Below are 144,179 nucleotides of genomic sequence, written 5' to 3'. Positions count from 1 at the left end.
GTCTTTCCTTTCATAAGAATATATGCCTCATGAGAGCGAAATCTCTATTGTTTTCACTGATATATCCCCACGTGCTTAGAGTACTTGATATGTAATTGATATTCAATAAATATTAGTTAAATACATGAATAAAAAAGAATGAATTGACAAGTGATAGTGGAAAGATAGCTTATGAAAGCCAATTTAAGTTTGCCAGATTTAACAAATTAAAAATCTTATAATAATAAAAATAAATCATAATTTATCTGAAATTCAAATGTAACCAACCAACCTGTGTTATATCTGGCAACTCTACATTTAGAAAAAAAAACTAATGGCAAGAGTATGTGAAATCATCAATATTTACCTATGATAAAGGCCGAAATAAACTTTTTCCAAGACTATATTACTACATATAAAGAAACCACAATATATATGTTTAAAAAATAAAATAAAACTTTAATCAAAAAGGGATAAATGCAAAATCTCTTTAAAAGCACAGTTTGGGATGAGCTTCAAGATGGCGGAAGAGTAAGACACGGAGATTGCCTTCCTCCCCGCAAATACATGAGAAATACATCTACACGAGGAACAACTCCGACAGAACACCTACTGAACGATGGCAGAAGACCTCAGACCTCCCCAAAGGCAAGAAACTCCCCACGTACCTGGGTAGGGCAAAAGAAAAAAGAATAAACAGAGACAAAAGAATAGGGACGAAAAAAAAAAAAAAGAATATGGACGGGCAATGCACCAGTGGGAGGGAGCTGTGAAGGAGGAAAGGTTTCCACACACTAGAAGCCCCTTTGCGGGCAGAGACTGCGGGTGGCGGAGGGGGGAAGCTTCGGAGCCGCCGAGGAGAGCACAGCAACAGGGTGCGGAGGGCAAAGCGGTGAGATTCCTGCACAGAGGATCGGTGCCGACCGGCACTCACCAGCCTGAGAGGCTTGTCTGCTCACCTGCCGGGGCGGGCGGGGCTGGGAGCTGAGGCACGGGCTTCGGTCGGATCGCAGGGAGAGGACTGGGGTTGGCGGCGTGAACACAGCCTGCAGGGGGTTAGTGCGCCACGGCTAGCCGGGTGGGAGTCCGTGAAATGTCTAGAGCTGCCAAAGAGACAAGAGACTTTTTCTCGCCTCTTTGTTATCTGGTGCACGAGGAGAGGGGATTAAGAGCGCTGTTTAAAGGAGCTCCAGAGATGGGCGCGAGCCGCGTCTATCAGCGCGGACCCGAGACGGGCATGAGGCGCTAAGGCTACTGCTGCTGCCACCAAGAAGCCTGTGTGCCAGCACAGGTCACTCTCCACACCGACCCTCCCGGAACCTGTGCAGCCCGCCACTGCCATGGTCCCGTGATCCAGGGACAGCTTCCCTGGGAGAAAGCACGGCGTGCCTCAGGCTGGTGCAACGTCATGCTGGCCTCTGCTGCCGCAGGCTCGCCCCACATCCATACCCCTCCCTCCCCCCGGCCTGAGTGAGCCAGAGCCCCGGAATCAGCTGCTCCTTTAACCCCGTCCTGTCAGAGCAAAGAACAGACGTCCTCAGGCGACCTACACACAGAGGCAGGGCCAAATCCAAAGCTGAAACCCGGGAGCTGTGCGAACAAAGTAGAGAAAGGGAAATCTATCCCAGCAGCCTCAGGAACAGCGGATTAAATCTCCACAGTCAACTTGACGAACCCTGCACCTGCGGAATACCTGAACAGACAACGAATCATCCCAAATTGAGGACATGGACTTTGGGACCAACAATATATATATTTCTTCCCCTTTTTCTCTTTTTGTGAGTGTGTATGTGTATGCTTCTGTGTGTGATTTTGTCTGTATAGCTTTGCATTTACCATTTGGCCTAGGGTTCTATCTGTCCGTTTTTTTTTTGTTGTTTAAAAAAATTTTTTTCCTAATAAATATTTTTAATAACTTTATTTTATTTTACTTTACTTTATTTTACTTTATCTTCTTCTTTCATTCTTTCTTTTTTTTCTCCCTTTTATTCTGAGCCATGTGGAGGACAGGCTGTTGGTGCTCCAGCCAGGTGTCAGGCCTGTGCGTCTGAGGTGGGAGAGCCAAGTTCACGACACTGGCCCACAAGAGACCTCCCAGCTCCACATAATATCAAGTGGTGAAAATCTCCCAGAGATCTCCATCTCAACGCCAAGACTTACCTCCACTCAACGACCAGCAAACCACAGTGCAGGAAACCCTATGCCAAACAAATAGCAAGACAGGAACACAACCCCACCCATTAGCATAGAGGCTGCCTAAAATCATAATAAGGCCACAGAAACCCCAAAACACACCACCAGACATGGACCTGCCCACCAGAAAGAAAAGATCCAGCCTCATCCACCAGAACACAGGCACCAGTCCCCTCCACCAGGAAGCCTACACAACCCATTGAACCAACCTTAGCCACTGGGGACAGACACCAAAAACAACAGAAACTACGAACTTGCAGACTGGGAAAAGGAGACCCCAAACACAGTAAGTTAAGCAAAATGAGAAGACAGAAAAACACACAGCAGATGAAAGAGCAAGGCAAAACCCCACCAGACCTAACAAATGAAGAGGAAATAGGCAGTCTACCTGAAAAAGAATTCAGAATAATTATAGTAAAGATGATCCAAAATCTTGGAAACAGAATGGAGAAAATACAAGAAACGTTTCACAAGAACCTAGAAGAACTAAAGAGCAAACAAACAGAGATGAACAACACAATAAATGAAATAAAAAATTCTCTAGAAGGGATCAACAGCAGAATAACTGAGGCAGAAGAACGGATAAGTGACCTGGAAGATAAAATAGTGGAAATAACAACTGCAGAGCATAATAAAGAAAAAAGAATGAAAAGAATTGAGGACAGTCTCAGAGACCTCTGGAACAACGTTAAAAACACCAACATTCGAATTATAGGGGTTCCAGAAGAAGAAGAGAAAAAGAAAGGGACTGAGAAAATATTTGAAGAGATTATAGTTGAGAACTTCCCTAGTATGGGAAAGGAAATAGTTAATCAAGTCCAGGAAGCACAGAGAGTCCCATACAGGCTAAATCCAAGGAGAAATACACCAAGACACATATTAATCAAACTATCAAAAATTAAATACAAAGAACAAATATTAAAAGCAGCAAAGGAAAAACAACAAGTAACACATAAGGGAATCCTCATAAGGTTAACAGCCAATCTTTCAGCACAAACTCTGCAAGCCAAAAGGGAGTGGCAGGACATATTAAAAGTACAGGAAGAGAAAAACCTACAACCAAGATTACTCTATCCAGCAAGGATCTCATTCAGATTTGATGGAGAAATTAAAAGCTGTACAGACAAGCAAAAGCTAAGAGAATTCAGCACCACCAAACCAGCTTTACAACAAATGCGAAAGGAAATTCTCTAGGCAGGAAAGACAAGAGAAGGAAAACACCTACAATAACAAACCCATAACAATTAAGAAAATGGTAATAGGAACATACATATCGATAATTACCTTAAATGAAAATGGATTAAATGCTCCCACCAAAAAGAACAGACTGGGTGAATGGATACAAAAACAAGACCTATATATTTGCTGTCTACAAGAGACCCACTTCAGACCTAGGGACACATACAGACTGAAAGTGAGGGAATGGAAAAAGATATTCCATGCAAATGGAAACCAAAAGAAAGCTGGAGTAGCAAGTCTCATATCAGACAAAATAGACTTTAAAACAGACTATTACAAGAGAAAAGAAGGACACTACATAATGATCAAGGGATTGACCCAAGAAGAATATATAACAATTGTAAATATTTATGCACCCAACATAGGAGCACCTCAATACATAAGGCAAATACTAACAGCCATAAAACGGGCAATGGATAGCAACATAATCATTGCAGGGGACTTCAACACCCCACTTTCACAAATGGACAGCTCATCCAAAATGAAAATAAATAAATAAACACAAGCTTTAAATGATACATTAAACAAGATGGACTTAATTGATATTTATAGGACATTCCATCCAAAAGCAACAGAATAAACATTTTTCTCAAGTGCTCATGGAACATTCTCCAGGATAGATCATATCTTGGGTCACAAATCAAGCCTTGGTAAATTTAAGAAAATTGAAATCGTATCAAGTATCTTTTCCAACCACAATGCTATGAGACTAGATATCAATTACAGGAAAATATCTGTAAGAAATACAAACACATGGAGGCAAAACAACACACTACTTAATAACCAAGAGATCACTGAAGAAATCAAAGAGGAAATCAAAAAATACCTAGAAAAAAATGACAATGAAAACACGATGACCCAAAACCTACAGATGCAGCAAAAGCAGTTCTAAGAGGGAAGTTTATAGCTATACAAGCCTACCGTAAGAAACAAGAAACATCTCAAATAAACAACCTAACCTTAAACCTAAAGCAATGAGAGAAAGAAGAACAAAAACCCCCCAATTTTAGCAGAAGGAAAGAAATCATAAAGATCAGATCAGAAATAAATGAAAAAGAAATGAAGGAAACAATAGCAAAAATCAATAAAACTAAAATTTGGTTCTTTGAGAAGATAAACAAAATTGATAAACCATTAGCCAGACTTATCATGGAAAAAAAGGGAGAAGACTCAATAGAGTTAGAAATGAAAACAGAGAAGTAACAACTGACACTGCAGAAATACAAAAGATCAGGAGAGATTGCTACAAGCAACTCTATGCCAATAAAATAGACAACCTGGAGGAAGTGGACAAATTCTTAGAAATGCACAACCTTCCGAGACTAAACCAGGAAGAAATGGAAAATATGAACAGACCAATCACAAGCACTGAAATTGAAACTGTGATTAAAAATCTTCCAACAAACAAAAGCCCAGGACCAGATGGCTTCACAGGCGAATTCTGTCAAACATTTAGAGAAGAGCTAACACCTATCCTTCTCAAACTCTTCCAAAATATAGCAGAGGGAGGAACACTCCCAAACTCATTCTACAAGGCCACCATCACCGTGATACCAAAACCAGACAAAGATGTCACAAAGGAAGAAAATTACAGGCCAATATCACTGATGAACATAGATGCAAAAATCCTTAACAAAACACTAGCAAACAGAATCCAACAGCACATTAAAGGATCATAGAGCATGATCAATTGGGGTTTATTCCAGGAATGCAAGGATTCTTCAATATATGCAAATCAATCAATGTGATACACCATATTAACAAATTGAAGGAGAAAAACCATATGATCGTCTCAATCGATGCAGAGAAAGCTTTCAACAAAATTCCACACCCATTTATGATAAAAACCCTGCAGAAAGTAGGCATAGAGGGAACTTTCCTCAATATAATAAAGGACATATATGACAAAGCCACAGCCAACATCGTCCTCAATGGTGAAAAACTGAAAGCATTTCCACTAAGATCAGGAACAAGACAAGGTTGCCCACTCTCACCACCATTATTCAACATAGTTTTGGAAGTGTTAGCCACAGCTATCAGAGAAGAAAAAGAAATAAAAGGAATCCAAGTCGGAAAAGAAGAAGTAAAGCTGTCACTGTTTTCAGATGACATGATACTATACATAGAGAATTGTAAAGATGCTACCAGAAAACTACTAGAGCTAATCAATGAATTTGGTAAAGTAGCAGGATACAAAATTAATGCACAGAAATCTCTTGCATTCCTATACACTAATGATGAAAAATCTGAAAGTGAATTCAAGAAAACACTCCCATTTACCACTGCAACAAAAAGAATAAAATATCTAGGAATAAACCTACCTAAGGAGACAAAAGACCTGTATGCAGAAAATTATAAGACACTGATGAAAGAAGTTAAAGATAATACAAACAGATGGAGAGATATACCATGTTCTTGGATTGGAAGAATAAACATTGTGAAAATGACTCTACTACCCAAAGCAATCTACAGATTCAGTGCAATCCCTATCAAAGTACCACTGGCATTTGTCACAGAACTATAACAAAAAAATTTCACAATTTGTATGGAAACACAAAAGACCCCGAATAGCCAAAGCAATCTTGAGAAAGAAAAACGGAGCTGGAGGAGTCAGGCACCCAGACTTCAGGCTATACTACAAAGATGCAGTAATCAAGAGAGTATGTTACTGGCACAAAAACAGAAATATAGATCAATAGAACAGGATAGAAAGCCCAGAGATAAACCCACGCACATATGGTCATCTTATTTTTGATAAAGGAGGCAAGAATATACAAATGGAGAAAAGACAGACTCTTCAATAAGTGGTGCTGGGAATACTGGGCAGCTACATTTAAAAGAATGAAATTAGAACACTCCCTAGCACCATACACAAAAATAAACTCAAAATAGATTAAAGACATAAATGTAAGGCCAGACACCATCAACCTCTTAGACGAAAACACAGGCAGAACACTCTATGACATAAATCACAGCAAGATCCTTTTTGAACCACCTCCTAGAGAAATGGAAATAAAAACAAAAATAAACAAATGGGACCTAATGAAACTTAAAAGCTTTTGTACAGCAAAGGAAACCATAAACAAGATGAAAAGACAAGCCTTAGAATGGGAGAAAATATTTGTAAATGAAGCAACTGACCAATGTTTAATTTCCAAAACATACAAACAACTTATGCAGCTCAATATCAAAAAAACAAACAACCCAATCCAAAAATGGGCCGAAGACCTAAATAGACATTTCTCCAAAGAAGATATACAGATTGCCAACAAACACATGAAAGAATGCTCAACATCATTAATCATTAGAGAAATGCAAATCAAAATTACAATGCGATATCATCTCACACTCGTCAGAATAGCCATCGTCAAGAAATCTACAAACAATAAATGCTGGAGAGGGTGTGTAGAAAAGGGAACCCTCTTGCACTTTTGGTGGCAATGTAAATTGGTACAGCCACTATGGAGAACAGTATGCAGGTTCCTTAAAAAACTAAAAATAGAACTACCATATGACCCAGCAATCCCACTACTGAGCATATACCCTGAGAAAACCATAATTCAAATAGAGTCATGTACCAAAATGTTCATTGCAGCCCTGTTTACAATAGCCAGGAGATGGAAGCAACCTGTGTCCATCACCAGATGAATGGATAAAGAAGATGTGGCACATATATACAATAGAATATTAATCAGCCATAAAAAGGAATGAAACTGAGTTTTTCAAAGTGAGGTGGATCGATCTAGAGACTGTCCTACAGAGTGAAGGAAGTCAGAAAGGGAAAAACAAATACTGTATGCTAACACATATATATGGAATCTAAAAAAAAAAAAATGGTCAGAAGAACCTAGGGGCAAGATGGGAATAAAGATGCAGACCTACTAAAAAATGGATTTGTGGATACGGGGAGGGTAAGTGTAAGCTGCGACAAAGTGAGAGAGTGGCATGGACATATATACACTACCAAACGTAAAACAGATAGCTAGTGGGAAGCAGCCGCATAGCACAGGGAGATCAGCTCGGTGGTTTGTGATCACCTAGAGGGGAGGGATAGGGAGGGTGGGAGGGAGGGAGATGCAAGAGGGAAGAGATATGGGGACATATGTTTATGTATGTTTATGGGGATATGGGGACATATGTTTATGTATGTTATGTATGTTTATGTTTGTTATAAAGCAGAAAATGACACACCATTGTAAAGCAGTTATACTCTAAAGATGTTAAGAAATTTAAAAAAAAAAAAAGCACAAATAAAAGTTTGTTTTTTTAAAATCTTGCTAGACTCAAAGATGTTATGACCGATCCTATCATGTGCATATGTGTGTGTGTTTCGGGATAAACCCTAAAACAGCTTTTAAGTGTTTTCTATACTTTGTCCTTCTCTACTTCGAGGCCATTAGGGATGAGTTGTTGCTATTGGCTGCAAGCATGGCATTACACTTGGGTTTCATATGGAGTCTTAACAAATTATTACATTAAAAGTAAATATCGGGCTTCCCTGGTGGCGCAGTGGTTGGGAATCCACCTGCCAATGCAGTGGACACGGGTTTGAGCCCTGGTCCAAGAGGATCCCACATGCTGCAGAGCAACAGGGCCTGTGCACCACAACTACTGAGCCTGCGCTCTAGAGTCCACGAGCTACAACTGCTGAGCCCACATGCCACCATTGCTGAAGCCCACGCGCCCGGAGCCCATTCTGCACAACGGGAGAAGCCATCGCAGTGAGAGGCGCGTGCACCGCAACAAGGAGTGCCCCCGTTCGCCTCAACTAGAGAAAGCCCGCGCTCAGCAACAAAGGCCCAATGCAACCAAATATAAATAATAAATAAAAATTAAAAAAATAATTTTAAAAAACAATTCACAGTGTCAAAACATCAAACAGAATTCTTTAATTCACTGACACTAAGAACCATACACCTGACAATTTTCTAAATATTAAGCAAACCTCTGATCTCCTAAGCTGGTGACTCTTCCTGATCTTTTGAGACTCAATTTAGCAATGAAAAAAGTGAACAAATATTAATTATTTGTGAAATTACATGTCTTCCTAAAAATATCATAAATCCCAGGAATTTTAGGAACCATATCTGAATCGTGTACCTCTTGCGTGATTGGATTCTGGTATACATTAGCTACTCAATTATTCATTGAATGAATCAAATTTTAGGACAAAATGAAATGTAAATAGGAGTGTCACCATCTTTTCTATCTTTTTTAGTTAACTTCTCATCAGAATGTTTTTCTGTTCCCTCATACATTGTTGTGTTTGTTTTGTTTTGTTTTTTGCGATACGCGGGCCTCTCACTGTTGTGGCCTCTCCCGTTGCGGAGCACAGGCTCCGGACGCGCAGGCCCAGCAGCCATGGCTCACGGGCCCAGCCACTCCACGGCATGTGGGATCTTCCCGGACCAGGGCACGAACCCATGTCCCCTGCATCGGCAGGCGGACTCTCAACCACTGCACCACCAGGGAAGCCCTCGCTTATACATTCTTAATATTCATTTAATGAATAAAATAATGAAATAATGTCTCAGGTTTTTTTTTTCTGTAAAACGGGGATAATAATGTGCCTAATGCCATAGTGCTGTTATGAAGGTTCAATGAGTTAATATAGGTAAAAAGCTTGGAATAATGCCTAGCACAAAGTAAATGTTATCCTCCATCATCATTATCATCATCATCATCATTAGCAGCAGCATTTTTTTATAGCTGGGTCTTTTTCCAGTGAGCTTTTTGTCCTTCTGGTCACTCTTGTTAGAAGCCTGGTCTTGTGCTGGATAGACTACTCTGGTTTTTAAAGAAACATCATCCCTTCTGGAAGAGCCTAGCCTAAGAAGTTTCCTTGAAAAGCAATATCTCCTCTCTATGTTTGATTGTTTATTCCCCCACCCAACCTGCTTCTTCAAAATCCTCTCCAGAATGTTGATTATAATAGTTTAACTCTGTTTAACTGTGCTGCCTCATCCCCCCAATTTTTCCCTTTTATTCTAAAAGACTATTGTGATATCACTGTCTCAGCTGCTTTTAATCAGACTATATCAATTGAAAATGGAGAATGATCCATTCATTCTGGATCTGTTAAACAGTCCAGATCTGCTTAACACAGAATAGCATGTTTTATACAACATTGGCTGTTTAACAGTTATATTAGAACTCCCTGTCATCAACTGCTTGAATAGATCCAGAGTAACAGACCCAGATTAAATGTTTAGTGTATGTTACGGCTTAAAATATCTAGTATACTAAGCTAGTTAATATTCTTTCTATATATGCAATATTTCTCAAGTTCTCTTAGAACAGAGTTATGTTAATAAATGTAATTAGCATAAAACTCTGCTTAGCAGCATTAATCTGATGTTGTTGTATACAGTTCTAAAATCTCTCTCCCAACATACTGCCAAAATCACCCTCCTGAATAGTCTTGCGTAACGGTTAAAGATATAAGACTATTTTTGTTGGGCTTTCTTGCCATAGAAATACACATTTCACATTTCTAATGAGATCATATTCCAAATCTGCCAGAAACCAATGTTCAATTTCCTCCTTGCTGCTTCCTGGAATCCAGGGGTAGTGAGCGACACTCAACTGGCCACCTTGGCTTACTTCACTTACCCTTTAATTTGTTTCTCATAGTATTATCTCTTGAATATGTAAACATATGTAATCAACTTTTAAAAGTATTTTTCAGCTAATAAAATTTTCATTTTTTATGTAACTGTATCTTCCCTCTTTTTCATTGTCCATACTCTAGATAATCTAATCCAATGGCTCTCAATCTTGGCTGTGAAAGATTTAAAAAATACAGATGGGACTTCCCTGGTGGCGCAGTGGTTGAGAGTCCGCCTGCCAATGCAAGGGACACAGGTTCGTGCCCCGGTGTGGGAAGATCCCACATGCCGCGGAGCGGCTGGGCCAGTGAGCCATGGCCGCTGAGTCTGTGCGACCGGAGCCTGTGCTCCACAACGGGAGAGGCCACAGCAGTGAGAGGTCTGCGTACTGCAAAAAATTAAAAAAATTAAAAAAAAAAAATACAGATGTTCTGTCGGATTCCCAGAAAAGTGAATGAAAATTCTTATGAGTTGAATACAGACAATATATTTTTTTATATAAATTTTATAAGACATTCTGATCAGCCTTGAGATTCTTCCCATTTCATCCTAATTGAGAAATAATTAAACAAATTAGTATTATTATTATAATTTACAGAGGGAAATAATAAAGATAATAATATAATAAAAAGTAAAGCCAAAATCTAGAAATGAGAAAGAGTCATTACCAGCTTTATTCCTTTATATCTTAGCATATCATCTTATAATTGGGAACACCTCGTTCTTGGAAACTCTTGGTTTCTGGCAAAGGATGGTGACATTGGAAAATTGCTTGTGATACTTATTAAATATCCTCTACATGAATGATATTAGAGTTCTTTGCTCTTCAAGTGCCTTTTTTTTTTTTTGGAATAAGTATTCTGCTTGATGAAAAAGGACAACCAATATACAGTCACATTATGTAAATAAAGTTTTTTGAGCTAATTAGTAATAATTTGCAACGTGATGAAAAGATGTATTCATTTGAATTTTAATGATCAGTTTTTATTTATATACTTTTAAAATAATTTGCAATTTAAAGGAAAATAGAATATATAACTGTACTTTAGAATCTTTTTCTTAATCCCAAACATATTGCATACATTTTAAATAATGCTAGACAGAAGATACCATACCATGATGCTTCAATTATCCATTTGAATCCTAATAAAAATTCAGAGAATTTGTTAATCAATATGCATCATGATTAAACAGATAAATTCCCAATTAGTTTTAGAGCCAAACTCAGAAGAATCTCAGTAGGGGGAAAATATCCTTTCTTGGAAAGGTTATACTTCTAAGTTTAAATAACTGTGTCTTGGTCTCTGAGTCATACAGTGTACATTAATATCTATGTACCACGATGAGACTTTAAAACAGAATGTGGTCTGTTGATTCCTAATATCTATTCAAATATGTTATGAACTCAATTATCCAGGGGCCTATTTTCCAGTTTATGAATTATTTATTTCCTTTGTTTTGAAAAGATTATTATAGCTGTCAGGGCCAAGAGAATATTAAAGCTCCAAAACTTGATGATAATGCTCACGAGATATTTAAGCATGGAAGGGAGGCACTGATTACCAAAGCAAATAGCTATTAATTGAATGAAGAGACTAAACAAAATGATTCAGAATTTCAAAGATTCATTCTATATGGATAAACGAGCAACTGCATAAAATGAATTGTCCAGGAATCCCCCACATGCTTTTAGTTTGAAATGAAATGCAACAGATTATTTTGCCAACATTAGATCTAGGAAAAGAACTGATATCAAGAACTATAGCCTCGACTTTTATTTGATACCATTAGAAAATTAAAACCAAAGCTCTGGCCATTGACTGGGGTCAGCTACACTGAGCCCACCAAAGTCTTAAGTTTTTCTAAACAAAGAGCATTTTATGTGGCCCTTCCCCATTAATTAAAATGCAGTATAAGTAATAGGATTTAACTCATTATACAATAGATAATTTTGAACTTGGTGTCAAAATAGGTTTTTAAAATTTGAGAAACTCTTTTCATATCATCAAAAATAATGACCAAACCACTAACTACAGCCCCTACTAACTATCATTATATCATTATAATATAATTTGTTGCTTTATAGATATAAAGCAGTACTATGGGTAAATGTTGTTAATGACAGGTACCAACCTGATTTAGGGAAACGCTATATAACTAAAACTTCTGTGAACAATGTTCAGCTAAAAGCTATCTTTTTTTTTTTTTTTGTCTGCACCGCACAGCATGTGGGATCTTAGTTCCCGGACCAGTGATCAACCCAACACCCCCTGCACTGGAAGGCAGAGTCTTAACCGCTGGACTGCCTGGGAAGTCCAGATAAAAGCTGTCATTAATTCAGTTTTGAATTTTCTCAGGTTTTTTGGATAGATTTTATTGCCAAAATGGCAAAGAATGGTCAAATGACAAAGCTGTGAGATTTGTAACTACCCCAGATTTTACATCTTTTTTGTTAAGCCGTCTTATCAATGTCACCTCTGAGTCTCTTTAAACACTAAGAAAGATTTTTAACCACACATTCCTAACAAAAATGTATTTTTTATTAGACAATAGAATTGATACATTCTTTATTACAACTCCATCAGATTTAACTTATATAATAAACAGGGAGTAAACTAATAGCCAACACAATCCTGTTTTAGAACAGGATTCATCCCCTCCTCCTGTATCATCATCGGAAAACCAAGATCTTTAGGGTATTAATGTAAGCATGCTAAACAATTACTTTAAATTATCTTGCAATCCTTTATATTTTAGTAAATTTCAACTGAGACATTTATTTGTGAATGATATAATTTTTGGTCTTGATTTCGAGGATCGTGAACTCAAAAGCCATCAGAGACATGGAAGGTAAATTTGTAAACCGGCAGGTGCGAGGTACAGAGAGGAGCAGGACCTATGGTGAACTGCAAAATAGATACATACTGCAAAGCATTCAAATTATTATTTTTTAAAAACGCAGAGCTAGGGCTTCCCTGGTGGTGCAGTGGTTGAGAGTCTGCCTGCCAATGCAGGGGACACGGGTTCGAGCCCTGGTTCGGGAAGATCCCACATGCCGCGGAGCAACTAGGCCCGTGAGCCACAACTACTGAGCTTGCGCGTCTGGAGCCTGTGCTCCGCAACAAGAGAGGCCGCGATAGTGAGAGGCCCGCGCACCGCGGTGAAGAGTGGCCCCCGCTCGCCGCAACTAAAGAAAGCCCTCGCACAGAAACCAAGACCCAACACAGCCATAAATAAATAAATTTAAAAAAAAAAAACGCAGAGCTAGCTCAGCAAGACAGGTTAACAGGCTTGGTTAAGCCTAATGACTACCATGTCACAACTTTTAGTCTAAATCCATGGTTCTAAAGACTGGCTGCACATTAGAGTCACTGCATGAGTGAAAGCAAAACAGAACTACATGTTCCTAGGCCCCTCCTCCAGAAATCTGGATCAATTCGTCCAGGGTAGGGATCAGAGAATGGTGTCTTCTAAAAGTTCCCTAGATGATGCTAATGTCTGCCAAAGTTGAGAACACTCTGGTCTCAGTGATAGATTTGAGATCTAATAAATAAATTTGATTGTATCACATGGAGAATATTTATGTTTTTCTGCTGAGATGTTAATTCTTACAGGAATGGGCTGGTAATTTACGTATTTACGATACAGCCAATTCACTGAGCTGTTTTTCAAATGCCAGTGGGAGTTTTCCCTACACCATCTGCAGTCGCACATTAATTTGTTAGATAGTTAGCTGAGGTTGGAGATACAGACAGCCACCTCACCTGTAGCTATGTATGGTAGTAAAGTTTCTCAAGGGGAACAGAATCAATAGTGTGTGTGTGTGTGTGTGTGTGTGTGTGTGTGTGTGTATTGCATCTATCTTTCCTCTTGAGTTAAATGCGTGAACAAACTTAAATGGAGTTAATAGATACAGGCTATCATAAGGCTAAACCTTCTCTGTAAAGACAGCACAGGTGTGATGATAACATCATTATGTTCTGCTGGGAGACAATTCGGAAAATACATGTCAAAGACAACTTGATTTTCTGTCCTACACCTGATCCATCCCCAGTCATCTGTCCACCCAGCTACAATGCAGGACATTCAGAGGAATCCTAGACTTCCCCCTTTCCTTTAACCAGCATGATAAATCCTACTGAGTCTACCTCTAACACATTCCTCAAGTTCATCCACTTCTCAGCATCTCTACTACTACCATTTCAGGTCACCATCATTTCTTGTTTTATTTTTGGCAATAGGCCCCTAACTGCTTACTTTACTCTCAGATCATTTCACTGCTCTGCTTAAATCTTTCATTTTCTTTAGAATAAAACTCAATATCCTCACCATGACTTACGGTCTTTACTGATCTGGTCCCAGCAACATTTGCGATTTTATATTGACCAGCATTTATATACCATGTTCCACCCACACCAGCCTTTTCCAAGTTCCTTGGACATTCCAAACTTTTTCTGGTCACAGTGGTTTTGTGCTTGCTGTTGTCTAGAACATTCTTCTCATGTCTGATACCTTCTCATTTTCACATTTCCTGATATTCTCTATTAAAGAGTCATTTTTATTTCCCTCATAATACCAATGTCAACATTTATCATCTCACTTAATAATTTTTATGCTACTTTCCCTACTAGCAAATAAGCTCCCCCCAGGCAGAGACAGAGATCTTGACTATGCCAATCCTCCTTGTATCACCAGTGCCTAGCACCATGTCGTACACAGAACAAATGTTCATTGAATATTTTTAAACACCTAAGTGAATGAATGAGTAGTTAGGTTCTGACATGTTACTACGTCTATAAATAATAGAATGATCTGAATGCCTAGGTTTTGCTAAGAGCATAGATTCTATTGCAGAGTGCAGGTCTATGTAACTAGAAAACTCTCAGTATATGTCTTCAGTTGTCATCAACACAGCACTCATTCATCTTTTGATTCAAGCACTTGTTGAATGCCTGCTTTGTGCCTGATTATAGGACAGCATGATACCAAGCTACGACAGATCTTAGGTCGCATTAATATTAGTGCTTGGATATTGCTATTTCCAACATCCCATCTGCTCATTCGGGAACTCAAATGCTTTGACCCTCTCCACTGCTATGGCAATAAGAAGGGTCTTCTATACGCTCCAACATCAGTTTGAGCTGTAACTCCCCACTGTTCGCTGCTACTCCAAGCTCTACATTCACCATCACTGCTGATTATCTCACATAAACGTCTAATCTCAGAAAGGTGCATATCCTTACCTTTTCATTTCCAACATTAACGCTCTCAACCCTAACAGTACTGCAATATGTCAACAGCCTTTGCAGTTCCATCCCACTATATTAAGGTCAATTGGAAGAGATGGGGTTCCACAGCAGGATGGGTTGGGCATTTGTACTAGTAAGAGTAAACTCACAATTATACCAAGTAGATTCAACATTGTAAAAGGCTCAAAACAATAGAAGCGTGTTTTCTGATCATGTGACAGTACTAGATGGGACAACAGCTTGGCAGGACATCCATCTCCCATACAGTCTTTCAGGGACCCGGACTGATGAAGGCTCTGCCACCTTCAGCACGTGGCTTGCAAAGTTTCCTGGGAAGCCCATTATAGGTGGCAGGAGAGAGAACAGAACACAGAGGAGCACCACAGGAAGTTTTATGAGCCAGGCCTGGAGGTAGCACTATCACTTCCTATCATATGCAGTGGGATAGAACTCAGTCACATGCTAATACCTAAAGACATGGAGAGCTGGGAAACGTTATGCTAGACGTCACTTTCCAGTAACAACTCATGAAATTTTGAAGGATAATTGACTATGCCTGCCACAGCTCATAGTGTTTCAGAAGGTGGTGGAATAGCTCTTCCCATCCACACAAGCAGCCCTTCATGTCCTCAGGCTCTACACATGCTTCTAGGGTAGTTAGATTGGGACTGGTTTTAGGACTGAGCACCACACCAAGCTGAGAACCGCCATTCCATTCTGCTCTTCAGTGCCTGCTGCTGAATCTAAAAACGTTTGCAAGGGTTCAAGGTTCTCCGTGTACCCTGGCTTTTGGAGCTTTCTATTGAACCATTAATTATACCTGTATGTTTAATATTTTGGATGAAGTACAGTTTTCCACTCCCCAAGGAAACTTCTCAACCCTCCAAAAAAAAAAATCACTTGGAGCAAATACATGTGTTCTGATAATCGTGTTGCTAAAAAACACCTGCCAGTTCTACCTTATACCTCAGCTCCAACTTTTCTGGAATCTTTGCTAGAAATTTGAGATGAACCTGAATATTAACTGGAACTTATGTAGGCATAGGGGCTGAAGAAAGAATTCCAGGTGAGAGGTAAAAATTTGAAAAAAGACTGAGAAGAAATCATTTATTCATCAAATATGTATAGCTCTGAGGCTCAGAAAAAGAAAATGACTTGTCACTTTATAAACCAGATATAATATTCTTTATATAGACTGCAAACTACCTTATGGTAGGTGCTAACTATTGTCTTCTCGGTAATCTTCAGAGAATTGATTACAAAGCCTTTTTCACTAAAAATTTAAAAGTACATCTTAGAACTCAAAAATAACACTTGGGGGCTTTACAGATCTTAGATATTAGATTTTCTCTTAAAATCAAGATCATAAGATTAGAACAAATGTAAATAGATTATAGGTGTTTTCAAGATTCAGGAAACAAACAACTAAAAATAAGGCTGAAAATAAGGATAATATATTTTAGAATTATAACCATAGGCAACAGTCCAAGGTTCATGAAACTCAGTCCTCAGAACACTGGTTAAGCAATGACATTTGGGAAAGTCAACAAGCAGCAACTCTCCAATCCTCCTCTTGAAGGACAGCGTAGACAGGCCTGGCCCAGCTGGCTGGAGTTTGAGGGGCCGCCTCAGAAGGTAGAAGTGCCTTTGCTTGCATCTGTGGTGCACGGCACCAGAGTCCAAATACCACTTGTGTTCCAAGAAGAGATGCCAAGGGTCAATTTGCAGAAATGTGTCCAAATGTGCTGTCAAACCAAAAAAGCCTGATAGTCAAATCTAAGACAGCCAAGAATCCAGGCAGGGCTACACCAGGAGACAACAGGACAGAACTAGGAACTGGGAGGTAATGACCAGGATTAATGCCTTTGGCTATCCTTGTTCTAGGTGGGGTATAAGGTGGACAAACCAGTATATTTAAAGGACCTAAGACATAGCAGACAGCAAGCAAATTGGCTTTAAAAATTATCTAGTATAGAAATTAATTCTACCAGAGAAGATTTCTAGGAATGTGAAATAAGTGGTAACAAATGTAACTTCATTTAAAAAAAAGCTGATAGACTTGGCTCTTCCTAAACATATGCTTTATTGCCTCCATTTTCGAATAGAGCTTTGAATTTTAAACACTGAAGTCACCGCTGGACAACAATCAATTATTAAAAGCAAATTTATATAAAATCTGAGAAACTTCAAAGAACCCGAAGTCATCAAGCCCTTTTTGGAACAGTTTAATTAGTTGTTGGCTATCAAGACAGAAGACTAAAGAGTGAAGATTTGATTATGACAGGGTGAGAATTTAAAAGCATATTTTTTGAGTATATCTTTCTTAGATCAAATTTCCTTGAAATAGACACAGCTACAAGAATACATGTTCAAGTGATTTATGAAGAAAGTACTCCCAGGAAAACCAGTAAGGGAGTGGGAGAAGCAGGACACGGAGAAGAAAAGCCAAGCAAGAATGCAGTTTCAGGGCTTCCCTGGTGGCGCAGTGGTTGAGAGTCTGCCTGCCGATGCAGAAGACACGGGTTCGTGCCCTGGTCCGGGAAGATCCTACATGCCGCGGAGCGGCTGGGCCCCTGAGCCATGGCCGCTGAGCCTGCGTGTCCAGAGCAAAAGGAATGCAGTTTCAGCAAAGACCCTGCCCCTATAGGCTATACCTGAGTTATCCTGTTCCAGGGCGAGAAAGCTGCCTTTCATACCCTTGCATCGCACCAGACCAAGAGAAAATATTCAGTAACGTGGATAACCCAGAATGTATTAAATTATTTTTCTATGAATGATTAACATTAAAGATGTTTCTATAAATAATACTACACTAAAATATTTTGTACATGTGTTGTCGTTATAGGCCAGTGTTTTATTTCTGTAAATAGATACCTAAAAGTGGGATTTCTGGGTCAAAGAGTATGTTGATTTCTTTTTTCTTTTTTTTAAACAGTGTGGAGGTTTTGAGTTCTTTTAGTGTCACTGGTGGGTTTTTTTAATTATAAATTTATTTATTTTATTTATTTTTGGCTGCTTTGGGTCTTCATTGCTGCGCGCAGGCTTTCTCTAGTTGTGGTGAGCGGGGTCTACTCTTCGTTGCAATGCGCGGTCTTCTCATTGCAGCGGCTTCTCGTTGCGAAGCACGGGCTCTAGGCACGCAGGCTTCAGTAGTTGTGGCTCATGGGCTCTACAGCAGAGGCTCAGTACTTGTGGTGCACGGGCTTAGTTGCTCCGCAGCATGTGGGATCTTCCCGGACCAGGGCTCGAACCTGTGTCCCCTTCATTGGCAGGCAGATTCTTAACCACTGTGCCACCAGCGAAGCCCATATGCTGATTTCTAATATTAAAAGTTAAAAAGAAATTCAGTTGATGACCTTTCCTCCCATTTTACTGAGAAAACAGAAGCAATCAGAGGTGAACCTTCACAAACTGCTTCAAAGAGATTTAAGATTTACAACTGGCTAGGATCTGTATCATATACCATGTCCTCCCTCCCATTATAAATGATGTATTCATTCTCCTCTCTAAATCTGATCTCTCTGTTCATGCACTGAATCTCATGTCCTACTCAAGGACATTGTTACTCTAGCAATGCTCCGCTCTTTCTCCCTCTCCTCAACTTTTGCATTTGCTCAAGACAAAAAACTTAGCCCCATCCTTGACTATTCTCTTTCTTTCATGCTACACATACAATAAATCAGCAAATCAGGTTGATTATAGTTTAATATGTATACAGGATATAACCACTTCTCACTCACTACCTTTAATATTACAACTTTTGGTCCAAGCTATTATTTATTTTTCCAGATCATGGCCCTATCTGCCAAAATGGTCTATTTTACCTTTGTTACCTTACAATCTATTCTCAACACATAGCAAGAGTAATTCTTTTTAACTTAAGACAGATAAAGTGAATATAGAATGAATTCTATAACAACCCTATTTAAAATTGTTAATCACCTTTCACACCCCAATCCCTATATTCTTTCCTACTTTATTCTTTTATAGCATTTATCACATTTAAATAAAATGTATAATTTACGTATTCCAGATCACTTTGGATATCTTATAATTGAATGAAAATGATTTTTTATGTTCAATTCTTATCATTGCATTTTTTGGTCCTTACATTTTCCAAGGTTTCATTATGAAAAATTTTAACATACAACAAAGTGGCAAGAATTTTGCAGTAAACATTCAGTACTCATCACCTACATTTGACCATTAATATTTTACTTTACTTGCTTTATCACATGTCTCCATCTCTTTCCTCATTCCATCCAGCCAATCAGCTATCCTATTTTTGATACATTTCACAGTAAATTTCAGAAATCAGGTTTAATTTTTATCTTACTGATGCCTGACGATGTTGAACACCTTTTCATGTGCTTACTGTCCTTTCGTATATCTTGTCTGGTAAAATGTCTATTAGAATATTTTGCTGATTTTTAATTGTGCTGTTTCCTTTTCTGCTTATTGAGTTACAGATTTTCTTTGTATATCCTAGACACCACTTCTTTGTCAGACATACGTTTGTGTATATTTTCTTCCCATCTGTGGTTTGACTATTCATTTCCTTAATTGTATTTCAATAAGCATAATTTTTAACTTTTGATAAAGTATAATGTGTCAATTTTATAGTTACTGCTTTAACCTTAGAAACTTGTCTCTTAACCTTAGAAACTTTTTTGCCTTTTGCTTATACACACATAATGAGAAAATTCTTATATATTGTTTCTAAAAGTTTGATGATTTAAGCTTTTGCATTTAGGTCAATAATCCATCTTCAATTAATTATTGTGTGTAAGGTGAGGTAGAGATTAAGCTGCTTTTTTAAAGTGATACATTTTATTTTTTAGAGCAGTTTTAGGTTCACAGCAAAATTGAGCAGAAAGTACAGACAGTTCCTGTTGGTCAAAGTACTCCGTACCACCAATTACCAATCACAGGGCAAGACTGCAAACACTTCTGCCCATTGCATCTTTGTATCAGTCACCAAGGGAAACACAATACAGCCAAGCACTGGATAGAATGATACTTTATTTAAATAGAGAAGAGACAGAGCAAGATCAGTTTCAATATTTGGTGTGGGTATCCCATAGCCAACAGGTCTCTCCTGGTAGAACAATTTGCTTGCTCACATCCTTCTCTAGCCTTGGTGGAAGGAACCCTGACCCCTTCCTGTGGAATATGAAATACTGAAAGTTGGGGGAATACCTGAGGGCAACTGACTCCTATGCTTAAGCAGAATAAAGGAACGCTCATTGCTCCTGAAAGGGAAAGATAGTTCCACACAAAGCTATAAGCCCTGCACGGGCTGTGTGGGCCCTTTACCGGTTGGTAAGGAAGAATTCCAGGACCAAGGCCCATTTTTGGTGACTGAGTGAGGGATCAAAAGACTGAACGCATGAGTCTGTATTTCTCAATAATTCCATTTTACAAGCCCACATACGCATAACCTCCTCCTACTATCAATATCTTGCACCAGAGTACTTTTATTACAATCCATGAATCTACATTGACACATTATTATCACCCACACTTCACAGCTAACATTAGGGCTCCCTCTTGGTGTTGTACATTCTATGGCGTCTGACAAATGTATGACATATGCCCACCATTACAGCATTGTACAGTACTACCATAAATACCCTCTGTGCTCTGCCTATTCATCTCTCCCTCTCCCTAAAGCCTGGTTACCACTAATTTTTTTACTGTCTCCATAGTTATGCCTTTTCCAAGGTGTCATATAGTTGGAATCATACGTATGTAGCCATTTTGGATTGGCTTCTTTCACTTAGTAATATGCATTTAAGGTTCTTCCATGTTTTTTCATGGCTTGATTTAGATCATTTCTTTTTAGTGATGAATAATATTCCACTGTCTAGATGTACCACAGTATATTTATCCACTTACTTCCACTTACTACTGCAGTATATCTTGGTTGCTCCAAAGTTTTGGTAGTTATGAACAAAGCTGCCATAAACAACCATGAGCAGGTTTTTGTGTGGACGTGAGTTTTCAACTGATTTGAGTAAATACTAAGGAGCATGACTGCTGGATTATATGTTAAGAATATGGTCAGTTTTGTTAGACACTGCCAAACTGTCTCCCAAAGTGGCTGTATCATTTTGCGTGCCTATCAGCAATGAATGAGAGTTCCTATTGCTTCACATCCTCATCAGCATTTGGTATTGTTAGCATTCTGGATTTTAATTTGCAATGTAGTTGTAACATAGGATATTGAACAACTCTTTATATTTTACTTGCTCTCTGTTATATCTTCTTTGGTGAAGTGTCTGTTAAAGTCTTTTGCCCATTTTTAAAACAGATTTTTTATGTTCTTATTGTTGAGTTTTAAGAGTTCTTTGTATATTTTGTATAACAGTACTTAATCATATGTCTTTTGCAAATATTTTTGCGAAGTCTGTACTTACCTACTCATTCTCTTGACATTGTCTTTTGCAGAGCAGAAGTTTATAATTTTCATGAAGTCCAGCTTATCTATAGTTTATTTTCATGGATCATGCCTTTGGTGTTGTTTCTAAAAAGTCATTGTGATACCCAAGGTCATCTGTTTCCTCCTATGTTATCTTCTAGGAGTTTTATAGTTTTGTGTTTTACATTTAGGTCTATGATTCATTTTGAGTTAATTTGGGGGAAGGTGTGAGGTCTATATCTAGATTAACTTTTTTGCATGTGGCTGTCCAGCTATTCCAGCACCATTTGTTAAAAAGACTATCTTTGCTCCATTTTACTGTCTTTGCTTATTTGTCAAAGATTAGTTGACTATATTTATTTTATGTGGGTCTATTTCTGGGTTGTTCCACTGATATATTATCTATTCACTCACCAATACTACACTGTCTTGATTACTGGTAGCTTTATAAAAATTCTTGAAGTCAGGTAGTGTCAGTCCTCCAACTTTGTTTTATCCTTCAATATTGTGTTGGCTCTTCTGGGTCTTTTGCCTCTTTATATAAATATAAAGTTTACAACTACTTGTTAGTAACCAAAAAATAGCCTTGCTCAGATTTTGATTGAACTTGCATGGAATCTGTAGATCAAGTGGGGGAAACTGCCATCTTGACAATGTTGAGTCTTTCTATCCATGAACATGGAATATTTCTCCATTTATTGTTTTTCTTTGATTTCATTCACCATCATTTTGTAGATTTTCTCACATAGATGTTGTACATATTTTGTTAGACTTATAGCTAAGTATTTTATTTGAGGGATGCTTATATAAATGTGCTTTTAATTTCAAATTTCACTTGTTCATTACTGGTATATGGGAAAGCAATTGACTTTTGTACATTAATCTTTTATCCTGCAACCTTGCTATAAATGTTTATAATCTCCATGAGGTGTTTTTTGTTGTCGTTGATTTTTTTTCTTCAGATTTTCTACATAGACAATTGTCATCTGCAAACAAAGACAGTTTTATTTCTTCCTTCCTAATCTCTATGTATTTTATTTTATTTTATTTGTCTTATTATACTAGCTAGGACTGATAGTACAATGTTGAAAAGCAGCAGGTAATAGGGGACATTCTTCCCTTGTTCCTGATCTTAATGAGAAAACTTCAAGTTTCTGATCATTAAGAATGATGTTAGCTGTAGGTTTTTGGTAATTGTTCTTTATCAAAATTTGGAAGTTCCCTCTGTGTGTGGAGGGGAGAAGAAGCATTCTATGATTATGTCTCAGCTTTGTGGTGAATCTATCTGCTGTACGGTGAGTTTCATCATTACTTCTAAATTCTACATCCCCCTGACCTTAGGTGGGACAGAATGGCTATAGGAAAATTGATTTGGGTATTTCCCTTCTCCTACCTGGAAGGCTAGAGCTGGCCAGAGTTGGATATTTCCTTTCCCCTGGGTAGATTAGGTTCTGATAAAACCCAGAAGGTTAGGCTCTGATAAAATGGTTTTTCCTGAGAAGTCCTCATTAAGAAGACCAGAATGCTCTGGCATATTTCAAAATGGTTCCTTTTTCCTCCCCTTGCAGAAGCATAAGATTTTTCTTCAAAATTTACTCTGAGGATATGGTAGAGCTTCTGGAAGTAAAACTCCTTCCAGAAGTGTGGGAACACTCCTATGACTGGGTCCTCATGGAGTTTTTAACTCTCAAAGTCATACACACTGATCATCCAGCAACTTGCCAATTACTTTACATTTTTCTACCCTAGGCACTTCTTCCTGTGGAGATTTCTGCTGATGGATTTCTGCTTCCATAAATTGTGACTCTCAATCTACCTGTCTGTCTCTTCAATATTTGGGGTAGTGGTTTGGACTGTGACCTCGGAATCTCTAACAGATCTAAGAAGAATTGTTGATTTTTCAGTTTGTTCAGCTTTCTACTTGTTGTTAGGATGGAGTGGTAACTTCTAAACAGCTTACATGCTGGTTTCCAAACCCTCAATCTCAACTAAGTTTCTTTTTATTTTTAATCTGGATACCCAGCTATTACATGCTTTGTTGAAAATATTTTCCTTTACCACTGGATTGCTTAAGTCACTTTGCTGAAAATCAAATCACCATACAAATATGGGTCTATTTCTGAGATTTCTATTCTGTTCCATTATCAGTCTTTTTCTCTGTCCCATGCTGTCCTGATATGCAAAATTATAGTAAGACTTTAAATCATCCAATTTTGTTCTTCTTGAAGAGTGCCTTAAGTATTTTAAATTGTTTTGCATTGCTATATACATTTCAGAATCATTTGTAGATTTTACAAATAAATCTGCTAAGATTATGGTTGGGATTGCACTGAATCTATACATCAATTTTGGGAGAATTAACATCTTAAAAATACTGAGTCCTGGGCTTCCCTGGTGGCACAGTGGTTGAGAGTCCACCTGCCGATGCAGCGGACACGGGTTCGTGCCCTGGTCCGGGAAGATCTCACATGCCACGGAGCGGCTAGGCCCATGAGCCATGGTCGCTGAGCCTGCATGTCTGGAGCCTGTGCTCCACAATGGGAGAGGCCACAGCAGTGAGAGGCCCGTGTACTGCAAAAAAAAAAAAAACAAAAACTAAATCTTCCAATTCATGAACATGGGGTATCTCTTTATATAGCTCTTCTTAATTTCTCTCAAGAATGTTTTGTTGTTTTCAGTGCAGAGATCTCATACATTTACTGTTTAATTCATCCTTAAGTATTATGTGTATTGTGACATGATTGCAAATGCAGTTTTTTAATATTTTATTTTCCAACTATTTACTGCTAGTATGTAAAAGTACAATAGGTTGTTTTTTTCTGTTGTTTGTGTTTTTTTTCCCTATCAGGCTTGTATCCTGCATCACTCTCAAATTTAACTATCATATCTGGTATTTTTTGTAGATTCCTTAGGATATTCTATACAAATAATCATATCATCTGTGAATTAAAGGCAATTTTATTTCTTCCTATCTGATCTTTACATCTTAACATTTTTATTTCTTGTCTTATTCCAATGACTAGGACTTCTAATCAATGTTGAATACAAAGGGTGACTGTGAGTATTTTTGCCTTGTTTCCAATATTTGCGAGAAAATGTTCAATATTTTGCCAATGTGTATGATATTAGCTGTATATTTTTACATGTGTCCTCTATCAGATTAAGGAAATCCCCTTTTATTCTTAGTTTGCTGGGAATGTTTATCATAAATTGGTGATGAATTTTCTCTAATGCTTTCTCTGCATTTATTGAAATAATTTTTATTTTGTTAATATAGTAATTTGTTAATATAGTTAATAAAATAGATTTTAAATGTTAAAATGGACATTCCTAAGATAAACTGCTTAGTCAAGATTTAATGTGCTTTTTATGTTAATGTTTTGTTATGCTAATACTTCATTATTAGCATATATACTTCATCTATATTCAAAAGGGATATTGTTCATTAGTTTCTTTCTTCTTTTTTTTCCCTTGCAGTGCCTTAGTCAGACTTTCTACTAGTCTCATCATAATTCGGGAGAAATTTTTCTCCTTTTTCATGAAATGTTTAGCGTAATATTGGGTTATTTCTTCATTAATGTTTCTTAGAATTTATCAGTGAAACCCTCTGGGCCTGCAGTTTATTGCATGATAAAATTTTCTATAATAATTCAATCTACTTAAGAGATCTAGGGATATTTTTCATATAAGTCACTGAGCTGCTGTGAATCTATAAATTTTTGTCTTTCACAATTTCAGCCACTATTTCTCCCTCCTCCTTTTCCGCCTCCTCCTTCTTCCTGCCATATTTTCTCTTTTCTCTCCTTAGGGGTACCAATTACACATATATTAGAACTAATAACATTATTCTATAAGCCCCAGAGTCTCTTTTATGTTTTTAAAATCTTTTTCTCTATATTCTTTAGATAATTGCTTTCACCCAGTTGAGTCTCACTGATTATTTTCCTTGAAATATCCATTATATTATTAAGTGACATTTTTGTTGAGGATGCTGTATTTTTCAGCTCCAGAATTTCTATTTGTTTTTCCTTTTGAATGTTTTTACCTCTATGATTTGATTTCTTACCTTTTTAGTCATTGTGAGCATATTTTTCTTTACCTTAATTTGCCTCATTGAGTAACTCCTTAAAGTCCTTTTACGCTAATTTCAACATTTGGGTTATCTTGGTATTGGTATCTGCTAATTGTCCTTTCTCTTGAGAAAGGGTCATATTTTCCTGATTTTTCATATGTTGAGTGATTTGGGGTTATATATTAGACATTGGAAATGATACACTGTGGATCTATTATATTTCTCTGGCTAATTAATTTGATTGGATTCAAAGTACAAATTCTTCAGTAGCTCAGATCTCAGCTCAGTTATTTTATCTTCAGCTAGGGTTTGTTCCACACATGCATGTTTCAGTGGTTAGCCAGGTAATTATGCAGAGCTTGTAAAGAAAACTTGGGACTACAGTTCTCTGACTCTTCACTTTCCAGAACTGCCTTCACTTTCCAATGGTTAAGGTCATCACTCTGTATTTTGGTGTTTCAGACTAGAAAGCCTGTGGTTTCATCAGAGTTTCAGTCACTGCAGATGGCTGCTTACTGTAGTCTACACCTCCCTTCATAGACACAAACTGCCATTGTTCCAGAGACCTCATCTACATAAGACAATGGCTGGCATATGAAAAAAGGCATCTCTTTATTTATCAGTAAGGTTGCCAGAAGTCTTCCCTTATTCCAGAACTATGTTACATGCCCATCCTAAAACCAATCACCAACAAAAACAATAGTATATAGAGAGTTATATGGTCCTGAAAAGGAGGGTGGATTTACCAAATAAATTAGCAACTATGTCACAAAGAGAAAGGCTGGCAATAGTTCTTGGCTTGGCAGCCGGTAGTGTCTGCTACATAAATCTCAGCATTGTGAATGCATTGCAAAATACCAGGAGACATTTTTCACATAGACTAACACAGGAATGATGGACCCCAGAATTGTGCACTGTGGTGCTGTTAAAATTAATTACTAGAAAATTTTATGAAAATGGGATTGGGAAATTCATAAAGTGAAAATCAGTTTTATTTCCAGCTAATGGAAGAACCACTTAAATGGAAGTGAGATTAGTGTCGATTAAGAATTCAATGTATGAACCCCCTAAGCATGGATATATAAGAAATAAGGAGAGCATTCTAAGGGGAAAGTACACAGAGTAGTATAGAATCATACTGAGAAAATATATGGATAAAGACAAATCATTAGACGAAGATTTTATAAAAAGTCTAAGTTTTCCCAAAATAAATAAAGCAAAACAAAAGCATATTAAAAACAAAACCCACAAAGTGATGATAAAAGCAAACTTCTGTGTTTAAAGAAGTATCCTAGAGGAGACAGGACCAAAATATGCAAGGTTGAAGTCCAGTTAGTGCAGAAGTGAGATAGGTACTAAAACCTAAGTCACCTTTCCACAGATGACAGGGAAGCCCAAGGACTACTTTCTTGGGGTAAATTCCTAGAAATCACCTGATGAAAGAGTTCATAAAAACCTGTGGGACGCAGCAAAAGCAGTTCTAAGAGGGAAGTTTATAGCAATACAATCCTATCTTAAGAGAACAGGAAATATCTCAAATAAACAACCTAACCTTGCACCTAAAGCAATTAGAGAAAGTAGAACAAAAAAACCCCAAAGTTAGCAGAAGGAAAGAAATCATAAAGATCAGATCAGAAATAAATGAAAAACAAATGAAGGAAACGATAGCAAAGATCAATAAAACTAGAAGTTGGTTCTTTGAGAAGATAAACAAAATTGATAAACCATTAGCCAGATTCATCAAGAAAAAAAGGGAGATGACTCAAATCAATAAATTAGAAATGAAAAAGAAGAAGTAACAACTGGCACTGCAGAAATACAAAAGATCATGAGAGATTACTACAAGCAACTCTATGCCAATAAAATGGACAACCTGGAAGAAGTGGACAAATTCTTAGAAATGCACAACCTGCCAAGACTGAACCAGGAAGAAATAGAAAATATGAACAGACCAATCACAAGCACTGAAATTGAAACTGTGATTAAAAATCTTCCAACAAACAAAAGCCCAGGACCAGATGGCTTCACAGGCGAATTCTATCAAACATTTAGAGAAGAGCTAACACCTATCCTTCTCAAACTCTTCCAAAATATAGCAGAGGAAGGAACACTCTCAAACTCATTCTATGAGGCCACCATCACCCTGATACCAAAACCAGACAAAGATGTCACAAAGAAAGAAAACCACAGGCCAATATCACTGATGAACATAGATGCAAAAATCCTCAACAAAATACTAGCAAATAGAATCCAACAGCACATTAAAAGGATCATACACCATGATCAAGTGGGGTTTATTCCAGGAATGCAAGGATTCTTCAATATATGCAAATCAAACAATGTGATACACCATATTAACAAATTGAAGGAGAAAAACGATATGGTCATCTCAATAGATGCAGAGAAAGCTTTTGACAAAATTCAACACCATTTATGATAAAAAACCCTGCAGAAAGTAGGCATAGATGGAACTTTCCTCAACATAATAAAGGCCATATATGACAAACCCACAGCCAACATCGTCCTCACTGGTGAAAAACTGAAAGCATTTCCACTAAGATCAGGAACAAGACAAGGTTGCCCACTCTCACCACTCTTATTCAACATAGTTTTGGAAGTTTTAGCCACAGCTAACAGAGAAGAAAAAGAAATAAAAGGAATACAAATCAGAAAAGTAGAAGTAAAGCTGTCACTGTTTGCAGATGACATGATACTATACGTAGAGAATCCCAAATATGCTACCAGAAAACTACTAGAGCTAATCAATGAATTTGGTAAAGTAGCAGGATACAAAATTAATGCACAGAAATCACTTGCATTCCAATACACTGATGACGAAAAGTCTGAAAGTGAAATTAAGAAAACACTCCCATTTACCATTGCAACAAAAAGAATAAAATATCTAGGAATAAACCTACCTAAGGAGACAAAAGACCTGTATGCAGAAAATTATAAGACACTGATGAAAGAAATTAAAGATGATACAAATAGATGGAGAGATATACCATGTTCTTGGATTGGAAGAATCAACATTGTGAAAATGACTCTACTACCCAAAGCAATCTACAGATTCAATGCAATCCCTATCAAAGTACCACTGGCATTTGTCACAGAACTAGAACAAAAAATTTCACAATTTGTATAGAAACACAAAAGACCCCGAATAGCCAAAGCAATCCTGAGAAAGAAAAACGGAGCTGGAGGAATCAGGCTCCCTGACTTCAGACTATACTACAAAGCTACAGTAATCAAGACAGTATGGTAGTGGCACAAAAACAGAATGATAGATCAATGGAACAGGATAGAAAGTCCAGAGATAAACCCACACACATATGGTCACCTTATCTTTGATAAAGGAGGCAGGAATGTACAGTGGAGAAAGGACAACCTCTTCAATAAGTGGTGCTGGGAAAATTGGACAGGTACCTATGAAAGTATGAGATTAGAACACTCCCTAACACCATACAGAAAAATAAGCTCAAAATGGAATAAAGACCTAAATGTAGGGCCAGAAACTATCAAATTCTTAGAGGAAAACATAGGCAGAACACGCTGTGACATAAATCACAGCAAGATCCTTTTTGAACCACCTCCTAGAGAAATGGAAATAAAAACAAAAATAAACAAATGGGACCTAAAGAAACTTCAAAGCTTTTGCACAGCAAAGGAAACCATAAACAAGATGAAAAGACAACCCTCAGAATGGGAGAAAATATTTGCAAATGAAGCAACTGACCAAGGATTAATCTGCAAAATTTACAAGCAGCTCATGCAGCTCAATAACAAGAAAACAAACAACCCAATCCAAAAATGGGCAGAAGACCTAAATAGACATTTCTCCAAAGGAGATATACAGATTGGCAACAAACACATGAAAGAATTGTCAACATCATTAATCATTAAAGAAATGCAAATCAAAACTACAATGAGATATCATCTCACACCGGTCAGAATGGCCATCATCAAAAAATCTAGAAACAACAAATGCTGGAGAGAATATGGAGAAAAGGGAACACTCTTGCACTGCTGGTGGGAATGTAAATTGATACAGCCACTATGGAGAACAGTATGGAGGTTCCTTAAAAAACTACAAATAGAACTACCATATGACCCAGGAATCCCACTACTGGGCATATACCCTGAGAAAACCATAATTCAAAAAGAGTCATGCACCACAATGTTCATTGCAGCTCTATTTACAATAGCCAGGAGATGGAAGCAACCTAAGTGTCCATCACCAGATGAATGGATAAAGGAGATGTGGCACATATATACAATGGAATATTACTCAGTCATAAAAGCAAACGAAATTGAGTTATTTGTAGTGAGGTGGATGGACCTAGAGTCTGTCATACAGAGTGAAGTTAAGTCAGAAAGAGAAAAAGAAATATCATATGCTAACACGTATATACGGAATCTAAGGAAAAAAAAAAAGGTCATGAAGAGCCTAGGGGTAAGACGGGAATAAAGACACAGACCTGCTAGACAATGCACTTGAAAACATGGGGAGGGAGAAGGGTAAGCTGGGACAAAGTGTGGGAGTGGCATGGACATATATACACTACCAAATGTAAAATAGATAGCTAGTGGGAAGCAGCCGCATAGCACAGGGAGATCAGCTCGGTGCTTTGTGACCACCTAGAGGGGTGGGATAGGGAGGGATGGGAGGGAGGGAGACGCAAGAGGGAAGAGATATGGGAACCCATGTTTATGTATAACTGATTCACTTTGTTATGAAGCAGAAACTAACAAACCATTGTAAAGCAATTATACTCCAATAAAGATGTTAAAAAATAAAAAAAAAATTAAAAAATAATTCATCATTTTTCTGCTCATTCATGTAGTTTTTTGATAATTTCTTTTCAATTAATTCCTATTGGCTGAGAACGTTCAACTGCAGACTACTTCAGTATCATTGAGGACTGTAAAATATAATTATAAATAAGTAATCATAATTGTCTTGTCCCATCAGGGTCACCTATGGTTACTCTTGATTTCTTATCTTTCATCAAGTACCATGGACTTGACTTCCAACCCCTTTCCATCCTAAGTAGCCAGATTTATGCCAAAGTCTTTTTTATAGTAACTTGCATAAGATTTTTTTAAAAAATCCATTTAGTCAGAGTTCCCCTTTATCTACATTTGCATTTACTCACTACATTTCTCACTCTATTACTTATTATCTTGCTAAAAACAAAAATTTTACATTCCATTTGCTTCAAAAGATGGGTATAGAGAAAAGAATATTGGAAAGTTGGGGCACACAGCTTCTACAGGTTCTGTCACTAATTAGCTGGATAATCTTGGGCAAGTAATTTTTCCTTTCTGGACCGTAGTTGCCTCCTGTGCCACTGTAGGGAGAAAAATGAAAATAGAGTATGATAGTAAATGGGCATTCAGTTCTATCATTCCATTATTCCACAAATAATTCAAGTGACAAGATCAGACTCTCAATGTTAAATGCTATTTGTTCCTACTAGTGCCATATGCAGTACTGGTAAAATACATCCTTCATTATTCTGGGTCTCACATGTTAGAGAATTTTAGAACCAAAGGGTATCTACTCTTTTACCTAAATATTAATGCTAGGCCTCAAAATTACTAGTGTTAGAACTAGAAATATAATCTAGATTTCCTAACTTCCAGGGCTAGTGCCCTTCCCTCTTTTTCCTATTCACCTGCAAATGTAATAATTACAATGATTACACTTATAAACATAATAACATACAAAAGCCTGACAAATATTCTGAGTCATTCTTTCCCCCCACATGAACAACTGTAGAAGATACTATTAGAAGAGATAATTAAAACACAGATTAACAAGCATTTGCCATTCTACATCTAACTTGCATCTGGACAGACTTGGGCAGTCTCCAGCAATGTGAAAGTATAGAAAGTGAAGGCTGAGAAACTGCATATTTTCCTATAAGAGACAGTTCCAAGAAATACACCTCTGTCAGAAAATAAACCCAAAATAATATTCAACAGCACGTAGCACAACACAACATCTGCTGAGGCAAAGACTGATTTGAGTTTCCATGTATTGCCCAGTTTCAAACACATTACTTTCTCATTCTATAAAAGATTCTCTCCCATTTAAACAAAAGCATGTTACTATTACTAACTTTGATAATATCCATACAACAGTGCTGAAACTAAAACATTACAAGAGAAGAGTGATGACTTATGTTAGGGTTCTTAAAGTGGTTTTGCTTTTAAAAAATGTGCACCAAAGGAGCAACCACTCCCTCCTGTCATGCTCCTACCTAAGCTTCCAGCCTCCTCCACTGAACCTTACACACCCTTAGAATTGAGAACAGTGCCTCGTCTACTTCTCTCTACCAAAAGAGGAAAGTGCCAAGTCTCAGGCTCTTGGTCTTACAGCTGCTTTGATGAAAGGCAGGGATCTGGATCAGAACCCCCTCCATTTGCATGCGAGCAGAGTGGCTGGGCTCTCTCCATCCCCCACCACTGGGCCCTAGGAGGGAACAGCCTGTGTGACAAAATATTTCACCTTCCCTTCATCCCTTCTTAATAGTAATTTACTTCCAGATTCTGCTCTTTCCTGATGGAAGTTAGAGGGTACAGAGCTTTTTCTTTCTCCACCTACCAACATAATGTCAGGCACAGATTTCCAATTTTCCCTAATAGTCACTCAGCAGAATAGCTTTGGAAAATCTACTTGGTGACAAAGACAATTCAAACAGGAAAAAATGAATTCCTTCCAAGTGACAGAAGCAAATATCTTCAAGACAAAAAATGATGTAAACGAAACTGGCTCCCAAAACTTTATACAGCAATTAATTTCTTCCTAAAACATCTATCTGCTGTCATGTGGATATAGCCTTGTGTATTTTCAGTAGGCCTAAAAGGGTAGTGTTTATCAATAAAATGTTCTTACGTACCAAAACTAATTATACTTTATGTTGCTAAATCTGAAAATTGCTTTATTAAAAAAAAATCTGAGGTTTCTGTCTTTACCAAATATGTGGCTTCCTTGCTGTCTGTATTTCATTTCCCTTGCTTATTTACCAAAAGATAAACTAGTCACTTTTTCTCACTGGCTTTGCTTAGTTATAAATTTTTTTAACATCACAGTCAATTTTATTTTGCATTTTGATAATGGGAGATCCTCTCCTTAGGTGTTCCATGTTTGTTCTAACTTAAAGTTTTACTTAATTTAAAAGTACATTAACAAAAATTCATCTGACAAACTCAAAATACAAAAGCAAAGTTGAAAATGACAGCAGTTTGTTACCTAAATTCTAATTCTTAAGCAGTGAGTAAATACGGATTTTTTACCCCCATGGCTCCCTTTGTTCTCTGAAAAAATGATTCGGCATCATGCCTCAGGTTTTAATGGTCAGACTGGGGTCTTGTGTTAAGAATCCTCACCAAAGGAAGTTCCAGTTGCTCACTGGGAATGTCCTCAAATAGTGTGAAATTTTTTTTCTCTACTAATTATGTAGAGTCTATGTGCAGCCATCAGCCTTCAATTCCTAAGTAAGATAACCAAATTATTTTTTATCTTGGCACAAAATTAGCTCAGAAGTCAGGTCTCTGCCCCCAAGGGATAAAAGGAGAAGGGCAACTTAACACATAAAGCACATCCCCCAAGTTATGGGAAAAGGCTCTCTTTACCGTTACCGCTGCAATATCAATAATGAAGCAGAAGAAGCAGTTGTGCAGAACAAATGTCTGCATTTAGAAAAGGAATAAAGAAGCAGAGGACATGCTTTCATTTGAGCCTACATTCAGAACCCTGAACTTTCTGGAAGCAATAATAAAATGAGGTATCTAAAAAAGAAAACTACAAAAAGACATCATTACAAAGTACCACTGCTGTTACCCACTGGATCTTCCCAACAGATACCCCCGAACTTTGCTAACTGGCATTTCTGAGGTTCAAAGTACTCAATCTGTGTACCCAGTGTTTTTCTATTCACAGGATTGTGTGGGAATCCTGCCATTTGGGCAGGTTACTCCACCTCCCTGGACTTCAACGTGTACTTCTAAGGTCAATACTCCTTTCTACTTCCTCCGCTATCTTATTCATTGATGACAAAGAACTCACAGTTTGTCTACAGTTTCTATTACTGTAACATTTAACTGTCTTTGATAAACCAAATGTTCATAGTTGCCTTCCAATTACAATAGACTACTTTCTCTGTTCCACTAAGTAATCCTTTTGCTAGTTTTATTTCTGTCAATCTAGAAGTTGACCTTTAAAACAGAGAGCATCCAGTACTAATTTGTATAAATAACAAAAATCTGTTATAGGTAAATATTGAACTAGTGCAAAAGTGGTTTATGTGTTTGGAGGAAGGTGGTCAAAAGGTTTACAAAATAAATAAGTAGTAGGGATGTAATGCACAACATGATGACTATAGCTAACACTGTATAATATACAGGGAAGTTGATAAGAGAGTAGATCCTAAGAGTTCTCATCCCAAGGAGAAATTTTTTTCTTTTTCTTTTCTTTTTGTTTTATCTATATGATATGATGGATGTTAACTAAACCTGCTGTGGTAATCATTTCACAATATATGTAGATCAAATCATCATGCTGTATATCTTAAATTTATACAGAGATGCGTGTCAATTATTTCTCAATAAAACTGGAATAAAAGAGAAAATAATGAAAATGAGCCACTGTAATTTTTGGCCATCTTCCTAATTCAAGCTTTGGAGTTAAAAAAATTATTTTTCAATCAATTCTAAATGATCTGACAGGCTTTATTTTTCAATAATTCAAAACAAAACTAGATAGCTAACAAGAAGTGCTTAAAGGTGTGTGTGTGTGTGTGTGTGTGTGTGTGTGTGTGTGTGTGTGTGTGTGTGTGTGTAATGATAGGAATGAGGGAATGGGTAAGGTGATTTCCCACAATTAAGTTTCTAATTGCAGAAAATATGAGATTAAAATATTTCTCATATATATTTTCCTATTTTTTAACCATGGCAAATATAGGTAAAACCAATACGAGATAAATACATAAATCCAGAAAATGTAATGCTATAAAGTAGGAAGAGCATACCCTAATCCATGCACAAATGAGTATAATTTTGGTTAAAGACAAAATAATATTTCTTTCTCACAAGTTAGCCAAAGAAATATTTCTAAGTCCTTTTTCTCTCTGCCCATAAAATTTAAATATATCAAACCAAATTATCCAAACCTCCACTGATAACTGAAATAGGAACATAAAAGCCAGAATGGCAGGGACAAGAAGAAGCCCTTATAGATTCTTGATTAATTTTAAAATGACATATTTTGAACTATTATTCCAAGAGCAATCTCTTTACCCCTTAGCTAGGATTTATGTAGATGCTCTCCTAATTCGGGGGTAACTTCATATGTTAACCACAGGGACTCGCTCTTCTAAAGGCACGCATTGGAATAAACCCTGAGAATTCTCCAAACAGCATGCTAAATGCCCTGGAGATTCTGAAATGTTCCTTTTCTCCCTCCCTGTCCCACAGCCTCAGCAGGGGCCACTGTTGTTCTTGCAAGGAGATTACATCCATTAAGTATGCGAAAGCTGAAATTCTTGCAATTTGCTATTTTAGTGCATACGTACTGGCTCATCACTGTCATCCTGAACAGCTTGCTTCATCTTCCCAGGCCTTTTCTCTTCTTCTTTTTTCACCTATAAAGAACTAAGGAAGTTAAAAGTCTTTTCCAGCTATAAAGCTTTATCATTGTTCAGGGTGATAAAGTGAGAGGATAAAAGTGAAATCCTTGATCTGCGCTCCATATATTCTAGGCTATATTGATTTCTATAACAAATTATACTTCTGTCAAATTTGTGGAATTGTCTGAAAGGTGGTCAGCTCACAAAATTATCTGTATATGTATTTAATTTGGGGAGTTTTGGTACCATAACCAGCTTTTATGCCCAACTGTATATTTCAAGCCTGCCTACATCTCTGTTCTTAAAGATTTGTTTTTATATAAAAACAAAGTAGGCCAGAAAATAATACTGTTAATTCCCCTCCTTCCTTTCTTTACTAAACTATAAGCAAAGGTCAGTTAGTACAACAAATTTACTCACAAAAAATTAATGATTTTTAAAGATTAGTAAAGATTTAAATTAGGAAACAGTTAAATTTTCATACCAAACTAAAAAGAAGAAAGCTAATTTTAATATAGAGCTTTTTATAGCTTTCCACAAATACATATCCTTTTTATGAACACAATTTCTACTTTACTGAATTCCTTTTCTAAATTTATTTATGTAAAAGTGTTCTATTGCACATTTGGTAACCAAAATGTTCTACTCTTTAATTTTGTACTTCAAAATCATTCACCAAATCAAAAAACTTCCACGATAATCAATCAAAACTTAATACTAGATTCTACACTTCTTGAGGGCAAATGACATGTGTCGTTATCTTTCGTACAGCTCAAGGAATATAGCACGTCAAGCAAGCACTAGATGCTCCCCAAGGTACTTTGTATTAAATTACACTCCCCTGTGGAGTTTTGCATATATACAAAATGTATATTATTATACGCTGGTTATCAGAATATATATACCGTAGTTGGTGTCCTGACTAGGACACAAAATTTACCCTCATTGCTTCATGTGAAGAGACTTGAACAAAATTACTAGTTATAGAGGTGTATGTATGTGAAAGGAAAGAGCAAAGGATGATGCAGATTAGCAATAGAGAGGAACTGTTACCACTCCTTGCACTTCTGGGCTGAGGGGAGGAAATATTGTAGGAACTCCAGTGGTAGCTGGAGCCCTGGAGGAGAGGATCTGGAGGGACACAGCCACTCCTAGAAAAGTGACACTGAAACAAAGAGGAGGAGAGGAAGAAATACCCAGAAGTTCTCTAATCTTCTGAAGATCCCATTCTCCCACTGCCAAAACCAACTGCAAGTCATCCATCCGTCCAAGGGACACTGGTGATGCACAGATGTCAGAACAGAGCTGAGCAGAAAAGGGCAGAAAATCGGTCTGGGGACCAACCCAAGAAAAACCAGCACCGTGCATATTGCATTCCTCCAAAACAATAATATTTCTGTTAATACTAATTTGTAATATTCTATGAATACTAATTCGTTGATAATAAATCTTTGTCAAAGTCTATTTATCAGAGAAAAATTTGTCAAATAGGGAGAACGGATGTTAGGTCAAATTATATTTGATGATATGTATGTTTTAATGGGAAGCACACAGCAGCAGATAGATTAGGGAACTCTTAGCGGGAAATAATTAACATATTTCTAGAGCTAGAAAACACAAAATGTGCATCCAGGAATCTGAGAACAGAAGGAAAAGAAACCGAGTCAGGTTCAGTTAGCAGGAAGGACATGGCCAAAATCCCCAGAGTGCAGGAGAAACTGTAGGGGTTGTGCCAGGGCCATAAAGCCGCCAAAGATCGAGTCTTGCTCCTTCATGAAGCTGAGAACAGAGTTCAGGGTTTCCTTCAGCTCTTCCTGTAAGGAGTAGAACAACCAGAAAGAAATTTCAGGGGCTCTTCTTTCTCTTCTCAATCTCTCCATTTGCTGTCTGAGTCCTAAGATAACCCTGTTTTTTCCATCAATAATAAAGTGCCTAAAATCATTCATTTGTTCATTCATTCATTCATTCATGCTCTTTGCAAGGTAAATTGCTCTCATTTATTGGTAAAATCCTGAAAAATGTACAATGCCCAGCTAGCACACAATAGGTATCAATAAACATTAGTTGAATAAAAACCAATCAGTGAATGGATGGAGAAATGAAGATACTACAAATGTCTGTTGTTATAAAGCATTGCAACTTTAAAGAAAACGCTATGACCTGCCAATTAATTCACAAACATAAATGACTGAGATCAAAATGCTTAAAATTTTGATCTAGGATATATGACTAAGAAACCTAGAGAGCTTGAAGTGAAAGGAGGCACATTTCGACAAAGGGACAGCTGAGAACACAGAAAACAAACAGAACTCTTCAGAGACTTCACAGCTTTGTCAAGGGAAGGTTCTGTTTACCATCAGCTGGAAGGAGACAAACAGCAGCTTTGTGGAAATATGTTTGTTGTGTTTGGTGCCAAGATGCAGAGTTCAGTTTCCAGGAATTTTTGGTGATTTATTATATGATTTAAACATCCTTATATAGAATATATTTTCCTTCAAAAGGTCCTTTTCACCATCTTGACCATTTTTCCTTCTCAATAAGAGATCATTAAGTCTGCCTGAAAGCTAGGGAATAGGAAATTTGCATTAGTTTCAAACTTTGAAAAACATTGTTTAAGCCAATACTTATGCTCTGAAATATCATACTGCTTTACGGAAACTTAATAGTAGAATACAGAAAGAAGAATCAAATTATAAATCTACTTTTCTAGAAGTTGCCATAAATTTTCTGGAGGATAACTTATAAATTCAGATTATATATTTTAAAAAATTCTTGAATATTCTGGAAATATGTATATACATTGCTTTCCAATTGTGTTCATTTCACAGGCTTTGATAAAATAGCCCCCTTTGCCAAATAAATCTCAATATTTATTTGGCTAGTCAACTGGTACTTAATAATTCAACACTAAACTATTTTATTACTTTTCTCTGGCTAATCTACTGTAACAAAGAAATATTGGTTTTCCATAAGTAAAGCCTCCTAACCCTTTTTATCATTTCCCCGCTGGCATCTCCGACATTAGAGTGATGAGTGGTCAATGATAAGGAGAAGAGGAGCAGAGAGGGGAAAAGAGAAAATAGACAAGACAGGTGTTACCAAAAAATTAGGACAATAGCCCATAACCTAGTACCTGAGTTCCAAACTCTGTTCTACCACTGAGTGACTTGGGCATCAGTTGTTCATTCACCTATGAAACGAATGAGTTAGATTCAATTATTGCTAAGAGTCCCATTGGCTCTGCAGTATTACACTACTCTCCATGAGGTAAGACCTCTTGTCCTTTCATTTGAAACCCCTAGTTAAAAACCAATAAGATATCACTATTTTATTTTCCCCCAGATATTATGACTATTAGCATCACCTCTAGCGGCATCCTAGTAAGACCACAAGCCCCAACAAAGCTTTAAAACTGGCATCTTCCGTATCCCAAAGAAAAAACGAGCTGGAGTACGTACTCATAAAGGCTGCACTGCACACTTCAAAAATGAGGCCTGCACATGTCTACTTTGTAGAACAGCCTGGCTGACTTTTGACCTGACTTGGTATTATTTAAAGCAGCTTACTGACACTGCCAATAACATCGCACATAATAGAACACACATCTTGTAAGTGAACCACAGATAGTGCCAGGCAACATAAAGAATCCAACTGCTTCAACAGAATAGCTACTGAAAGATCTGGAAGCAAATACACAAACTGCTTCTCTGAGGTCAAATAACCACGTTTTAGGATTCTTCGATGGCTGCTGCCACAGTCTTGCTTTTAAAAGCCTCAATAATTTCTCAAGACATCGTGTTTAACAAAAGGCCACATCTATTTCCCCCAGTAAAGATTTAGCCTAACATTACTGGATATGTTTAGGGCATAGAAATAAAGCATGCCTTCCAGAGGTTGGAAAGAAGAGAAAAACTGCCTTTTAGAATTAGTAGGTACCATTCTAATCTGAAGCTTGTACTGTCCTTTTCAATCGTTGCAGAGAAACAATTAATAAAGGAATCCATTAAGACCTGATTATTGCTGCTAAAAAAGGAAGGTAGAATTTCAGTCCTTTGAAGTAACTGAGAATGATTCAGGCCTCATTACAGAGATATAATCTACATTCATACATTTATGTTAGTGATTCAAATCTATTGGGAGAGATTGAATTCCGTTAAATAGTGCATCTTTCCCGTGGAACTTTTCTCAGGCTTTCTCGGGCTAACCTAAGAGGTGACCTAACAATGCAAAGCAGTGGAGTATTTAGGGATTCAACTGTGCTATAAAAGAAAGGCTGTACAGAAAAGAGAAAGAAGAATGAGATATAATCTAAAAAGCTATGTCAGCTTTTCCTTTGGGCTGTTTTGTAAATGCCCTTCCTGTCATCATGCTGTACAGAAGAGAGGCGAAAGGGCTCTAGAACTTTTAAACACTGCACCTGCCGCAAGCAGATTTTAATATGGAAGTTTTAAAGATGTATTTTTCCCATTTAGGACAGAATAAAAACACAAAACCTCTCACTTAAATGTCTGAACAGCTTCTTCTACTGGAGAAGAAAGTTGGTAGATGTGTGTGTGTGTGAAAGAGAGACGAGAGAGTGTGTATGTGTGAGAGAGAGAGACAGAGACAGAGAGACTACTTTCGAGGTTTGGGGTGGGGGGTTGTCTATTGTGAGTTAAAAGAATTGAAAGGATCTCAAGCTGGCACCAATACTGTTGGTGCCCAGTGCAGAGAAACCTCAAAATAATAACTTCATGTGTTTTGTAACTTTTCATGGCAGGATTTTTATTGTACGGTTTCATCAAACATATTTTTATTTTCAAAAAAATATGTAGGTTTAATTACTTGTCAATTCAAACATTTGGATTCTGCTGAACAACTGGGCTGAAACTATTTCCTTAGAAACACTACACTCTTTTTTAGGCATTTTTCAGCTCAGGTATAAAACAGTGAACTAGAAAATTGAAATTAGCACTGTGAGTTTATTTTTAAATATCCATGCTTTAATGAAAGAACCAGACTTGTTTGACATATGCTCTTTATTTGCTTAACTCTCCAATTAATAGCTACAGAAATCAGAGCTAATTACATTGAATATAAAAATCTACTGTGTTTACCACATTGTCAAAGTCTTCTGAATAAGCATTGCAATGGTTTATAAATAATGCAGTTAAAATCCTGATTCTAGTATTAAAATGTTCTGTTTCAAAGGCTCTGAATGCACAGGAAACTATAAGAGCACGGTGTAAAGTCATTTTTCAAGTCACCAAACAACATAATTAGGCAATATTCCTAAAGCCCATTTCCAAAGGTAGATTTTTTAATTTCTTTGTCTTTTCTCCTGTTCAGTGAAGACTGAGACCAAACGTACATTGCTGGGACTCTGGTTTGTAGTATATACACAAGCTCGCCTGATTAGTTCCCTCCGAATTACAGTTGCAGAGGTCAAACTCCCAAGTTCACCTTGAAGTGATCCACCCTCTTAGGATAGCTGCCTAAAAATTAGGTTGAACCATATGAAACTGCCACTTTTGAAGGTCAAAAACCATAAAATATTGGCAATTTCACATGCTTCAACATAACACAAAGGTCCAACTGCCTTACAGAACATAAATACTTTATACCAATACATCTTCAGTCACTTCTTCCAGTCAGGCTGTCCCTAGTTTAGAGTAATTCTTAAAGAGACTCTCTAGGAATTCTCACTCAGATTGGAACGGATTATCACAGTATCTCCTTCTTTGTGCCTCTTAATCCTTGGCAAAGGCTGCCTAGCCAGGGACTTGATTCTGTCTGTACCTGAGACATGAGCAAGTTTATTAGCAATGAAGGAGTTTCAGGGTGGTGAATGTGAAAAAGAGAGGGAGGCTGGTGGTACAGTTATTTTATAAAATAGAGCCCTTTAAACATTAAAATTTGAAGACAGAAGAAAGAAAATACCTCTTGATGGCAAAGTGCAAAGGAAATTGCCTAGGAACCAGCAGAATATTCGGCAAAATCGTATGGTTAAATCTTCACAATCTCAATAAAGTGAGTTCGCTTTGAAGTGCACGCGTTATTCTGTAAACGACCCTTGTTAGCTATCAGAAATCGGTCATTTCGGTCCCTGATTTCATTTGCGCCGAGAGAGGCGACTTTTAGGGGTGGTGATAAATCTCCCTGAGCTTAAAAGTCAGAGAGGGCCAAAGTGTGAACTTTTTACTTCAGCAAAGGAAGCGAGAAATCAGTGATTCATTAAAGCAGAGACCTCCTTGGAAGCTGGCAGAAGAGGAGGAAAGGAAGCTAATTATGTCTTCCTTTTCTTTGCTCGCTCCCACCAGTTTATAATCTACTGCCTTGGAGGGTTTATCCTCAGCATCTTCTGTTTTCTCCCTCAGCCCTCCCCTGCTTCTTCGAGCGAGGGGGGAAAAAAAAGTCAGCCAAACCCCAGGCTCCAGGTGGCTCTCAAGTACTTCACTGCCAAAAGGAAAAAATAAATAAAAAATCCTATACTGGAAAACAAGTGAGAAAGGGGCTCCCCAGAGGGGATTGGTTCAGACTGGAAGACAGCAAAACTCGGAAAGCGTGAGGATACTGCTCGCTCCGGTGACCAGCGCTGCGAGCACAAGGACGCTTTCGCAGCAATTAGCCCAAGCTGGAGGCGCTGGCGGAGGCTGCAGGCTGCGGCGGCCCGGGTGGCGAGGAAAGGACCCGCAGCCCCCGAGCTCCAGGCAGAGGCATCGCGCTCCCTTCTCCTGGCTCCCCTGCTCTCCCCACTCCCTGCCCCCTCCCCCTCCCTCTCCTCGGCGTTCCCAGCAGCCGAGGGTTTCAGATGTCCCACCGCCGTTTGACCCCCTTTCCCCCCGCCCGCCCCCCGCTTCTCCACCCCTGCAAATGAGGTTTGGCCAGCAGAGGCAGAGCCCACCTCTGGCTTAGAATCACTGACATTTAGACTCCAGGCTTCAACCTGTTTACAAGCGGGCTTTCCAAAGGAAGGGGGGCGGCGGGGGGAGGGAAATAGGGCCAAACAAAACACCAACCGCCATCCCCTCCAAACAAGAAGTGACTTTCTGGAGGCTTCAAATCAACAGGCACCACCAAAAAGAGAAAGCAAGAGGGGGAAGAGAACAACGGCGACCGGGCAGCTGACTCCAGTTCTGACAACTCAAAGGGACTCACTTTTAGAACTGGCCAGCAAGCTGGGGCTGTGCGGAGAGGGACCAGAAGGTGCCAACCGCAGAAGGGCGCAGATACCTCCCCCAGCCTCCCACCCCAGCCCCTTTGGGTTTTGTTCACCGTGCTGTCATCTGTTTTTCAGACCTTTTTCTGCATCTAACATGGTGAAGAAAGGAGTGAAGAAGAGAACAAAGTAACTCCCGGGGGAGCGAAGATCGAGGGTTACCCACACCACGACGGCCACCACCAGCTCCTGCTACTGCGGCCACCCACGTCCACATTCACCGGGAGACCGAGGGGCGCGCGGCAGCGGATCCGAGAAAGGAGCGAGAAGAGGCAGCCGGCCCTTCCGAGGAGTTATGGATGTTGGTGCTTTCACTTCTGGCCAGATCCGAGCCCAGAGGGAGCTAACCAGCGGCCGCCACCTCCAGCTGTCTCCTTGCCTCGCACCAGGTCTTACCGTTCCAGTATGTTCCTTCTGATGAGACAATTTCCAGTGCCGAGAGTTTCAGTACAATGTGGAAATGGATACTGACACATTGTGCCTCAGCCTTTCCCCACCTGCCCGGCTGCTGCTGCTGCTTCTTGTTGCTGTTCTTAGTGTCTTCCGTCCCTGTCACCTGCCAAGCCCTTGGTCAGGGCATGGTGTCACCAGAGGCCACCAACTCCTCTTCTTCCTCGTCCTTCTCCTCTCCTTCCAGTGCGGGGAGGCATGTGCGGAGCTACAATCACCTCCAAGGAGATGTCCGCTGGAGAAAGCTCTTCTCTTTCACCAAGTACTTTCTCAAGATTGAGAACGGGAAGGTCAGCGGTACCAAGAAGGAGAACTGCCCGTACAGTAAGTAACAAATGCGCGCTCCCCTCCTTCCAATTATCCACCCCACCCCACGGAGGGGGGGGGGGGGATCTGTTCCAGATGTGGCCAGCTAAATATTTACGTCCCCAACTCCTGTAAAATGATTAAGTGGAATACTTTCACACTAAATCACCCCCCCCCCGGGTGTATACATTGCGCCGCCTAACCCCCTCCCCGTAGCGCGCTCCCTCCCACCCCCCACCCAGGCTCTTTGCCACCCTGCCCGCCCCGTCTCTCTGGCTTGTCACTCGCGGGACCACGCAGGGCGTCCAAGAGTTGTTGCAGTGCATAGATGCCCCTCTCTGTCTCCATCGCCTTTCCCCACCTCACCCCAAGGTCTCCTTTCCCTCCCTTCTGGAAATGGCTCAAGTAAACACATTTTGTTCTTTTGGCTGGCAATCTTATTAAGAGTTTCAGGACAGTTTCCTCAAGCTGAAAATAATTATCCGCTGTCAATTATAGGGACTTTATGGGAACTTTATTTAAGAAAGAAAAGTCAATTTCACTCTCCCCCACCCCCATCCCTTTACCCTACCACCCCTCTAGATAGGAGCAAAAGCATTTTTCTGGTTTTGATTTTTTTTGGTCCCTCATGTTGGTTTGAGTGATTGCAGTCCATGAAGTTAGCTTTTCAGGCACCACCGCTGCTATTTGTCTTCTGCCTGCCTTCTCTCTTGGTAACATGATGCTCATGTCTGCATTGTCAATAGCATATGCGCTGCTTTGTGGTGTCCTGTTGTACTCGTTTCTTCTCAAACCTCTCATATTGCAGAGCCATAGTACTACAGCACTGTAAACATCTGGGACTGGAGTCACACAGACCTCACACAAATTTCATTGTCATTCTTTTATTTTCAAAGTAAAAGTCATAAGTCTGTTTCCATGGTGTTGGTTTATCCCATAGGATGAGGTTTTCACCTCAGTACAAATTATGCTCCATCCTTGGATTTCTTGCCTTTTTCCTTTCTCCCTCCCTCTTTCCTTCTTTAGCTCTTTCTCTTCTTTCTTTCTTGCAGGGATGTGGGTTGGGTAGGGGGAGGGAGAACCAGAAGAGGAGGAGTGAACATTGTGTCTCTTCCTGAATCAGTCCAGCAAAGCCAGATTACTCTGTTGGCTTCCTTTCCTGCTTACTTTCAAGTGGTGAGACTTATTCATCCTCTATTGATTGCAATTTGAAAGGATCCCTGAGGCTATGTAATGGCACACTGAAGACAATAACATTTAAACATCTTTAATGACCATTTTGCATTATCTCAAAGGTGGTTCCAAGTCACCTTTTCAAAGGATTTTTTTGTGTCAGTTGTTTGGGAATTCCAAGCATATATTTGCTAGCTAACTTAAATACATGAGTCATATACTTCATGATTCCTTAGCCCAGAAAGTATCTGGTATTAATGGGAAAGACAGTTAAGAAGAACTTAGCATTATCTTTTTAAAATAAAGATTTACAAGAAATAAGACATATTTCTTACTTGGGGACTCACATACCTTCAACATTAACTTCTGTTCCTCCTCAGCTGCTATTTCCATTTACTAAAATTAACAATATGTTTACAAGTAATAAAAAAGATTTGTGTAAGTGTTTTAAAGTATTCCATTTGATGTTTACTACCAGAGATGTACCTATAGTCCATTACCTATATTTTTTCCATTCTTGTTCATAAGAAGTAGCTGAAGTAATGTCATTTTTTTTTTTGCTCCAAAGTAACTTGTTACCTGAAATTATTAGATATGATGTATAGATGTTATGGTTATTAATTTAAAATTTTAATACTTTTATTCACTTCTAAAACACAAGAGTTGTGATATCATCCAGGTAGGACGATGGGGAAGAAGTGGCCCAAACACTTACTGAAGAGTGAGCTGGGAGATAAAAAAAAAAAAAAAATTCACAGGGACTGAAATTCTTTGTATTTTTAGTTCATGGAAATAACTCAAAGAAATATAATAAAATTTCAGAGTGTTAACCTTGAGCAAATTTTTTTTTACACTAACTTGACTTTGCTATTGCTGTATTTTAAGTGTCTTTATGATGTGATGTAAGGAGCAATCTATAGTAGTTTATTTATGCAACTTAAATTACCGTTTTCTAAAATAATGATCACTGTGTGATTAACCATTTAGCAAATGGTTTCCAGTGTACACATTAAAATATCTTTTTACAGTAAGAATTATCTGCAAAGAGAAAAGTATATGATTTTTATCTTGTAAAAACAAGTGTGGAAAATTTTCATCCTGTTTAAAATATACTAATACGTCTTCCATGTGATAAATGATAACTAATAGTCCCTGTTAAAATTATAATATCATATAGTAATGCAATCCTAATCAATGGTTGAAAATGAAAGGGGGTGGAGCTTGCTATGTTAAATAATGTCAAACCATAAATAATTTAGGTTTTCCAAGAACATCTGTATCAAGACATAGCAAGTGAATAGTAGAGGTTGAAACAGCTTTCATTTCACATGTGGCTGGGTAATCAGAATGCTGCTACAGTTTCCAGCTGGACTGATTCAGCTGAACTACATGGTATCATTAAGATATTGTCTAAATGTTGCATAATTACATGAGAACAAACTTTTGCTATGCCTACAGGGTAACCAGCCAGCCAGCCCACCAAATGGTAGCCTGTTAAATATTAGGGTATCTAACCTCTGAAGAGTGTCAGTTCCTTGTCCAAAAACCACATTTCAGTGACATTTTCCTAAACAAGTTATTAATTATTCTCAATACACAAAGCTGTTCTTTTAAGGTTTGCTTATTTGAAGCTTAATTTTCTTTGTTACTTTTGACCCTAGTATTACTGCTGCTAAAATACAGTAACAGCTTATCTAAGAGGTTACATGTTTGTGATGGTCCTGGGTAATTAAACAACTGTTTTACTGGCTTTTTGCCAGCAAAATGCTAACAAAAGAGAAGGAAATCACCCTTGAGCACTGAAAAATCATTTTTAACTTCTACCTCCAAAGTTGGTTCCCAGAAATTGGATGGTTCTAAAAATATTACATGTGCTAGAGAAACTCTTCTCCATTTTGAGTGATTATTATAAATTTTTAGGGGTGGGGTATTTTTTGTTTGCTCCTTTGCCATTATATGAGAGTAGAATAAAGGGAGCAGTGATGAATTATGTTTCTCCTGCTAGAAGTCTGAGAAAGCTTGAATAATTTAGAATAGCTGTGGCGTATCTGTCACTAGATATGCTCGGGCTCATTTAGGTTTGTTATATCATTCTTTACATCTAGAGCTTTGCCCTTGAAACATTACCACTCGTCTCCAGTTCTGGCCTACTAGAAAGGCTGGATACAGCTGTTAGGTACCCGTGCAACTGGAACCAGTGGACTTATTTCTGGATGTGAGTAGAACAGCTGTGGGCTACTCCCCTGATTGTCACTTATAGAAAAGGGGAGTCTAGTGAAAAGAAAATGTATCCCTAAACTTGAGAGAGTCAAGGATAGATACTCTCAAAATGGAAAGCCACAGTGCTTATGAGTCTTTTCAGGAAAGGAGTATGTGAGACATTAGAGAAATCAGTGTGCACTGAGTATGCAGTATGTGCCCTATTTCTTTAAATATATATCTCATTTAACACTCATAATAGTTCTGTGATTTAGATAGGACTATCCACATTTTTCAAATATGAAAACTAACCCTGAAAAAAAGTAAATTACCCAAGGTCATTCAACTAGAAATTGACAGCCAGATTAAAGCCCAAGTCGATTTGGTTTTATCATTACTTATTTCTTCTACCTCGCTACTACTGACAACATTGCTGTCGATATATCAGAAGTAGACACCACAAAACTCTAAAAACCAAATTATCCAGATCCTTAATTGCCTTTTTGCTATGCACACCAACTGTTCATCAGAAGGAAATTGGAAGAGCAGTAAAATGACAGTGGAAAAGAGTGAGTATGTTAAAGTTATTATTGCAGGTGTCTGCATGTTATCAGACAATGTTAGTGCATTCTCTGGGTGAAATCTCTCTTTTGATATTACATTTGAGACTATAACTGCTCATGGACACACAATGTACACATACATCCATCTCACAGAAGGCATTAGGAATACATGACTAAGAAAAATCCATGAATATGATTGTATATAGTAATTGTTTACAGCTGAGGGCCAAATGTTTAATTGTTCCCACATGTAATAAAACAATTTGATTGTAAGTACAAGTGTGAAATTGGGCTGCTGAAGAAACTTCTGATGTATGACTCTAAAAGGAGCAAATCTTAGAGACCTGAAGCTTTAAAATGACTCCGCAAATCAAAAAGGTATTCCAACACATAGAAATGACTGATTATTGTCTTGTAAATAAGGTTTACATTATTACTTTTTAATCAGGACTAGAGCTTATTTTAGGAAGTTAAATAAGAAAATAATTTTTGAGGAAAATAAGGACTTGAATATTATCTCCTAATAAATATACAACAGTTTTCTGGGAAGAAAAACCTATATAAAACTTATGGCTTCCACTGGTGTCTTATTTAAGTTGTGGTTGTTTCTAGAGTTTGGTTGCATAATTTATAACTGGCAGCATTAAATCATGAGGATCGAGGATTTATGAAGGTGGAAGGCACTATTTAATGTTTACATGACACTGTCCTGTTACCTTTACGGCATTCCTACCATATGGACCCTCCACTTTGATGGATTTATCATAAATCCATTAAAAATGCACAATTACAGAGAGTTTCCTCTTTATAAACCTGATTTATAACCGTCTACTACACGAAACTCAAGAAAACAGTTGGCAGAAATCACATGCCAATACTGGAGTATGAGAATTGAGAGACACCAATCTCTAGGTCTTGAGTATTTTAGTAATCTATTACCGAAAGGCATGCACCATTCTTTAAAAACAGGTGTTTTCAAAATGATGTTTAAGCACAGAGCTTAAAAGAAGAAGAATTGTGCCTTATACAATGAAGGAAACTCCACTGCATGCACTTTTCCTCTACAATTTTACTACCCAGTTTAGAGCGAAAAGCCTTACTCCAGTTCATTTCTTCATTTTTTAATGAACTTATGGTAGAACCGGAATGAGCACTTTAAATTCCTACACAATTACCTTAATGTTCAGAGGCAAACCCCATTTATTATCCAAACGTCTGACTTTCCACAAGCCAAAATGTTGGAAAAAAGTTGACGGCTCATTTGAAATGGAGCTAATGTTCCTCACATTTATGAGCTGCCTATGAATATCTCCATCTTTCCTCAGCCTTAAATGTCTGTACACTTATCCAAAATTGCAGTACAAATGATATTTCTTTATTATGCTTCAGAAGGAAGAATAATACATGCGTATTAGTTCAAAGTGATTTTAATCTATCTTAACATTAATTCTGTGAACTTTGCAATGAAGAGTAATTCAGATGACGTTTTTAGTATTACTGTTCCAACATTTGTCAGCATTAATAGTTGATGTTTGCTTAGTGTAAGTAAAACATTAGCATTTCCCTCCCAGAAATTAAAGTTCTCCTTTAATTTTCCAGTAAAATTGGGCATAAGATTTATGATAATTTTAATACAGTTTTATTACAATCTAGCAGAGTAATGAAACTCATTTTGTCTCAAGCTTTTTATGCAGAAGTATCTTAATTTTTCATGTATTGATATATTGCAATGTTTTAAGATCATTTACCTTTGCCATTTGACAAATGGTGTTTGTTACTTGGCTTTGCAGATTAAAAATATTTACTTTTCATAATTGGGACTTGTTCTTTCAGTGCCTATTACCTCTACCTGTGCTGGTCAGTCGGTATAACAAGTGATAACCTAGAAATGTGCCTTATAAAATTAGTGTAAGAAAATATACCTGCACCTTGGGAAGCCACCAGTGACACTCTGGTACCGAATTAATGAATAAAATGTGTCAATGTTTTACAGAATTAGTTTAAAACCAAGTATTTATTTAGTCCAGATTTTGCACAAATAGAAAATTTCAAGATATCTAAAAGGGAGCTGGGTCACCCACAAAATAATGACCTTAAAGATTTCCTTGCTTTTAAATCAGGTCAGTTGTATTCTTTCTTTGAACGCTATGTCCTAATTGGAACAATAAATCAAAGGTGACACTCAGAGTAGATTCCCATGTAAGGTGGACAACTGGACAGTGACTTTTTACTGCTGCTAACACGTGCATCCAATTACCATTTGATAGATTCATGGTGCTGGCAGTAAAGTATTGCCTCATTTTATACTTCACCTAATAATTCTTCAGCCTAAACCTGTCTACCTTTACCTATATCTAATCTGTCAGTATGTGTGTTATCATTAATGAGGAAGTTTCAAATGTTTGGCATGCTTCCTACAATGAGCAATGACATTAAGATATTAATGAATCATTTAATTAACCATAACAGATGAGGTAAAATATTAAGTCAATATATCCCCAACTTCACGTAACCGTCAACTAAATATAACCTAATAATTTCACTACAGTGATAACTTAATTATGAATAGCAGGGGTTAACTGGAACTTAATTCTAGAGAGCAAAATTAAGAACTTTAAAAATATTATTAACTTTAATACTTCTAATTAATTAATCCTAATTGCAAATTAAGAATTCTTTTAAACAGGCATTTTTCCATAATAATTATTATTTCCTATCATCATTATTCTTTTCTTTCAAGGACCTTATGTTAACATGTTTTACTGATAAACATATGTGTTAGCTCATCCTTAACCTTTTTTGAGGCACTGCCCCTGTTTGAGGATAACTTGACATATTCATAGAATCTACAATTCAAGACCCATCAGCTGCTTTCTAATAGTTCTATCTTGAGGCAGTTATACGTCTGAAATAGCAGCCATCTGAGGCATTGTGAATCCCTGATATTTTATCACCCCTTCACCACTTCATTATTTTCTCCTCCTTTTCTTTTCTTTTTTTTTTTTTTTTTCCTTTTCCCTCATGTCTAAACCCCTTACATACCACTTAAGCAAGAGAAAGTCATCCATTATCATTCCTTAGCATCCCATGTTACATTTAGAACCAGTAGCCTAGCTGTTTTTGGATGTATCACTTGGGCACATCAACAACCAAAACATGTAGTTTATATTCTATGCAAAAAAGTCTTCAGCAATGCAAATTCAACATACTCCACCAGGTGCCTCTTCTCATTTTGAATCTCCAGTGAAGTCCCATTATCCCAGCACTCAGGCCAATTTCTTAAAGCTTTGCCTTTCGTGGACTGGGCAAACCACGAATAAGCACCTTCTGAGAATGGACGCTGATTGTCTAGTTACTAAACCATCAATCTGCATTCTCCCTTCAGGTTAAATATTCTGTTCCCAGTAACTCTCCCTACACATTCATTTCACCTTTCTTCTAAAAGTTGTTTCAGTATATGCAACACTTACTAATTACTTTGTCAATTTTCTGACCTTTTGGCATTTGTCTAGACTCCTATAAGAGAAAGAAAGTGAAGATGATTTAGGAAATCAAATAATTATTTTGCTTCTTTTTGAAGTCATCGTTTACTTCAAAAAGATGAACACTAATTTGGAGGTCTTTAATATTTCCAACTTCCAGAACCTCACTTAGATTATAAAGCTTCTCTGTACACCCCTGCCAACTGTAGCTCTTTAAAATGAAACGAATGTTCTCATTTTAATACTGGTTATCAAAGGGGAAAAATGTAAAACGTACATGCATGTGTATTTCAGGTTGACCAAATATAGAAATGCACATAGCTTTATTAGAAAACACTGAGACACTGACAGGAGTTAAAATTTAAATTCATAGCATATGTGTATTCACATACTTCTCTCAAGAAAGAACCTTTTGGCACTGATTGCTGAATTAGATTTATCTTTATTATATGCAGAATCTGACTATTTACGTATGTTAGATTGGTTTGTTACTGTAATAATAATTAAAAGCCAAGCTTCTTTTTACAGTTTGTTTCAAATTATATAGATAGATCGATACAGATATAGACAGAGGGATTTCCATCTATCTATAGGGATAGCTTTGATTTATTGATAGAATTATTAAAAGAAAAATTAATATTCTGCAACATGAGGAAACATGACACTAATTTTTATACTATTTATGATCTGAAGTGAGATATATTTACAATGTTATTAATAACAGTAATTAGCAATGTAGTAAGCCAGATTTCTAGGGCATTTTTTGGAATGTCTCTATAGAAGGATGTGATTCCACAAAGATGAAGAGAAAAAGTGCTAGGGATATTAATCAGATTATGGTATAAAAAGTTGGCGAATGAAACTACATAAATGCTTTAAAGCTGAAGCAAGAGAGATGGTAAAGAACATATAATTAGAATGTTAGAAGCCAGAGGAAAAGCAGAAAAGGCCATAGAGCATTTAGACATAGACTGTGAAAGGAGGAGGAGATGCTTTGCTGGAGTGATGAAGACAAGGGTTTTGAACTCTCAGGAAGGAGATCAAGCTAATGAGTAGCGCTGCAAAAGGGCTGACATGACAAGAAAGGTGTGAGGGAAATATAACCCAATCCCTGGCATTCAACTGGATGTTAAATTAACTGAAATGAGAACCTGTGATCTAAAAGGAATCCCGCAGAAGTAATCGCAGCCACGGTATCAGAGCAAGGAAGGCTAAATCTGAGTTCCTGCTAAAGAGGCAGAAGGGTAGAGGGGTTAAAAGTGTGGGCTTTGATTAAAAGTGATTACAATTATGGGCCTGGATCAAAAGTAAGCTTTGTAGACACAGAAGTGGGTGCATTTGAGGCTCCAAACTGCCAGACAATAGTGTATCACTTGGGCAAGCTGTCATCAGTAAAACAAGGATATTAACAATACCTATCTCTCTTTTCTACATGGTAGAGATTAAATGAGATCATTTATTCATTCAACAGAAATATACTAAGTGCCTGCTTTGTGTCAGATACTGTCTGACACTTAAATACATGCTGAACAAAGATGCTGGTTTTGCTCTCTCAGAGCTTCACTCTACAGACAATATCAAAAAAAAAACAAACAAATAAAGAGATATGTGATGAAAAATTGGGGTAACTGTATGGAAAACAAGCAGGGCACTCTAACAGAAAACAGTTGGGAAGTATTCTAGGCTAGAGAAGCCTTCTGAAGATGGGAGGTAGGAGGAAGGGAACAGCATGGGGAGAGTTTGGTACGTCCTCCAAGAAGTACAGAAAAGGCACACTGAGCCTGGGGTTTGGTGAGAAGTTTGGAGAAGTTGAAGTTAGTGTTTGTAGTAGCTTAACGGTGCTCTCATCAGATGGGTATTATATAAGGGAAAAGTAAATGTGATGCTTCTCTTATTTCAAGGGAAAGTATCAGGAAAGCAACCAGCAGATTACTTGATGAAGTGGAAACTAAAACTATTAGAAAAAAGAAGGAATGAGGAATGCACTTGGCATTTTTTAAAAAACAGAAATATTAGAACACCTGAAATAATTTAAGGTTTGGAATTGTAGTATCCATAATGTTCTGAAGTTTGGGGGAAGCATAGAGTTTCATTAAGAGACTAGTAGCAGACATTTGAAAATTGAAGATGAGGACAGAGTGAAGAACTAAAAATAAAGAATAGAAGGTAACAAATGTGTTCAAGGACAGAACAATAAAAAAGAACAAAAGAAAGAAAAACAACAACAAAATAAGGACAAAACAGGTAACCATGAAGACTAGAAGAAGACAGATTACTGCATGAAAGGAAAAAATAAAAGTGACTCAATTTTTAAATATTTCAAAATAAATCTTATATTTCAAGTTATGATATGGTTTTGAACCAGGATTATCACAGATGCTCAGCTTTCAGGATATTCTGTAGTTAAACTTGTTTCTCATCCCATGACTGTGAGCTTTTTGGCCCATACCCTCAAAGGGTTTGCAATCTAGAGATAGAGACAGATCTTCCCAGGCGGCTGGAAGGTAATATAAGGCAGTTTATACTAGATTCCAAAGAAGCAGGGTGGAATTTAAGTAAACAGCAACCTGTAACTGAGGGAGGGATGAATGACAAGGGGAGTATCACACTGAGGATAAGGGACTCCAGATAGAATTAGATAAGAAGAAAGGAGTAAGAATATTCTAAAAGAAGGCACAGAACCTTACATGAAGTTTTCAGGAAACAACAGGCACGCCACTGGGGTGGAGCAGAATTTACAAATTGGTGGGTATCTTATGAAATACAAAGCAAAATACACTAGAATGTGTCATCACGTGAGAGGGAAGTATGTAAATATACTTAGATTTGAGGACTTAAGTTCTCTGCTAAAATATTACACTTACATAGTTTGCATTTAAAATCGGCCTTCTCTATTTTATATTTGCTTTACTTTTTGAAGTAAAGAAAAAAGAGAAGGCAGAGAGATATTTGAAAAGGGTATAAATTACAGTATAATTGACATAACCTAAAAATATTAAAACTGTAGCTTGATCTGACAAAAACCCAGAACTACTTTCATACTAGGGACATGAAAAAGTAGTTCCTGTGATCTATACCAAATGGCTTCATCTTTAGCATTCCTGATTTGCTAAATGATCACTACTTAAAATTTTAAAATAGCTCCTCCTGCAGAAGTTCTTAACTTACACATATCCCTGGGAAGGGGTTTTACAACTTCACAGCAGATTCCCAAAGGGAACTACTGAGGCATCAATATTACTTGCTCCACCTGTATATTTTTTCTTGTCATTGCCATTCTAAATTGTCTCAGATTTACTTCGTTTAGGTGATTAGGGAAAAAAAAAATCGACTACGGCTCTTTTTCTTGTGAAAGAGTATACTTAAGTCTTTTAAGGGAGCAGGCTGCTGACAGCATATATGCAACTGCATCCACTATTAAGACCGTGAGCTTTGCAGACAAACTTCTTGATGTAGAATCTGGGTTCTAAAACTGCATAGTTGTGTGGCCTTGGACAAAGGACTCCCAGGGACTTGATCTGTGCAACTGTTAAGTGAGGATAATAATATCACCTACCTGATCACTGTTAGAAGGATGAGTTTGTAAATTTACAAATGAGACTATAAATGTAAATTTCTCAATATAGGGCCTGTCACATTTTAAGAGTTCAAAAATGTTAGCTCTTATTACTGTTTTATGCTGTGACTACTGTGTTGTTTTTAATAATCCCATTTTCTGAAAAGACCCCTAAGTCATAAGATAATAAAAAATTAAACAGAAAAGTGATATCATATACCACCTTACTTTATTTTATAGTTTATAAAGAATTCTAATGTTTTCATCAGTTGGATTGTAGAAAAATTCTGTGAAATGGGTAAAAGAGTCACTGTTACCCCCATACTATCTTTAGATGAGAAGACTGAGTCTAAAAGTTATGGTGCCAGACTGAAGTTATATAGTTACCATACATGAGGCAGAATTCAAACCTAGGACAGCCTTGGCTAGGGTGACCGTCCATCCCGGTTTGCCTGGAGCAGTCTCAGATGTGCCTCTTGTTCTGGCATGTTATCAGTAGCAGCCTACTCACTCTTAAAGTACCGCACTACAAAATCACCCTAGTCTTAGCCATTCTGATCTGTGTAAGGCACAAATCTACACAAGCCAGTTCTCTATGAAATACTTCAGTTTCTTCCCAGTACCCTCAAAATAATAACTTCATCTCTTTGCATGTCATGTAAAGCCCTCACCCCCACCTCCTTTCTTACTATACTCCCCATCACAGATATACTGAGTTGATTTTAGCTCCCGAACATACCTCGTTCCTTCACATGCAGCCTTTGCACACACTCCTAGGTCTGGCTGGAGTGATGTTCCTGCCCCTTGTCCCCTTTCTTTCAGGTCTCAGTTAGATGTCATCTCTAGGAAACCTTCCTGACCACTCTACTGTCTCCACCGAACCCAACGCTCAGTATCTAGTATTTTAACACCATCTCACACTTGATTAATCTACCCACCTAGTTTCCTCATACACAGAAAGCTTGTTGAGGGTGAACACTGTATGCATCACACCGACCTTTGCCTGCCAGCCCTTAATATACTGTCTGGAATATAATGGGTCCTCTCTATATGTTTATTAGATAAATTTCTCTTTTTAACCACGTGTCCTGGAGCCAAGACACTTAAGACTTTCTTTGGTCTCGTCACCTGGTCTGGAAAGTGTGATTAACGTATTACCCACCTGAAAAATGCAGTTGAAGTAAATTATCTTTTAAAATTCCATTGAGTTCTAAGTTCTACAATTCTGAGAACTTAGAAGATAAATCAGGCCTCATTACTTAACTAAATGCTAAATACTTGCATTCATACAAACTTCCGAATGAAAGTTTGTGTAATCCTTGAAATGGGTTGTTTCCCATATTTCTCCTATTTGCCTCAGGTTACTACTGACTGTTCAGTAGAGATACATGATGAATTTACTCTCTTTTAAAATTGATGCTGACTGTGGGATAGTTATTTATAGCTTCAGAGTTGTATTTGGGTTCTGGGGTAATTTGGTGACAATTAAGAAATGAGCAATTCTTGGTGATTCATTTAGAGAAGAACATACTGCAAAAGAGTGGGAGTAAAGAGATATGGTTCATGTCTTGGTTGTGTCAAAACATTTGCTGTGCAATCAGGCACATCATTTACTTTATCTTGGCCTCAGAAACTTAATCTATGAAATGAGTATATTAAACCAAATACAATTATTAAAATATTTCTGTTCAATCGTTTCCAAGGTTAAGGACTGGTTTCTAGGACCATACCTATTTTAGGAGATAATAACTATAGCTGAAAAACAGTCACCCAAAGATATCAGGTCCTAATCCCCAGAGTATGTGAATGTGACATTTATATGATAAAATTTTTGCAGATGTAATAAAGTTAAGGATCTTGAGATGAGGAAATCATCCTGCATTATCAAGGTCAGTCCTAAATGCTGTCACTTGTTCATATTATAAAAGAGAGACAGGGAGATTAGACCCACAGGGTGATTAGATAGCAGAAGGCACTTTGATGATGGAAGCAGACAAAGAGAGACATAAAGATGCAAAGCTCTGGCTGTGAAGACAACGGAGCCAAGAGCCAAGGAATGTGGCTATAGAAGCTGGAAGAGGAGGAAACCAGATTTTCTCCCTAGAGCCCATGGAGGGAGCTTGGCCCTACTGATACCTTGAATTGGGCCCAGTGAAACTAATATTAGGCTTCCAGCCTCCAGAACTGTGAAGGAATAAATTTCTATTGTTTTAAGACACCAAATTTGTGATAATTTGTTACAGCAGACACAGGAAACCAGCACAGGTTTTGATACCTCAGAGTGGGGTGCTGCTATAGCATATACCTAAAACTGTGGAAATGACTTTGGAACTAGGTAATGAGTATGGGCGGGAAGTATTTTGAAGCACATGATAGAAAAAGCCTAGATTGCCTTAAATGTACTTTTGGGAGAAATATAGATATTAAAGGCCCTTTGGTGAGGCTCAGAAGGAAGTGAAGAGCACAGTAGAGAAAGCCTGTGTCATCTTAGAGAATACCTGTATCTTCATAGAGAGAATGTTGGTAGAAATAGAAATATTAAAAATGCTGCTGGTGAGAGATAGGGAGCACGTTATTAGAAACTGGAGGAAAGGAAATTCATGTTATACAGTGGCAGATACTTAGGTGAACTGTGTCTTATAATTGTGTGGAAAGCAGTAAGTGGTGAACTTGGAAATTTAAATGAGGAAGTTTCTAAGGAAAGTGTTGAAGGTGCAGTCTGGTTTCTTCTTGCTGCTTACAGTAAAACGTGAGAGGAAAGAGATAAAGTGAAGAAAGAACTGTTAAGTAAAATGGAACCAACACTTGACTGGGAACTTCTCAACTTATCCAGACTGCAAAAGATGCTAAATTAAAAGATTCATTATTCGGAAAGTATGCTCTAAAGAAAAGGCCAGTGGTGTGACTGAACAGCTTATGCTAGTGCGTGTGACTGACGGGTTCCCTCAGCCATCTCAACAGAAGCAAGAAATAGAAATTATCAAAGATCTGGGGAGCACCATCTTGTCTACTGATATGAATGCGTGTGATATACACAGGAGACCCACAAAGTTTTTGAGAACGTTATATCAGCAGAAACACTGCCTGCTTGGACTGAAGGAAACGGAGATAGGACAAAATGAAGGAAAACTGTCAGACTCCCCAAATTCTACAAGCAGGAAACAGGCTGACAAAACCATTCAGCTGCAAACATATACTAGCTTTCAAGTAAAGGAAGGGTCATGGTGAGGGCAGATCCTTGGGCAGAGAAGGCAGAACCACAGATGCAGAAGCAGGACCCTCCAGCCACAAAGGACTAATCCCAAGTCTTGAAACCTAATGGAATTTGTCCTGCTGGCTTTTGAAATTAGTTGGGACTGGTGACCCTTTTCTTCCTTCATTTTTCCCTTTCCCTTTTTTGTAATGGGAATGTCTGTAGCACTAGTACTATGCCTTTCCCTCTGTTGTATTTTGGGAATAGATACTTTATTTTCAAGTTTTACAGATCCAGAGATACAGAGGACTTTTGCCCCAATATGGATCATACCTAGAGTTTCACCCATACTTAATTTAGGTTAGGTGATGAGACTTGGGATTTTTGAGCTCATGATATTTAAATGAGATTTTGGACTGAAATTCATACTATGATGTGTGGAAATTTGGGGGGATGTTGGGGTGGAGTGAACATACTTTATGTATGGAACGGATATAAATTTTGGCGGTCCAGAAGGTGGACTGTAGTATGCTGAATAATGACCATTCAAAGATATCAGGTCCTCTAGAGACTGTCATATTGAGTGAAGTAAGTCAGACAGAGAAAGAGAAATATCGTATGATATCACTTATATGCAGAATCTAAAAAACAAAAAAATGATACAAATGAACTTATTTATAAAACAGAAACAGACTCACAGACTTAGAGAACAAATTTATGGTTACCAGGGGGAAGGGTGTGGGGGGGAGGGATAGTTAGGGAGTTTGGGATTGACAGGTACACACTGCTATATTTAAAATGGATAACCAACAAGGATCTACTGTATAGCACAGGGAACTCTGCTCAGTAGTGTGTAACTACCTAATTGGAAAAAGAATCTGAAAAAGAATAGATACATGAAAATGTATAACTGAATCACTTTGTTGTACACCTGAAACTAACACATTGTTAATCAACTATACTCTAATATAAAATAAAAATTTTAAAAACAAACAAAAACAAAGATATCAGGTCCTAATCACTGAAATGTGTGAATGTTATCTTATGTAGTAAAGTTTTGCAGATATGATTAGATTAAAAATCTTGAGATGAAGAGATTGAGATTATCCTGGATTATCCAAGTGAACCCTAAATACCATCACAAATGTCTTCATAAGATAGAAGCAAAGGGAGATTTGACATACAGAAGGTAGAGGGTGATTTGATGATGGAAGCAGAGAGAGATCTGAAGATACTGTACCGTTGCCTGTGAACATAGAGGAAAGGCCATGAGCCAAGAAATGTGCCTCAAGAAATGTGCCTTCCTTGAAGAGGCAAGGAAGAGTTTCTCTCTGAGCGAGCCTTCAGAGGGAATATGACTCCACCAACATCTTGATTTCAGCCCGATGAAACTGATAATGGATTTCTGGCTCCCAGAACCGTGAGAGGATACCTTTCTGTTGTTTTAAGCCACCAACTTTGTGTTAATTTGTTACAGCAGCCCTAGGAAAATAATACAGTAACCTATGACAGATTTATGTGGCCCAAATTAATGGTGATTTGACAAAAACAGTATCTTATAATAGAAAGCACTAAGCTTTCTTAGTGCTTTCTTGATTTCTTAAATCAAATAGACTTAAGTTCTAACACTTTATCCACCACTTACTACTTGTGTGACTGAGATAGGTCTCAGAGCTTCTGATTCTTCATCTGACCAATGAAGATTAAAATAATTTATCTAAAAATATCTAGAAAAGTACTAGGCTCATAATGGAACCCCATATTTTAGTTGAATCTAAATTGATGACAAGTTTAAATGACTATATATCTGTAAAACATTGTTCTAAAAATATAGTTTATTTGCACCTAGAACTTTGACTGCTGGGCACTACAGGACCAAAGGAAGAGCTCTGATTGTTTGACATAGAACCTAGCTATAAAGGTGGTCTGTTTTTCCATTGGGTTGTAAATTCAATCTGGGTTAAAGAATATTTGTTCTCTTCCTCTTCACTTGTCCAAGAGCCACTGTCCTGAAGATGCATGCTAAACCATGGGAACCTTTCCAACTTACAGTTAAGGATGATAAAAGATCTATTTTATAAATGGATAATTAGTATAATTAAAATGTAAGCAAGTGGTACTTTCTGAAATATTTCATGTTTAAATATGTTGAAGTTACTATACTTGTGCTCTCATTGAAACAATACCCTGCATCACCTATCCTCTTTCACTATGGGTAGAATTCATGCAACATCCCATGTTTAAGCCTCTCACATCTCAAAATGTTTCCATACTAGTATAACCCTCCTAAAGTTTATTATCATGACTGTTTCTGTATCTTGAAATTTTAAGGTAAGGCCTGGAAAAGCAGGATTCTAAAACTGGCATTTCCTCTTCCAGAAAATTAATTTCTCTCACAGTAATAGAAGCTATGAAGTGGTAGACAATAGATAAATGTTTTACTGTCATGTCTTAGGGTAATGGGGCTTTTTCTAAGCTGAGGCTGACAGTGGTACCTCCTAATTTAGAGTGTTACGGAGCGTACTCCTTTTTATCCTTAACACTCATTGTTAACTGAGTGCTGGGGTTATAGTAATTTTGAGAAGAGAAGTAATGGTGGTGAAATGGGAAAGGTGAGTGCAATTAGGAATAGGGCTCTGGTACATGAAAACTGGGTATAAGATCTGACCCAGGACTTTCTCGAGCACAGTGAGCATGCTAATGGGGAGGATCAATCCTACCACCCCTGGAGGTACTTATAGTCTCTGAAACCTGGCAAATAATATAGGTACATACAGATCTACAGCAGGCTTCTGAAATTTTCTTAGCAGTAGAATGGACAGAGAGACAGTTGCGAGTTATGGTTTGAGATCCAGCCCCTACCCATTTCTTTTTTTTTTCTTTAAAGAAAAAACTATTCTATTTATTTATTTATTTAATTTTTTGGCTGCGTCGAGTCTTAGTTGCGGCACGTGGGATCTTCATTGAGGCATGTGGGATCTTTCACTGCGGCACGCGGGATGTTTCGTTGTGGCGCACGGGCTTCTCTCTAGTTATGGCGTGTGGGTTTTCCCTCTCTAGTTGTGGCGTGCAGGCTCCAGGGGGCATGGGCTCTGTAGTTCGCGGCACGAAGGCTCTCTTGTTGAGGCACTTGGGCTCAGTAGGTGTGGCACACGGGCTTAGTTGCCCCGCTGCATGTGGGATCTTAGTTCCCTGACCAGGGATCGAACCCACAGCCCCTGCATTGTAAGGCAGATTCTTTACCACTGGACCACCAGGGAAGTCCCCTACCCATTTCTCTTAATTAAAATAAGATTCATTTTAATAAGTCATTAGAAAAGAGATCTGAGGCAAAAGGAGAGGCCAGATTTGAAAAAGCTAATAATAATAGGTAATGCTAGGTAGTTTTCAAAGTTGGGGCTATGGACCACATGATGAGAACGAACCAGGTGCTTGCTCAAAATGCACATTAGGGGCTTCCCTGGTGGCGCACTGGTTGAGAGTCCGCCTGCCGATGCAAGGGACACGGGTTCGTGCCCCGGTTCGGGAAGATCCCACATGCCACGGAGCGGCTGGGCCCGTGAGCCACGGCCACTGAGCCTGTGCGTCCGGAGCCTGTGCTCCGCAACGGGAGAGGCCACAGCGGCGAGAGGCCCGCGTACCGCAAAAAAAAAAAAAAGCACATTAGGAGTCCTATTCCAGAAGTACTGCACAAGGGAAGAGGAGACAGATAAGAGGGGACACACAGGAATCTGAACTTTATTAAACACCCCAAGCAATTCTTAATGCCAATGAACCTCTAAGAAACAATAAAATTAAGGGTGACACTAAGTTAAGTGTAGTGGTGAGGAATGAAAGGCCAAAGGTGTTTTGAGTTTGGGATAATCTGAAAAATTTGGCAGAATGAATTTCATGGACAGATTCCATTTTTGCACATATTCTGCGAAAGAAGAAAGCGACAGTATATTCTGTAAAGAGAAAGTAATTTTTAAAGTTAAGACATATGCTAAAGTTAAATACCCCTTGGTTGGTGGAAGATTTCCTGATAAATCTGAGATTAGTCAGTTTTCAGCTCACTACAGTAGGTGTATGAGTTGTGTGTATGCTACATCTGGGGTGATGGGCAAGAAGAGACGGTACCTGTCTAACACTGGCTGTGTTCTCACCATGTCAGTATACTCTGCCACTACTATATATGAGGAAGAGCTGGGGGTGCTACACCAAATGACAATTACGTAAAAAAACTTTTAGAGATTCAGGGATCCTTCTCGCTTGTTTTTTTTCTTAAGCCACAGGAATTTGTTCATAAGCGCCTCTAATCCTAAGCGTGTTGGCAGAAACCTAGCCTTCAAAGTAATCACTTGAGTTTGTAGTACAGCTTCCAAAGCTGAAAAAGTGAAAAAGGAATACTGGTGAGATTCTATAGTTTCCTCGGGAATGATCTTTCAAACTTACACAGCTCCTTAATGTCTTATGCGTTCTTGGGGGGAATTTCTCTTTATCGTGAGGAATTTTTTCTTTCAGCTGTGGAAAGTACCTTTGTTTCAGTTCCTGTGTATGACCCTCTCTTCATATGACTGAGACTGGCACTACAGTAAAAGCTGTGACTATGTCCACCTTGGATGTTCCAGAGTATGCAAACTATAGGTTTCCTCCAGGTGTCAGTGACATTTCTTTATACTTACAAAAGACACCTTGGACCAGATTTACAGTCCATATGGAATGTCTACTGCTAACTCACAGGGAATATGTATCTGGAAATGTTAATAAAATTGAAAACACTTAGCACACGCTTGGAGGCATCTTTTTTTTCCTCTGTGTATTTTTTTTTCTTTTTATATATTTTTTCTTTGTACTGAAGCCTTCAAAATCATTTAATAAGATTAATCAGCATATGTTCAGCTGAGCTTAGCAGTGTGTAACCACTGACACCGGCCATAATTTATTAGTCTGAGATGATTATTGTACTGAGCAACCTAAACTAGTGTGGTTGGGCTTTTCACAATCCAAAAAGACTTCCTGGGGTTTGAAATTATTTGTTATATCCTGTCGTGCTATATGAAGCAATTGGCCCAAGGCGTTTTTGCCCTAATGTTTTGTGCTCCAAAGAAGGCATCAAATTATTTCAACTATTAAGGAATCTGAAACTGAACACTGCTGATTTTATTCACCATCAATTGCCATATTATTTTCTTTTCTGGTGACAATGATTATAGAATAAAAGCTCCTTGTTCTAGACCTTCTTACTGTCCCATGTCCTTATTCAGTGACTAACACTTTAATGGAACTAACAATGTTTTCAACTAGTAACAGTGAAATTGTTTGATGGAGCAGAGCCAGATACTAGAAAGAAAAATTAGAACTTGGAATAAGTTTATTATTAATTTTATTCTTATTTTACATTAAAAATAAATGAAGCATTCAGTAATATTCTAAAGTCTCTTGGACTGACTACATAAACATTTTTTGTTTTTCTATGTTGATCATGGAAAATGTTGTGAGGTAGTTCAGTTTTAATTAACATATGGGTTCTTCATCCGACATTGTGCTTTTTTTAAAAAATCATTTTGGACATCAGCAGAATCCATTGAATAAACAGATACAGGGGTTTTTGTTTTGTTTTGTTTTTAAGGTAACAGGGATTTTATTAGTCAGCATTGACTGATTGATGCAAACTGGGTGAATATTCTCAACTACTGATATCAAGCTCCATGGTTTTAGACATTGTTTCAGCTGTTTTTAGAATGAGATAAAATAATAATAACAGCTAATGATACTGAATAGCCAGTCTTAAATACTTCACACGTGTATTCATTTAATCTTCAAGCAACCCTAGGGTATGGATACTAGTGTCATCCCAATTTACAGATGGGAAAATCTGAAGCCACTAAGAGACTGAGTAACTTCACTGAAGTATTGTACTTAATAAGTGGTGGAACTAGGATTTGAACCATAGTAGAGCTGCTCTAGTGCACATATACTTAAACACCATAATACTGCACCCTTCAATAAGACACAACCTGTAACTAGTCCAATTTGAAATCCTTTAGTCAAGCAGAGGCAAACGGCATTGTGGTACATCAGCAAATTAAGTTTTATAGCTGGAGGAGCCTTATATAGTATTCTATGCTTCTTGACTCAACTTTGTCTACACAAAGACCAAAGAATATCTCTTCTTGCCATCTACAGATTTGTACCTGCAGCTGAAAAAATCTGGCCCCGATCACTTTTGTCTTCACAATGACTAAAATAAGAAACAGATCAAAAAATATATGAAGCTTTCCAGTAGTAGCCTTTTTAAAGAATGACAAACTGGAAATGTTTCAAAAATAAATTTTATAGTATGAGTTCATTTTTCTATCAATTCCTTCAGCTTAAAATTCTTTATATCATTCATTTAATATCAAAGATGATACTTTTAATCTAATCACATATGAAAAGAAAATATTTATTCTGTTTTCTTGCAGTTAGGGAAATAGTTGTCTGGATGCCAAACTGCCCACAGACATACTCTTTCACTAAGAAAGCAAAATATTAAGACAAGTTTACTTGGAATTGCTGATCTTTTCCCTTTTACTTAAGGTCTCAATAGTTTCCAAGTTCAAGACTTGAAGTATTCTCCTTATCAAAGAAAGTCATCCATATTAAACTCCTACATCTACATGTAGCCATTTTTTAAGCTCAGAGGAGAACTTAAAAACGATCCAAATATTGAATCAAATAAAATATGTATTTTCTCATCTTATCCTAATGAATTTCAACCAAACTAACCAAAAATCAGCTTCTGACATACCTCATGCTAATGGTAGATTTGCTTTCTGCTTTTGAAGGTGAATTGATATTCACAAATCATATGTCACAAGCCACTAAAAGTGTCAAAATCCCACAGCAGGCCCTTGGTGGCTTGTTAATCTCTCCTGTTTAAAGGAAACAGACTAATTCACTTAAATATAACGAAAGCCATGCCTGCTCCAGCTCGGTCCCTCAAAGAGTGTCAGCCCATGCAAGTCCTGCCTTCTTTCTTCACCTCCTTCTTTCCTGGCTCTGACAATTAAACATGAAACTAAGAAGCAATGATTTCCTTAATGTTGCCACGTCTGAGTTATTTCAGATGTCACATATGTACAAAATGTAGAATCCTTTTCTTGGGGGGGGGGGGCATTGAAAATATGTACAAGGAGGTGTTTCTGCCCACTTCTCTCTATTGTTCTCAACAAAGCATAAAAGATAAACCAAGATGTTAAATGAGGGAACCAGATGTATATATAACCTTTTGCCCTCATTATCCTAATTGGCTTCCATTAGGGGGAGGGAGGAAAAAAATAAAGTAGTACAAAATAGGAAACAATTGTTACAGAGGTGTGAGAGTGAACTTTTACGGTAGATTGGCTAAAATCTAGAAATATTATGGTCGGAGTGATAGAAGAGCAGTTTTCAAAAGGATCAAATCAAAGATGATTGCTATAATAGTAATAGGAGGGAGGGAAAGACTTTATATTGATTCTGTGCATCCAGAAATTGTCCAACTGTGGGCAATTATGCCCAAGCTATATTATTTTTAACATTTCTCATTTATTTCTGTACTTTGGAGGGACAGTCAAATGTTCTCTCTTATTGCCCAGATACACACAACCCACACATTTTTGGCTAATTATATCTGTAGTTAATTTCCCCCTTCTAACCTTGTGTATTTTTCCACTTTAATAGCATTATCTGTTTGTGGTTCTCCATGCTGAAATTATCTGCAACGTTTAGTAAGCTTAGACCTTCCTATCAAGTACCTAGTGACAAAGGAAGGAACCTAGGAATGGGATGAAAACTTCCTAGGATGAAACAGAGTTTTACTTTTAACATATGTCTTAATCAAGGCTTAGAGTCATAAGAATAAAAATCTGGAGTTAGGACATTTAGGGGGAAAAAACAATTTTCATTGCAAGCATGCTGTACATGTTAGTCATGGCTCAGAGGAGTGGGAATTTCATGGAGAAAGAAGGGGGAGGTGCAAAAAGAAGGTTTTGAGTTTCCTTCCAAATGTATTTTTAAAATAACGTTACAGAATCATGATTTATGAAGAAAGGAAGACAATAACGAGAAGAGAGCTTTTTCTTTTGGCCAATTATTTGAGAACTGGATTGACCACCAGGAAAGGAACATGAAGAGGCGAAAAGGAGGCAATTGATTGAAGAGCTCCTTAATGTGGCAATGTCTGGAATCCTACAGGACAATCTGCTCGAGCCTGCTGACAGCTAATCTTGGGGTATAAAGTCTGAGTGGAGGTTGGAGGTATGGAAGGAGCTTTCAGAGGCCATTTACATCACCTCCACTCTCCCTCCACAGAACCCACTCTATGTCATTTTAGACATATCACGCCCATACTGGTATTTGACAATAATCATCATAATTGGAGAATCTATAACACTCATTAATAGCCAATTCTAGTGTTTGGATATAATATCTGGATGTATATTAAACTTTTATCTTAAAGCTCTGGTTCTCTAATTTTAGCTCATTATGTCTTGGTTTCTCAGTGAGCATGAGAAATAACTGAGTAACCTACTTAATATCTTTATAATGACCTACTTAAAATCTTTACATTTTCCATTTATTTGTATCTTCAATTCTTTCATTAATGTTTTATCATTGTCGGTGTACAGGTCTATCATCTCCTTGGTTAAATTTATTCTTAAGCATTTTATTGTTTTTGATACTATTGTTAATGGGATCATTTTATTTCTTTTTCAGACAGTTGGTTGATAGTGTATAGAAATGCAACTTATTTTTGTATGTTGGTTTTGTATCCTGCAACTTTACATTTTCAATGTAAAAACCATCCATGGAAAACCATCCACAAAGATTATTTTGCCACATTTCTATCTTGATTTCCTTGAATCAAAAGGAGTTATATTGTGGCTGAATTCACTCAGATACTTTACTTGTTTTACAGGACTCTTTCATATATATGATCTTATTTGGTTTTCACAATAGCTCTTTGAATTAGGCAGGGTAGGTGGTAATATCTTCATTATATATGTGAAAAAACTAATCCTATTGCACTTAATCTAGAATTCTCTTCCTTTGGTTACTAATTAATAATCTTTCCACTGTACTATTATATTTCTCCTGGAATAGGGTTTCCTAGCCACAGCACTTCTGACATTTTGGGTTGGATAATTCTTTGCTGTGCAAGGCTGCCCGATGAGTTGTAGGATGTTTAGCAATATATCCACTACCTCTTCCCGTTGGATGCTAGTAATAGTCCTTTCCCACTTGTGACAACCAGAAATTGTCATCGTCATAGTCCGTGGGCTAGGAGACTGACAATCTGATCCTATTTGGAGAATAACTGTATTCAATTACTGTTAGATATCATGAAATTCCCCCAATATAAGATGTGTATCTTTCTATTAATATTTATAGGGTTGTTGCGTTGTCATCTTTTAATAATGAGTGCCTGTCCACTCACAGAGGATATAATCTAGTATCTTCCCTTAATACTTCTAAAGCTTTTAGCCTCCCATCCTAATTTTCCATCTGTACTTTAGAAAGAGTCACAGTAAAATTTTTTTTTTTTCTAAAAGTTTTTTTTTTGTTTTCTTAAACTACAAAAGAAGAAGATGTAACTCAGATGAGTTTGGAAGTCTCTTAGGCTCCAAAGCCAAGGTCTCAGTGTGTAGCCAAGATTTGAGCCCTGAAGTGTTCTTTCCTTTTTGCAGTACTCTCTGAAGCTATCAGTTTCTGACATGTAGAGTGAATTCTACAACTCAATTGAAATATAAAGAAGTTGTGTTTATTACCAGTTGATAATTTGTTGCCTCATTACTATGTGATCCAGGGCTATCTTACTTGTGTAAGTGGGGGCATATGAAAGAGCTGAAGAGACAAACTATGAAGGAAAAATTTATCCGGGGTGACCTAGAAAATAGCTAATGAAAGCAAAAAGAATAATTAAGATTTCCCATAGACCACAAGGGTATATACATTATGAGCGATTTCAAGTGAATATGTAGTCAGTGACACTCTACCTTCTAAGTTAATAATAAGTTTTCTAATTACAAAGAACGAATACCAGGTTGCCAAAAATTACTTCCTTTATATTTTAAAGAGGGTCTCATTAATCAATGAAGAAAGATACTGTCAATAACCTCATTGGAAAGATATTGTCAATAACCTCATTGGAAAGTCACAAACCCTTTATGTTCATTTTTCACTTTTCAACAAACATCTTTTTTTGGTGCTCCTTGGGAGTATAAGATCATTGGTGTGAAAGTCCAAGCTCTGTGAAATGTGCTTGGTCCAAGGTTCTCACAGAAAATTTAGAGTGGTCAAGCTTTATCTGAGATGTCTTTAAAAGCTTCCAATCTATATTTTTTAACTTGCTATTGATTTCAAAAATGCCTAACGGCTAAGTCTTGCTGGTTCACTGTAAGTAATAATTTACATCCTTATGAAAGGTTAAATACCCATTTCATTACTTCTACTTATCTAAGTGTCCTGATGACATTCACAATTAGCTATTAAATGAGAATTATGTTTAACTGAGATACACCAGTTATTTTAATGCAAGTTTTCACTTGAAGAGCCATTATCTTTTGTATTGCAAGTTAAAACTGTATTAATAGTGCATTAAATGATGGGCATTTAGAGATCTGAGGCAAGTGAAACAAAATTACATGTTTTTTTATAACATGTAATTTTTAGGTAAATTACATTCATCTGTTGTTTTTCCCCAAAATGAAGTCCAGGAAAATTGATATTGTCATGAACAGTTGGAAAAGTCACAGAGCACACTTATTCAGCAGTACATTCATTATTCAACAAACGTTTATTGACTACCTATTAAATTCCAAGTCCTGTGAAATATTTTGGGGACAACAAAATTAGTCACTGCTGTCTCCCACATGGAACTCAGTCTAGAACCAGGAATAGACACATAAACACATAATCGTATAATACTGTTCGTGCGAAAGAACAGTGCAGTGGAGGCACAAAAAGAGGGAAGAGTTAACTTTGCCTCAGAGCGTTTTGGGCGGGAACACTCAGAAATGAGTAATGTCAATTCAAGTTTCTCCAGGGAGAATCTCTTCAGCAGAGGATAAAGCATATATAGAATATCTCCAAGATATTAGAGGCATTGTAAATGGAGGGAGAATAGCACATATAAGGGCAGATAGGATTGAAATAATTCGTCATATTTAGGAAAATTTTAAATTCCTTACTTATTATCAATATTTATCCTCTAGCACATAGCATCCATTGATACTCTGATATCTCTATGTAGGACAGAGGATATGACAAAATGTTTACAGGATCGGTTACTGTGAATAATATTAGTGTTATCAAATATGAGGAAATATAAGAATAGCTGCTATGCTGTATGCTGGGTAACAGGAACTCTACATATGTCTAGGTTAATTCTATCAAAAATACATGGAACAGGGCTTCCCTGGTGGCGCAGTGGTTGAGAGTCCGCCTGCCGATGCAGGGGACACGGGTTCGTGCCCCGGTCCGGGAAGATCCCACATGCCGTGGAGCGGCTGGGCCCGTGAGCCATGGCCACTGAACCTGCGTGTCCGGAGCCTGTGCTCTGCAACGGGAGAGGCCACAACAGTGACAGGCCCGCGTACCGCAAAAACAAACAAACAAAAAAACACGGAACAGTTGATATTTTCCCATTTTTCAGAAGAATTAAAGGATCACTTGTGAAAGCTGATGAGGACAGTGAGGAGCAGGGCCACGATGTCAAGCCGCATCTGCATGACCCCAACCACTATGGAATACTGTCCTTCTTCTGTGTGTGTTACCTGATTTAGTAAGATTTTTTAGAGATTACAGTGTTCTCAAGGGACCTAAAAGAAATGGAAGCAGAAGGTATAAAAGCATAGGATTTGTTTGGACAAAATAAATACAGATCACCTTTCTGGTAAAGGGAGCAACTGAGAGAGTGCTAGGAGGTGGCTTTGTGTGGAGGTATACTTGAGACACTTTTTGCAAATGCAGATGAAAGGGAATGAGAAATAGTATCTAGGTGCTTCGGAAATGGGAATTACAAAACTGCTGAGCAGACAAACCAAAATCGGTGAAAATTTTCAAGTAAACTTACAGAAAATATCAAATGCAGATTTATTAAGTGCTACATAATAATGAGTTTGTAAGGCACAAAGAATCTGTAGAAGCCCAACATTTCTAAGTCTTGCCAGACTGTGCAAGACAGACTTCTCTCTCCTCCCTGGCTCAGCTCCTAAACAGAGCTATTATCTGGAGAGATAATTCCAGATGCTTTGACCCCTTCCAAATTCTTATTTGATGAACAGTCATCTGGAGTGGAACTCTCCTCTTCATTGGGTTTTCAGAGTGATGCACCAGGCTTCACTCTCCTCATTAACACTATGGGTCATCTCCATGCACCCAGTAGTTCTTGGAGACTGTCAGATTCTCAAATCTATGACACTGCCTCTGGGGAGGATAGGGTTGGGTGGACCCCTTGAGTGGCCTTCAAATGCCGCAGTATTAAAATAGAAGTCTCTTGTGAGTGTCTGAAAAATCTCAGCTGTTATTTCTCCAAATTAAAAAAAAATTTTGAACTCAGAAAGCAATAAACTACGAGCTAAGAAGGCCCATAGAGCTTCTGTGGGACAGCAGAAGCTGTTTTTAGCTGAACTAGCAAACTCTGATTGTCATCATTCCAGTCAAGATTTCAACACTGAAGAATAATCTTGACACAGAGTTGCCTCTGCAAGGCAAGCCTTTCCATTTAAAATTTTTATTATTGCTTGTAAGCCCACAGAATACCTTTTCATATAGATATTTCGGGGCACGTGGGTTTGTGTTCTATATTGGGCCACTGAGATAACTAGGAGGACGTTTATTCAGAAAAAGTTGGAAGTTTAAACTAGACAAAAATTAGGAATTCACCTATGTTTTCATCAGCACCAGGCCTCCTTAGAAGACCCAAATCTTGAAATATCATTAAGACAGTATATTTCCTAGAGAAAGTCATACCCTTAATATGCTTTGACAATCAGTCAATTGGTGATAGGGTTGCTAGAGGTGTCTTGCTACTTTTAATGGCAGTGATAGTAATGATTGCAGGCATAACATAAACAGGCATAATATTCCAGCCCCCAAGCTTGAGTCTTCAATCTAGTTTATAAGATTGAAGTTGGTCATGTAATAAGTACCTATAAAAATTCCTAATTACTGAGTACAAAAGGGATAGTATATAAAATCAATAGAGAGGCAGGCATGAAGAAGCCATAGAGGCAGACACTTGAGAGATGCTCTTTGAAGGAAATATGCAATCTAGGCAAGTGTCTGAGATGGCAAGGAACACAAGGTGGTGGCCATGGCCTAAATGAGAAATGTGGCCAGTATGCGCAGGGTTCAAGGACAGACGCTTGTAGGAGAATGAATGGTTGCCACAGGGAAGAGAGTGTGGGAGATTGGCAGGCAAAGCTAAACGGGCATATCAAGAGCCATTAGAGAAACTCAAATGTAAGGTTAAGTAGGAAAGTTCAATCAACACACTAAATGTTTACCCTTCAAAACTTCTTGATGGAGTATTTTAAACAATTAAGTGGAGTCTGTTTTAAAGATGATCCTTATGTGATTAAGATAATGTCATTTTATAGTGGAACAATGAATTGTAACATTTGGACTTCAAAATTCTCCAAATGTGTCTTGACAAACATCATCCCATGAAGTTTTATATGTCACTATGAGCCAAAGCATCAAATGAACACTTGTCAGTGCAAAGCCTTTTTGTGGTTTTCTGGACTGTGAGGATTGGCATGATTTGAAAGGGGAAACTCTTAGGGTTCCTAAAAGGGTACAGGTATCCCAAGAAGGGGGTTCAGTCCAGGAATGTGGCACTTTCTAAACAACCACAGGTTTAAACATAGATCACAAATTTTCAAGATGGAGTTAGGTTTTCCAGTCTAGTCGAATTAGACCACCATTACTTAGCCAGCACAAGCTACCTTGGGAACCAAGGGGCAAAGTAACCCACCATTAAAGAGTATCTGCCATATGCAAATGATTCCATGTGCTGTTGGATAGGTCTCTACCGAAAAGTCCAATGAACAACACCCTCGCTTTGATTCAGTCTGCAGGACTGCCCCAAAAGAGGCTTATCGACTATGGAATTCCCCTCTCCCAGGTAATGTGGAAGGTTTTGTGATTTCCTTAGAAGGCTGCACAATGCCACGTAGAATAATTAAGGATTATTTTCCCTAGGAGATCCAGAATATCATATGTCATTGAATATGCATCTGATTTTTAATACTATCTTGCCAATGCATTTCAATATAATTTTTCCTTGCAAGATCCTTTATGTAAAAATGTGCAGGTTCAGAGCATACCTAATAGCAGGGAGAAAAATCTCAAGACTACTAGCACATAAACTAGATATAAGCACTCTGCAAGATACTGTGGATGGTTCAAAAGCAGTGTAAGATGGTACCCTGCCCCCAACCCCCGACCTTTACAAGATTTCAAATCTTAGTAGGAGGCTCTCATTGGGGTATAATAAGACTGCATATAATCAACTGGTGAAAGGCTTGAGCCTTTGTGCGCACTGAGGTTTGGACGTTTGGGGTTGTGTGTATTGCCTCACACGAAAAACAAATGTATGCAAAAACAGAGTTGTTCTTAGAGAATATCATTCTGAAATTTTCTATTTTGGGGAGCTAAATCTATTCATTATATAATTTCCATTTTTCATGGCTTTAAAAATAGATACATCAATTTAAGATACAATGTACTAACTTTTAGTGTTGTCATGGGTAGAGCATGTACCATTAAAATTGATGTGTGGAGATAATATGCACCACATGGTTTCTTACTGTCTATATGTCTGGCTTTAATCACAAATTCTTCATGAAATGTTGCAATCCTGGGGTGAGTTAGCTGTGAGATTCTTCTGGGGTACAGACTGGGCTGTGGATTATAGGTGAAACTGCATTATGAGGCTACTGAGGTTAATTACATCTGAAAGTTTCCAGGACAATTCACATCAGTTGACACTCTGTGCTCACTAAATAAACAATCTGGAGGGAGTCCTTTATTAGCAGAGCAAGAAAGCAGCTAGCTGTCTGTGTTCTATAATGTCCTTTTGTTTTTCAGAGCTTCTGACTCCAATAGCCTTTCTGTTTGCTTAATGTATGCTTTATTAAGCCAAATAATGAAGAGCCAAGAGGATCAAAACCTTGAATATAAATTCTCTATCTCAAGGAACAGTTGTTAATTTCAGATTATGTGCCCCAGGACAGCAGTTCAATGCACCACAGGGAAAGAATTCCAGTATTGACCCAAAACTTGAAAGTACATAGCGTAGTGCTAAGAGCCTTCCTTACCTGCAGGAGTTTTATAAAGAAGTTAGCCAACAAGCATAAGTTAAAGATCTTCTCCCTTGAGTATGTTCTGCCTTATCTATCGGAATTTCTGCATGTAGAAGCCTCCTAATTCTCAATGAGTCACAATCCTCTTATCTGTAACACTCTTTCAGTTCTTAAACAAAGGAAGGGTAAAAAAACAAAAAAACAAAAAAAAAACCTGGGGACCCAATAGTCTAATTTGACCTGGAAATACAACTGTCTTCCATCAAGCCTCCTGTTTTTGAAGTCACTCAGCCTCTGGGGTACACCAGTTCCACTTTTCCTCACATGGCCTCTGTTTCATTATCTTATAATTTGGTGGGTATGATAAGTTCTGAAGGCAATAGAGGGAAATATATAATTCCTACAGGTCTTCCTAGGAACCTCCATGGCAGAAAAAAAAAAAAAATTGGGTAGCTTGTGAGGAAAAAGAGACTGTACTTAGCTATAAACAGAAACCTATATTCCCCAAGACGTTGAGAAAGCAGGAGAATTTTGCCCCCAATTGGCATCTTTGTCATTAAGCTACTTAAGCACCGTATAAAGAGAGGTGAAATACCATAAGATTAAGAGCAAGGACACTGGATTTGATGTTGAGTTTGAATCCTGGCTTCACCTTAATGAGGTACGTGACCTCAGGCACATTACTGAACCTCAGGTGCATGTTATCTTTCAGTAAAATAGGATACTAATAGTATCTCTCTCATAGGGCTGTTAGACGGTTAAATGACTTGATCTGTGTTACCTGGTACGCTTTAAACAAAATTGCAACTGGAAATTTTTAATTTCATCCACTTCTCTGATATCAAGTTCACTTTTAGAATTCACATATAGATCAATTTTTACATCTGTAAACTAGTGAGAAAAGAAACACACACAGATGACAAGATGTAGAAGTTTTTGCCCTATCCCAGCACTGGCGAGCTGTGTGACTATGCAATTACTTGGTCTTTTGAGGTTCAGGTTTCCTCAGCTGTAAAATGAGGAGGTTGAAGTAGATTACGTCTATGGCCCCTTTCAGGTCTAACATCCAATTACTCCAACTCAAGAGATTTGTTGTTGTCCAGCCAAAATAACTCATCATGTTTCCAAATTGCATCAGAATGTTTGTTTTTTCATAAAATCTTAGGAAATTACAGATAAGTGTTAGTGATCTAAATGCCATCCCTCACCTACACGCACATACATTTTTTTCTTTGTAACAATCCTTTTTCTAAAAGTTTTGGCAGTTGGAGCAGGAAGAAGTGAAACATTAGATTTTTGAAAGCAAAGTATATTGCAGGGAAAGGGTTATAAGGTCACCCGGTTAGTCTGAAGTGTGTAATTCTTTTCTCTCTCACCTCATTCTTGCTTCTTCAGAGTAGCAGTTGAGTAATATTGCATCAGTTTGATAAGGCTCTCTTGCCCTTCCTAACAACTAAAACCATCCTGGACACCTTTTCATGGACACTCCCTCCATTAAAGTATCAGAGAACTTTAGAACTGCTTTTAAAAATAGCAGATATATTAATGATTTTCTTGAGAAATTCTTTTCACTAGAAGAGTCTGACTGAGAAACAGTTGATAATGCCATATAAGATCCCCTTACTGAATAAAGACATGGAACATTTCTGTCTCCAGAAACATGCTCCGAAAATATCCCTGAGACATTGATATTAGAAAAGGAACAGACACAAGCTCCACTGCATTTGGCTGCCAGTGAAGATCTCATTTTGTTTACATTATTACTCTCCAAAGAAGACAAGATGAGATTGTCATTATCCAAATGTTGTCCAGTGTTTTCCAACTCAGTTCTTGAGCTAAAGTAAGAGATTGCCAAAAATCATGTTTACAACACTGAATGCATAGTGTAATAAAGTGTTTGGTAGATCAGCTAATAAAATTACTTTAGACTTAAATCTGAGTTGAATTTGGGTCTAATTCTCTCCCCCAAAGGGGACAAAGAGAGTTGATTTTTCAATAAACTGAAACATACTCAACTTTTTATTGATAATAGACGGTGAGATCTCTTACCTAGATGTTGCCCATGAGAAGCACTCCTTTTCAGTGGGAGAAATTAGCCAATCTCAACTGAATTGCTGATGCTCATCTATCTAATTGATTTTGATTCTCAAATTTGTTAAAATGAAGTTGGCAAAAAATATTCTTTATTGTCCCTGTTGGCTGACCTATGGACTCTGAGTCAGAAAGGAGTTGGTAAAAGTTAGGGAACGGAGATGAAATTAAATCCTTAGATTCCAATCATTGATTTCCTAAGGGAGATTGTAACAGCTTCACCTCCCACCCTTTTCTGACACTGAGAGTTGTATGATCAGCATTTCCTTGTTAAAGCATTAGTGGTTCAAGCCTCTTGGGAAAAGCAGTGATGTGCTTTGCATATTTGGCCCAAAGTACCATTAAGATAATTTATCTCAATTTATCCTACTTATAAAATTCAGATTAGGAAAACAGAATCATGATGCCTTAAATATAAACACACCCTAATCTCAAAATAGCCACACGGAGTCATATATAAGAAGTTTTCTCTTCTATGCTATGTTGTACTTACTGTTATCATTTTAGTGTTGCTGAAGTATTGCAGAAAAATATGGGCCATTGCACTCTCCTTGTTTTTATGATACCTTTGTGCACTAATACCTAATAAGTCATTCTTTGTTTTGAGCTCAGGAATCTGAGATGCTTGTTAGTTCTCTCTGTCTCAGTAAATGGTACCATTTTAATGTAGATTGTAAATATATACCAGAATATCCCACACTTTTGAGTCCTCAGCAAGTTTCCTGTTCTACTTGATTCTGTTCATGTCAGATCCTTGTAAGCTGTTTTCTCTTTCTGTTCAATCTTTTATTATGTCTACAACAAATACATTATTATCCCATGTAGAAAGCGAATATACTTTGACTTTTCTATAAATGTCCCCATAGAAGATCATTTGTAATATTAGGTTGGGGCCACATACATGAGAGTGTTTTGGTAGGATGAGGCTTTACACATGCTGAAGAGTCCAGGAGACAATGGCTGTTCTTCTTGAATCAACTGTGTCCTTCCCTACACCATTTTTCCAACTCTAAATACAAGTGAAATAAATGTTCTTGTAAGTCCTATTTTCCTTTTCATGCCATTGAGACCATAGTTCCACACTATATGGACACATAATTTAGAGACTGGGTACGTGCAAAGAAGATGAAGTCATTGCCTTTTTAAGACCTGAGTTTACATCAACACTGCCTAGCCAGATAGAAAGCCTAATGAATGGAAAAGGGAACTAGTATTACAACAGTAGTGAATCATGAAAGCTAATAAAAACAAGATCCGACCGAAGCTGCATCTGGGAGTGAGGTTTTAAGGAGCAGGCAGGAATGTGCACTAATTATCAGATTGTTAATGTGTTACATGTGTTTTGGAGAGGAGATAGTGTGACTCAGGGCAGGCAGTAGCCAAACCAGTAGCCCTGGGTTTTATCCATCACAGATTTAGTATTAAAACACCAGCTGCATATAACTTTTCTAATGCAACAGATTCCCATACACAACCTGGTGCTATAACCAAACATGCTACCACTGTTAGAGATTTTAATATTATATGAAGACTGGGGTCTACTTGGATACCTTCTGAAAGGAATGAAAAGTTTAGATACATCCACCCATTGGGTGATGTTTACAGCTCTGCAAGGACAATGAACAAAATTTGAGGGCTCTTAAGGTCTTCAGATACAATTAGACTTAAGAGCAAATGAATTATTTGACTTATAAAAGTCAATGTAATTGCCCTTTAGCATGAGGTAGTTGGGGTCAAGGAAGATATATTAAATATAATATAGTACAGATTATATTAAATTTATATTTAATAAGCAGTTCTAATTAAAAGTGTACCTTCCTCAGCCATTCTGAGAAATGCCATTCATTACAATATTAAGGTAATATGCATGCTAGACAAAAACATGTAAGAACTGAGAACACAGACATTTTAACATGTCACCCATTACGAGTTTTACTTGAAAAGATTTAAATGTTGCTAGAGATGCAATTTAAGAATCTTGTATGTTCTTTGTTAAGCAGTCTGTTTCTTTCTTTCTTTTTTTTTTGTATTCCCCTAAGAAAAGGGAACTTTCTAACATTTAATAAATAATGTAGATCTAACATACTCTAATCCACCTAAACTAAGAATCCCAGAGAGTCATAGCTTGTTATTCACCATCTTATTTTATTCTTTATTTTATTACTTAGCTGTACTGCTCTAGTATGAGAGTCAAAGATAGAGGGAAAAATCCTCAAATTATTTATGGAATAAGTGCATTTGTTACAATTTCATTTCATTTTAGAAATGGCAGCGTATGAGTTAGCTGGATAAACTACAAGCACCCTTTCAAGCTCAGCTGCATTCTAGCAAGGAAAATAAGAGCCTTTTCCTTCATGATAAATTACTGAGTTTCCTCCCCCAATGATGACTTAGAAGACAGTTCACTTAATCCTAAAGCTAATAGGATGAGATTGTAGAGCCTCCACAAATTCCTTACCCCACAGCTTCTTCTGCCAAAGAAAAATTTTCCAGATACATCCAATTTTACGAACAGAGTCTTCCAATTTAGAAGGTATCTGAGAAGCTCTCATTATGATATTTGAAAAGTACCCTCAGGATTTCTTTTACTATTTCTACCTAATTACCAAAGGATTTGAGGCAATTTAAAATAAAATACAAATGTAAACAAAACCATTAAAATAAGGAAATAAGAATATATAATAAGGGCTTTAGTTGCAATAGTTTTAATAGAAACTATGTTTGGGCTTGCTACTGAGCATAACATTTAGCTCTAAACTTATTAAAATGTAAAGAAAAAAGAAAACACAGAACAAAGCCTATAGTTCTCAACAAAAAGCCAAAGTAAAACGAACAGAGCAAAAACAAACAACCACTACCACAACAACAATAACAGAGAGGTTATCTGGACAATAAAAATATTTCTTGGCATTGGATTCTTTTGTGGATACTGAAGAGGGAGGATGGATTACAGATATGGAAACTAATGTTAACCGAGAAAAGACTATTGACCAGACACTGTTCTAGATACTTTATCCACATAATCTAATTTATAATCGTCACAAGATCTCTATGAGGTGAGTTAGTATTATCTCCATGAGAAAAATGAAAACACTGAGGTTATGTGGTTTCATTCTACCTACACATGGCACTACGTCATATTAAGGGAAATTTTTTTTAACTCCAAAACATTTTTGCTAAGAAAGTTTCTCATAACCATTCTTGTAAGAAGTCTGAGAATTTATTTTTAATAGTAACAAAACAACTTATGCAAGCATTTATTGAGCACATACTATACATTAACTCATTTGAACCTGAGAAAAATTCTTGTGTTAGATACTATTAACATCCCTATTTTACGGATGAGGAAAAGTAGTCACAGAGGGATCAACTGGCCTAGGTTCCCATAATTACAGAACCTAGAGCTTTCCTGGGTAATGTCCAAATCATATGCTCCTGGTGATCTGAATTAATGCAGGGATGGGTCTTAGAATACCTTGACAGATACTCTTGGATTTCAGACTACCGATTTCAAAACTCAGTTATCTCAATCAAAGTTCTGATAGGAGCTTGGTAGGAGTCAGGTAGAGTTCCTACAGTTGATACTTTGTTTCCAAAACCGAAGAGCCTGGCTTGTACCCTGGCCCAGGTAAGGGCCATGCCACCTCTGCATTGTTGCTGCATGGGGGCATGGAGTGTCAGGCATGAGTTTCCTCTGTGGCAGGTTCTGCACTGTATACAAGTAGTTCTTTTACTGAACCCTTGAGTTCTGACAGTAGATTCCAACACATCCTGCACTTGTGCATCAGAAACTTCAGAAAAGCTCCTAAAAGCCAAAGCCCTCACCTGCTAAGTGGGTCAGTAGCATGGTGTTCTTTTTGTTCATCAAGCCCAATGTTGTGGCCAGGGCTGAATGACAGTTACCGTCCCACATGTCAGTGTACCCCAAATGTGCTCTTCTTACATGGACTATAAGTTTTGGCCCTCCTTAGCCTGAGATGGAATCAGTAATAAAATAATTGATTGATTCTACAAATATCCACTAGCTTCTAAATTTTTACCACTGAATTAATATTAAAACACAGTATCCTGCTTGTTGGAAAATTCACACCTTAAAGAAAAAAAAAGACATAAATCAACAAATATTTAACTCTAGATTATGTATATGTGTGAATGGTGTGTGTGTTTTAATTTGAAGGAATACACCCATTGTGCATCTTTTGGCACAGATTGTTAGGTTGAATCATGTATTATTGACTACATTCCTCCAAATCTCATGTATAAAAATGGAAATTTACACGAGTCAGTCTAGTATCTGCAAAATGCCAAACTATTGGTAGTAGCCAAATATCAATAGAAATATCAATAGAAATATCAATAGAAATGGTATAGAAATTTAGCCAGTGGTAACCTGGAAGCCGTCTTTCCTCGAGAAGATGAGATTCCAGTGATGAGCTGGCCTGTAAATTACATACTTCTGGTTTTCACAAGGGACGCACACATTGTAGCATGTATATCTGTTTAATTAAGTGCACACAGTATTTGTGATTCTCTAATTCAAATTTTAATTATAGTTCTCAATTCTTCAAAGATTTTTGTTTTTAAACATTTGGAAAACCACTTAACTTTAAAAACAAGTTAGATCATATCAAATGGAATAAATCAGAGACTATCTTTCATTGAGCATAGCCTCTAAGCATTACAAATATAAGAACAAATCCCTAACTCATTTTATCTGTTATCCATCTCTCTGTCTCTCATTTTATCTGTTATCCATGTCTCTGTCTCTATCATCATCGGATGATAATTTAAGCCAGTCTTTTATGTAAGGATATTCATAGACACTGTCATGTCTTTAAAGCATGCCTTGTGCAGCTGATTAGTGTATTTGGAGTCAGTAAATAAGAAACTTATATCATGGATTATCTTCTCTCAAGATAGAGAGAATAGGAGTACTTAAAATCCAAGAGAATTCAAATTTCAACATGGGCTAAATTGAATTAGCTTATTGTTTATTAATTTAACAACCAGAGTAAGCAATCTGACCTGAGAAGATTAATTTTCAATATTAATTTCAATATTTACTTGAGTACTTTTGAAATTCTTAGGGGCAATGTAATTCATATAACAGTGTTCATTTAGCATTATTTTCTAAGCTACCTAATGATGCAAATATAAACAAGTTTTCTCAACATGTAAGCTACTAAAAACATTCTCCTAAAAAAAAATATATATAACTGCACTGCCATCTAAAACATGAATCAAAACCAAGAATTACTATAGTTATTTAATAAGCTATTTGCTAAACATAGATACTGATTTTTTCAAGTAATGAACCATGGATAGAATAAAAATAATCTTTCAAAAATTATTATTGATGATTTTAAACTGAATATATTTCTTATATAAAATTTAAGAGCATATATATTATATATGCTCATGTTACATATGTATGTGTTATGCTTGTGTTTATATATACACATATATGATTTTCTTATTGCTATTATTATTGCATGTCCATTGTTAGAAATATATAAGATAAGGAGGTATTAAAATAATAATTCCTCATAATTTCACTACCCAGAGGTGACTGCTGTTTTATTTTGGTCAATTTCCTTTCATTCCTTTCTCTGTGTCTATGATTATATAATTCTATATTATGCAGCTATTCCTAGTGGATATCATACTGTACATACTATATTTTATCCTGGTTATAACTTTGTTTCTTCTTGGACACTTTTTCATATTATTAAAAATATTCATAAATATTAGTTTAAGACTCCTATAAGATGCTGACATATCTATATCATAGTTTACCCATTTACATATAATATATATTTATTAGATATATATTTAGGAAATATATATGTCAATAGTTAAAATATTCAAAATAATCTTATTAGTTTAATATTCTTGTTATCCCAATCTCTCTAAACATGACTTAGATTTTCCATAGCTAGTAGATGACAAAACAAGGATTGTCCGTATGATTCAAAACACGATGCTCTTAGCCACAGCTTCACTGTCTTCAAATGATTTCGTAGAAGCCAACTTTTTAGGTCAAAGAGTATTCAAATTTTTAAAGTTACCAACACATATTCCCAAACAGCTTTTCAGTTTTTTCTCAAGATGTTTAACCAGAGTAAAATTAGAATATTAAACTATTTTCAAAACCTAGTATGAGTCAAACTGGTATGACATATATACCTAGGCCAAGTCTAATTTGATTTCAAACTAAAGAGACTACATTCCAGCAAGGGAAATAAAGTGATTTTTGCCAAAGTTGCGTGAGTGCGTGTGTGTGTGTGTGTGTGTGTGTGTGTGTGTGTGTGTGTGTGTGTGTGTGTGTGATATCTCTTAGGGAAGAACTGCTATTTGTTAAAAAAGTAAGGCCATGAAGACGTGATCTATAAAGTGATGGTGAAGAAGATAAGATGGCAAAATTGCATTGCATGTGAACTTAGAAATCGCTACTGGGCTGAGTAGCAAGACAGGAGAGAAGGTTGAAGAAATTAAAGAGGAGGCGAAACAAAATAGGAGACAAAGGACTGTGGAGACAAGTGGGTAGTGAGCAACTGGTCATAGTGAAAAGTAGGAAGGGGGTAGGGAGTGTGATTAAAGTATGCTAGAAAATAAACACATCTTTTATTTAATCTTAAATTATTTAAACCGCTATGACCTGTATCCTCTCCCTAGTTTCAAATGTAAATGTTAGGTGAAGCCCACTATATACACAAATGCCTTGAATGAGTTAGAGAACATTACAGAAAAGAAGCCCTGTTTCACAGTGTGAAACAGCTCACACAGGCAGTGTGAGCATAAAGAAGAGAAGATTCATGGAAAGTGTGGTTGAACTTTTAGTGGGCACATAAGATTGAGAGTTTAGTGCAGACAAGAATTTAGAGCCATAGGTAATGTGTCTTAAATATTGCATGGGATATGTTTACACTAAAAAACGTCATTCATTGTTTATCTGAAATTCAAATTTAATTAAGCATTCTGTATTTTTATTTACTAAATCTGCAACCTACTCCTAATAACCTCCAGAGATAACAGGAAGGATGACAGGTTCCGCCTTATCTGGGACAGGAGTGAGAGAAATTTGTGCTGAATTTTCTTTACAATTTAGAGGATAGGGCAAAAACAAATATGCATAGTTAGTGTCAGAATTATTATGAAGTACAGATCCCATGTTAAGTGCTTGCTATGGTCTGAATGTATCTCCTCAAAATTCATATGTTGAAATCCTAAGCCCCTAAGGTGATGGTATTAGTAGGTGGGGTCTTTGGGAGGTGATTGGGTCATGAGGGTGGCACCCTCATAAACGTGATTAGTGCTCTTATAGAAGAGATCCTAAGAAACTCCCTAGCTCCTTGTGCGCTGTTTGGACATGAGAAGTTTGTGACCTGGAAAGAGGGCCCTCATCCGACCACACTAGCACCCTGATCTCAGATATCCAGCTTCCAGAACTGTGAGCAACAAATTTCTGCTGTTTATATGCCATCTGGTCTGTAGTGTTTTGTTAGCTGCCCGGCTAGAATAAAACAGTGTCCTTTTTTCTGTCTCTAGTTCTGCTCCTGTTGTGGTAGGATTATTCCATTAGTACATTTTATTAGCATTAGCTTTGTTTAATACTTATAGAATATTTCATCCTACTATCATCAGTGGTTTCATATAAGAAAATTAATAGCTCACTTCTGGCCCACCTTTAAATGCACAACTCTTTGGAATAGTTCACACATTTCCTTAAAGAAATGTTGCAAGACTAGCTATGCCTTACTAACCACCTCATCCATGGTACAGCTAGAAGGCAAGTAGAATCCTTGAGATCTTCTAACTATCCTCATAGTTGTAAAATATTTTCACTTTGACAGGATCTATACACATTTTACACCAAAATCTGACAGTCTTAAGAAAAATGACATATTGTAGAATGGTTGTATGGAAGACTCCTATATTTACCTTCTAAATTCAATAAAAATATAATATGGCCCCAACATAAATAAAAATCATATTACTCAGACACTAAAAACAATTGTTCTATGTAGTAAAAATGGAAGAAAATAATTACTTTTCTGCAGGAAAAATAAAAGCCTTGAGCCAGACCCACTGAGTCCCATCCATCAGTACAATGGAACCCTGCTATAAGGACATGAGCTGAATTTAATTAACAACTATCAATGGAGCACTTACTAAGTGCTACAGCTAGAATTTTGCTCTGTGCTAAGGTTATAAAAGTAAACCAAAGTCCCTGAAACCAAGTACAATATATCCATGTAGCCATCAAAGTATGAATAAGGTATTAAATGTACACATACACACAAAGGGGCTATTCTCAGCAAGAGAAGGAAGATTTGCCGTGGGTGAATCATCATACAAAACATTTCTTTGGGTTTTTGAAGGATACGTGAGGATTTGCCAAACATGAAGAAGAAGGGTTGTTCCCACCAGCCTAAGATGTGTGAAAACTGCTAGTACCTCAGTATTGCTTGAGTGTAAGATGAGAGGTGGGGAGAGCCATCTATGCAGAAGTCACCATATCATTAAGGGATGCTCATGATAGTGACCTACACCAAAGTGTTTTAAGCAGGAGTGTGTCACTTGATCACAGAAGTAACTCAAAATCATCACTTAGTGACATGAAGGAGAGATTTGAGTGAGGCAGAAGTAGGATGAGGTCATCCAGGGAGGAAACTATTATCAATAGTCTGAACTAAAGATACTACAACACAGGCCTGACTTCAGCCAGAAACAGAGGGGATGGGTTCATCCATTCTTTCATTTATCTATTTTTTCTGCAAATATTTATTGAGTACCTACTATGTGCAGGGCCCTCTTCTGGGTTCTGAGCACATAGAAACAAACAGACAAAAATGTTCCTGTTCTATGAAGCTTATACTGTAGAGAAGAAAAATGTTTTTTCAAAAGTATATCAACAAATTTTAAAATAATACTATGATTTTAAATTATATTTTTTAAAAATAGAATGAAGTGCTGTGTTAGAACTGCACTAATCAATATGGTGGCTGCTAACCACAAGTAGCTATTTTAATTTAGATTAATTTAATTAATGAAAATTAAATTATTCAGTTTCTGATTATCACTAGCCCCATGTTAAGTGCTCAATAATTACATATTGGACAACACAGATTATCAAACATTTCTTTCACTGCAGAAATTCAGGATAGAGCTACTTTAAGATAGATTCTTTATATAAACGTATTTATCTATGAGGAAATGATACTTGTACTGAAACCCGAATGATGGGATAGAGTCAGCCATGTCAAAATCAGGGGAAATAAAGCTCAGGCAGAGGACACAAGTGCAAGAGTCCTGAAGAATGAAATCAATATTTTCAAGAAAGAGAGAGAAAGCCAGAGGGGCTGGAGAATGGTGTGTGAAGGAGAAAATGGTGGGTGAAGTTTAAAAAGTAGATTGTGGTTCCTGAGGCCCATACTAGGGAGTCTGACAATTATTCTAACTTAATAGGAAGCCAATGAATGAATTAATATATATGAATGACATCATGGGATTTATGTTTTGTTCTTTTTTATAATCACTTTATTTGTGGACAAGAGATAGTTGGAGGGAAAATGAAAACATTATGGTGGTAGAAAAACATGTTAGTGCTTTGGATTGCACTAACAACAGCACTGTAGAGAAGTAGTAGGGTCCAGACACAATTTGGAGGCAGAACAAACAAATTTTTGTGTTTGACAGTAAATGGGGGTGGGAGGTGAAGAGATGAGAGAAAGAGCGAATGATACTGCTTTGTACTGAGATGAAGAAATCTGCGGGGGCAACGAACAGCTTTGGGAGGAAAAATCAGTTGTTTAATTTTGGAGATATTAAGATCACTATTAAAATTTAAGAGCAGCTGGCAAGTAGTTAGAGGTTTATGAGCTTAGGAAAGAAGTCAGGGCTGGAGATGTATGTTTGGGCATCATCATCATATGTACGGAATTTAAAGTCATGAAACTGAGAGATACTTGTGGAGACAGCATAGAATACCTGGCTGGGTCTGAGTCCAAAGTCAACCCAATTATCTCCATATTCAGTAGAGTAAGGGGAGAAGATAGAAGAATGACTTAGAAAGAGTACCAAAGAGATGGGAGAAAAATCCAAAGAGCGAATTCTCAGAAGGCAAGTGTGAAAATTGTTTCTAGAAGTGTGGAAGAACAGTGACCTCAAATGCCACGGGAGTTGGGGTAAGACTAGAAGAGACCACCGGAACTTAGCAGCATGGAATTTGTTGGTGCCTGATGAAAGGGTGCCAAGATGAAGCCCAGTTTCACTGAGCTGAGGAAGAGAATGAAAAGTGAAAAATGGGTATATGTAGAAAACTTATGCTTTGCTGAGAAGGGGAGAAAAAAATGGAGAAAAATTGGAGAAAAGCTTGAGGTCAAAGGAATGTTTGAAGATTAGCAATACCCAGACAAACTGTAGAGAATGACCCTGTACTGGGGCAGACATTGATGATGGTAATGGTCATTTGCTTGAGCTAAGATGAACAGATGTTCAAAGATAATGCAAAATTTTTGATAATGCAAAATTTTAATGTATTAATATTCTTATAAACAGAAGACTAAAAAAAATCTGGTTGAAATCTGATATTCTCAGGCACTATAATCTTAGTTCAGTTTAATTTTGCTTATTTTTCCCCAGAGTATTCTCAAATCAAATTTTCTCATTCTATCATTTAATATTTTTCTACAATCAAATAATATACTGTAATTCACAACCTTTTAACATTTGCAGACTCTGTTTAAGGTTAATATATTTTTAGACTCCCATATGAAATCTTATAACTACCTAATGATGGAAGGCTAGTAGGTGTGCTTTAAAATAAATTTCATCACTACAAAATGCTTTAAAATCAATTGTATCACTACAAAATTTCCACAATTATTGAGAAATAGTGTATACTCATTAGATACGATGCTTATTCAGGTTACAGACAATGAGCAAAGGGACCATTGATCATAATAACTGAGATCCTTTAGGCACGCAGATTGGAGGGAGGTCTATATACAATATGAAAAGAAGCCAACAAATAATTGTATCTACTACTGTAGCCTGAATCCGAAAAGTTACTGGGAATATATGAGTGCTTTTATCAAAATTCAAAAAGTTACTTTTCAAATGAAATCCTTTGAAAGTCCAAACACTTCCTTTCCTCTACTGACCCCTAAAAACCACTGACCCAGCACATACCATACAATTAGAACAATGCTGAAACTTACTGTTATTATTAGCAAATGTTTCAAAGAAAGTCATCTTAAAAGAAAATTTGTAATCTCTCAATCCTAAGTATTGAAAATACAAAATATCTGTCCCAGGAAGAAATCAGTCAGGGAGTTGCTTAAAAAACAAAACAAAACTATAAAACCCTAATTTTGTTAAAAAGAAAAAAATGAACTTTTACCCAAGATATCACTCAGCTTAAATCTGTCATTTTTACGGTGTTCTAAATTTAGGGAAAAAAACCATTCATTTAATATTTTAAAAATTTTCAAATCATATATCCTTTGGTTTTATAGCAAACCTAGTGTGAAGTACAATTTTTCCAAATGCTATTCTGCTAATGGTTAGTCTTTAATTGGACATGGTGTCATTATCTACCTGAATTTGTCACCATGCAGGGATGAAGTTTGGTTACGCCTCAAAACTGGACTATGGCAATGGAATGCATTGAAGTACTTAGGCTGAGAAAGCAGCTTGCCTCATCCTCAGACGTGATACCTGTTCTGTGTTGTCATGCTCACCTCTCTCACTGTTCTCTTTAGATGTCCCTTTGCTCTCTGTCCAGATTTCTGACCATCCAACTTAGCTTGTCCTCTTGGTCCTATGTCTGGATTTATATCTTTCCACCTCTATGATTCCTTGGTCATAGCCTTGCCTTGATCTGTCTGCACGCAGCAGCATTTTTACTCTTGGAGAGTAAAAAGTGATGTCATTCAGTCTGCAGACATCACTGAACTCCTCTAAGGAGAAACATTCCCCAACCTAAAATTCGTGAAATATCTCAAAGTATGTAATTGATTTGTTTAAAATGTAGATGAACTTTAACATGGGCGAGGTTATAAAGAATTTCATCATATTTTCATTTCCTTTACCGTAAGGGTCCCTTGCCTCCCTCCTTCTGCCTGTGTTTTACTAGAGTGCTTGACCTAAAGCTGGCAGTCAGTAAATACTCTGAATAATGGATTCTGTTTTTCCCATAAAACCTTCCATAACCTTCCTAATCCAAAATCCTTGTTCTCTTGAACTCCTGTTGAAGTTCTTCTTTATGCAATTTACTTGGCATCATATATATTACATATGGACATCTGTATCTAATATTTATTAACTTTTCAAACATTCTTTTGCCCCTTGATAGAATGTGCCTAATACAGGGTCCAGTGAATTTGAGTGGCTTAATTAAAAGTAAGATCTAGATGCTAGAGTGTGACTTCCACTTCCTTGTATCCTGTAGTAAATAATATATATGTGGTACTTCACACGTGGTCATTGATTTGTCTGTGATGCTTATGAATATCAAATTTAAGACTAAAATAATATAATTTTATAGAGGAGACAGTTAACTAAGGAATAGCTAACAAGAGGTGGTATCCACTGAAAGTATAAGTTCACTAACTTCCAAATGGGATTAAATTCACAAATATTAAAGGTATAATGGGGTTATTAAGGAATACATGTCTAGTTTTTTTTTTTTTCGGTGCGCGGGCCTCTCACTGTTGTGGCCTCTCCCGTTGCGGAGCACAGGCTCCGGACGCGCAGGCTCAGCGGCCATCGCTCACGGGCCTAACCGCTCCGCGGCATGTGGGATCTTCGCGGACCGGAGCACGAACCCGTGTCCCCTGCATCGGCAGGCGGACTCTCAACCACTGCGCCATCAGGGAAGCCCAACATGCCTAGTTTTTAAAGCTTATGTTAGACAATGCTGCCTTCCCAGCTCTGCCTTCGTCATCACCAAAGGTATTTTTGCAAAGTCTTTTGGATCAGTTAGAATATAGAAATAAGAATATCCATTATTTGTTGAACATTTTCCATGCATTAAAAAATTTATTCTCTTATATAAACCTTATGAAGTAGGGTTGTTTAATATCACCCAAAATAATAATAGAAGGCAGACAGGTCTATCTGGTTTTAAATTCTGTGCTCAATCCACTGTCTCATGATTTCACCCCAGTCACTACAGCTCATATTCACATATGTTTCTGTTCTCACATTTGGGTCCTATAACAGCAGGACAGTCAGTTCCAGCCAACTGTCAGGGCCAACTATGGGACTTGATCATCCACAGATTCCAGTATCTACAACAGTTCCTGGAACCGATCCACCATGATGCTGACTGTACTGAGCAACACTAACGGTTCCCTAGTTGATTTAGGTCTTCAAATAATGGTGTAAAATCCCTTCCAAGATGACTCCCTTAGAGTGGGGTGGTCTATAATGTGGACACTATAGGACTTTCATTGTTTCGTCCAATGTCTTGAGTTTTAAAATAACTCACTTACTTGTAAACTCTGATAAATGTTGTGTCATTGTTTTCTAATGATGAGTAGCTGAGACTATCTATCTATAACTAATATACCTACCTGGATATGTAAAATAATGGACTATGTTGTTGGTCTTTCACTTATTCAGTAAATCAGATCCATAACCTAATGAAGTAGAATTGAGTGATGTTCTATTTTTTTAATTCTTCTTTCTAAAAATGAAGTAGAATTGAGTGATGTAGTTCTATTTTTTTAATTCTTCTTTCTAAAAATTCCTTAAGAGCTAAATCCAACCAATTTTTATCTAGCCCAGTATTTATTACATATATTAAATTTCCAAGAACACATGTTCAATGAATCTGTATAATATAAATAGGAAAAAAGTAAATTCCATTATAAAACATTATATTATAATAGTTATTATATTAACAAACATTTACTGCCATTTATTTCACCTAGAACTCATGTGCAAACTTTTACTCTGGAACCTTATATATCAGACAGACCCCAGAGATGCTGAAAGATAAGAACAAAGGAAGAACTGATTAGAATAAATTTTTCTCATATTACATAGACGATATATTTCAGATCATCGTATAAACCCATTTGGATGGTTCTCATGTTAACTTCTAGGATATATAGAGAGAAGTGCATTTTCGTCTTCCTGGGCTGATTCTACCTTTGACTTCCATGTCTTTTTTTTTTCCTTTTTGGGTAAGGGAGAATACATAAAATCCTACTTCTATTTTCTTTTCTGTATTTCTGAATTTATTCAAGGTGGTAGAGCCAAAATCCTAGAAATAGGACAGCTATTCCATTGGAGCCCAAATGAATTTCATGTTTGGTAACACTCTCCAGTCATAAAGTGAACACTACAGGCTAGCAATCTATATATTACTATTGTTGGAATAACGAAAAGAAAAACTATCTCTTTGACAAAAGATAATACCTATAGCCATCATGATAAAGAAACAAACATTTAACTGTGTCCTGGGGTTAACGCTCCTTGTCTTAATGCCTGTATATGCCATGTTCTTAAACTTTCAATATTTTACTGTTTCATAATATTTTAATATTATGTCAGTGGGGTGTGTTTTTTAAAGAGTTAAAGGGGATTACCAAAAACCTAAAAGATGAGAACTGTATGGGTAGAGGGTAGATTTCAAAGGTTAATGACTCTCACTCAAGTTGATAACTCTCAGGCAATCCTTGAGGAAATTGGAAAAGAGGCAAATCTAAGGCACGTCATTCCTGTTCTTTGGGCCACTCTCATTTCACCTTCCAGTTCTGTGTTGGTGCATAGTTCTGCTTTCTCCCTGCACCTACTCTTTTGGTCTCAACTGCTCATGTCATTTTTAATATATCCTTCTCATCTTTATTGCCAGTCCTCCTTAACTGTCCAAAGTGGTAGATGTGTGTGAAGTGGAAAATTTCATGGTCACTTTGGCAAGACCAGCAGTTGGTGAGTGGGGCAAAGATATGACTGCATTCTAAAATCTCTCACTCCCAGTCTCCCATGAATTCTGGTTTCTTACCATTTTCTGTCCTCTTAACCAAATAGTAGAGAAAGACCTGTAAAGTTAAGGGAAATGAGCAAGGTTGTACCTTATTTTAAAGAGGTGTGTAAGAGTGTAGACCTGAGTCTTCAGAGGCAAAATGTGGGTGTTGATAGGAGAGTAAAAAGAATGGGGGCAGATGGCCTGAAGTGGTGTCCTTTGTTCAAAATAATAAGGAGTCTGTAAGAGGGGGAGAATGCAGTCAAAAGTGAGAAAGTGAGGCGCTGAAGAACAAAGAGCAGAAAGCAAGATATTAAAGATAGGGGTCAAATGGCCAGAGGAGACCTTTCAGATAAGAGGACACCTTTCAAAGAATTTCAAAAGTGAAAAAGGAAGAAATAAGTGGAATTTCTCAGCATGAGCCGAATAGGTTACAGTTTCACATATAGAGTGTTGATAGGAGGTTATCACTGCATTTTAGATAATTTGCAAATACACGACATGGAAAATTCTCTTGCTAGAGCAGAGCACAAGCCATTTGTATAAAAAAAAGATAATTTCCATAATAGAAGGCTTTATACTAAATTTTTATTCTGTGTTTTGTTTTTCTATCTTCCCCAACCTCACATTTCTTTAATATATTTTAAGGGCAGAATCATTTGTACATTTAAAAGTTAAACCCTACTTAAATTATGTGTAACATATTTGAGGGGTGGGTTAATCTACATTTACTTGGATTACTGAATTCTAAAATGATTTATCTATTCTGACCATCACTTTATGACATTTAGAACCTTAGATATACAGGCTTCAAATAAAAATAATCAGATTTTTTAAATGTTCTTTGTGCTTGGATTTTAATCTGTTTTGAGACTTTAGATATTTTGGGAATTTTCAAAAATACCATATTTAAGTCATATTCATTGTTTTCTTTGGTCACTTTTAGAAAAGAAAATAGTAAACAGAAAGGGGCTTTTTAAAATTAAATATACTTGGCCCTAAAAGAACAGAAAATTAGATTCATTGATTTGGCTTTACGTGAACAGCTATCGAAATTCTAATTGACATTCTTAACATGCTTTAAATTTATTATTAAGTAGATGGTTAGACAATCTCAACCTAAATATAGCTTGCTTTTCTACATTCTCTGTTATCTTCTTGCATTCCTCACTGAAGAACAATAAAATGTCTCTATTATTTGTCTTTGATACTTGAAACAGAACATATAAATCAGAAACCACTAATGAAAATTAATAGAGTATTTTAACTCAGCTGTTGGGGCATTTCTGATATAAAGTTATAGATAAACTTTACATTGTAATTCAAAGCTAGAGAGAAGCTTCTGTTACAATTCAGCCTCTTCATATTAAATGTTTCTTTGAACTTGTGCTGTAGTGAGGGAAGGCAAAGGGAAAGCTTTGCTGATCTTTTAAACACATCAAAGCCTTAGGAAGCTAAGTATGCTGGACAGATGCTTTTGTCAATCTGAATTATCTGTGCCCCATCTTCCTATGGAGATATAGCATTTATCTCCTCTAAATGGCAGACAGGAGCTCCTGTCACTGCAGGGACTCTGTGAGGTCTACATGGAACTTCATAATTTCTGTTTCTTTTAGTATCGCTCAACTTTGTTAAGTCATCTTTTCCGAAAGTCAATTCTATGCTTGGGAAAAAGGTTCTAAACACTGGTTGTAGAAAATACAGAAGATTATAAAGAAAAATAAAAATCACCAATAAAGCCAACACTCAGAAATAATCACTGTTATTTTAGATTATCTTCCTCCTTTCTGATATATAACTATATATGTCGAATTGTCGTTTTTATGGAATTGTGATCATACAGTGCCATGTTTAAAGCTTACATTATTAGCAATTCCTCAAATCATTAAATAATGTTATTTCTAACATTTTCTATGATTGCTAGTGGAAATAAAATATGTAATCATAAGTTAGAAGAATGATTTATCTAACACTTTTAGTTGGACATTTAGATTGTTTTCTGTTTGTCAGTATTCTGTAATAATTCCAATGTACATTTAATACATAAATTTGGTTTTGGCAATTGTAACCATTTCTTCGGCATAGATTTCTAAAACTGAAATTATTTGGTTAAGGGCATAACAGTTTGAAGGCTATTCTAGCAAGTGCTTAATTGCTATAAAAATGTTCCAGGGCTTCCCTGGTGGCACAGTGGTTGAGAGTCCGCCTGCCGATGCAGCGGACACGGGTTCGTGCCCTGGTCTGGGAAGATCCCACATGCCGCGGAGTGGCTGGGCCCGTGAGCCATGGCCGCTGAGCCTGCGCGTCCGGAGCCTGTGCTCCACAACGAGAGAGGCCACAACAGTGAGAGGTCCGCATACCGCAAAAAAAAAAAAGTTCCAGTTTACAGGCCTATCGGCAATTCACCAAACCAATACCAACACTGGCTATTATATTTTTTTCATCTTACCTAATTTGATAAGCAAAATATTTTACCTTGTTTTAATCTGGATTTATTTTACTAACTAGAGGACTAAATATTTTATATGCTTAAAACCTGTATTTTTCTTCTTTTGAATTATATATTTATGTTATTTGCTCAATTTTCTCTTGAGCTTTAGTTTATCTTTTTTTTATCAATTTTTGTGAGCTCTTAAAGACTTAGGTTAGTTCCCTTGTCAAATTTGTGGTAGAGAATATTCTCTTTTTTTAAATCTTTTCTTTTTATTATGTATTTTGATGTACAGAATCATTAACTTTTTAAATATTCAAATCCATAATTTTCACTTTGAGAGTTTGTCAATGTGTTTTATGTTTTTCATACCCTGAGATTAGACTACTTCCCTATATTTTTACTTCTGATCATATTATGGTATTGTTTTTCATAGGTAATGTTTTCATTAACTAGGAGTTTATTATTGATTTGAGAAAAGGATCCAATAACTCCCCTTTTTGCCCAAATAGGTAATTATCCAGCACTCTATAATGACCCTATTTCTAATTTTTATGCTATGTTAATTGTAAACTATATTTGACATACTGTTATTATTTATCATTTATTTACACTGTGTCTAGTTCCAAATTACTTAAGAAAATGTATAAAGGATAAAACAAAGGTAAAATAAGTAAAATGAAGCAAAGAAAAAATAATAATTGAAATTGTAGATAGAGTCAAGAATGAGTTAACACAAATTTTCTGCCTTCAGATGTTATACCTATGCAAAGAATAGGCCATAAATAGTGCCCCTTAGGTTTTCAAAAAGTTAGGGAGAAAAGGCAAGTTTAGTGTGTTATGGGGTTCAGAATTCACAGATATAAAAAACTAATGCTCTTAAAAATCACGAATTTTCTGCCCAGTGAAACCATAAAGAAGAACACTATGTACTATGGTGAAATATATTTTTTACTATATCTTTATAACAAACAGAACAACACTAAAATTTCCATTGTATTAACCTGCTACTTTCCAGCCCATGGCTTTAGTTTTCTGATGAATTTAATTCAAGTATAGTTTTAAAAATATTCCTAAGAATGTATTGCATATCCCTCATAATTACTGACACTCTTATACAAGCTTTTGAAAGATATTGAGTAGGCATGAATTCAAGAATATTCAACCTCAGGGGGGCCACTAATGAATGCAGCCAGCTGAGGGCAGAACAAGGATTAACAATTTGAAGAGTTAGGATAGAACTGACATCTTCTTGAACAAATAGAAGAGTGTCAAAAGGTCATGTCAAGTTTCTGAATGGAAGTCCACTCATCCTCTGCTTGGAGGAAATTTTTATACATAGGATAATTAGTGTCTGAGTCATTTATTCCATCCATCAATCTCACTGTACTTTTCTCACATTGATTAAATTATTGTATCTATAAAATATATTTTATTACCTGAGAGTAAAATGTTCTCAAAATTACATATTTTAAAGGAAAATTTGACTATTTTTAACTATTTATTTTTCCCAATGAAGTATAAGACCACTTTGCCAAATTAAAATGTTGAAATTGTGATTGAAATTGTATTAAGCACATAATAAATGAAAAACTGAAATGTTTACAATATTTTATCTCTTTATACTCATCTTTCTTCTATATCTCTCAAAATTTTATGTTTCTTCTTATAAGTGCTGCATATTTCTCTTATGATTATTTATTGCTTTTTTTCTCATGATTTTACAAAGGGGATTATTTTCATTTTCTTTTCTAATACTGGTTGGCGTATTTTAAAAAAGCTATTAATTTTAAATATCCTATAATGATCCAAAGTAAAGAAATATTAAGGTTTCCAGTAGATTATTTTGCCATTTAAGTTAGCTAATCCTATCACTCAAAGGTAATAACCGTGTTGCTTACTCTTTTCGATACATATTCTTCTAATCTTTGTCTAATTTTGCTGTATTGCATTGACCTGAACTTCTTGGTTAATGTTAAATACTAGTTCTGTCAATGGGTGTAGTTTACCTAATATCAAACTATATTTGAATTGCTGGATAAATCTCACTTGATCATAAAGGCATCTTCCTATATTGTGCTATTGAAATCAACTAATTAGTAGTTTATTTAGGATTCAATGGTAGCTTTCTTTGTACTATCTTTAGCATATTTCAGTGTCAGAGGTATGCTTTTTGGCAAAATAAATTGGAATTATTAATACAGCATGGGTTTACCTGTTTTAGAATATTTAATAACTTTCACAAGTATAACCACTGGTTCCTAGAGCCATTTTTAGGCTTGGAGAAATTGTTTTACAATAGTAGTGGTAGTAATGGTGGTATTTTATCTCATTAAAAGTAGACCCTTTTCTCAGTTTGAATCAGGTAATGAAGAATATAGGTTCTAAGGATGTTTGAGGGTCACCTTTGGTGTTGAAGTCATTATCATTATTAACATTTATTAATTATATTCTGATGCTTTTAATATTCAAGAATATGAATAGTTATATGAGTTCTTAAAATGGGTATGCATATGTAATATAGAATATTCTCTAGAGTTTGTTTACAGAATTTTTTTTTTCCATTTTCACAACTTGTACTCTTCTGATATGTATAGCCAATAGGGAAGAAAACAGTAAATTACAGCTAAACATACAAGAATAGTCTAAGCATATAACTTAACTACTATGTGAATTTGTATAGAGGACTTGTTTTCTATGATTAGCTTGTATAACAAAATGAATTAAAATAGTGACCTAAATAGAACTTCATTGATCTCCATTAAGGATGTTCAAGATGTAAATCACTGAATAAATTTAGTTGTATGTGGCCTGTAGCTTTGGGATCATAAAATCTAAATTTTTCTTCCCAGTAGAATTCCCAAGAAGACTTTTGTTTAAATTTTCTTTTATTTTGATGAAGTGTCCTTAATATAAAAAGAGAGTTTTTATTATATGCTAAGATATGTACCAAGTAGAACACTAGATATGAACAGGATTGGAGATACAGCCAAAATGGAAGCTTTTCAATGATCAAAACTATCAAAATTTCTTGATACAAAAAAGAAATCTGGAGACTTTTCCAATCAAATAGCACTTGCTTAAGAGAAAGTGGAGTAGGCCATTTCCTCTCATCATTAAGATGCATGAGTGTCTCCTGGTGAGTGACCATTGTTATGAATATCCTTGTCATGTTGTGATCTACATATTCCCACCTGTAGGCATAAGTTCTTATAACTTATGGTTAGAAAAATACAAGCTATTTAGGTTTTTAACTTATCCCCATGCTATTATTCACCATTCTTTACGTGGAAGTTAAATTCTGAGTCTGGCACTATGTAGAAGGGATTAAATTAAACCAAATACAATATTATATTATTAAAAATCTTACAGCATTAACAGGAGGAATGTGCAAGTGAGAATGATTAGGAGAGAGAAAGAAAAGGTCTTGTTATGGGGATTTTTCTCATGGTCACTTATGATTTACTCCCCAGCGTTTATGATCAATTTCCACTGAGCTTTCCCTGGGTTTGTTTATGACCAGTATCTTTATTTTCCAACCAACTAAGCAATACCAGGCATCAGCACTCCTGTTTGCCAGGCATTACCGCCTCAGATGGTAACTACCTTGCAGAGTACCTTTTTTCTAGAGCTAGTGGAAAGAACATTTGGCTGGGATTGAAAAAACTTGCATTGGAATTTCAGCTGGGCTAACCACCAGTTGTATAAAGCCAAGTAATTCATTTAACCATTCTGTCATTCTGCCTAATCCAAATTATTGACATTCTTTAATATGACCTCTAATAACATGTGTATTGATAAGCTTCTAAAGCATTTCTGAATTCAGTTCTTCTTGTATGAAGTGGCCATATTCCCCTTCGTAGTTGGGGTGAGGCAGTGACAGGCATTTCTTTTTAGTGAATTGGGAGAAAACTTATGTTCTTTCTGGGTTTCAAGAAACTTTTGTAGAGGTGGCCTAGAAATATTCCAAACACACTTGAGGAAAGGCCCAGGGAAGTAGTATTTTTCAATTAGATTCTCCCTCTAGAATGCAGGGATAATAAGGTAAAATGGGAGAAGATGCAAAGACTAAAGTGATAAGGCATTTATATCCTCATTCAGAAAAATGATTTAGGGCATCACAAAGTTTCAAGCAACTGAGGTTTACTGAAAGCGGAATACTGGTAAGAAAAATTGGAAGTAACATTTACTATTATTGAACGGAAGTGTTGCCCTTCCTAGTTGTAGGAGCAAGAGAGATGAGAATCACCTTTGCACCAGGTGACCATTTGTTTCCGAAAAAAAAAAAAGCGAGGCCCAGAAGACTTGGTGTAAGAGAAGGAAAGCTCTGATGGAGTGGGAGACCAGATCTAAAATACAGATGAGAGTGTCAGGCTCTGCCTTCCCTCCTCCTGCCAGCTCCTCCCTCTTCCTACAATAACATGCCCAACACATAGAATACAAACACAGAGATAGTGGGATCCAACACACGTCCTTTATTATTCAAACTGGCAGCCTCAGCATTATCTCCTTCCATTGCTAACAGACTAAAGAGGCAGCTGTTGAGAATATGGAAATCAAATCACACAGAGGGAGTTTGTTAGTTAACATTTTGAAAACCAATGAAATGCAACATCATTTAGTGCTTAAGAGCCTGCACATTTGATGTCATATAAGAGTTTGGACCTTAACGCTGAGCTCTTTCAATTTTAGCTTCCATATGTATGTAATGGGACGTATAATGCAGCCATCAATGTTAATGACCACAGTGTTCTAAGCATAGGGTCAAGTACATAGGGATACCTATAAACTGGAGCTATAAGTTTTAACTTTTTTTTTTTTTTTTTTTTTTTTTTTTTGTGGTACGCGGGCCTCTCACCGTTGTGGCCTCTCCCGTTGCGGAGCACAGGCTCCAGACGCGCAGGCTCAGCGGCCATGGCTCACGGGCCCAGCCGCTCTACGGCATGTGGGATCTTCCCGGACCGGGGCACGAACCCGTGTCCACTGCATCGGCAGGCGGACTCTCAACCCCTGCGCCACCAGGGAAGCCCAAGTTTTAACTTTTATCACAGTTATATGTTCATTTTCTCTCTTCCCTTCTGTGAAATGAACTCATGACCACTATTGTCCTCCTTGTTCAGCTCTATACCCTGAGTACCTAGGATAGTGCTTTGAACATAGATAGATAGTTTTTTGCTGCTAAACTTAGACCACTGCTTTCTGGAAAGAAATCCCACTATGCAAGAGTTCAGTGCCGTATGTACTCATTGTTCCATCAATACAGCCTACTTATGTAATAAGTTACACAAATATGGTGAATATTTTCTATCTAGACTGGCTTTAATGTGTGTTTTTACATAATTATAGAGTTGTAAAATCCTGACAGGTTCAACTAGTTCTAATTTTTTTGCAGGCCTGTTAATTAACTAAAATATAATAAAATATTAGAAGGAGACTATGTAAGTCCAAACACATATACTGTCGTGTTAAGACTTAGAAACTTCCTAGAGATGGCTAGTGATCAAGAGGAACGTGGCTTTGCCACAAGAGCCCTTTCAGTCTGGTGGATTGATTTCCTCCTCCTCTTTTCTTCTTCTCCTCCTGTCCTTCTCTTTCCTCCTCCTTTTTCTCCTCCTCCTTCCTCTTCTACTAGCTAGAAACATACTTCTTAGCCCATGCTGAATATGCTTCCTTCCTTACTTCAACCAAGTATGTGCCGAAGAACACTAATCACTTAAATTCTTGCTACTCAAAGTGTAGTCCTAGGACCCGCAGCAGTGAAATTACTTGGGAGTTGCAGAAACTGGGACCCCACCTCAGGTGATTTGAATAAAGCTTGAGCAGCTCTATCTTAGCCAGTCTTGTAGGTAATCTAGGGAAGATATGGTTTCACCCACTAGAGGGCAGTAGGACATGTGCGCCACTAGGCACTGCATGTATTTCCCAAGTATGATTAAAAAGTCTTATAACTACCCACAGTTGCCAAAGGGATAGTACGCTTAGTTCCTTTAAAGGAAAAACAACAAAGTCAAACCAGGTTACATAGAGAAATTCAACATGTGAGATTCATGAAATAAGCAGTTCCATGGCACTAGCATAGTATAAAATCAGGTGCCAAATCCTAAATTGTAACGTTGGCTCTTGTTCATAGATCACAGAATTGTAAAGCTGGAAAAGGCTTTGATAATCACCTCTGGGGCAACCTCCTTATTTTACAGATGAGGAAGGAGACTCTGAGAGGTTAACTGCCCCTTTCAAATTCATACAGCTCACAGTTTGCCAAGCCAAAGCTGGAACTACTACCAACAGACTCCCTACCAAGAGTAAAAAGATTTTAACAGGATGCTAAACAAATCTCTGTAGTATTCATGGTAAAATGGAGTTCATACTTGTGCTTTACACAGATGATGGGTTTAATATTGTTAGCTGTTTCCTTAGAGGGAGGAGATAGCAACGGAGGCGTTTGTCTTTTTTTTTCCTTCACTTATTTATACTCAGTTGTATTACTGTCAGAACACAGCATAGGGACATCCCTGGCAGTCCAGTGGTTAAGATTTCACCTTCCAATGCAGGGGGTGTGGGTTCGATCCCTGGTCGGGGAGCTAGGCTCCCACATGCCTCAGGGCCAAAAGGGTCAAAACGTAAAACAGAAGCAATATTGTAACATATTCAATAAAGACTTTAAAAATGGCCCACATCAAACAAACAAACAAACAAACAAACAAAACACAGCATAGATGTCTCTAGCTCCAGTCCCATAAGTCTCCACATGTAAATATCAACCAATCACTAAGTATTAAGTAATCATAATATTCATGGTACTGTTTCATATTCCTTTCAGCATGATGCTAGCATGATTTCTGCTCTTGGTGGTCTTTAGTTATGTCTGTTATAATAGCTTGGCTGGTAACTGCTTTTAATTCTCAATCCCCATATGTTTTTTGCATGCAAAATGGGATCAACATTATGTCAGACCAAAAGATACAGAAGGCAATGAAAACTGAGCTGGTGGATCCTTATTCATCTAAGAATCTGGAAAGGCTTTACAGAAAAAGGAACCCTAATTGCACATACAACACCCTCAGTACAGCTTGCTCACATGTCTTCAAAATGACCTTTTAAAGAATGCTTTAAATATCAATGCATTTTTAGAAAACATTGAGCCAAACATGGAAATCGCATGAGAAGAATTTCTGAATCTCCAGTTAAAGGCACAAAGAGCCACATTTTCAATTTCCTCTTCCTTTTCTCTTTCTCTAACTTGTCAATGCAATTATTTAATAAAAACTAAAATCACATAAAATTAGTTAGGCATAAGCATTTGAATGTTGATGGATATAATACAAGCAGTTTCTTAGACAGAGCTCCAGTTTTTGAGCAAAGTTCCAGGATAAAAATTGTGAAGCAAAGTTTTGGTGGAGTGACCCCAGCAACAAAAATGCTCCAACAATAAGAGCATAAATTTTTTAAGGAGTATCTTTTTTTTTTTTAACATCTTTATTGGAGTATAATTGCTTCACAATGGTGTGTTAATTTCTGCTTTATAACAAAGTGAATCAGCTATACATATACATATATCCCCATATCTCCTCCCTCTGGCATCTCCTTCCTACCCTCCCTATCCCACCCCTCTAGGTGGTCACAAAGCATGGAGCTGATCTCCCTGAAGGAATATCTAATCTTGCTCGATTTCTAGCTTCACAAAGAAATTTAAATCTAGCTCCTGAATAAATTTTTCAGAGTCCTGATTTACCCATCTCTCCTGTTACCTTTAGCTGCAGTGTATAAATGATGTCCTAATCAACTGTCATAATTTTACATCAAAATTGTTTATAATGAGTTACCCACAAGCTCGCTTTAATTATCAAGAATATAAATGCCAAACACAGCTGCTAAGATTGGAGCAGAGTCTAAAGTAAAGGGTCTAAGTAGGTTTTGATTTTCCCATTTTAAACTAAAAAGGAAATAATCTTAGCAAAAGAATGATGATGTCTGATCAACTGAGCTAGTAATCCATAATCTATAATTTAAACAACTTAAATTGTAATTTTGATTTTCCTAAGGGATACACCAATTATATACTATTTGTATAGGATATGTGTTTTCTCTACCATTAACAGTACAACAATAAAGAAAAACAGTAGCATTTAAAAAACTATTTTTTAGCATTCATATAAAAGTGTATATGCAGTTATTTTAGGAGGTTAATATTACCATTTGGACTTAATTTACCTATTTTATCTGAGAACATTCTTTTTTCTCATTATAATAAAAGAACAGCTCTCAATTATTGCCAGCAATATTAGTGGCATACTCATGTTTATATCTCAAATATGCTTTTAATTTTCTGATGCAGAGGCAAATTGCTGGTGATATCTTAATGTTTTGGGGTAGTTAATGCCAAAAGGCTTGGACCTGATCTTAAACTGAATATTTCCCAGATGTGTGGTAGGGTGAAAGGTGGAACAAGTAACAGAAACCAACTTCCTATCCATGTTAGACTTACTTAGGTGAATTTTAAGTAAGGATTAATTAGACAATGAGACCTTATAAGCAGTCAACTTCACAGCTCCCAGAGATAAAAGCTGGGAACCTGCTCAGTTGTAACATAAGCCATATGTTGAGAAAGAGAAGTATCAACTACCAGTGTCTCCTTGCACCTTGTTTATAATGCTCTTTTAGCCAACTTTCTTTTGAAAAATCCAATACTTTGGGAAATGTTGAAATGCTATTTACTAAAGGATGAAAAAACTTAGTTTTTGAAAAAGTATCAGATAGATATTGAAGTAGCAAAAAAAATGTGAAACATTTAACTCATATGGATGGGCTCATAAATATAAAAAGACAGCTTAAGAATGACAAGAGGAAACTGCTATTAATGTGGCTTATCCTAGACCAGCTTTGTACTGACAGATACCCTGGGGACACTAATGCTCTGAAACGCTATGTCTCCGTGGGAAGCCAGGCTGTCCATTTTAGGAAGAGGAATTTGGCGCAAATTTACAGTCATTTGTCCAGATTCAGTAGAGACGAAAGATGAATTGGAACAACATCTTGCCAATTATTCATTATTAAGGGTTGGGTGCTTTAACTTGACAAGATTTTGCCACCTAAACCAGCTGTTTTGTGTTGGAAACTAGATGGTCTAGTTTAGACCATGCCAGAACTACTTAGAAGGTCTGAGCCATAAATGTCAAAGCAAATGTTTCTGATATTGGGTACATGCTCATTTTGTGATATTTTTCATTTGGATTACCATGTGGAATGGGTGCTGGCTTAGATCAGTGGTGTCGAAGTAGAAGACAGTGATGTCAAGCTAAAAGCCTAGGATCAAAATATGTCAGCCAATTAGGAAAAGATCTGCTTCAACAAACAATGAAAACTAGACTTGGTCCAAGTCATAAGAAATCAATCTGGTGCACTTATTTGCCAACAGTAAGAGCAAAATCTTCATCAATAATATCAGTTCTTCAAATAAGTCAAGTTATTCTGGGTAGAAATCTACTTGAAATAATTTTCCTTATATGGCTTTTTCCTTAGATTTTTTAAAATTATGTATTAACATAGTGAGATTTTCAGGTTATAGTAAGGAATAAGAGAAATGTAAAGAATCTGAAAAAGTATCTTGCAAAGCAAGTAATTGATTATATATTTTTTCTGCCTGTAATAAATTTGCCAGAAAATCTTGTCTACCAAAAAAGTCAGTGTGTTGATATTTTGCTTCAATTTAAAGGTCAAAAATATCTGACTTTTCACGTGATTACCTTACAAAGTAGTTAGCTAGCAAGGGCAATTAAAAAAGAAAACTATCAGATTCCAAAGAGTAGTACGCTGCTCACTCTACAGAAATGTCAGTATTTTTGGAGGGGTTGAATGAAGGTGAAAGAAAAAAAACATGAAAACAGTTTTCAAGTACAGCCATTTAACAGTATAGTGTGCACATCCCTTGAAGTTTGTGAGTGGGAAGACAGCTAAGAAAGTGTCTCTGAAGCTGTCTTTCTGGAAATCAAGTTTGTGTAACTGGACAAGACATGTGGCACAAGTCTGTGCAATTAGATCACATAGCCTAGTACTGCAAACATAATTATTAGCGGCTGTTTTTGTCAACTGGCATGTTAGAGAAACAATAAAAAGAGGAGCTGATGATGATGAAAGAGGAAGGGCGTGAAATGGTTGTACTCTCCTCAGTAGCTTTTAACTTTCAACATAAAGACTTTGTCAAACTCTCCAGACTTAAAGTGTTGACTGAGAAGGCAAAGAGGGATGAGAAGGCTTTTTGTTGGCTAGAAGAATAAAGATAGGATCTCCCACCACGTCAGAAAGCTGTTAAGCACTCAAAATGAAAACACTCAGGGTTTTAGAGTCAGCAAGCAATTGTTTATATTTGGACATTTGCAGCAGACCTCATTACCTTAACATCCTTGACTAAGTTTCTGAGGCAAAAAACCATCCAGGTTGTGGACTGAGATACTGGACTTTGTGGCTAGGAGACTTCTTTTTTTAACCTTTTAAAACAGGTTGCTATGATTGTACACCTATGAAAGGAAAGGGAACAGAGTGGTTCTTGGCTTTTGCTGTGGTTGAAGCAAGCAGAATTTAGTAGGAAAAGACTGAGCAGAAAAATTTAGGCTTGGGACTCCATTTTATTCTTTCTCTTCCTATTACACACATGTCACAGTGGTTCTTTCTATGCTCAGTAGCTGGCTTTCATACACAGAAAGCACCAAATATCTGTCAATGTGATTTTCATAGGGTTGCATTTGATAATCAGTCCTTTAAGGTACCTGTGCTTTACTCTGAGTTGAATGTACATCCATAAAATAATGCGAGGAATCAGTCTCAGGATAGAGCCCATGCTGAGGTTAGAAGACAAATTGGGACAGGATGGGGGGTGCAGAGGGTGGTATGTTCCTCTATATTCCTGCCATGGAAGGTGAAGATGAACTGGCTTTTGATTTTACCCCACTGAGTACTCTGGGTAGAGTTGGCACACTCAAATACCTGCCAATGGAGAAGAGCTTTCCTTTCTTCTTTCCAGAGGAAAATAAGTTGAAACTGGTACTTTGCACATGAGTTCCTTCAGATAAATGACTAATTTGTTCCATGATTATATGTTTGGTACCTGCTATGGGCTAGGTGCTGACAGCACAGATGTGGCCCATTTGGAGAAATAGAAGAGTCATGCTTTCAATAAACTAATGGCAACTTGAGGCTCTTCCTACCTCCAGCCAAAGGCACTCTCCTCTTTCTTCACTATAGTTCTCATCTGCATACTGAACTTCTCCTTGACATAAAAATATGCCTAGTCCTTGTATCAAAATGCATAAAGAAATAAGTTCAGCTACATGACAGCTGTAACTAATCCATAAGTAAAAATTTCTTAAGAGAGTTCTAACCCTGAGTTCCATTTCCATGTTCTGCCATAGCTTAATCAAACTTTTCAAGCTTTTTAAGAGCATGTCTATTTTTATTTTAGTTTTCTGAAATTTAAAAAATTGTTTTTCTCACCGGTTTGCTTATGTAAGATAGATGTACATGTTTCTATTCATCTATCTATTTAATAACAGTAACTATGAAATGTATGTCGTCTCATGGGTCTTGAATTTCTGAGTCTGTTTTGGTAAAATATGGAGGCATCAAATATATATCCTTCTTAAATTATGACACTATATTTGACATCTATTTGTAAAGATTCTTACATGAAAACAAGTAAAAAAGGTTTACTTTGAATTTTACCCAAGAATAATATACACTGATACACTGAAATATTTCAACGTTTGTACTAAATCCAATTGTATTACAATCACAATTTTTTTCTGACCTACTAGAATTAGTGGGAGAAGAAACATTTACAATAGAAATTGAATGGTATGAAACTGTTGAATGTTGCTCATTCTTCTTTACAAATGTTTCCAGTAATTTATTAACCTGACTTGCTAAAAAACCAACCAACCACTTTACTTAAATGTGTTTTGCCAATCTGATGACAATTTGACAAATTATTTTCAAATTTGTATTGTCCTTTTCAGCTTCTGTTTTTCTCTACCTTATATCCATGCACTAAAATTTTACTCACCATAAATTTTATAAATTAGTTATTTTATTTCAGTTGAAGTTAATAGTTATTTGACAAAACAAGCAAGTCAGAATTGAGCAAATCAATTCAAATACTTTCTTGCAATTGAGTATATGAATTAAATAATATTGAGAGTTTTTCTTTTGGGGGGAAATGCTTTCAGATTTTGACAAATAAACGTAAGTGGAAACAGTTCTTCAAAATATAATATATGGAGTTTTATCCAGCTGAACTGAAGTATACTACAAAGAAGTTTAAGATAACTTTTCTTTGAATACTTTTTCCAAATTTTTTAAGATTTTAACAATTTTGAATAAAATTTAATTGAATGCAGTGAGCCATTTGCAATTAGCATGGTTTGGATATGTATTTTAATGCAAGATATACAAAATCAAGTCGGTAGAATAATTTTAATTCTGTGGTTCTTCTCTGTTAACTTTTAGTTTTTGGTTTCCTCTCTCTGTTTTTTCCCCTGTAATCTGGATACCAGAAAGCATGTCTTATATGCAGGAGAACTCAAGTACATAGTAGTTATAATCTATTTTCTACTCTCAAATGCTGAATGTTCAGCATGTTTTATTCATAACAGTTTACTAAGACTTGCATCAAGATGAGTATGAAATAACACTTGTCTGAAATACATATATATTATACACACACACATTATATATTACTCTACTTATTTGCCTCTCGGCAGTTTTTAAAGCTCTCCTATATGGTTCTGTTGATTATTTGGAACCAGCACCTACATATAACGTTCTCTGACCCATCAGTTTTCCCTTTCAAACTTGAGTCAAATAGATTGTGTTTTTTCTTAAAGGGTGTGTGTTCTTTCTCAAAAGTATACTATTTTAAACCAATTTAAGCATTGATTTTTTTTTTTCGGTACGCGGGCCTCTCACTGTTGTGGCCTCTCCCGTTGCGGAGCACAGTCTCCAGATGTGCAGGCTCAGCAGCCATGGCCCACGAGCCCAGCTGCTCCGCGGCATGTGGGATCTTCCCGGACCGGGGCACGAACCCATGTCCCCTGCATTGGCAGGCAGACTCTCAATCACTGCGCCACCGGGGAAGCCCTACACTAAGTTTTAATTTTAATTTTATGCTGTCTCAAAATATTCTTTTTAAGTACCAGGAAAATCCCTTATATTAATTTCTAAGAAAGTATTCCCTCCAGTGTACTCTGCAAAATACTGACTGTGTGCTTTACTAGTGACTAGAAATGAATGTGTGATGCTGTCTTCTATCTCCAACCTAAGAGATCTGTTTTCTTTGCCAGTTGTGTGGCAAATGACAGGGCATTTTCATGAACTTTGGAGACAAAATCACTTCTACCTTGGTGTTTGACCAAAAAAGGACATCCTTTTGGTCAACGTCCAGAGAGCTATGACGTTTCCTGAGTATCTTGATTAAACTTCCCCTTTTCAGCAGAAGTCAGAATTCCTTATTGCAATATATAATTCTATATGTGGCAAATGAATAAATGTTTCAATTTGACAAGTATATATAAATAAGTCATCTTTTTGCATAATCAAATAAAAATACACTTACTAAATCGTCGTGTTTATATATCTTAGTATTATAATTATCCACTACCCAAGTAACTATGGGAAGAATCTTTGAAAGAGTAAAGAAACAAATTATATACCATTCCACATTGTGCTAAAAGCTTTATAAATTTACAAAATACATGTTCAAAGTGAGCCTTGAGTTTGAACTCTAATATATGTTCTACATTAAGTATTTTAAACTACTCAGGGCTGTTCATGCTTAGCTAACATTGTGAACACTTCAATGCATCAAGTAAGACTTTTTCTTACTAGAAGTCTGACATCAAGATGTGCTCTACTGTGGGATGAATTGGGAGATTGGGACGACTGGCATATATACACTAATATGTATAAAATAGATAACTAATAAGAACCTGCTATATAAAAAATAAAATAAAATTCAAAAATTCAAAAAAAAAAAAAAAAGATGTGCTCTACTGACCCATCTTATGCTTTTTGTTAAACTGAGGAGAAAAGATATTCTATATTACATTTAGTTGTATTCAAGAAATTCATTAAAACTTTAGTAAATGTGATAGACATTTTATAAGAATAACTTTAGAGTAAATATATTGACTTGGTGATCATTTAGCAAAATATGTCATGAAATAATTCCTCTGACCCTTTATGTTGGCTTTTAAATTTTTTCTTCCTTTATAAATAAAATATACAGTGGTCAAGCTCAACTAGAATGAATTGTTTCTGTGTAATGAGCAAGATAAATTAGGCTATAAAACATTAAGTAGATAGAAAACTTTTGCCTGGCTGCCAACAGTTTTTAAATGTTTATAGGAGGCTCATGTTGTAGTAGAAAGAACATGTACTAACTATTTATTTCAGGCTCTAAGTAATCTTTTAGAGGTGCTTGGATAAGTCCCTGGATATCCCTAGGTCCCCTGGTGTCATCTATTACAGAAGGGAAAGAGATAAACCAGACAATCTCTAGATTTCATCAAGCTCTTCTCTGACTCTACAATTTGTAAGACCTAGCTTTTTCTTAAGCCTTAAATGACCTGAACTTTTCTCACTAAAATAAATGACACGAAGTTTTCTTATTTTGTAATTTTAGTTGATTTTGAGGCTTTAAAATCTGTGCTTTAAATTAGACTGATCAGAAGTTTTGTTTGAACCAAGAATATTTCTCAAAATAATCTATGATGACTCATTTTGGGGGGTGGGGAACAGGAATATCACAATTGATATGCTTACCAAAGCCTCCTTATCTTGATAGATCTAATTTAGAGAGTTGTTTGGCTTTTTCTAGTACATAACACATCTCTAGTATTATTTTGCATTGTCTGTAGATTTTTCCAGCAGCAATAAGATTGCAGTGATTGTCCCTTATTTTCACATGGTTGATATTTAGACCAACCTTTCTACACAGAATAGCAGAAAGAAAGAAAAAAAGAAAATTTCCTTCCCTCCAATGCTCAGTGAGGAGACATAAACCACATAAGGATTCCCTCAGGCTTTTTCCCCAAATGTTAAATACTGGAGACATAGTAAGAGTAGGGCCGAAGCGGGGTGTGGCTGGATGCCCAGGCAAGAAATCAGGAATTCTAACATTTTAGAATTTTTTGAAGAATTTGCTTACTAAAGGAAATGGGGGGAAAAATAGCTTTATAACTTTATATATAAATATATTTTCTGACACAAAAATAACTTTACCTTTCAAGAAGAAATACTTTCCGTATTTACTTTCTGCCTTATTATGGCCTTATTACCTACCATTCAAATGCATTGTGCTGGGGATTTCTGAGTATATCTTCAGCCTCTCTTTTTGTTTTATGCTATTTCCCACCATTTATTCCACTGTACAATGGGATCCAATGTCAATTATCTTGGGTCACAGCAAACGATTCAAACATGTAAGTATTTCCAGTGTTCTTTTTCCAGGATTACTGTTAGTTGGAAGTAGGGCGAGGGTTCCTATCTCCAGAGGCACACAAGCTTTTCTAGGTCTTTATTTCATGCAAAATTAGGCTTACAATTTTTTCTCATTTTTCAAATTAAAGTTACATCAGTACTTACTATGGAAAATTCTCAAGAATTTCAAATAAATTCTTATTCTTAGAAACATGTCATTTATGTCTCATTGTGAATCTACCCCGAGAACACAAAAGCAATGTCTGAAAACACAGCACTGTTACAATATTAGTAATTGTCTATGTCCTGACACAGTGCAATAAAGTTAAATGAACAACCAAAAAAACTCTGCTAGTGAGGAAAAAAACTTAGAAAATATTACATTTACTAAATCTATTGATCTAGTACAGTGTCATGAAGAGCCACATTAGATGGCCATCTGCAAATATTTATTGACTAATGATCATCGTGGAAGACCTCAGAGTCACATTTCATTTGTAATAAAAATACAATAGTGAGGGCTTCCCTGGTGGTGCAGTGGTTGAGAGTCCGCCTGCCGATGCGGGGGACACGGGTTCGTGCCCCGGTCCGGGAAGATCCCACATGCCACGGAGCGGCTGGGCCAGTGAGCCATGGCCGCTGAGCCTGCACGTCCGGAGACTGTGCTCCGCAACGGGAGAGGCCACAACAGTGAGAGGCCCGCGTACCGCAAAAAAAAAAAAAAACAATAATGAGATGAATCTCTAACACACTTTAAAATTCATTTATAACTAGGGAATAAAGTCTCTAGATTGTGTTGCTTCTGACACTTTTAATGTTAGGTCAATGACAATGGTTAAATTACAGTACTGGTCAATTAAAATATAGCCTTAAATTGAGAAATGCTTTAGAATTTGCCACCGTATTCATCAATAAGACCAGGCTAGTCACTGAGCTTATACTATGACTTGGAAGTACCAGGTGAGAATTTAAAAGGTCATTCTGTACTGTAGCAAATTGGCAAAGATATATCTCCTTATATAGGGATGGTAAAGATTATCTGCTAATGTAGGTCCTGTTTCTGTCTACAATTCTAAATGAATGTCAAGGATATCTGAAAGAACTGTGGCTGAGAGAAAAACTAAATAGCTCTATTGCATTATGCTGAAAAGGTAGCCAGAGTCTATAATAGTAGTACAAGGTGGACCAGATGTAGATCAATGATTAGCCCACTCTGGCATCTTCCCTTTAAAGGTAGTGAGATTATTCTAGAGGGTGGGAGATCAAGTGAATCCCTATAGATCTGTAGCAATTTCTTGGCCATTGGCGTAATTTTAAGGGAGCCATAAAGTCATTTAATTCTTAGAGTGTCAACACAATTAGCCCTATGAGAATGCCTATAAAATACTTCTTTAGGGGTAGATGAAGGCACTTACATTTCCACCAGCATGTCCACACTCTTACTGAGGAGAAGAAAATAAAGATTCTGATAATAATCTTATTGCAAGTCTTCAAAAAACTGACTATAGACAACAATGTACTATACTTGTACACGAATTCCAAATCCACATTATCTCAGTTATGCAGATGTTGAATCCCACGCCTATCAGAAACAAGCAAAAGAAAAACCCAGTACTTCTTTCCACATTCTTTAACAATTTTACTTTGATGTTAAGTTGCTACCATTATTTGCATCTATTCCCGTTTGTGGTTTTGCTTCTCTGCACATGTTTCTGTCAATGCTTTTTTATATCAAAGACCTGCTCTGTCTCTGAATGTAGTGTATAAAACACTGTGTGGTCCTTGGACCAGCAGAATCAGCACTGCCTAGGAAATTGCTAGAAATTTAAATTCTCTGGCCCTACCCCAGGTCTACCAAATCAAAAATCCAAGCAATCTGTTTAAACAAGCCTTCCAAATGATTCTGGTGCATGATCAAGTTTTAGAACCACTGGTGTAGAAGACTGGTTAACTTGACACCATTCTGACTCAGCAGACAGTAAATATCTATTCAATATCCACTGTCTGAGACTCTACGCAATCCTATGAGCTGTAGGCAGTTAGCCCCAACTTGCAAATGAGGAAACCAAGACTCTGAGTCTTGACTTATCCAAGGTCACACAGCTAGTTAAGAAAGAGAGCTATTAAGCCAAGTTCTTCTGCTTTTTAGAGCTTCCACTAATTTCCCTGTCATTTACATCTAAGTGCCTCCTCTATTAATTTCATCACATGAAATGTGACTTTGCTATTTCCTTTAAAAAATGTGTGTGTGTTTGTGTGTGTGGTTATTAGCTGCCTATCATGTTTGTTTGTGTGTTTGTGTGTGTGTGTGTGTGTGTGTGTGTGTGTGTGTGTGTGTATGTAAGAGAGACAGAGATAGGATAGGATGGAGAGGGAGAAGGGGGTGTAGATGGAGAGAAATGAGATGGGAAAATAAGTAGCTGATACAAAATTAAAATTAATATCACAAATGTTGCTGTTGTTCCAGTTACTCTCAATACACAGCAATTACTCAGGTACATTTTGACATTCTTTCAATACAGTTAAGCTAGGGTCTCCAAGCAAATATGCAATCCCAAACAAGTGTAAAGCATGTGGACCCTTAAGCTAAGAGATACTAACATAGTTCTGTTACCTTTCAGCTAGGTGCTTTCCTCTCCCAGTTTTCAAAAAGCCATACTTTTCTTCACTTACCAGTTGTGAACTATTTTGCTTGCACATGATACCCCTGACTTTGGTGACAGTTTTCTACTCTATAATCCTTGTGAGATTTTTTTTAATCTCACGTAACTGTCAAACCAACCAACAAACAAAAAAATCCAGCACCAGATGCTTGTTAAAGGTTACAAGACAGATTTTATTTAGACTACTGCAGTAAGGGAGAGAGACTAGAGTATTAATTGAGCTCAACTCCAACTAAGACAAAGGTGACTGAAGTTTTTAAGGGAGAACAGAGAGGGAATAAAAAGGGATTATGGGGAAGTGATAAAGGGGGGACAAAAAAGAGGCTAGTGGAAATGGAACATTACAGAAGGGAGTGGAATGGAGAATTACTGAAAATAGTTTGGCAAGGGGGGCTGGAACAATTCAGTTTGGCAGCATTGTGTTTTCTTAAGCATGGTGGCTAGAGTCACCTTTAGGGACACAGCCTAGTGAGGCTGGAAGCCAGGGTAAAGTTTGACTGAGTCTCTTAGCACAGTGTTCAGGAAAGTCCTTTGTGCTGTGCGGGAGATCAACAGTTCACATAATGTGTTGAGGCCTCACTGAATTTAGCTCTGTTTCACATTAAAGAGAGGTGAAAACATTATTTGAAATATTTCTACTTAATATGATGACAATTATTTAGCTATTGAAAACCTCTGTGTATTTTTTCTGGACATGATCATGCAGACCTAGAATCTGTCGCACTTTCTAGGTGTAAAGTAGCATTTTATGCTCAAGAACCATGAATGGAATCAAGTTGTCAACAAATTCAAGGGTGTAAATGAACTACCAGCTGAAATAATTTCTGTATAATTCTTTCAACACTAGTGTTTATAAAGCAAAATTATGCCCCATTAAGTTATTTGCGAATTCGCTGTTATAATTTTTACTATATAAGAAAAATTACATGTGTTTCATCATAGACATAAAAATATCTAATTTTATGTCTATAATGAAACAAATGCAGTTTGTTCTAGACTTAAAGCTATATATTTTATGTTTACCCCAGAATTTTAACATTACACTTGTGTAGATATCCACTCTCCAGAATATAACTGAGAGCCTATCAAAAAGAAATACTAATGTTTCTGCATAAAGCCTCATGTCCTATACTCAGAAAAGAAAATCTCCAAACCTTGCTCATATTTTTCACTCAATTTTAACAAGATCACATATTAATTTGGCAGTTTAATGTAGAAGCTCATGAGAGCAATGTACTTTCACAGCAGAGAAAGCCATCAGTGCTAATGTCATCAAGAAAAACAAACTTGTAACTAGTAATCTCCATATATGAACAAGGAAATGAGTGAACTTGAAGATTTAGGAGCCAAGTTATTATTTTTTTTAATAAATAAAGTCTGAGAGCTGAAAAACTTTAGCTACCTAGAAAATTAGTCTATATGGAAGTGAATCCCTTTGTGTGGACTAAAAAGTATGCTTCTCTAAAATACTTTTGAAATCTAAAAATCAAGTGTTTGCTAGAATAGTATAGTACTTTGAGAATAGAATAGTACTTTGGAGAAAAGTATTTAAATAGGTAAAACAATCCTTATCATTGCCTTTGTTATAATTTACCTAAAAGGAATAATAAGCATTTATATTTTATAATTCATCAACTTTCGTTTGAAGCAAACATTTTGGCATTTCCTCTAATTTGGATGTGGAATTACTAATTAATCTCAAGATTTTACAAAGATGATTACTGTCAAAAGAAAAAAAAAATTATTTAATGAACACCCAGTTTTTCTTTCCTCAGCCAGTCATTGGACTGACCACTTATGATTCGTTCATTCATTCAATAAATACATATTGAGCACATATTATGAACTCTGCACTGTTCTAATAATTTTCTTAAAAAGACCACTATGATTACTACAGTTCTTTGAGAAAGATACACAATTAATGAGATAGACCCACAGTGATTCTAAACTGAATACCATATTTGGAGCCATTTAGCCCCTCACTATTGGGTATGGTCACATAATCTCGGAGGTATATGGTGTAAATATGACAAGCCAAGGCACTCCATAGGTCTTTCTATATTAGTATATAATAGAACTATTCGGGCCACTGAACAATTCATGGGGAAGAAAGAGACTTAGAGAGGATAGGATTTGTGTATCATCTTACACTAGTCATGATATGTTTCAGCACATTGACTAAAACTAACAAACTATATATAGCATTAATATCTATTTTGAGTTAAAATGTTTAGACAAAAGTAAGATGTGACTGATTCTGAATTCATAAGGCTCTGACATTTATTGAGCTGCTTCCAAGTTTCACAATAAATTTTTTGAAAAGTATATTCCTGAGGACTTCCCTCGTGGCACAGTGGTTAAGGATCTGCCTGCCAATGCAGGGGACACGGGTTCCAGCCCTGCTCCAGGAAGATCCCACATGCCACGGATCAACTAAGCCCGTGCACCACAACTATTGAGCCTGAGCTCTAGAGCCCACGAGCCACAACTACTGAAGCCCGTATGCCTGGACCCCACGCTCCGCAACAAGAGAAGCCACCACAACGAGAAGCCCGCGCACCGCAACGAAGAGTAGCCCCCGCTCACCACAACTAGAGAAAGCCCGTGCACAGCAACGAAGACCCAATGCAGCCAAATAAATAAAATTTAAAAATTAAAAAAAAAAAAGTACATTCCTCACCCGGGAGAGCATCACTGCTACTCAATGAAGCAGAACCCTTACTTTTACTGAGTGTCCCCTACAAAGTGCAATCGGTGGGGAGAGCCAACAGTGGCTCAGGCACACACTGAGCTCTTTACCCTCCTCCATGCCTTTCATTACTCTTTCACTTTTCTCTACCTAAAATGTTCCCCATGACTTTTCAATTCCCACCTATTAAAATCCTACCCCCTGAAAGGCTCACCTCAAATACCAACCACCTTCTTCAGGATGACTTCTTTACTACTTAAAGCCATGGCAACATATTTTATTTCTAATAGAGCACTTAATATATTTTTCTGTGCTTTAATTACTTAAATTATTCCTGTCTTTATCCTACCCAGTTTTAAAACTCCTTGAAGGTAAAGATGGTGTCTCGTTTGTTTTTTCATCCTCCATCGTGAGAGCTCACACAAGCCCTGCACATTGGTGCTAGGTACATGCTAGCAGAATTAATTTATTCAAATAATCCCCAGGATTTATTTATATATTCATGTTCTGCTTATCTAGGAGAGCAGAATGGGATTTTGCATTTATTTTTTACATCTAACTTCCCCCCTGTATATATCCATTTTCTTAAATGACTTTTACTTTCTTTCTCCTGTTATATCCATGAAAAGGTATTTAAGGAGAAAGTTACTATCTAGGCCAATAGCTTGTTTATTGTCATAGCCCAAAAAGAGTAGTCTCGGTCAAATGTAATTGCTGGAGAGAAAACAGTTCAGATGCTTCTCTTCTGGAGAAGGATGAGAGGCATAAGCTGAGAAAAATGCTTTTGAATGGCTACGTCCTCAGACTGACAACTCAGTGGTTCATCAAAACATAACTCTTGCCCTAAAGTTAAAAGAATAACTGATTTACATGAAAATTGTGATGTCTACGTTATTTCCATTTGGAGTTCATCAGTTTGCAAAATCCTCCCAATTACTATGGTGATGCTGCCTCATTCGGTAGAATTTGCCAATTAACAGGAGCTGATTTTTGTCACAATCACTTTTGTTTTATTGATTATCAAACTTTATTATTTAAGATTTCAAATACAGTTCAAAATAAAGTTAATATATTGCTATTATTAAAGGAATTTGCTTTAAAAATTGGCTTTTTCTAATATGTTCTTTTAAAAGTTATATATTTTTAGATAAAATATTTCATATTTGCCAAAATCCTTAGAGTCTGTAGAAGATGGCTGATAACTTGAGACTGACAACTCCCCAGCCTTCTAACAACTTCCTGCCTTGTTCCTCACTTTCCCCTGGCAGGCTTTCCTTCAGTTGGCATTCAATTTTGCATCAAATTATACACCCATAGAACTATAAGTTATTAATCCAACAACAAACATACTTTCCAAAAATGCTTTTATAGGCAAACTTGATCATCCTCACCAAAGAACAGAGAATATGGGAGAGATTCTTCATGAAAAAATAGGCAAGTCATTTAGACTTGAGTTCCTTAGAAAGTCACACATTCACAGATATTTACAATAAAGACATGTCATTGTCCATTACCCACGAGATTATCAGTTATGACTTAATGACATATGGTGTATCCAAAAGTTCATCTTCAGGACTCAAAAGGACTTAAATCATCCAGGTCTTCCTCTTTCTATTTTGAAGCATACTGAACCTTTTCAAGCTAGCTTTAACTGATTGCAGAGTAAGAAAAATGGTTAATTGGTTGATGAATTCTTTGAATATTGTGTTCCTATTTTGTGCAAAGCAGAAAGAAACCCAAGGGCTTCTGAGCATAAATATGATCTACCATATCCAGTGCACTCTCAGAAATAATCAAAGATTCGGTAATATTTATTACACCAGAACATTTTTGCTTCCGCCAACTCAGTCTGTTACTATAGCTTAATCCCACTACTTCGTGTTCACATTCAAAAATCTTTAATTCTTTGCTGAAATCAACCTTTTTCATTCTAACAATTTCCAGTTACAAAGCATACATAGGGAACACCTTATAATTTACTGATAGTACTTACTTGCCTTTTTGGCAGGCAAAGCAAATAGCAGTCTAAATATTTTGCCCCAGATTCTTATCACTATCTTGTTCTATACCTTCTGCTTGTGACATAAATAAAGTATATTAGATTTCCTTCTCTGAGACTCAGGCATCATCCTCTGTGGCCTGCCAGATCCTTGGGAGGAAAAGCATATTAGTTCGTTAAAGACTATTATCTCGATGAGTCATTACGTCAGTTGGTTTTCTAGCAGAATTCCCTTGTGTAAATGGGAAAGAAGCAGGAGATATGATGGAGAGGCAAAATAGTCAGAGATGGAGAGTAAAATAGTCTGAAAGTGAGAGGCTTACGTGTTGGGTCCCTCATTATAGACCTATGTCACTTTATCACCTTGTGAGTTACAAAACCTCAGTAACATCCATTTTTTCATCTGTAATTGAGAATAATCATACCTCCTTAGATGACTGTTAGGAGAATTAAAGAAATAAAGTACAAGAAAGTACTTTTTAAAATGCGCAAATAAATGTGTGTATGTGTTTGTACCTTGAGGGCAACTACCAGTATAAGGAAAAGGGATGTTTAAAATACAGATACTGATTCAATATCTTGTAATAACCTATAACTGAAAAGAATCTGAAAAAGAACATATACACAGACACAGACACACAGACATACACATAATTGAATCACTTTGCTGTATACCTGAAACTAACACAACATTGTAAACCAACTATACTCCAATAAAACAAAACAAAAAAATACAGCTACTGTCTCCCTCACTCTTCACAATCTTTCCTTGTTTAAGCTTGCCAAATGAGATCTCTTTCAATCTATTAATGAGGAGGTATGCTGTGTTAGGTCACAGGCTTCCTGTAGAATATAAGAACAGAATGTTCTATGGCATGTAGTTCTGGCACAAGTCTCTCTAGTGATGTCAGCTTTGCTTTGGGGGCATGAAAGCATTTCTATTGACCATGACATGGCTTGTTAACCTGTGAAGAAAGGAAAGAAGGTGTCCATGTCTTAAGAACAAGACACTCTTTCCCTCTAGGAAGAGTATAAACATAATTTGTGGACCACATTTAGGATGGTGTTTTTTATGATAGTAAGTACAGGATAAATGATAACATATATTGGCTTTCAGATTTTATAGGCTAAGCCAGTGGGAATTTGTATGTTCTGTTCAGGATTTACACAGCTTGTTGAAGAAGAAGCTTCAAACTCTATAACTGTTGGAGGAAAACTTTCCTCTCATAATAATTAAGGAGGCAGTAAGCTCTAGGCAATTTCTAATTATTTTATATGTACTATCTCATTTAATCATCACAAAACTAGAAGGGAGATACTAATATGCTGCTCATTTTGCAAATGAAATTGAGACATAAGCAGTTCAGTGACTTCTCCTGTGTTCATTCACTACTAAATGCAAAGCCAGGATTCAAATTCAGTCTGGATTCAGAACTTTGCTAATCACAGTGCTGCTTCTCTGCCCTGAGAAAGCTTTCCCAAGGGTTTAAAACTAAGAAGTAGGTTTAGGACCTGAGGTCTCCTTAACCTAAACTAGGTGGGCATTTTAAGTAGATAGTTCACCTACCAACTTTTCAGAGAAAATTATCTTTAGATGCACCAACCAAAACTTGTCTATTAGGGGAAAAGATCTCTTGTCTATCAGTTCCTAATTCCCTTAGTTTTTCATTCTTTCTAGGAAACAAGAAACTAAAACTTCAAAAAATACTAATGGATTTTCTCCCAACGCAGAGTAGTGATTCTGCTATTTTAAAGACAATGTGTATATTGGGATTAGTCTCTCAGTATTTCAGAATGTCAACACATTTGCCAAAAATAAATTTATCAGTTAAATGTAGCCAAGAGATTCAGTTTATCTAAAAGTCCTACAAAGAAGAAACAGTTTACCACTGTTTTTACAGGTTGAAGTAAATCTGACATATTATTGACATATGCTATAGTTTTAATTTAATACCATAGTACTGACGTGTGCTCTGATAAGTTTTTGGGAAACCTAGGCTAAGATGAGCAGAGCTGTTTCAATATTTATGGGGTTGAAAATGCAGAGTTAGCAAAGGAAGCATTTTAATTAAAACAATATTTTCCCCTATATGCGCAGAGTAAAATGCAAGGGAATTCATTTAAAGACTTACTATTTTTTTCCATATTGTTGCTATGTTTTTAGGCACAGTGGAAAAGGTTGGGGTTTTTTTCCCCCAATTATTTTAATTTTTGATTTTGGAGGCATCAAAAAATAAACCATAATTTCTTCTGATTTTTCTTTCTTTCAACTAAATTTATGTGACTCTTTAAGTTTAGCCTTTTTGAATTGTATATTTTAGGTATCTTGGAGATAACGTCAGTGGAAATTGGAGTTGTTGCCGTCAAAGCCATTAACAGCAACTATTATTTAGCCATGAACAAGAAGGGAAAACTCTATGGCTCAGTAAGTATTCTACTTTTATTTGAAAAATCCACTTCAGTAAATTATTACCACAGTTTTGCAATGTTTCCCCCAGACATTAAATAGTTTTGTTATCATTCTATTGCTAGTAAATAGAACCACAAAGGGCTGGTCACCAGCGTTTCAAGGGCTGGCAAGGCAGCTCTTCCAACTCTGTAATCTCCTCTGTTGTTCACCCATTAGTCTACCATGCAGACTGTTGCTGGCATTCATTAGTCAGTGCTCTGAATGCTAATATTCTGAATGCTCTGAGCTAACCAGTCAGACTCTCACGGAAGCATCTGGTTAGATTGTCATGGTTACTGCAGACAACTTGGAGAAGAATCATTGAAAACAAAGATCTTGGATTGAGTAGAAAACCACATACTCTGTGTGTATGTGTTATAGCTGAAGATAAAACGAGGGCATGGGTGTTTTGTATTCCGTTAAAATCTGAAATGGGGAGACACATCAGGAAATTCAACATTTTCTGTGCTGTTCAATCAACTCCAGAATTTTATTTACCTAAACAATAATGATTAATTCAGTTACGGAGCTGGTACCCAGCCAGCGCTTTGAGTACATACATCCCTGTGTTCCATAGCAAGTATCAGGGAATATCACTTTAAAAATGTGTAAATAAACTTATTGTGTTGATTAGTATAAGGATGATTGCAGTGCCTGCCTCGGGCCAGCAGCTTTCAAACTTAAGTAAGTGTCAGAATCACTCAGTGGATTTGTTAAAACACACTCCCAGATTTTCTGATTCAGTTAAATCTGTAAGACTTTGCATTTCTAACAAGGTCCCAGGTTTCCCTAATGCTCCTGGTATGGTACCCACAATGTGAGAGTCACTGGAAATTGATTCCATCATTGGTCTGGACATACAATAGCCTTGTATTTCATTCATATCAGATCCACTTATAACTGGGGAGTCAGGCATACCTTGGGTGAGCCTCTTTGACTAGGATAAATGCTTTTTGGGTGAAGGGGTCAGAAAATTTTTAGTTAAATTTTTCCATTATAGGTAGCTCTACTAATGAGCCTAGAAGAGTAATGGACCATTTAAAAAAGTGGTTCCATTTGGGAGTTCACAGCATAACCACTCTGGAGACATTTTTTGTTTTTCCTTTCAATCAACATGCCGAGGTCCCTTCCCTCCCTAATTCTTATATAAGAATTACTGAGTAAGAGGTCCGGGCACATATTCTTTGAAGAGATACTGATGCATAGTCAAAACCAATGCTTTAAAGTAAAACCTAATAAAAATTTAGATTGAGAGAGAAAATATAAAAGTTTTAATTGCAATAAAAGATTGAAATAATTTTTAATGGATAAAGTATATTTCTTTAAAAAGGTGACATCAAGGAAAAATGGATAGCTCTCAAATGAGCTGTCATAAAAATATTTAATACTTTTCCTTCCATTCCCCCACTTCTTTCTTCTATCCCAACACAGCTCACACACTGTGCCTATGCTTCTTCTTGAGCTCTAAGGCCTATGGATTATTTCATTCTCTATTTCTTATGTAGATGCTCATTTGCTTTCTATCACATCATACCATTTTAATGATCTACAATGGCATTTATCAGATATTTCTCTCAATAATGTGTCTGTTGTTGACTGTCTTCTCCCAGTAGATTGTGGACTTCAAGAGGACAGGGTTTGCCTTGTCCCACATGATTTCTTCAGCATGGAATAGCACAATGCATTAACCTAACTACCTTTCCAAGTAGCTCAGCCCATCATAGCCGATGCAGTCCACTTTCAGCCTGTCTCAGAAAGAAGCTCATTCTCTAACCATAGTGTACTGTTATTGTAATTTTGCATTACCACCAGGAAGAGTAAAGAAGTATGGCTTGTTCAAAATTAAATTAAAAATCTACTCAAATTCAGTGCCCTATTCAGGGCAGAATAGGACTAGGAACTTTGCATTTAAAGGGTATACCAAAAAAAAAAAAAAATTCATGAGTACACATCCTATATATTCTGTATATCAGGTGACATACTCTTGTAATTCCTATCTTTTTTTTTTTTTCAGACAATTTCCATTGATTCCATAGCCTTCTTGAAAATAGCAATTAGGCAAAAACCCAGAGGGGTTGATTAAACTAACACTATATATTCTAGTCTCTTGAATATTTTCCTCGATTCCCTTTTGGGAAACTTATCTCTCTTAGATTTTCATTATTCACCCTCTGAGCAATGTGTCTATTGTATACTATTGTATACTGAGTTTTCTCCTGACAGATGGAATTAAGTAAATAGATTATAAAATTGAAGTATAGAGGACAAGCCCTTGTAGGGCATGGTTTAAAAACCAAAGAAATTTCCCTGGTATTCTGAGGAAATCCAAAACCTTTTTCTAAACTACCAAAACCCTACTTTTGAGATCTTACTCGAGCCTAGATTTTTTTTAGACTTTAATATTTATGATTCACCTAAATGCTGTAAACAATAGATTCCTAGGTCTCCTCCAGAGATTCTGATACAAAAATTTGACCAATGGTCTAAGTATTCAAAATACCTGAGATGAGGAGTCTGATACAGGTACAATTCACTTTCAGAGACATTGTTCTATAAATTAATTTTTGGGAGGAAAAATAATTTAGCATCCATTCCTACTTTTTTATACATAGCTCCATTTCAAATATAAAATCAGCTAAAATAACCTCAATCCTTCTGTAGTCTCTAAAATATGCCTTCTTTATTGAAAAAATACAATTATTCATGTAAAAAAACCCTCTCTGCTTTGAAAACCATACAGTTTTAGACAAACTAGGATGAATAAATAGAAAATAAATAAACTCAAATTAAGGATTCAAATCTTCTCTAATGCATAATTTTTATTTTAAAATCATTACCTTAAATAATTTACCTTTTCTTCTTACTTTCAACCAAATAAGTCATTACTTGAACACTACATTTAAATATTCTTTATAGAAGAGAAGCACAGAGGATAAATAAATTCCAGAAAACAAAGCTTAAACTGGTAACATTAACATAAAATATACCTGCTCATTACAGTTGTGATAATGTTCAAAATTAGGATCTAGCCTGCAGAAACCTGGATATTTAAATATACACACATTCAGGAATTGGGAATTTAGTCAAAATTTCCAAAAGTGCAGAGGTGAGAAAAACTGAACTGCCTAGTAGAAGTTTCAGCTGAAAGATGCCTACAATGCCTTTGATTTGCATAGAGAAGACTCAGAAGAGCAAAAGCCCCAATTCCTTAGCTTTTTAACTGCTTTAGTTTGGGTATAAGGGGAAAGGGATATTTCTGAAGTCAGAGTTTTGAGATTAGTGAGGTATCTCCTCTTTGTTATTAACTCCAGAGTGAGAATCTGGATTTCTAAGATGAATGAGTGATCAATCTTTGTCACAAAAGATCCCCTTAAAAAACTTGGCCACTTGAAACAAAGCCAAAGGACTGTGTCTGTAAAGTGGAATTTCCCAGGACCCAAGTCTTCAGGCTTATACAATATAAGCAGTGCTAGTCACCAGATTTATAGTTTCTTTGACATGGAAATTCACAAAGCAAGTTTGTCTCATGTCCTACTGTTCAACTATTCCTAAACCTCAGAGTAAAACTGGTCAAAATTCCAAGTTACGGAAAATTGTAAATAATTTACAAAATTGAGAAATCTGGTATTTGGAAGAGAGGGACATCCCTCACTCCCAGGGCCTCTTGGTTATCTAGAACTATTATGGTTTTGCTTTAAAATCTGCTTTCTTATCAATGTGTGTGTATTTATTGTGGATTTACGGGTAGATAACATTTGCAAACTTGATAAGCCCACTTTTTTCCTGTAATTCTGTTTTTCCCGTGGAACCCCAGTTATTACTCTGAAAAATAGGATTATAACAACATTCTTTATCATTGGCTCATCACGAATATTGTTACTGGAATGCTTGCTTCTTAACAATCATTCTAGGCACTTAAACATGTCATGTTCAAAGCACATCAGCTTTTTAAAAGGGGCCCAATATGTGGTTATGATGATAGATTAAAATAAATCACATGCCTTCTAATGTAGAATCTGTTTTGTCTTTATGAGTTTTACTCTTCTGTTGTTGATGTTTTGTATTAAGTGCACAACTTATGTACAAATGGCAACAGTAAATAAAACCCAGGAACTGGAGTTCTCTGGATGGTTTGTGTGAAATAGAATCAAGTATCATCACTGTAGGAATAAAAGATTTTGTTTTTCCCTTGCAGAAAGAATTTAACAATGACTGTAAGCTGAAGGAGAGGATTGAGGAAAACGGATACAATACCTATGCATCCTTTAACTGGCAGCACAATGGGAGGCAAATGTATGTGGCATTGAATGGAAAAGGAGCTCCCAGGAGAGGACAGAAAACACGAAGGAAAAACACCTCAGCTCATTTTCTTCCAATGGTGGTACACTCATAGAGGAAGGCAATGTTTGTGGATGCAGGATAACCAAAGGCTCTTTTACCAGCTGGTAAAAGTTGGTGTTCTTCGTGAAGATAGTAGCTCAAAAGGAAAAGACACATTGCAAGTATCTGCTTGGTTGAAAGAAAGGAAGCCTTTGAAGGTTTTTGTACTCTCTGCTGACATATGATGTTCTCTTAATTAGTTCTGTGTCCTGCTTTGTAATTGAGATATAAGCAGATCAGATGGGATGGAAGTTATTCCTAAGTGAACGATATTGTGGCTGAGTTTTTGGGTTAAGTTTTTGTTTATGTTTTTGTTTTTAACCTCTGAGATAGAACTTAAAGGACAAGGAACAGTCTGTTGAATGATCTTCGGGAAAGTTATTTATGGAATACGAACTCATATCAAAGACTTTCATTGCTCATTCAAGCCTAATGATTCAATGAGCAGTAAGACACGCAAGCATTTACTGGAAAGCACTTGGGTCATATCATATGCACAACCAAAGGAGCTTTGGGCGTGGCATCATGGAAGAATTGGATAGGATTAAAAAATATAAACACAGTAGTGTAAAACTGTTCTAACAAAACAAATAGTATGGTATGCTTGTGCATTCTGCCTTCACCCCTTTCTATTTCTTTCTAAGTTATTTATTTAATAGGATGTTAAATATCTTTTGGGGTTTTAAAGAGTATCCTCATCAGCTGCCCTCTGATTTACCTGTTCTTTTTCTTTAGCACACCACATGCATGTTCATGACAAAGTGTTTTTAAAACTTGGCAAACACTTCAAGAGTAGGAGATAAAATCGGGAAAAGAGTGTGAGTGCCCCATGTGCTATCAGTTGACTTAATGTGCACTTCTGCCATAAGAACCATCAACAATAAATATGACAGTGCTATGGCATGGCTCGAGTGAGAGATGTTTGCCATCATTTAAAACCATACATCACTCCTAAAGCTTCCTTTCCTAAGAAATAGACCAGAAGGCCAAATTCTTCTCTTTCAATACATCAGTGTGTCTCCAAGATATTAAAAGAAGGAAAATTAATTGTTACATACAGTTTAGTAGCCTAGCCTCATTATTTACTAATGATTTTTTGGCCATATATCACAGTGGTAAGTGATGAAGAGGCTGTCTGCATATATAAGAACACTCTATAAGTCTCACATAGTGAATCTCCCCCAAAGGAACTATCAAAGAATTTGGTATGAAGTGCAACCCTCCAAGGGGCTTAAACTGAGCAAATATATTCTGGTATATGTGTAACCATATACTGCAACCTGTTCAGGCTGTTCAAGCTGTATGATCTAGTCTTTACAAAACCCAATAAAACTTATTTTCTGTAAATTTAAAGAGCTTTGGAAGGTTCCATAACGTAACCTTATTGAAATTCATTTTGTTAGAGCAGGTATAGAAAACAGTACATAAGAGCGTACCAGTCATCATCACATAGTATTCCACTAAATAAATACATAAGCCTTATTTGCAGTGTCTGTAGTGATTTTTAAAAGTGTAGAAAAATACTATTTGCTCTAAATACTTTAAGTGATAACTATAAGATTATATTGATGCTGCAGTTTTACCTTCATATTTCTTGTTTTGAAAAGGTCTGTTTATTTTTATTGTTTGGACACAGTATTTTGGTACAAAGGAAAGACTCACTAAATGTGTCTTTTTACTAAAGTTTAACCTCTAGAAAGGCTGGTGTTTTGTGATCCTCTCTAATAACTTAATTGTGTCAATGCTTAACCAGCACTTCCAGTTAATCTGTTATTTAAGAATTAGCTTTATTAAGAAACTTTCCCATAAAGTAATCCCACAAAAGGTCATATTTTTCTCATTCCTTAAAAAGTTGGGATTTCCAAGGAAATGCATTTGAGGCAGAGTGTTTTGCCTTATGGCTAAAGTTGCATTTTATGGTACTTGGCTTTCAACTTGCTTTTTGACAAATGGGATTCTAAAAATGTTTAATTTTGTGGTTGGAATCTGTTAAAATTTAATTGGTAACTGAGTCTGAGAGCTATAATGTAATGCATTCCTATGAGAACTAGATTATCTTTAATGTTTTATTTTAAAATAATAATTGCACCTGACACATGAACATTGACCACCCACAACCAAAATTAAATGTTTGGTGAGACAAATACAGTATTAGATGACCATGGTAACAGCAAATAGGGCACAAACTGGATTCGTATTTCACATAGCCATTTAGATTACCAAGAGACTATGTGTAAACAGTCATCATTATAGTACTCACAACAGTAAAACAGCTTCTAGCAATTTTGCAGAAGCCAAAAATAGAAAACATTTCCTTCACCTCTCCCCTGACTCACCCCCAAAACACACACATTAACAGAGAGAAAGACAGAAACCATTTGGTAAGGAGTAATGAGATTCTCCACTTTCAAAAATGGCATCTTTGCTTGGTATTGGGATAGAATTCTGGTCCTCTTTGCACCTGGATTGTGCTACTGAAGGAAAAGCAGCTCCAGTCCTAAATGTCATATGTTTAAAAAGAAAATCATGATTTTGGGAGTTCTGTCTCTGTAGGAAGTGTGACCCCTGGCTACAATGTCAAGGTGCGTCAGCCACAAATGTTTGTCCATCTGAGTGTTGATTTCGAGGAGACTCCTCATAAAGATATAGATTCCCTCCCTCCTCCTACCTCCCAAAAGGCTGAACAGTGTATAGTATGTTACATTTAAATGAATCAATAAAAATGCTGGGAAAAGAAAATGAAAATATTGGCCTTGTTTGTTTTATTAACCTAAAACTATACCTGGTAATAAAGAGAGAAGCTCATGTGTTGTGTGCTTGGCAGGATGTGGTTAAATGCCCCACAGGCCCAAACAACAACAACAGAAAAAAAAATCACTCAAACATTTGTAAGGTTTCTTTAATGTTTTACATGTGTGAGTCAGCTATCCCTACTCTAATAACATCCAAATGCTTTCAATTTTTCCTAAGTATTCAGGTCCACCTAGTTTGCACAGTGGATAAAGAAGGATGAATTAAAAACAAGGATGGCTTGTGAAACAATGAAAGACTTTTGGAGGAAAGCCAGGAGGCTGCAAAATCTGATTTCAAGGGGATAGAGTAAGCCAATGAGTTTGATTTGAAAAGTAGAGAGAAAAAAATACATAATAATGCAAGTTGGGTCCAGGGTCCAAGCAAGGTTGTGGACACTATTTAAATAGATCATCATTAGTATGCACAGTTCTAATAATTTGGATATTTCTTAATTCAGGTTTTATGATTATTCAGCAAAAATAAAAATTACCTTTGCCTTATCAGGGAATGTTTTAGCTGTTCCAAACTTTCTTTAAATAAAGATATTTGTAGGAAGCCATGAAATATTTAAGAGAAGATGTCTAGAGCATTAGAAGTAACACATTCACATGCAAACAAGTATCCTGCTGATTAAGGATTCTTGTCTATTTCACCAGACAGGACTTTTTAAACTTAAATTAAGCTGTAAGAAAAAAAGAGGCGTATTTTGGAAAGATCTTGGAAGGAAAAGGGCAATTCTGAATTCCACCAGAACTGAGACATGAGGCAACTAAAATCCTCTTCCTCTCGGGTACTCTTACCTCTGATTGGCTTTATCTGCTTGGCTACCGCTTGCCTCCAATTCATTTCTTCCAACTCCAAAGCCCAAAACCCCATACCTCCTTTTCTCAAGATTCCAAAACGGAAACATCCAAGGTATGCCTCTTATTGGCCAAGTTTGGATAAGATACCAACTTTCAGAGGAAACAGCAGGACAAGGCATATGGACACTATGGTTGGCCAAGCTTCAGTTACATGATCCAGAGCTACACCGTGGGGATTTTGGCAGCCCACACCACTGGAACTGGTGAATAACAGCGTACCAAGGAAAGGGCGGTGCGGGGCAGGTGTAAAAACAACAACAGTTCTTAGCTACATCTATATAAATGAGACTACCAACAATCTTGCATTTTTTGCTAATTCTAATTAAGCATCATCTTTTTCTTCAAATCAGGGAGATCAAGATTTTTAAAGGCATTTTTTAAAAGGGAGAGATTGTATTCATTTTGTTTTGTATTAAAGCCAAGAATAGGGCCCTGAATATAGGCACGCTCACTATAATTCTGCAAACTGGTCATTGAGATGAATGCAAGTTTGCACTGAATCAAAAGGTGGTTCTCATACTAAATATCAGTCTATATCACAACATGACATTATAAGTATTTCTTTACATTTATCCCAAGAGTATGTACTAGTCGTTTCAAATATATCAACGTGAAGAGAAAAATCTGAAACTCAAATGCCATTTGTTTCTTTTTTAATCGTAAAATAAAAAAGTGAAAATGTGCTCTATGTCTCTCACTATGTCTTGTATATATTCAATATGAGAGAAAAAAAGCTTTATAACATCAATATCTCTTTTCTTCGGATGATTAGAAAATAATAAAACACAAAATGCCCTTGCAAGTGAATAATCTACTGAAAACACCTTTACAAAACACCATGTTAAAATGGAATAATCATGATCAAACTAATGAGATCAAAGGAACTGGTCTCATTCCTAAGTGACTAATAATGAACATTTCCATGTGGCTGTTCCATGATAGCAGCTAAGGGCAACAATTCCATACTCAAAGAGAAAAGCCATATGCCAACCATCTATGCATGTGGCATGTATTACCTTACATGTTTTTATTATCCTCCACAAAAGAGCCTATGTTCATGTTTTAATATAGGCAATTGCATCCTCTAAAGATGAGAACAGCAAATGAAGAATCAAGACATCCCATGTTCCTTATTACAACTGTAAATTGAGCATAGGCCTTCGTACAACTTAGGCAGTGACCCCAGTTGCAGAATAACCAACTATGGTAAGGCCTTAACCCTCCTAAAGTTTGGTTTTAATTACTTTATACACATCTTAAATGCCTAAATAATCTCACGATTTTTGAAATTATTTAGTGATAATTTCTGTGGTCAATTTAAGCTGCTGACAATACAAATATTCTCAGGTCTTTCAAGGAGCAGTAAATTAAAATCAGTGTTTCGTGAGGTATTATAAATCAAAAAAAGACTACTTCTTATGGTTACAGGAGGCATTTGGGTTAAGGGTTATCAATTCAACATTAAAAATATTTTAACATCTGGTATTTAAACACCAGACTTTTCAATTGCCATTTTTCCCATGACACTATCAATATGCTAAACAATAATATTTAAGCCAATATCTACAAAAATGATATTAAAAATATCTGTTTATTAGGGAGCTTTCCAACTGAGAAAAATGAAAGAGAAACACTGACATGGTATTGCAAATAAGTAAAGATACAAACAACATCTTACTTGTTTTCCTGATAAATTGAAAATTGGATGTAAAATTCATTTTACGATGCAAGCTTACCCTCATGTAGGAAACAAATGAAACTAAGTAGTATTTTTTTTTTAAATACTAGTATTTTGGGGACTTCCCTGGTGGCGCAGTGGTTAGGAATCTGCCTGCCAGTGCAGGGGACATGGGTTCGAGCCCTGGTCCAGGAAGATCCCACATGCCGCGGAGCAACCAGGCCCGTGTGCCACAGCTACTGAGCCTGGGCTCCAGAGCCCGCGAGCCACAACTACTGAAGCCCACGCGCCTGGAGCCCGTGTTCTGCAGCAAGAGAGGCCACCGCAATGAGAGGCCCGCGCACTGCAGCAAGGAGTAGCCCTCGCTCGCCACAACCAGAGAAAGCAACGAAGACCCAACGCAGCCAAAAATAATAAATAAACTAAATAAATTTTTTAAAAAATACTGGTATTTTAAAGTCAGTATCTGCAATCCTTCCTCCTCATCTTACCCTAGGAAAGTTCTGCATTCCATCCTCCAAGATCTCCTAAGAAATAGTCAAATCACCATATTTCAACTGCAAGAATTTATCTTTCTTTCTAATTTTTGACTCCAGGTGACATTAAATAGCTATGTCAAATCTATTTCCTTATTAGAGTCACAAGAAAAATATAGGCTTTATTTAAACTAATACCTACTTCAGCTGTATCAAATGAGTATAGACTCCACAGTAATATTAGTAGAGATTGTTGGAGACAATATTGAGTACCTGAAATTATTGTTGCACACTCCTATGGGTTTTTTTAAGTTATATTTTCTCCATGCTTATGAATATTCCCTAGTGATAAAATTAATGGTTCCAAATCATTTAAGTTATTCATTCCTACTACTGGGAAAAAATTAAAACAAAATTTAAACATAGGCCCTAGTAAGGTTTGACGTCCCAGTACCTTAGAATGTGGCCTTATTAGGAAATAGGGTCCTTGCAGATGTGATTAGTTGAGATGAGGTCAAACTAGACTAGGGTGAACATCTAACCCAATATAACCAATGTCCTAATAAAAACAGGAAACTTGAACACAGTCATGCACACAGGGAGAACACCATATGAACATGAAAGCAGAGATTGGGGTGATGAGTCCACAAGCCAAGAAACACCAATGATTGCCAGCAAGTCACTAGAAGCTATTCTCCCTCATAGTGCTCAGAACGAATCAACTCTGCCAGTATCTTGATTTCAGACTTCTAGCGTTCAGCACAGTGAGACAATGAAATTCTGTTGCTTAATACAACCAGATGGTGGTACTTTGTTACGGTAGCCCGAGAAAACTAACACAGAGTCTGTAACTTAAGACCCTTAGAACTCAAGTTTAGGAGGTGCTCTGGCACATCTGGAAGCATAAGGCTTTCTTGTCAATACAACAGAATTGTTTGACACTAACCTTCATATCAATCAATCTCAACAAACTCCTAAGCCATGTCACCACAAAATCCAATATACAGTTTTGCTTAATAAATCTTTACTTAATAAACCCATAGATTTTTGTAATATACCCAGAATCATGTCACACTTTTCTACAAAAATTTATTTTATAGTTTTCTCAATGACCCCAAATATGACAGAAATCAAATAAATACATCTGACTTAAGTCTCAATATGCAATTTAGATGAGTTCTGTGTGGGCCAGAAAATTTAGTGATGAATAGATATTCTATTGGGAGTTCTTATAATTTTAAATGTTGACCTTCTCTGTTAACTAGAGAAACAACAAAAAACAAAATCAAACTAGTACATACAAATATAAACCTATTTATGGTAGCCTCCATTAATTCCTGGTAATTTATAACAATTTTATGAGTTAACATCTAAATAATTATATTTATTTCAAAAATATTTGGAATTAGACTATAAAGGAGACATGACTATCAAATAGAATTGGCTAATATATCAAAATTTATATATAAAAATAAATATTGCTCACTTCAGAGTAGAACATTAGGAGACTATATTTTTATTAATAATATTCTTTACCTTAGAAATCAGCTGTTCTCTTACCCAGATCCTACCTCCTTCCAAGCATGTTTTGATCCAAGTGACTTTCCATTTCATCCCATATATAGCTGTTTACACCAGAGGTAGTTACCTGAACACACACTAATTTATAACCCTAGCTTCCATTTTTTAAATCTTAATCTTCCCAGGAGAACTGCACAGTCAACTTTTGAATCCAAATACATGATTGAATAGGTTCCTGTCATCCTACTGTGTGCAACTACAAGATGGGTGGGTAAAACGGGTGCCCTCTCCAAAAATTTTAGTAAATCCATCCAGAACCAATGCTGTATAAAACAATGGAATGCTTGTGTTATGTACCAAAAAACTACAAGGACATTTTGTAACTATAGTCACATTTGCCAACCCTTCTTTCCTCATTTATTTCTCCTTCTCTGATCATTTACTGGAGAAGCCAATAATATGCAGGATTTCTACAGTGTTCAGTGTTTTATCCTCCTTTCTTTACCATCTGAACTTCCATCTTCTTTTGTACAATAAACAAGCAAAAAGCTAACAGGCCTTCAACAAAATAGATGTCTGCTACAGAGATAAAATCACTCTGGGATAACCCAATGCTAAACCAATGTTTCATGTAACCACAGGAGTACCTGACATTCAAAATATCACAGATTGGTTCTGGGACACAACATAGTTCTGATTTGTTCAGATTTGTCTCCAGTATGAAATGCAGTAAATTAGTTGAAATTCTACTTTTACATCCTACTTTTACACCCTAATTTTGTAAGTGATAAAGTTGAAGTTCATTTTCTTTCCCAGAGCTCACTGCCAGGAAATGAATGCAGATCTCCTGATTCCAAAATTACTCTTCTCTCTATTATATGGGCACTCTACCAAAATAAAAAATAAACATTAATTTTTAAAATCAGATCCACACCATTTACAACCCATTTTTTTTTCAATTCTTTTCAGAAATGTAATTCTAAGGATAATGAAGGTGTTTTATTTTAAATGACACATTTCTCTTTATAAGATACTCTTTTGGGAGGAATGGCATGTACTTTTCAATCAGAGAGACTATTTTTTAAACCTGGCTCTGCCACTTTCTAGCAGTGTAAACATAGAAAAGTTACCTCTTTTAAGATAACAATGAATGAACAAAAAGCTTGGATAATAATTCATAACACTTGGGACAGTAGTAAGGATTGAATGTTACTATATTAGCTAACAGTCTTGTATAATGACCGGCAAGCAGTAAGTACTCAGTACATGTTGATTTTCTGCCCTCTTGCTGGTCGATGGTAAATATTTATAAAACATTTCCTAATGTGTTAAAATCATGTCTAAGTGACTTTGAAAATCTCCACATTCACTCAAGAGATTACTTCATTACACAGGTTTCAGGCTCAGTTTGTGTATTATTTCTTTCTTCCCAGGAAACATTTTTCTGACCATTGACTACACCATCAATGTATGTTAAAATCATGCTTCTCTCAGCACTGTGGATTACTGGGTCCTAGGCAAGCTCATGAGGAGGTACTTTGATTTTGAACCTCAATTTTCTCCCCTGGAGAGATGGGCTTTCTGAGGCATCAGAACAAAGGAGGCCAAGATAACTTACAAACGGACATAGCTTTCTTACTTCAGTTATGGAGATGACACTGTCTGTGGGAAGTTTGGTTTAAGAACCAAGAGGGACTGATGTTTTAAAATATTCACTTGAAACTAAGGGTACGCACTATAAGCATGATAGTTTCTAGAAAAGTTATATATGTCTTAATATAGCAATGGTTTAGCAATAGTTCAGCTTTCTTCCCCCCAACAAAGCCTCATTTTCATAGAAAGTGAAAGTGATAGCTATTAAACACACAGGGAACAGGGAGCGCACACACACACAAAAAAAACCAGATAAAAATATCTTGCGTATTCTGCACTGTGCAGCCACCTACCTCCTGCTAAATTCTTAATATGTTTGTAAATAAATTGGGAAATGAGGGGAAATATGCCTATCATCTTTGTTTCCAAGACAACAATTCAGCTTTTAGAATCCTGCCTAGTTATCAGGTGGTGCACTGCCCATATACCGTTCTCAGGACCTGGGCACTCATTCCCCAGATGCTGAAAGTAAGTTGCATGCCCCTCCTCTATGGCAGCCACATCCAATGACAGCTCACTGTCACGTATAAAACCCTTGTCCTCTTGCTCAATTACCAATAATTCAATGGGGGTCAGCCCTGTGGGACCAGCTGAAACATTTGGTGAGACTTCATCCCAGATCAACTTTTTTTACTCTGCCTAACCCTGCTTCCTTCACCCCTCAAAGATGTCCCAAGAGCACTCTGCAATAAACTTCCTACATGCAAATCTCCACCACAGAGTCTGTTTCCTCTGGAACTAGATCTAAAACATCCTATAAGTGCAGCTTGTTTGTTTTTAAGGTGGAGACTATTCAACAATACTGTAGCAAACCAGCTACCCCTTCTTCTGAATGATGGTTGCATCAGTTTTAACTTAAATAACATGTGAGTTTAATAAGTCCAACGGAGAAACCTAAGGACACACAACACTTCCTAGGAAAAAATTGATGAGAGAAGCAGCAGTTGTTAGGACTACCTTGACCCAACAGCATAGGAAAGAATGGGTTTCCCATCTAGTCCAGGATATGAACTAGAGGCACATGGGCACTAAGCTAATGGCCAAAATCAAGCAGAGGCAAAATGGAAATTTGTCTAAAATCTTTCCTTTCCATTTTATGAAAGAACCAGCAGAGAGAATGCCTGATAGACACAATTCTGTTGTGGAAAACCTAAGTTAGAAAAGTATACTCAAACATTTCAAATTGAATATTCCTAAATGTTTCCTTACAGGAATAAAAAATGTCCATGTAAAGGGTAAATGAGAGATACGTAGGTATATGAACTTCACATTAAGAGAGTTTGTTTCTATTTATCATGAGTCTAAAAAGCAAAGGATAATATTCTCAAGACTAAGAAAAGTTCCAGAGTAGCCCCTCCAAACAGATTCTGGGACCTGTCTAAGTATTTGTATTTTTGTAAAGAAAATCACGGATAAAAATTTACTATTATTTTTTCCAATGTGCTATGTTGAAATTCCATTACTGGGAACCTCAAACATCATTAACCAGGACAATTCCCTATTATTATGTTGGAAATGAAACTTAATTTTAGGTTTCCAGTTCCAAGTCCCAAGTGGGAACTAAATGTCACAGAACAAAATGTCATGCAATGAGATCGGATACTAAAATATGTGACAGTAACCAGATGTTTCCCTGACAATTACCACACAGCAAAAGCCAGTCAAAGAAACGAGGTACAGCGCTTCTCACAAGTCAAAGGGCACTCCACACTGTTATTTAGCATGTTGGTATTTGTCAGTTTATATTCTGATGAGCACACCCTGAATGCCTCTGAAGAAATACAGAATAAAATGCAAAGTATGGTATTTCTATGAAAGACATGTTTAAATAAATTATTCAAATAGGTCTCAAATAGGACCACTCATAGTATCAGCAATATAACCCAATTCTCACTGAAATATGAAGTAGAAGGGAAAAGGTCCTTAAGTATTCTACTAAAAACCTCATTGCCATCATACCTGCCCCAACGCCCTGCCATTAAGTACTCTATCATCTGTGAGGCATGAAAAGAGGCAAAAGGAGGAATAAGGGGACATATGAGACAGATCTTCTGCTCAGAGATGAAGAAGCAAAATTAGAGCTGACAAAGAACAAGACCACCATTCCCCTTCACCTTAGATACTATTTATGACCCAGACCTTGGAGTTCCTTGGATTGGTTCCTCAACAACAAATTGCCAATTTCAGGAAGCAAATGATTTGCTTCAGGACAGAAATTCCTTTAGCCAGTTTTAACACAGAGGTAAAGTTACAGTGGCCAGTAGTGAAACCAAAGGTGAAAAATAGAAACACTCCTCAAGCCCAGTGGAAACACTCAACCCTCCATGAGACAAGGGTAAATATTATTTTAATGGATTTATTCATTTAATGGATTAGAGGAAATATTTCAATAACCAAAAGTCAGAAATAGATACAGGGATTACAAGACTTTTGATGTAAAAATAAACTTAGATTAAAACAAGTCTTACACGTAGTCATGGGGCACAACTAACAGTTTGATCCAAGAAAACTTAGTACATATTTAAATCACCTTATATGTGCAATGTTTCTTTTGTGGAGGCTCTAAAATATTATACGAACTACTATATTTTTATATTACTTAATGAGTTTAACATAGGATAGGGTAAAAATTTTGGAAGTGTTTTAAGTTCTAATATACACCCTTGAATTTTTTTGAAGATCTTGTTCTTTGTTATATCTAAGATATAATTGGGTGGCTAAAATACAACATGCTATACACAGGCTTTATTTTAAATTCTGAGTTTGCTAATAAATCTTAAAATATAAAAGTATACAATGTCCCTCTTTTCTCACTTTCACAAAAATAATCTTTGATGAGATGTGCACATTTGTCTTCAGCAACCTTGGGATGCAGATGTAGAAAACAAGTGACTGAGTCAATTAGGAGAGGAAAGGAAAAGATACTCCTCCTATACAATTCTGTGCAAATTTTTACTTGGTACATTTGTTTTAATTGCCACATGGCATTCCATTTTATGAAAATACCACAATTTATCCATCCTCAAACTGTTGCACATACATGTTGTTTCTAAATTTTTATGACCACTGACGCAGTAAATGTCTCATACACATCCCTTGGTGTACAAGGTCAAAAGGTCTCTTCATTGTGTATCTAGAGATGGGTTTGAGCATCTTTGAATTTCTGCACACATTGTCAAGTTGCTCTCCAAAGTTTTTCCAAAAGATAATTTTTTTTAATGTGGTTTGTAATTTCATGTCATTTTAAAGAAATTCTTCCCCATCTTAATGTTGTAAAGCTTTTCTCTTATAATTATTTCTAAAAGTTATGAAGATTTTTCATATTTATATTTTTAATTCATATGGAATGTATTTTTGTTAGTGTTGAATAGGGATAAAATTTTATTCTCTTCAGTATGGATAGCCAATGATCTCTCTATTTACTTCTAGGTCCACCTCTCTCATATATATAGGATGACTGTATATATTTTCCATCTAAACCAAAAGGTGTTTGAAACTGAAAAGTGCATTATTAATAATTATGCTTGGACAACAGGCATAAGTCCCAGGAATAGTCCCATGCAAACTGGGACATACAGCCATTTTAATCATAAATCAAACTCAATGTGTGGGAATATTTCTTGATTAGTTTTCTCTGTTAAAATTTTTGTCTATTCCTACAGCTGCAACACACAGTTGTAATAATTAAAGGTTTATAATGCCAGATAGTTTCAGGCAAGTTTTAACAAAATTTTAAACAAGATAAAATCTATAGTATAGAAACTATTTCACATAATCTCAACTTTTCAGATTGAGAAACATGTGCAGCACATAATATTGAGAAGGATTAGTATGCAGAATATATCAAGAACTCCTAAAATTTTCTAGAAAATAAAACAAAAAGAGACCACTTCACACCCATCAAATCAGGAAAAATTTGAAATTCTGATAGCACTAAGTATTGAAGAAGAGTTGGTGAAATGGAAAAATCTCATGTTCTGCTGGTCTCTTGGCAAACAGGGGAAAACAGAGACCTATTTAACTTCTTCTTCATCAAAAATGTTCCAAGGTACCTTGTGGCCCTTTTCTATTCTATATGAACTTTCAGATTATCTTGCTCCTCTGAAAACTATTTTGGCTCTTCTGAGTGATTTTCCTGCTCTGAGCTGGGTACATCACAACTTGCTTGCCTAAGAGATTACCAGTGAATTTAAATTATGGATACTGTTGCTTTACTGCACCAAGGGATAAACACGCCATAGAAGATTTGGTGTCAGAACAGCCTTAACAGAAAGATGCTAGGGGAAGAGTGTCGGTTGTCCTCCAGCATCACGATGCTCATTATTTTAAATTTGTAAACTTGTATTTTCAGATACTTGTAGATTCACATGCTGTTGTAAAAAAAATAATACACACAGATCTTGTGTCCCTTTACCTAATTTTCCCAAATAGTAGTATCTTGTAAAACTATAGGACAAATATCACAACCAGGATACTGGAATTAAAAGAGTCAATATGAGAGAACATTTTTATTGCCATATACATCCCTCATCTTGCCCTTTTATAGCCACGCCCACTTTTTCTCACTTACACCCCATCCTTAACAACTGGCAACCACTGATCTGTTCTTTATTTCTATAATTCTGTTATTTCAAGAATGCTATATAATGTAATCATACAGCATGTAACCTTTTGGAAGGGGAGGAAATAGAAAGTGAGGAAGGGCAAGGGAGGGAGGTTAGGGAAGGGAAGAGAAGAAAAAGAGGGATTGCAAGCATCATTTTGGGATTTTGATTCAATTGTTGAAAATTCATAGCTTAATTAGGGGGGAATTAATTTTTTCCAATTGTCTCCTCCTCTTGTTTAAACAAGCTTTCTACCTCTTCTTGTATATTTAGGTTTCCTCTTTTTAAATTACATTCCTGCCAATTGTCCTGACAAATTTGGTGAAGGGAAGACTGAAATTCTAAACTCAAGTAGCAGAGCGCTTTCAATTGTGCATCTAAGTCACAGGAGAACAGCATCAATTTCAGTGACTGCTGGTTACTGTTTCTTTTCTGTATAAGCATGTACTCTAGACTCAAAGTTGAGTATCTCTTTCCTGCTCATACCCTGAACATGTCATTTACCATTCTCCTCCATGTTCACTCCTCCCCAGCACATTGTTTTCACAGCTTCTCAAACCCATAAACACATAGGACTTTCAGACTTTCTAGTCCTACTTTGTGGGACGCTTCCCCTAGGGTATCTACATGGCTCACTCACTCATTTCCATCAGGTCTCTGCTTAAAGGTCACTTTTCAGAAAGGCCTTTCCCAACCACTGTATATAAAATATTTTTGTACATAGATTCATTTTTCTGCATGGCACTTAATACAATCTAACATATATTTATTTGTTTAATCCCCACTGGAATTTAAGGTACACAGGTCAGATTCTTTTTTTTCCACTGTTATATACCCAGAACTTAGACTAGCTCCTGGCACATAGATGGCAAGCAAATATTTGCTGAGTGAATGGAAAAAAAGTATTTGCACACCCTTAGAAGGCTTGTATATCCCTAATGATTGGGCATGAAGGGATCTTACTGCTGCATATATTTAAGGTAGGGACATTTAGAGGAAAAGTTTGAAAACAATAACTGAATTAATGGTAAAACAAAGGGGAGAGTCCAAGCTTCAAGATCTAAAGCTTAAACTCCACCCCTCACCCCCATGAAGTGTCTGATAATTCCTTACTTTTGCATTATTATCTAAATTTTCTTTTATTATCTGCAATTTTTGCATTTGTTCAACCCACTGGAAATTTCAGAGTTTTTTAACATAAAATTTATAGCAAAAGTTGACTTCCTCAAGTTAGGTCTAAATTACCCTAAGAACAAGCCTTCCCCATAGAATTTTGGCATTTCCCCTCCTGGCTCCAGTCAGATCCCAGAAGCCAAAAGGTGTTTCAAAGTGAAAAGTAACAGGAAGGAAAAATTAACCAAACTTCTGAAGCCTCCAAAACAATTGGTTTCAAGTTACATTTGCATTTTGGTGTGGATTAGTCATGAGAGGTGAAGGGGAAGGGCTATAATTTTATTCAGTCTAAGCATTCAGGTTTGAGATGTTTCTCTGTTAAGCTTTCCTTGGAATTTCTTTGTTTAAATCTCTCCTGTTTCTTGCTGACAATTCATTTTTAACAAGGTTCTTTTTCATGTATGTTTAGAGAATTTTCTTAACGGGAGCTAGAACACATTTAACATAACCAGGATGGACCTAATTAAATAGGGGACAGATGTCGATCTTTCCACAATACATGGAAATCTTGTAAGATTTCTTTTTAAATGAGCATGAAATATGCAACAGACTTGTTGCCACCTATGTGGAATTACATTCAAGAATAAATATATATGATAGTGTACACACACATACACAATAGTTTACAAAGATACAGGAAAATAAAAAACACCTGTAGAAAATATTTTTCAAGTTACTTGTTATGCAGGTCAGCCTAAAACCAAACTTAGTGGCCAAGTTTGAGAAAGAACGATCTTCCATTCCTTTCAGTAATATAGGAGTATACTGTACAGTGATGAAAATCATTATCATTTTTTGCCTCTTCTCATTATTGCCCCCCCCCGCAACACACACACCCAAGATAAAGTAAGAGAATACATAGGTTTTCATAATCTATTTCACAGGTCTATTAAAGAACTAGCCTCAACAATCTCAATGTAGTAGAGAGAATACAAACATTAGAGTCTGCCATACGTACATTCAAATCCCAGCTCAGTCACTTATTAGCTGAATTCAGTGTCAGCTATGAATTATTATAAAAGAGGGATTGTAATTTTTTTCTTGAATATTGCTATAAAGATTGGAAACAATACATGTAAAGCTCCTAGCACAGATTCTGGATTATGGAAAATGCTCAATAAACACAAAATCATTTGAACTCTGAGAAGAACACCTAAAAGGTTTTTTTTTTAACCAGTATTTGTTTCAAGTGAAAAAGTAGTTTGCCCCCTAAATTTTTCAGACACATACAACTTACATAATGTTAACATTGGAATACTTTAAAGATCAACTAGTTCAACGCATTTGTTTTAGAGATAGTGAAACAGAGGCCCTGAGAAATTAAGTGATGGAGGGGATCAGACCTTGGCAGCCTGGCTTTAAAGTAATAACAAAAAGTTCATAAAAAATGAAATTCATAATTCTATGACCTAGCACTTTCACTTTTCTGGTATTATTTCTCCCAACTCTTTTCATATGGATATTTCTTCTCATGTATTGGAATTATAGCCTCCACATAATTTTTTTTGAAAGCCTATGATTTAAGAAGTGGGAGAAGAAAAAAACGGAATTGAAGAAACACACAAAAAGAATACTCTTCTGGGGGAATTACTGTTGTTTATAACCTTCAATTCTGGACAGCCAGTTGTCTTTACATTTATGGAACTTTCTTTTTCTTTATATATGGGTAAAAGGCCATTAGAATCTAATATCACGATCCTCACCAGGGGTAGTGGAGAAGTAGTATGTACATGTTGATTGTGAAAAAGTTTCTTTGGCGATTCTTCATCTCCCTACCCTCCATTGACAATCACTAGATTAATTCATAGGCTCTAGAAAGTGGGCATACAAGCCACAAAATAATCTGTGTGTTGCATATTATATCTTTAAATGAAAAAGTAAAACGGAAACAAAGCTTTGCTAATACCTAACATACACAGACCCTGTTGACTTCCCATAGGCCCTTTGTCCAATGGTCATGAGCACTTACTTACAAGGTGAGGTGCCCTCAGAGAAAGAAGGTGGACAGTGATGTATTTGCTTTTAAAATATTAGCATACTGTGGAATTTGCATGTGGCCAATTAATTAGATTTACAGGTTATATTATCTAGTTTTAATTAAACTAACTCTAACAAGATGGACAAATGGTTTTAAAAGATTTCTATAAAAATTTCAGAATAAAGATAACTTTACTAATAGAATCACAAACAACTAGAAAATAGAACTTGCACTTCTCTGGAACAAGCTTTAGTTTCCTTACAAGGTTAAAAACAATGACAGTGCAATCCAATCTGACATGGTAAACTAGCATGTAGTTTCTGAAAAAATTAAAAAAAAAATCTCTTCAAAGTAAGGTTTTATCAATGAGCTTGAAAAGTAAAGCTTTTTAAGTAAATATATTTCTTATGTGGTAAGAATAATTTGAAAATAGAGGCGTGGAGATATTTCTATTGTCACATGATTTTATGTTGAAACATATATATTTATTACTTATAAAATTTCAAATTTCTGTGCTTAACTCTAACAAGTTGTGCCCGTGTGCATAGACACACACACACTGTGAATCCTTTTCCTAAATTCCATTTTCACTATTTTAATTTTCATACCTTTGCCTCTAAAACAATCCTCCTCTTTATATTTTAAAATTTGAAGACACACATCAGAGTTCTTTATGAGGCTTTCTTTAAGGGTTTTATAATAAAGTGACTTTTAGTCAAAATATAATTCAGTAAAACATGTGTGAGAATTTGTATTTATTCTCAATTCTTTGCTAAAGGCTGTGAGGCTGTAAAAATTAAGGCCTTATGACCTTTGTCTTTGAGATGGTAGCAATATAAAAAAGAAATCATAGACAAGAAGATAAACTTATAAAAGGTATCATGTGACAAATAATTTAATAAAGACATATTACAGAAAAGACTGGGTAAATTCTGGAAGAGGATCGTGGTGAAAGAATATTACAAACAGGTAAGATTTGAACAGATGAATATTAGAGGAGAAGAAAGAGGAGAGGCAAAATGAATAAATAGTGCCATCAAAGGAAGGAGGAGCAAGATACTAAGGGAAGGGAATGTTGGGATAATCAAGGCCTCATTTTTCACAATAGTTTTACCACATATGGATGTATGCCCAAGCAACTTATTGTTTAGTTAAGCTTACTTTTGAACTCTCTATGAAAGGAACCAAACTGTATGTACTTTGTTACTTTTTTTCCCAAACTGGGGTTTGAAACTCATCTATGTTGATAAGTTGGCTGCAGTTAATTCATATCCATTGTTGCATAGTTTTATGAAGGTACCACTATTTATTTATTCCAGTAGTAAAGGATTTGGTTTTGCTTGTTTGCTTGTTTCTGTCTTTTGCTCCTGTAAACACATCTTCTAGTATACACACACCTAAAAGCAGAACTGCTGGGGTATGAACATTTACTATTTAAGTGGTTTTTCACAGTATGGTAATAGTTATACTCCCACAGTGTTCCCATCACAACACATTCTCACCAACACTTTGAACTTTGAGAACTTTAAAAAATATTTTTAGTAACCTGGTCCTGTGACATGGTATCTCATTGTTACCATTTATTAATAATCATGGAAAATAATTTCCATGATTATTAATAAAGATGAGCACTTTATATGTCTGTAGGTCATACTTGGCATAAGGTCTGTCCTCAACAACTATTTCTTAAATTAGTGAATAAATGAAGAATCAAACAGCGTTATGTGAATTCTATCAAATCGTGAATAGTGTTATAGCAAGATCTATTTTTCCTAGGGAGCCAAGAATTTTGAAAACCAAACTAATGTTTGGAGAATGTTGCTGTGTATCTTTTAGGGTTGTAGCTGATTCAGTAGAAACAAAGTAGAACGGTATGTTTCTTATTTAACTCTGATTTTTCCTTATCATTTATACTGGCTCTATAAGAATATTTGCTTCTAACTATAGAAATGCCCAGACAACATTACCTTGCCCTTAAATTTCTTAAACTTTGATAGGCAATGTAAGATTAGATTTACTAATTATTTAAGAAATATGTAGTTACAGATAACATGTTTATAAATCATGAATATAGATCAGTCATAATATCCTGCTCTATATCCACATGGAATCACCCCTGACGTTCTGTTAAATCCAACATAGGTTCTAGCCATAGTGAACTTATTTCAGGTTTCTGAAGGTGCCATGAACTTTGTCACCTCCAGGTCTTTAAATACGCAGTACTTTCTGTTATTAATTCCTCCACCCCAACCCATCTTTCAGGTTCTGGGTCCATTTAGACTCTACATAACAAAAAAAATATTTTTAAAATATTGACATTAAACCACTGTGGTAGATCCTTGCAATCACTTCCTTCGCTTTTTCATGCAGTCATATTCTAGTTTATCACCTTTCCTCACTACTCCTCGATCACATAAAAATTATGTAGGATGCTGTTATTTTGAATTTATATTTTAAAAATAATCTTCAGATGTTTTAACATCCACAGGGTCCAAGAAGCCAGTAGATATTTTTATTATTAAAGACATATTTTAAAATAAAATTAATGGTGTAGTCATCAGAATCTTTTGTTTGTTCTTTACAACTTTAACATTTGGGAACAGTTATATTCTTACCACTACAAATTTTATATATATAGTCTAGAAGACTGTTTTCATAAATATATATTCACTATTTGAATAAATCCCATTTGTTTTTTTCACCATATTTAATATACATGGTTTAAATAAAGAAGAAAATGTGTTTAATTCACCATTTCAATGAAAGTAGTGAAAATAAATAGCAATTTCCAGAAAAAAAAATAAAAGAATTGAGTCAGTAGAAATGCTAGCACCAGTTTAAATATTTTTACTTATCCAGATATGACCATATCATTCCTTATATACAAATAAGACTGCCCTTATGAAACCAAAGCAATTTACTTGGTGAGCCATTTGTTTTGGTTTTCATTTGCTTCCCCCTCAAAATACAGTTAGGCACTAATACACATCTGCATCTATAGAATTTAATGTTAGAAATATGCAATTTGAAAGTGTTGTTTGTATATACTATTCCAACCTTATTCTCTAAACATTTTTCTAGACATAAAGGAAGCATCGTTTCTGTACACCGGAGGCAGAAATGTGTTTCACTTCCATCCTCCTACTCCCCAAATTCAAATTCTTCCCCTAGACCATGAGGTGGGATGGGAAACCTCTTGGTACTTCATCACCTGCCTACTCTTGGAGAGGACGTTTCCTGTTACTTCGAGTAATTATTGGGGTTGCCTTGCAGACACTAGCCATTCTATTCAAGAGTCAAAACTAGGGTTTCAATCCTGTTCCAGGAACACCAAGGTTCACCCTTAACCTCTAGAGTTTCTTCCATGGTGAATAACTTATTTTGGAAACAGTGTATTATCCCATGAGTAAAGGGGCATTGAAAGGAAACAGAGACAAAAGATACAGCTCTCTCTTGCCCTGAGTACTTAATGTGAGGTGCTGATGTGTTTCTTCAAACTGACTATCCTTATATACTCTTTTCAAAAATACTAACCCATTTAATATCTTCATTATATTTAATCTAGTGAAGCAATCTTTTTAGTCTGATTCTAGCATCCTATAAGAAATGCCTTTTTTTCAAAATTTTGAATATTTTTTATTTCAACCAAAATCATTGAACATTACCAGTTAAAGCTAGATATGGAATTAGTTATTGATTTTATTTCATATCTGAAAATAGGGATAGTTATTGAAGAAGGAACAATATTCTTTGTACTTTTACATATTATATCAATACATCTTGTTATAGAAAGTGTTTCATTACTTCATTTGATATTCCTTGTATGTGTAAATTATAGCAATTTACACACAATTTACACACACATATACACATAAGGAAGCAAATCTTATTGGTTGAACAAAACCTAATCTTCTGTGTGTTATATAATATTATAATTTCCATTGAAGTAACTTAATTACTTTTAAATATTTCTTGGATTTTTAAGATTTTTAAAATTATGCTTCCGTGTTTTAATTCTGTCAAGAATTTCATGAATTTTATTATTTCAAGTTACCAAGTAACTTTGGTGATTAGCAAATAATTTTGTGTTTTTGGTTTTGTTTTTGTATTGGATAACATTCTTACCATAGATGAGTAGCCTGTAAAATGAATTTGAAAATCTCTCAGCTGTGAGTCACTCCATCATAACTTGGACCTATGGATCCCAGAGAAAAAAGAATTTAGCTATATAGCTAAATTCAATAGCTTGTAGCTTGTAGAATAATTAGGACACTTTAGGTTTTGGAATTTCACTGGATCAATTCCATTCACTAGTCAGAATTTTAAAATGCCACCTTTCTTGTAACCTCTCTCACATTGTGATATGAGGTGAATACAGTCCACCTATGACCAATAATTAAGACAACCCACTATTGTGGGAGAACTATCAATTGAACACCTACTGTGGACTTGACACTAATTAATTTTGTCTGATTTTTAACCATTTCTCTCTTAAGAGTTTCTCCAACCACTCCTATTTAAGAATATGCCTAAATAACCCATTTCTATTTCCTGAACTTGATCTATCCAGGTGACACAAAGATAGAGTGATGGGACTGAGAACAGCAAATTTAGAACCTACTGTGTTATCCCAGCTACTAATTTTCATTTTTGTTCTGCTTTTACACATGTTCCTAGCAAGTATTAATGCTGTGGAAGAAGTATATGACAATTTTCTAGTTTCATGGAACTATTAGTCTTATTGGGAAGAGAATGAATGGAAACAAGATTTATACATGTGAAACAGAGAACAAAATGTGAATTTCAACCTTAGAGTGATGGTGAGAGTAAGCATACTTTCCTTTTTCCCAATCTTAAAGGGAAAGAATTCAGTCCTTCGCAATTAGTATTATGTTAGCCCTATTTTCTTGGTTGATTCTCTACTGGGTTGAAAACAATAAATTATTCCTATTTTATCAAGGGTTTTAACACAAATGGATGTTAAATTTTGTCAAATACTTCTTCTGTATAAACACAATTATATGGATTTTCTTCTTTAATAAACTGATATATTGATAACAATGATTTTGAATGTTGAACTAACCTTGCATTCCCAGGATAAATCCCACTCAATCTTGGTGTCATAATATTTTTTTAAGTTGTTGAATTTAATTTGATATGTTGTTGAGGATTTTTGCATCTATGTTCATGAGAAATATCAGTCTATGGTCTTCTTTTCTTATAGGGTCTTTGGTTTTGTTGAAAAGGTAATTCTGACTTCATAAAAATGAATCAAGAAGTGTTCACACTCCTCTTCTGTGTTCTGGAAGAGCTTGTGTAGAATTGACATTATTTCTTCCTTGAATGTTTGGTATAGGTTTTTTGTTTGTTTGTTTGTTTGTTTTGCGGTATGCGGGCCTCTCACTTTTGTGGCCTTTCCCGTTGCGGAGCACAGGTTCCGGACACGCAGGTTCAGCGGCCATGGCT

General features: G+C 36.5%; 1 protein-coding gene across 1 annotated transcript; it reads left to right on the top strand.

The window, feature by feature from the left end:
* The first annotated feature begins 43,043 nt into the window (after nt 1–43,043).
* FGF10 (fibroblast growth factor 10) lies at nt 43,044–124,719 on the top strand. Its single transcript, XM_067730647.1, has 3 exons — nt 43,044–43,365; nt 117,467–117,570; nt 121,790–124,719. Exons 1-3 carry the CDS (start codon nt 43,044–43,046, stop codon nt 121,985–121,987), a joined length of 624 nt encoding a protein of 207 aa, XP_067586748.1. The 3' UTR covers nt 121,988–124,719.
* The last annotated feature ends 19,460 nt before the right edge of the window (nt 124,720–144,179 follow it).

This window comes from Pseudorca crassidens, chromosome 3 (genome assembly GCF_039906515.1).
Source record: "Pseudorca crassidens isolate mPseCra1 chromosome 3, mPseCra1.hap1, whole genome shotgun sequence".
Classification (NCBI taxonomy): Eukaryota; Metazoa; Chordata; class Mammalia; order Artiodactyla; family Delphinidae; genus Pseudorca; species Pseudorca crassidens.
Note: the sequence above shows the minus strand (reverse complement) of the source record. Positions and strands in the feature narration are given on the sequence as shown.

Bases quoted from the DNA above. Each gene is read 5' to 3' on its own strand.
- FGF10 (XM_067730647.1), top strand. From the start codon at position 43,044: ATGTGGAAATGGATACTGACACATTGTGCCTCAGCCTTTCCCCACCTG. The intron at 43,366-117,466 runs GTAAGTAACAAA...TGTATATTTTAG, and splicing joins GAAGGAGAACTGCCCGTACA to GTATCTTGGAGATAACGTCA. The intron at 117,571-121,789 runs GTAAGTATTCTA...TTTCCCTTGCAG, and splicing joins AGGGAAAACTCTATGGCTCA to AAAGAATTTAACAATGACTG.